This window comes from Callionymus lyra, chromosome 12 (assembly GCF_982586985.1).
Source record: "Callionymus lyra chromosome 12, fCalLyr1.hap1.1, whole genome shotgun sequence".
NCBI classification, from domain to species: Eukaryota; Metazoa; Chordata; class Actinopteri; order Syngnathiformes; family Callionymidae; genus Callionymus; species Callionymus lyra.
This window is the reverse complement of record NC_141829.1, coordinates 13192780-13332643: the sequence shown is the minus strand read 5'-3', so window position 1 is coordinate 13332643 and position 139864 is coordinate 13192780. Positions and strand designations below refer to the sequence as shown.

The 139864-nt window shown below is 37.1% G+C and overlaps 6 protein-coding genes across 8 annotated transcripts; 3 read left to right on the top strand and 3 right to left on the bottom strand.

Annotated features, from left to right (window-relative positions):
* Positions 1 to 5119: 5119 nt before the first annotated feature.
* On the bottom strand, positions 5120 to 32625 carry cobll1b (cordon-bleu WH2 repeat protein-like 1b). Of its 3 annotated transcripts, none has more exons than XM_087804193.1 (13): positions 32340 to 32625; positions 32054 to 32134; positions 12894 to 13082; positions 11572 to 11776; positions 11274 to 11499; positions 11135 to 11176; positions 10976 to 11070; positions 10592 to 10816; positions 10410 to 10527; positions 8695 to 8872; positions 8540 to 8604; positions 6226 to 7532; positions 5120 to 5749 (listed from the first exon to the last, which is right to left on the bottom strand). In XM_087804193.1, the coding sequence occupies exons 2-13, from the start codon at positions 32098 to 32100 to the stop codon at positions 5630 to 5632; spliced, it is 2817 nt and encodes a 938-aa protein (XP_087660319.1). In that variant the 5' UTR covers positions 32101 to 32134; positions 32340 to 32625; the 3' UTR covers positions 5120 to 5629. The 3 variants fall into 3 exon arrangements, with proteins under 3 accessions (XP_087660319.1, XP_087660320.1, XP_087660321.1); XM_087804194.1 differs by having other exon boundaries at positions 5120 to 5746; positions 32340 to 32624; XM_087804195.1 differs by lacking the exons at positions 32054 to 32134; positions 32340 to 32625 and adding an exon at positions 20470 to 20652.
* Positions 32626 to 35378: 2753 nt separating this feature from the next.
* On the bottom strand, positions 35379 to 47162 carry slc38a11 (solute carrier family 38 member 11). Its single transcript, XM_087804596.1, has 12 exons — positions 46852 to 47162; positions 41550 to 41794; positions 39873 to 39947; positions 39671 to 39805; positions 39544 to 39609; positions 39380 to 39486; positions 39238 to 39317; positions 39108 to 39178; positions 37642 to 37803; positions 35970 to 36082; positions 35709 to 35840; positions 35379 to 35645 (listed from the first exon to the last, which is right to left on the bottom strand). The coding sequence occupies exons 1-12, from the start codon at positions 47160 to 47162 to the stop codon at positions 35379 to 35381; spliced, it is 1764 nt and encodes a 587-aa protein (XP_087660722.1).
* Positions 47163 to 50895: 3733 nt separating this feature from the next.
* Positions 50896 to 72356, top strand: scn1laa (sodium channel, voltage-gated, type I-like, alpha). Its single transcript, XM_087803690.1, has 26 exons — positions 50896 to 51222; positions 53103 to 53221; positions 53308 to 53397; positions 53463 to 53591; positions 53656 to 53747; positions 54666 to 54899; positions 54981 to 55047; positions 55107 to 55248; positions 57579 to 57782; positions 57848 to 58027; positions 59349 to 59720; positions 60859 to 60985; positions 61047 to 61285; positions 61353 to 61526; positions 61595 to 61951; positions 63075 to 63554; positions 65696 to 65816; positions 65893 to 66047; positions 67546 to 67719; positions 67791 to 67913; positions 69989 to 70258; positions 70337 to 70393; positions 70489 to 70626; positions 70698 to 70802; positions 70870 to 71140; positions 71209 to 72356. Exons 1-26 carry the CDS (start codon positions 50947 to 50949, stop codon positions 72354 to 72356), a joined length of 5844 nt encoding a protein of 1947 aa, XP_087659816.1. The 5' UTR covers positions 50896 to 50946.
* A 5227-nt stretch (positions 72357 to 77583) lies between these two features.
* ttc21b (tetratricopeptide repeat domain 21B) lies at positions 77584 to 94949 on the top strand. The gene is made up of 29 exons (XM_087803691.1): positions 77584 to 77719; positions 77962 to 78091; positions 78174 to 78284; positions 78357 to 78523; positions 78592 to 78714; positions 78838 to 78995; positions 79849 to 79933; positions 80009 to 80107; positions 80175 to 80367; positions 80451 to 80548; positions 81500 to 81700; positions 81762 to 81891; positions 81959 to 82116; positions 83518 to 83742; positions 83834 to 84072; positions 85081 to 85153; positions 86009 to 86119; positions 86204 to 86342; positions 88304 to 88410; positions 89174 to 89362; positions 90403 to 90513; positions 90589 to 90670; positions 90733 to 90883; positions 91227 to 91391; positions 92391 to 92586; positions 92665 to 92889; positions 92965 to 93085; positions 94508 to 94575; positions 94663 to 94949. Exons 1-29 carry the CDS (start codon positions 77696 to 77698, stop codon positions 94738 to 94740), a joined length of 3957 nt encoding a protein of 1318 aa, XP_087659817.1. The 5' UTR covers positions 77584 to 77695; the 3' UTR covers positions 94741 to 94949.
* Positions 94950 to 96464: 1515 nt separating this feature from the next.
* galnt3 (UDP-N-acetyl-alpha-D-galactosamine:polypeptide N-acetylgalactosaminyltransferase 3 (GalNAc-T3)) lies at positions 96465 to 111568 on the top strand. The gene is made up of 12 exons (XM_087803692.1): positions 96465 to 96823; positions 96962 to 97167; positions 98409 to 98946; positions 100143 to 100315; positions 103295 to 103444; positions 104729 to 104963; positions 105960 to 106077; positions 106139 to 106339; positions 107902 to 108033; positions 108232 to 108333; positions 109299 to 109451; positions 109535 to 111568. The coding sequence occupies exons 3-12, from the start codon at positions 98450 to 98452 to the stop codon at positions 109646 to 109648; spliced, it is 1875 nt and encodes a 624-aa protein (XP_087659818.1). The 5' UTR covers positions 96465 to 96823; positions 96962 to 97167; positions 98409 to 98449; the 3' UTR covers positions 109649 to 111568.
* Positions 111569 to 114640: 3072 nt separating this feature from the next.
* On the bottom strand, positions 114641 to 139303 carry csrnp3 (cysteine-serine-rich nuclear protein 3). Its single transcript, XM_087803696.1, has 6 exons — positions 139177 to 139303; positions 138611 to 138653; positions 122038 to 122206; positions 118522 to 118781; positions 118170 to 118466; positions 114641 to 116918 (listed from the first exon to the last, which is right to left on the bottom strand). Exons 3-6 carry the CDS (start codon positions 122198 to 122200, stop codon positions 115992 to 115994), a joined length of 1647 nt encoding a protein of 548 aa, XP_087659822.1. The 5' UTR covers positions 122201 to 122206; positions 138611 to 138653; positions 139177 to 139303; the 3' UTR covers positions 114641 to 115991.
* Positions 139304 to 139864: the final 561 nt, after the last annotated feature.

Sequence of the window (139864 nt, the reverse complement as noted above, 5' to 3'; positions counted from 1 at the left end):
GGTACCATTTAAAAAAAAAAAAAAAAGTCTAAACAGAGTGAAATGGAGGCAAAAAATACATTCAAAAAGTAAGATATTACTTTAAAAAAGTTTATATTGCAACATTTTAATAGATGTGAAACAGAAAGTGCAGATGGCGACGGCGGATGGAAAAAGAAAAGGGACATTTAATAAGGTTTGTTGTATTCATTAACCACTTGACATGGGCTTTTATGGTCAACATCAGCTCTGTGAATAGTTCATTAAGTGAACTTTATTAAGAAAAGGAGCACAGTGGGGGGGCGGGGGGTTGTTGAGCAGTGTGATAGGATTTGGACCCCCAGGCCGCCCGAGCGTTCCAGAAATAAACTTTAGCCTGCAACAACATTCCACTGGTATCAGTCAAAGCAATAGCAAATTAAAGTGCTACGGAGGGAGCCAAAACAAAATGTTTCAAGTAATATTACTTTCTTTCTGCAAATGGACTTCAGGATTTCAGCGCAAAAGTCTCCCATGTTGTAAAACTTTCTCGTCTAGCAAGACCACGTTATTGTTACGGTTTGAGCCTCTTGAATCAGGAGGTGCAAGACTAAAAATGACTTTAATTCTCAAAGAAAGACACAAGGGAGAGGATTGTTTTCAGAGTGAATTTAAAGAGAGAGAAGCCACCGAGTTCAACTTTCTAAAAACCAACAAATTAGATTAGATAAACTGATGTTGGACATTATGAAACGTTTCAGCATAAGAGAAGGGAGTCATTTGGAGAGATAACAATTATGAAAAACAGAGAAAGTTCTTGATCGAAAGAATCTTTGCCTTCAGTTGAATATCACTTCCAGTCTACACTGGAATCTCTCACGATATTTACCTGGAGTGTTTCCTGTCTGTGTAGCATGTTAGCCTTCAAAATTCTGCAACAAACAAACTTAAAATACAGACTTATTAAAGTTATCTTAGGAACCATTTCTAATGTCGAGGCTTCAATACAAGAGGGGTGTTACGGACGAGCAGTATGGAGGTATTTGGACGTTTTAAGTGTCTTTTTGGACGAAGACAACTGAGCTCAAGAAGCTACATTAGCATTGACATACATTTTTGCCTATAACTATAAAAGAGGAGCAGATTACAATAAACATGATCCTAACACTTCGTGGACATGAGTGTGAGTATAAAATGATTGGACTATTGTAAGTTTATATTCAAGTCTAAACAACAAGGAGCTGTCTTGCCTGAATTTAGTACAAAACTTTGAGAATTTTGACCTGCTCCAGTAGGAGAACTCACATTTCCCCTATCCTTGAAACTCTGAGTCGGCTGCCAGTTTCTTTCAGGATCAACTTTAAAAATTCTGGTTCTTACTTTCAGATCTATTCATGGTCAGACCTTACAGCAGTGATCTGATCCAGACCCCAGCTCAGGCTCTGAGGTCTGTGGATCAGAATCTACTGATGGTTCCTCGCACACGGTTCTGGACCAGAGGAGAGAAATCCTTCCAGACTGTTGCTCCTAAGCTTTGGAACGATCTTCCTCTCCCTCTGTGTTTGATGATCTACTGACTCCTTCAAGAAACATCAATACTTTTTTAATATAATTAAATATATATATATACAGTACATGTTCAGGCTGTATCCTAATTTTCTTGGACTCCCGTGTTTGTCTTATGTCTTGGCCTTTTAGAGTTTTGAAAGTGCATTTCCTTTCAAGCGCTCTGTGACTCTGGTTTAGAAAAAGGCTTTACAAATAACTTGCAAATAAATATTACTTACTTACTATTTGGGTAAACTATTACTTTAACCTTGCCAGTGTCTGGAAAGGGCAAAACAAAACAAGGAAAAGATTCCTGTGGCCTTTTTACCACGTTATGATTGGTAAACATTAGGTGCATACGCATCATGCATTATAAACTGACATTTATATGTAAAGTGATAGTTCAACCAAATTTCACTCATTTTCTACTCAACCCGATGTCGACTAACGGAAATGTACATCCATATGATGAATGGCGCCCACTTTTCTTCGTCCTTTTCGCCCAAAAAGACGTCTAAAAACATCCAAATACCGGTCGCGAGTAATGTCCTCCTTGCATTGAAGCGTTGACATGAGATAGAGTTCAAAAAGTTCATTTTAAGTGTATTTGTAGCAGAAGCTAAAAGGCTAACATGCTACACAGACAGGAAACACTCCACATGGAAGTGAGTTCCATCCGTGACCCTCGTATGAACTCAAACTTCGGCCTATAACGCTAAAAAGAAACAGATTACTTTGAAGATAAATCCCTTTAAGAATTCTTCATGAAAGAACAATCTTTACAACAAATGTCTCCTTAATTTCAAACCGTCTTGTGACTGGAGGTCAGTGGCTAAAGTACTATAGTCTCAGCCAGAAGACAAACCATGTCAAGCAACAGTGGCTCACTTGTATCGGAAAACTTAAAGAATTCTCAGCACCAAAAGTTTGACTGATTTGACCGGGGTCGAACTTGAATTCACCGCAAATAGAATAAAGGGATGAATTCTCTTCGTTCGGATATTACCCGGAGACGTGGGTGGGATTCTGTTTTTTAAAGGAAGACCATTGCGGTGTCAAGTTTCCTGGTTTTGATGAACAAATCCAGTTATCAGTTCATCGTAAAATGGATTCATTGTGCAAATCCTGCCAGAAATAAACTTTCAACCCAAACCACTTGCATAACAGTAAATTTCAAGAATAAAAAAAGAGAAATTTAATTCCGACCTCAGATGGCTGATCGATGGACACTGAAACCGAGAGCAAACCAGGACATTCGTCTCGACAGTGTTACTTAACAAGTTGATTAGAACCGAAAATACACACAATTTTCCAAGAAAAATCAAACGTGGGATTTCATTAGTGAAATACAGGCTCCTATTACGGATTGTATAACGTTTACTAAACTTCTCCACAATAACACATTTTTTTTATGATCTTCATTTATTCTCTATTTACTCGTTTGTTTTTTTTTAACAATAAACAGAATAATGCAGGCTGAAATTAGATTTAGTTTGTTTTATCCATCATATGTATAAAAAAAAACATACAAATAAATACACACATAAAAGATGTGTTTTTTTATAATATTGATACGACAGTACTATAACTTTTTTTTGTTTTGTTTGGCTTTAAAAATCATATTTAATTGTTATTCTTCTAAACATTGTTATTTTATGGCTTACAATTCAATAAAGTGTATTAAATATACAATAATTGTATTTCTTTATTTACAAACAAACTTTTGTGTAAAGATTAAACTTCCGGCCACAAGATGGCAGCAGTCATTAGGTCCACCGCAGCTAAAGGAACAATGAAATCCTGCAAGATCCTGGGGGTGACTGAGGACGAGAGGATACAGTCGACTCCCGCAGGTTTTGAAAGCTGATGTTTGGACATATTTTGGTTTCAAATGAATGAGCAATCAAGATGAGAATGAGAAAAGCGACTTTGTCAAGAGTCATGTGGTCTGTAAATTCTGCAACACCAGAGTCAAGTACTCGACAATACTACAAATGTGTACTTGTTTCTACTGTTTCACAATATATTGAATCATTCTCGTATCACCAGATTCTCACCTAATACACACAGATTTTATTTTTTTTATACAAAACATTTAAAAAGGAGTTTTAAACTTAGTTAAACGAAAGCCTCATTCCCATTTTCCCTGATTTATTTAATAGGGGAAATGTTACGTTGTTAAAATAAAAAGTAAAAAATAAATAAATGAGTAAACACAGGAACAATGTATCTATAGGAGCTATTGTAACAATATATATAAAATATTTTTACTTAAAAAAATGTATCTATATATATATATATAGGTAAATTATTAATAAATTGCAATTGATGAAGTTTGTGTGTCAATTAAATGATAAGGATGATTTAATACAGAGCATTTAAGACAAAAATCATAAAATTGATAAAGAAAAATAATTTTGTGAAAAGAAATGAGTTTGTGAAAATGTGTGAATGTTAAATAAGCAGCAAAGTTTGGACTCAAGTATAAAAGTTACATCATTTACCCGAGTTAGCATTAGCATTAGCATGCTAAGCTAAGCTAAAATATACTCTAGACTTGACGTAATCCAACCGGTTCACTCGAGTCACGTGACTACAAGACGTCAGGTGTCGGTTCTGGAGCCAGGAGGACCCGGTCCAACGTGCACACGTGCGCGCGACAGACGTCAACAAGACGAAAGAGAAAAAGCTCTTCTCACCTCATGAAGCTTCAGTGTTAGAACCTCTCGCACCTTCGCTGTTCCCTCGCGCGATCAGTCAGGAGTCCGACATGCCACTCACCTGATGACGTCACCGCACGTCATCACGTTCACTCGCAACACCTGGATGCAATCAGCAGCAGCGGGTAACACCTGGTGACGTCAGAGGACGCGCGGATTTAGCGAGTCATACAAAAAAAAGAATAATTATAAAATACAATATAAACACTTTGAAAAGTAGTGTTTTTATTGTATTTTGTAATTATTCGTCGAAAAAACTCAATTGAGTCCGTTTTTATACGTTGCCAATATAAAAAGTAAACAATAAGTAAACACACGAACAATTTATTTATAGGAACTATTATAACACTAATAATTATTAAATATTTTAACTTCAAACATTCATCGATATATCTATAAATAAATTAGTAAATTATTAATCAATTATGAATTGCATTTTTATTTAAACTAGAATTACATTCATTATTGCCAGCTGATTTCGTTTAGTATTTCTTTAAAGGCCATAATACATTCCTTTTTTGTCCCATATTGGGGAAATATTAAAAAAAGTCAATATTAAAAATAAATAAAAGACAACAAAACATTATTATAGTAATAAAAACATACATTGTATTAAAAATTAACTGTTTTATTCAATTATTTATCAAAAAGACAAAACATATATTGCAATAACATAAAATGTGATTTTAATATATCTTAAAAGCGACTATTAAATAAAATAAATGTTATATTCCAATATTAAATGAAATAATAAAAGCTGATAAAGAACAAACCAACACATAAAAAAAAAAAGAAGAAGTAATTAAAAATCAAACATTTTTTGAAATCTTCGGTTAAAGATAAGAAGCTCCATCATCCGCTTGACACTTAATAAGAAACAGTCGGGAGAGACGTTCAAATGATAAAACTTTATTCATAAGAACAGTTGCAGTCAGGCATTTCTTTAAACTTTAGTATATTTTACTGAAAACTTAAATCCACTGTGGATTGAGGTGAGTTCTGTCACAGCCCCAGATCTGGTCTGCCATTCAATCACACGCACACACAGTATAATAAAGATACAACTTTATCCAAATAATATTACAACTCTGCATATAACCAGGAATAATTTACAAAAGTGTTTAATTTAAATTCTCTAAGAGGTCAAATAAAAGTGAGCCGTTAAGTCGAGCTAATATTTCTTAAGGTGAGGAGCCACTTAAGCGCAATTAAGAAAAGAGGTTTCATGTACAAAGGCAACCAAAATGTGAACTTAAGGCAATTCTGCTTTTAAGAAACTTGAAAAAAGGCAGATAGAGCGCCACCCAGAGGGGAAGAACGGACATGACAATGGAAGCGAACGGGTCAGTGAAGTCCACCATGATGAAGTCTCTTACAGTAGAACATTGAGATCAACTATGAAGTTACAGACGACTTTCTCTCTCAGGTTCAGCGACGTCCTGAAACGACGGTTCGACTTCTGCGTCGGACGGAGGAGGAGGCGGGCTGTCGTAGAAGACGTCGTCGGAATGTTCGCTGTCCTGCTGGAATTAAAAAAAAAAAACTTTTAACAACTCACAAAAAAATATAAAAACTACAGCAAACGAAAAGAAAGATTTTGACATACATTTTCAAATGTTAAAATAAATAATTAATTATAAAAATATTACATTTAATTTAAATTTAAGCATTACGCTGAATCAGCAGTTTTTGCCACAAGTTGGTTTGATTTAGTTTACGTTTTACTCTTTTTCACTAGTTTACAGATTTATTTTTCAAGTAAACTTGACCTAAACTAGTGGCTTTATGTCTCAAGAATCTCATGTTAAAGTTACTTCAGAGGAAACTGGGCTTTTTTTCAAAATAAAACACATTTCAGACAGAAATAATCAACAGAAGAGAAATTATATTAATTATTTTGTCTTCCTGTGCCAGTAATAAATGTAACAAAATAATCAATATTACCTAAATCAAAATTACAGTTTCAATACTTCTGACCTGCTTAAAACGAAACACTTGCCTTTAACTTAATTGGCTCTTTCGGGGTCATAGGTGGTGGACTTTTCCCTGGGGAGGCGGCCGGTGATCCGGGGGAGGCGGCCGGTGACCCGGGGGAGGCGGCCGGTGACCCGGGGGTCTGCGGCGACTTTGGTCCCTGAGGGAGCGAGTGGCTCTTCTTGACAGCAGACAGCACCGCCTGGGCGAAGCGTGAGGGCGTGGAGGGCGAATACGGCCTCGGCGCGGCAAAGGTTCTCAATTTCTCCAAACTCAACTTGTACCTCTGCTGGTTGCTCAGACCGCTCGGCTGGAACGGCGGCGGGAATTCACTTTTAGGGGGGGTCTCCACGTTGGCTTCGACGACGGGAGGTGACAGAGGAGGAGACTTGACTCTCTCTTGACCGCCGTCCTTGTGGCCGCTGGTGGGACTGCCGCTCTTCTTCTCCGCCGCTGACGTGACGTAATACCCTGGAGTTTTTTTGTGCTTTGCCATGCGGAACGATCCCGGCTTGGGTTTGGTCGCCGGTGGAATCTTCACCTCCTTGACGTCGCCCGGTGACGTCGGCTTCTCCTCGGGTTTGGGTGAAGACGGAGCAGTGTTTTCTGAGCCAGTGCTTCGGTTGGACGTGGAAGTAGTCGTGCCGGGAGCGAGGATCCGGTCGGCGGCCGAGCCCGAGAGACGCTCGGAGACCTCGCCGGGTTCCCTGGGTGCTGCGCTCTCCTCCAACCGCAGAGAGGTCATGTCCAGGCCCTCTTCTGAGCCGGCGAGAGGAGCCTCCAGTGTCAGTGCAACCTCAAAATATCGGAGTTTATCCGCCGTCTTCTGAGGCACGATGGTGTACGTCGTCATCCCCACCTTCGGGATGTAGTCGCGGGTCAGCTCGTTGGACGGTTTGGGCTTGGGCTCAGAGTCAGGGGCGTAAACAGAAGGAGGCGTTGTCGGGTCTTGGCGTGGAGGCGTCTCGGGGATCAACTCCTCCGTCAGCGTGCCCATATCCCTCTTTGTTGCAGCTCCAGGAGCAGCAGCTAGGGGGTGCTCTTCAGGCTTGGGGACTGGAGTCATATCCGTCTGCACCTCGGCGTCTTCCCCAGTCGGGCGCGAAGCGTCGACAGCGACTTCGGGCGTTAGCTCGCAGGGTGTCGGAGGCTTCTCCTCACACGGTACCACGTCTTCAGGTGTCTCAGGTGTCTCAGGCGTCTCAGGCGGAGGGGGGGGCGGGGGCGGGAGGTCACTGGGAAAGGCGACGCTTTCACTCTGAACACTCTCAGTTCCTGAGTCTTGACTGTTGGGAAGTTGGCTCTCTCCTACTGCAGGACTTTCAACTACATCTGTAAAGTAAAGAGGTCGTCAAGACAACCACACGTTTCAACCGTTGTTTAAAAAGTGTGTGCAAAATAAAACTATTTATTTATTTTAATCAACATGCAAATATTCATGATGTTTGTTCATTTTTCAGTTGTAAATAAACTTTCAGCAGTCATCAAGTCCTCTGCAGCTTTTAAACATTTTTTTTTTAATTCCATGAGATTCTGGTGATGACTGAGGACGAGAGGATACAGTCGACTGCAGCACCTTTAAAAGCTGATGTTTGGACATATTTTAGTTTAAAAACAAATGAAAGCAGTTACAAATTCGTCAAATGAGTCAAGACCCAGAATGCATCACAAAAAATAATGGCTTATTTGAATAAAAGTAGTCATACTTTTGTAGCCATTTTTGTGAAACAATATTCAATTCAATTTAATTCCAATATAATATAACGCTCGAGTGATGTCTAAAGCAAATTGTATTTTATTTTAATTATCGTAACCCATTTAGTCCAATATTTTGACGACAATGTAAACTAGAGAGTTCACTTTAACCAAAACCTCTGGGTGTAACAGCCACTGCAGATGTAATGGTCATTACAGATGTAACGTTTATGTGACTAATAGTGAATGTGGAATTATTGTAGTCATTGTCATGTGTTTATATATTGTTTGATATAAATATTTATTAAGTACCGATCCTTCCTCCTTTTATTGCATTTTCTTCTAAATTCAATAAATTGTGTATTTTTTTCTTTTCTTTGGTGAGAAACAGACAGCATAGATGTACTTTTCATGCACAACTGCAGTGCATTGTGGGTGATTCACAGCTCTTGAGAGAACATCGATGTTCAATCCTTCCCCCCGCCCTCAAGGCTGGATTTCTCGAAGTTCACTTAAGCTGTTCTGAGAAATGGAACGACCCTTAAGTGCTCAGGGCACATGAATGGACTACTGAGACGCAGCCTCTTTAAGTCTGATGAAAAGAGACAACAGTATAAAAAAAAGGAATGATCTCAACCACGTACCTGCTGGTCCAGGTGTCGCAGCAGACGTCATACTCGCAGAATCCTCCTCCATCCTCCGTACTTGACTGTCAACCGGCGAACAAAAAGACAATTTCATGATCCTCAAAATACTGACTTAAAGTAATAAAAGAGGTTGAAGAAATCTAACTTCGTACTTGCCATCTGAGGACAGATCACATGACGGACTGTCCCCAAAGACCTCGTTGGGCAGCTCGAGGTCCGGCGACGGGGACGGCAGCGTCGTGCTGAGACTGTCTCTGTCGCTGGTGGACCTGATGGACGCCGTGGTGCTCTCTTCCATGATCTCGTCCAAGGTGTCAGCAGCAGGAACGCCTGCACAGATATAAAACTGATTATTGCACTTTAAATACGTTTTAGAACACTTGCACGCAAAAACGGACAGTTTACTTGTCGGCCTGTAGGTGTCACTGTAACGCTGCCGCTAGAAAATGCTGACTAATCTAAAAGTGGACCGTGGACAAAAGCCCAGGTCGAGAAGAAAGCTGACTGAGCAGAGCTCAGTTGAATACACAGACAAACAAAGCTTGTCCACGAGATAAAAAAACATTTTTTTAAAAGGAAAACTTGGATATAATTTTAATAATTGTTCTTCTATCAAATACTATTAGCTATTTAAAATACAAACAAGTGACTTAAAAAGTGATTACAGCAGGTTTGTTGAATTGATTTATACTTGAAAGTCTGGTAAAACTAAAGGAACAGTTTGGAAAAAGATAATGATAAGAAGAAGAAGAGTTAAATTTAAGAGCCAACATACTTTTGTAATGATAAGATCATTTTAAAATCTTCCCACATAGGGTGAAGATTAAGTTTTTACAGCATTTCACTAAAAAAGATGAAACATACAAAGACTTTATATTAAGAGTAAGTAAGTAAGTAAGTAAGTAATATTTATTTATATAGCGCTTTTCGAGACCAGGGTCACAAAGCGCTTAAACAATCAAAACAATACTCAAAAAAGTACATACTTTAAAGATCAAGATAATACTGAGAACAACACAGGAGTTCGAGAAATTCAAGGAAAAGCCTGAACAAATAGACACGTCTTAAGACATAGAATACACATATTAAAAATAATTAAAACAGTTATAAATAAAAAATAAAAACGGTAATAAAAAAAGAAACCTTTCATAATAGAATAATAATAAATAACATAAAACAATAATTAATATAATAGAAAAGTTGACTTATCAATAACTATGAAATTGTACTGTCAATAAATACCAATGGGGAAACAAGAAAGGAAAATTAAATCAAACACAATAATATATATAAAAAAATATTATCATTAATTTATAATGTCTGATGAAAAAATATAATCATTGATTCCACTTAAGTCGTCATTTTATGCGTTTTCTGATTTTGGAAATGGTATAAATACATATAATAAAAATGAAAAATAAATATTGACCTATTGAACATTTCTAAACAAAACTACTTGAGCTCCATTTCTCAAGATGCCGGTGGTTTTGGATTCGATCCAGGCTTGATGTGAACGTCAACTTGTTATTTGCGCTAAAGTGTAATGTTATCAATAAACATTTGTGTGCGAGTGCGACAGAGCTGCAGTGTCGGTGTTGACGAATGGGGAAGTGTGATAAAGTATCTCTGTAGGAACCATCTGATGTTGTTGCGTAAACATACTTTTCCGATGCGTCATGCTGTCCTTGAGCAGAAACTCTAAGCCTGTAATTGCTCGTTATATTTAATCTCCTTGTCCTGAACTGCATTTACAACTTATTATTATTGCACCGCTTTGTACGTACCACTAGGAGGCACTACAGCTACACATACATAAAGTTGCTTTCGTGACAGCATTAAAAAAATGAATAAAGAAGTTGAACAAGACCTGGTGAATTGTCTCCGGGCTGCACCACAGCGGAGGGGGATGATGGCGGCGGAGGAGCTTTTCGTTTGGTTCGTTTCAGCGAGGACTCAGCGGAGGATCCTCGACTCAAGCGTAACATCTACACAGGATCCAGCATCAGAAGAAGTCGCTGACGGCGTAGAGAGAGCGTCCGTAGAACTCACCTGATCGTGGTCCAGTCTGGTGATGGGCTCGGAGTTGAGTCTTTGGCGAGGGCTGACGTCCGGGGTGGCGGCGCCCGGAGGCTGCGGTGCGCGGCGCTTCTTGGACCCGTGGCCGGGGCTCAGGGGCGAGTGGAGCGAGGACGAGTTGGTGCTCGGCAGGGCCATGCTGAGGGGCCGAGGCTTGCTCACGAGCACCGGAGAGGCTGGTGCGCTCGCTGTCGTTGCCTTTGAAAGAACAAACATCCACTCAGACGGTGGTGATAAGACGCCTGTTCCCAAACACCGGAGAGTACGTCATCCAATGGGAAGGCAAAGTACACAAACCTCCCTCGGAAAGTTTGACTTTCACAGGGCAATATCAATATCAAAGAGCTCTAGACAAACCTGCTCCGATGATTTCTTGCTCTTCCTGAACTTGCTGAAAAGGCCTTTGTTTTCCTTTTCTTTCTGAGTTTTGTCTTTCCCTGGTGTGACTTTTTCTACGAGACAAGAGCAGATTTACTTTCTTGCTGCTGTGCAGGTATTTTAGCCGATTTTCCAGACCTGGAAGTGTTGGCGAGACCGGACTCGTGGGTGTTGTGGGACCTGCAAGCGGATATACAGGGTGCAAAGAATTAAAAATACATTTGGATTCACTGGTTCAATCGATCGGTCAATGATTAAAAAGGGCTTCAATATTTACCTTTTGTGTCTCTTGCATAAAGCTCCCGGATTGCATAATCGTTGAGGCAACAGGACAAGTCCAAAGGGGCCAGTGATTGCACATCTCTCAGTAGGATCGTCGTCTCCGTGTCGAACTCGCATTTCTCACAAATGGCTGGTAAGAGCTGAGCCAGAGGGACTCGGGGGTTCACCCGCAGTATCGTCTTCTGCGTCAGTTTGTAGTTGATCACCATGCGAACCGTCGCCTGCGACCCAAAAAACGATGCTCAGCAGGATCTGAAACTCTGAATCCCAACTTTTTTATTTCTTTTACGTACCTCAGGCATTTGCGGACCCATCTTCTTGTTCTTATCCTCTCCTTTGGGTTTCAGAATGATCTTCTCCGCGTCCAACGTTCCGATGAGAGCGTTGGGTTTGAGCTTGATGTTGTTTCTGTTGCTGGTGACCAGTTCCAAGGTGTAGCTGGACGGGTTCAGGTGGTACTTGGCACAGAGAGTCACTAACAGATCCATGAGGGGTTTGCTTCAAGCACAGAAGATAAAATAGGTGAAAATCTATTGTGGTCTTCAATATACTAATGAACATATAAAATGAAAATCATTCAAACTTGATTGCACTAGTTTGGTTCATAACTGTTAGCTTTGATGCTAATGCTAAACATAGGAATTTTACATATAATAGAAGTGGATCAATTAATATAGTATATATAAACTTTTAAAATCCTGGTAAAGGCCAGAAGAAGAAGAAAAAATAAAGCAGTTGTAATGTGCAGATTTCCATGAACAAGGTTTGATTACAAAGGATTAATTCAGAAGGTTATTTTCATTTTTTTTCTCTTTCATCCATCGCTTTTTTTCTTTTTGCTTTGGTAGTAGATAGTACACATGTTTAAAATTTCAAAAGTTACAATTGATTCATTGGATTATAATGTTCCCCGTTTGGACATGATTTAAGCTTATGCTCAAACACTTATTTTCATTCAAAAATGTACAACATGTTCAAGCTTGATACAAGAAATTACGTAAATCCAATAATTATCGGGAGAAATTGACGGTTTATTAAAACTAATTGGATTTTTATTTACTTTCTTTTTTTTTGCCAATTGATTTGTACTCTGATTATCACATAAGACTGTTTGGTTTATCATGTCTGGCTTGTGAAAAAAATAAAAAAAATAAACATATTATATATCGATGATACAAGAATTTCACGAATAATTAAGTAAAAATAATGAGAATTGGATTTAAATGATTAAGATAAACTCCAAAATATGAGATTATCATTATTTAAACTAAAAAGAAAATTGAAAATACAAAAGCACCAAAAGATTTATGTTTTTCATTTTTTAAATAGAAGAGAGAAAAGTCAAATGTTTGTAACAGGGAAATGCTGTGAAGTTATTTCATAATCCAAGTCGATCTCAATCAATGGTTGCTCCAGATAACAGGAAGAATGTTTGTAAATATTGTGTCATCAGGGTTTACAAAGCCGTCTTTATCTCACACAGCGAGTCTGAGCCGACACTCAAAGCTGCCTCACGTATTTAAACAGCGCTCGCTCCTCCTCACCTCTCACCTCATATAATTCATTTGTTTCAGCGTAAAGAAACTTGTTGTGTAGAGTTGTGCGTCTCATGTACCTGCCATGTATTGCCGTCATCTTCTCCGCTCCGTCCGGCAACACGACGACCAGCGAGAGCTCTTTATCGATCAGGTTCTCCTTCTGGTCCATGGTCAAGTGAGGGTTTCCCGGGTACCACTGCGAGAGACCGGGGGAATCCAGCTTCTTCAGTTCAGGCGGACACGGGGCTTTGCTTTTGGTCGACACCCTGTTGTGACGAAGACAAAGTAGCGCTTCAGCGGTTTGGCTACTGAATCTTCTCAAATGCTGCAGGATATCAAAAACAATCGCAAGCGTCTCCCAACATTCTTCGCGTGAGCATTTCTAGAAAACATCTGAAATATGTTGTCTCGGACAATAATCAAACGTCAACAGGATGGAGGGCGAATAAAGACGGGTGAGTGGGCAGAAATACTCTATAAGCCTGCCATGAGCAGTCGATCTAAGATACGTTTAAGATAAGAAACTATTGAAATGATGTTGAATCATAACAACCTTTCCTTCCTTCACCGCAGCGCTTTGTGCGTTTGTTCGACCGGTTCCACACGACTTGTGCAACACTTGAACGCGGAAAATGTTTATTTAATTAAGGAAAGATTACAAAGGCCAATCTACGTAATCTCATTGTTATGAAGATTTCATCAGGATCTAGACTGTGACCGATGACTTCCTGCACATGTCAACTAACTATTTTTAAACATTTGCTTAAATCAGGCCATTTTTTCTAATATTTTTTTCTACATTTTGGAAGATAATGAAGAGAAAAAAAGCACATTTCTAAAGTATTTTATTAAATTATTAAATTTAGTATAATTTAATTTAATTTGTATATTGCCGCTTGAATGTACGATTCCCTTTTTTGGGTAATATATCTATTTTTTATATTATTTTATTTCATTTATTCTATTTTATACCGTTTTATAAACACCCCTAAAATAGTCCTCTGTTGTTTTTACAATACTGTTGATAAAGGTTTTTTTCTGAATCTAACGTATTAACTTTGAAAAGTAACAAGAGAAAAAGTAGTTTTTGTTACTATATAGTTATGAAGGTTTACCGATGAAGCGTCTTGTCTTTTCTCTACTGTAAGGTTCATACGTTTTTTCATTTATTTATACAAATATATAATTATGCTTATATTTAATTATGCTTAAAAAGTATCCCAGGTATGTGCCAATCATAGAAAGATGGATGTCGTTGGTGGAAAAATAGACAAACCTTGAAATCTAAAGACAACATTTCCAACTCAATCATTTCTGTGTGGTGGGAGGAAACAAACACTACGACTAATAGTGAACCAACGATGTAATTTCCGAGCACACACACACAAACATAGAGGAGGGGAAAAGGTTTTCGGAGTCACGCCGCCTTGAATTATAGCCTGTAAAGTCTCGTGTGGGGGCATGAAGGAATCCGAGCAATGTAAGGTCACAGGCTCGTCTAGCGAGGGATTATTAGTCTTGCTATGGGGCGGCTGTCCTTAAACTCTGGGACTATGACACATATGAAAACACACATGCCAAGCATCCACAGCCTACAGGTATAGAACGTTAGTTCAAGTTATTGCTGCATTAAAAGTGACATTAATTGTTTTTTACGAAGGTTCTGAAGACCCACATCCTGGCTACGCATCTATAAACAAACATTTTAACCATAAAAATGTGTGTCTTTAGTATCATTCCTCCATGTTACATACATAAAAGTTACATCCCCAGCAGATGCAGAGCTCCTTTCAAAGCTCTACACATTTGTTTTGGATCCTTTGAAGACTGAGATTGTGGTCAGAGTTTGACAATAACTCGACATAATACACAAAAGCCTAAAGTATTTATTGTTTAACGGCCAAACATTTATTAGTCATTCTTAAAATGTTTCTTTCAAGCCACAATGCCATTCTCGAATGTAGCCATTAGTAGGACAATGGCAAGACATGTTGTTGGCAGTTATATTAACCAGGCTGTGCAACAAATACTGTCACAAACAAAACTTCAAAGACAATATACATGAATGGATTATTTTTAAATACCATCACGATTGCGTTGATTTACTAGAGCTTGTCAAATTTTGTTTAACTTGTTTTAATTTTAAAAAATAAGACAGAGGGCCGCATGAAATCTGAAGGAGATCTCCAGAGGGATTAATAAAGTCAATCTAATAAAATAAAAAATCTAAAAAAAAAGGCCACAAATAGTCCTCAAATATAGCTCAAGAATTATTTTGTTTTTACGTTGGAAAAAACATTTATACTCAACAAGTCACCCGAAGTTTTTGAAAACGGGTGAAGATGGAAAGAAAAATATTGAGTTGAAACAAACAAATTCTTTCAGGTTCTTATTTGGTCACAAAGTTCTAGAAACAAAAGACAAAAACGTCTTATCTAAGCTTCATATTATCTACAAATAAGCATAAGAGATACTTGAACTTTATTAACATTTATTCTTGTTTCTAACTGGGAATAAATAAATGTTTTTATTGAATGTGCTGCAGACAAAAACTTAGCATTTCACAGTAAAAAAAAAAAAGTTATTTATAGTGAGAATCTACAAACCAAGATCCATTCATGTGGTCTATTTTCGGCACCGACCAAACATGTTTGAACTCGACGTACCCGCGTGTTTTGAGAAACGACAGGATGAGCAGAGAAAAAAAACTGAGAAAGCGAGCGAATACCAAGAACATAGCTGAGATAACCAGGACATGAGAAAAGAGGCTTTTTATCTCTGCATCTAGAAGCCAAGCAGCGCCGGCGTGAGCCAGGATGAGACACCGGTGAGGCGGAACAAGATCCATGTAATCAGGAAACTGACATCATTGTTTGGATTTGGGTTATTTATTTCGGAGCAGAGAGAATTATGAGAGAATAACAACAATTTCATGTTTAATCCTTCGTTTTTTTTTTTAAGAATTTTTTCTTTTTCAAATTAAATTCCTAAATGAATGAGTCACATTATCATCCCTGCAGTTTCACAACAGTCGAGGAAAGGAGGACAAGTTGTAAAATAGATGGAACATGCAGAGGAAAAAGGGTTCAACAAGGTCTTGGTCAAGAGTCCAGGAGTCGGCGGAACCACTTCATCCAACTTATCATTTCTAACTAAAGAAAGACAAATCATGAAATTAACTTCCTCCGAGTTCAACGTAACAACAACTTACATCATTTAACCTTCAATGTTGTCTCATTTCTACATGTTGTTTAATTAGAATCTCTTCCCTTCGTTCAATTAATGCCTCCACATTCAATTCATCACTTCTTTTAACTGATCAATATAGCAGATGTGGCTCAGTGATCTAAAAATGGCAATATTCTTACTGTCACGATACAATATTCAACAGCACTGTATACAATTTTCTTTTTTATTGTTAAATTTCGTTAACATCTTTTGCCTTAAACTCATATTTTATTCTAATCATGGCTCTTTTATGGTTTATATTTAAATAAAGTCTCTATAAAATTTGACTTCTTTTGCCATTTTTTACAATTAACATTAATACATTGAAGGTGTTTGTTCAGCTAAATAAAAAATGAAATATCGCAAGAGGCGAGCGATGACTGAGGACAAGAGGATACAGTCTACTCTTTGTTCATTTTTGTATTGCAATTAGTCTTCTGGCTTCTAGATGGCAGCAGTCATTTTGTCTTCTGCTGCTAAATCCGCAAGGTCCTGTCGAGGACTGAGGACGAGAGGATACTGCAGCAACTTTTGAAGCTGATGTTTGGACATATTTTGGTTTCAAAACAAATGAAAGCAGTTACGACTTTGTCAAGAGTCATGTGGTCTGTAAATTCTGCAACACCAGAGTCAAGTACTCGACAATACTACAAATATATCCTTGTTCCTACAGTACTACAATATATTGTATTGTTGCACTTATATCGTTACACACATCGAAAGGCCAGATTCTTGCCAATACAAACCCCTACTATAAAACGCAGACAACAAAAAGGGTCTTTTCTCCATCTTGTCTGAAGGTCATGGACTTGTTGTTGTAACGAGGTGAGAGGTGAAAACATTCTGGACTGTTCTCACTACATCTGACAAACCTCGGGGCTGAATGTTGAGACTGTTAGCAGTGTATTTGGCTTCCTCTCCACTCTTGAGTGGAAAACAAATTGAAGTAGTAAAGAATGTGTCACCAGGTCTGAGGGAAAAAAAAAATCTTGTTTCAAGTCAAAACTGTCTGATTAAATTGAAGTTCAGTCACATTCACCAGTCCAGGAAAACAGAGTAAATTTAAGCACCAAAATGACACCCGAATTTATTACAAAGAATTAAAAAAAAAACTACAGTTGGGTGGGACATACTTGTGACTCGTTTAGTGTCTTTAATTTAACAATATTCTTGCTTTTAGTAAATTTTCAAGAAAGTTCAGGCTTTGTATTTGTCTTAAAATCTTAAAATAAGACTTGTCAGGTGATTCTTGCTCATCATTTACTCAACTAGAACATTTTCTTTTACAACAAATAAGATGTCAAAACGTGCTTTGGTTTCAGTTTTTGCAGTGAAGGGATTGAACTATGACCACTGTTGATAATTAACTATAAAAAGTATAAGCTCTGCTACCAATGAAACTTCTATCTTTTAAACTATATTTTTTCTTTTTACTTTCATTTCTACCCCACATACATTTGCCAAAGAAAAACATTTCAATGCATGGGTCCTAAATATTAGCAGTAGCCAACCAGCAGCCGTCAACATACCAGTGTGGGAGTATTTATTTTGAAAGAGGCTGCAATAAAAGAATCATTAATTCATTAATTCCTGAAGGTTGGGGTGATTTATTCTGGAAAAACTGCATCTATAAATGATGCATCTTATTTAATTTCGCCCTATTCTTCTGTATTGTATAGACGTGATGGTTTCTAGAGACTTATAAAAAACAGATGATGGTAAAAAAAACGGTTATTTTTCATTTCAAATTGAATTACCGTCGGTTATTAATTCTCGTTTGTCAACAACCTTCACTTGCTAAACAAATAAAAAAAATTGCAGATGCTTCCCAGCGGATTGTTTAATTATAAACGGATGATGATCTGTGTTTGTTTGGCAAACACTAATAAATAATATTCAAAAAGAGTCTCCCTAGTTTAAACAACCCGAGACATCCGGGATTTGAACTCGGCGCAAGTGACGGAGACACGAAGCGTGTCGTGTGCAGGTTCCACGCCCGTTTTTTTTTTTTTGGTGATGCCTCATGAGACATGTTGCAGCCTGACTGCTCTTGTGTGCAGGGTTTTTTTTTTTTTTTTCATTTCTGGGAGGTCTGCAAACAAGTCGCTTCAACAGTCGAGATCATACTTGACAGACGCGAGTAGAATACCAGGAAGTAACACGCCTGCTGTCACCTCGTCTGTTTAATCATGCGCGGACAGGAGTCGAGCAGGAGGCGAACGCAAACATGTAACAATATGACATATAGATACAGTGAAGAAAAATACACAAAGACGTCTGTATATTAAGTTAAAATACAATTATTTTACCAAACACACACATTTTTAAATACATATACTAGAAATACTTTAACTTAGAATCAAACAGTAGTTAATATAGTTTGATAAACGAGTTAGAATCTGAATAAATCAACAATTAAGTGACAGATGTCGAGCTTTTGTAAATATTTTAATCTGACAACTACTGTCCTTTATGTTTGGATTGTGTAAGAAAAAAAAAGGGCAAGAACAAGCAAAAATCGAAATGAAATGCTGATGATGCAGATGATTCACATCTATACTGGCTTCTACTTCTACACCCAATAAATCCTGTCATTCTATAATGACAATTCTACCAAAAATATTGTAATTACAATGTTTTTCAAGACGTAGAACCTTAAAAATAATGCATTTAAATCAATAGAATGTTATTTCTGAGGCAATAAATTGATTGATTTAAAGTGTTAAGTCATAACATAGTTATCTCAAGAGACTTTACAGTTTCAATAATACAATATTAAATAAAAAAAGGTCCAGTGAATTGAGATAAGGGACAGTGGTGAGAAAAAAAAACAATTTAACAGGCAGAAAACCTTGATCAGAACCGGACTCAGTGTAAATAACCCTCAGCGGATCTCATTGCCTTCACTGTTGTCTTAAGTCAAGAGAGTCAAGAATCACGTTTAACTTGAATAAAGCTTGATTGATGTTTTGTTGTGCCTTTGGCTACATGTATGGCAACATCTTTTCCTTTTATCTCGGAAAATCAAAAGATTAGAAAAATTAGGTCATGAAGTAGAATCAAAGTTTGTTTCTGGGCCTCTGCTAGGTTCCTTAGATCCTCATGAAAACCCAATTATCAATAACTTAAAAAAAAAAAAGATCATCAAAGTAAGAGTAAGAACCGAGTATAAGTCCGAAAACAAAACGCAATGGTTCCAAAAGTAGTCAACCACTTCAAAGTCAAACGTTTATTCTCTTTTGTTGTCACAAGGGGGTGTATTGGCAAGAATCTGGCCATACAATACCCGTCATGATACGATAACTTTGAATACTGTAGTAACAAGGATATATTTGTAGTATTGTCGAGTACTTGACTCTGGTGTTGCAGAATTTACAGACCACAAACCCCAATCACAGAGTTGTAACTACTTGTTTGTCATTTGTTTTGAAATTTTAGAAAGTCCAAAGTAACATCAGCTTTAAAACCTGCTACAGTGGACTTTATCCTCTCGTCCTCAGTCATCGCCAGGATCTCTTTAAATAAAACAATGAATGTTTGAATGTTCATTTAGTTTTATCCAAACTTTATTTATATACAAACCATAGAAGAACAATTAGAAAATAAAATTCATATTTTATTACACCCCTAATGTGTTTATGCATGGGTCTGTGTGTACATGTGTGCGTTATTGTGTATGTGTGTGTTATTTTTTATGTGCGTGTTTATGCATGGGTGTGTGTAGATGTGTGCGTTATGTGTACGATTCGGTCACCTTAACCTGGCAACCGATTAAGAAATAGGTATTAAAAAAGTTGTGTTCATTCACAAACAAAAAGCCCTAAAATACTTCAAATAGTCTCTCTGTGTAAAGAAGCGGTAACAAAAAATGAGAACTTGCATATTTTGCTAATCAGGGACGGAAAACAGCTGGATTAAAGATATATATCAGAACACCCATCAGATATATCCACGCTCCCATCATTCCATTCACCCAGTCCAGCTGGCATGTTCAGACAGTTTTCGACTCAGCTATACGGCGCAGCCAGTTCCAATCCCTTCAGGTTCATCTTAAATCAAACTGCATTCGCATGAATAGACGGAGTAAAAAAAAAAAAAAAAAGCTTCTGGATATGTGTAGTGAGGAGTCGCAGGAGTGCTATGCTAGCAGCTGCTGTGATTCAGGGGTCTCTGGAGGGGTTCGCTTTGACAAACAAAAGCTCGCTCAGACTGTACAGTTCAACGATACACTGCAGGTTCAAACATGCCACAGTGCAGAGCGAATATTTCAACCTCACAGCTGGAGGATTTCTAAAAAAAAACGCATCAGTCCACAACTATGATCAATGGAAAGCCTGCGACATGGATAATATCCAGACGAGGGGGGAAATGTGGAGAGCAGGTGTGCCGGGACCCTGCGTTGAGTTTAGTCAATACGTAACTCACCTCTTTCTCTGACGTCCACCGCGTTCAAATCATTTCCACAGTCGTGTTTATCTCCCATGAGTGGACGGGGCTGATTAAACTACAAGATAGTGCTGAGCTATGTCACTAGGAATCCTAGTCGGCCCCCCCCCCAAACACTTAAATCCCGTCTGCCGCGTCCCAGGACGCCGCTGTGTTCTTCCCCCCGTGGCCACGATCATTGAAGGTAAGCAGCTTTGCCTCCCTGTGCAGACACGGACCTGTGGGTGGAGCCACTGAGACGGCACTTCGCCGGCTCGCATACCACAAGGGGTTTGGCCCGTGCTGGGCTCTTAGACCCACCGTGTTCTCGTTTATTATGACAATGCAGAGATAGTCGAGGGGTTTACAGTCTTTTTTAGATCCCAGAAAAATATTTTTTATGAGTAATGATCATCCGTCAAAAGCAGTAAGACTAGAGGAGAAGCCACAGCGAGAACCTTTATCAGGAACTGGTTAAACAATGGGTTTTTAAACCTACTTCAAATATATAAATGTATATTTCATTTACAGGCATATTCTGAAATCATTGCTTCACTTAAAAAACAAGAAAAATGTAGTTTTAATAGAATTGAACACGTCGCAATTTAGCGTCTTAACCTTATACTGAAAAGGTTTTTGGTTCTAGTCCAAAGTTTTTGGAAACTGATTCAGCAAATCTGAGTGTTTTGTTTGTTCTTACTGTGCGTTTGTGGACATCTAAGGAAACTCCGGTTTCTTCCCAGCGCCAATAACGTGATAAAGGTAAATAATGAAGGACAAAGTAAGATGAAGAAAATGGTCATCATTGCTACACCATCTGTTTTATAAAGACAAAACAAAGAAATGAAATGGCGGAGCATAATAATATTAATGCTAAATTACAGTGAATTTTTTCAATACAATTTTTATTTGACAGATTATATGCCAATCACAGTCTTATGGTTTTCAAGTAGAGGTGGGACACTGTTTTAAGGCATTACACAGACAAAAATCCCCTGAGTTCAGCAGCATTATTTAGTATAAACTGACAATAAAACACAGATCAAATTAGTTGGTAATATACATATTAGATACATTTGGAAATTAATTAATTAAACTATTATTAATAAAAAATAACACATCAAATACATTATAAAAAATAAATTAAACTAAAAGAAAAACCTTGTTTTGTGCACAAGAGATGAATTGAAAGTTGGCATTTTAATCCAACAAGAGTCAATAATTTAATAATTGAATTCAATTATTGAAATCAAATTTATATTGAGTGTCAAAATAAACATTATTAGACAATTGAGAAAGCGCTGATACACAATATAATAAATACAGTATTATTAAATTAGCATTAAAACATTACAAATTAAATGGATTATTATTACATTTGAGCAAACTACAATAAAATATATGTAGAGCCACTTCTACCACTCATCAAATTAAAAATAACAGAAGAACAAGAGATTTATTTCAGGAATAGTTAAAGCAATTTATTATGATAACCTGGTAATCACCCCCAATAAACCGTTTAATATTATCTTTTTTACACCGTCTATTCGTACTTGTTTTGCAGTGGTCAGAGAATATCCTTGAATCCTTAAAGCAGCAATAAGTAAGATTGAAATGTTGCGTTTATTTATTGTAAATATTGGGTCAGTTTCCTTATTTTCCTTTATTTAATGCCTCTGACCCACAAGCAAAGTTACCTTTGTGAGATTAAAGACCGTCATCCGCCACTTTTGTTTTAAAACAAATCTACCAACGCCACCTAGTATTCGCCTCGACTTCATCGCCAAACTGCATCTCTCGCTCCCTAATTTAATTTCTGCTGCAGTGCGTTCGATTTTCCGTAATAAAAAGTCAACCTGGCGGCGCCACACCTCACTCGCTGACTCACTCGAGAACAATGTGCAAAGACTCGTCAGTTGAAATGACAGGGGTACGAGCAAAACTCTGGACGCGCTGCACACACTTCCACAGCTGGTTACAACCGGTTTTGTGACACATTTGCATCTCCACCCTCGAACACAGACAGAAGTTCCACACACCTTGTTAATGGCTCGTATCAGCCAAGATCTTTAAGAAGAAAAAAAAAGGTAAGCTGTGCTGCTGGAGGTTCTCTTTGTCTCAAAAAGTCAAATCCAGCTTGACTGGGTTTTGACAAGCAGGGACGAGGTGAAAAGTGCAGTGATGCAAGGTGCGAGATATTCAGAGTATTTCAACAACAATAGCGTCATTTATCGTTATTAATCACCAAAACAAACTTTGATTAATACATATTAAGTTACACTATTTCAAAATGTCTTGGCGTTCCATATAAATCACCTCATTGAAATATTCTCAGGGAGGAATGTGTTGGAATAATGAAGCAAGATAAAGATTCTGATGAATCTGAATTTGTCGTCACAAGAGCAGATCATTGAGTTTTGATTTTGATCAAATACTTAAGTGGACGACAAAGGCTTAAGGTTAAAGTTCTCTAAGGATATACAGTATATTTTTTATTGACTGTAAATAGACTTCCTATAATGTGAAAGTGTAGAAACATTAAGTAATACTATGAAGCATGGCGGTGCGGGAGAGCCTAACGTAGTAATACTACAAAGCCTGGCAGTGCAGCGGAGCAATACTACACAGCCTAACATAGGAATACTGCAAAGCCTGGCAGTGCAGCGGAGCAATACTACAGAGCCTAACATAGGAATACTGCAAAGCCTGGCAGTGCAGCGGAGCAATACTACAGAGCCTAACATAGGAATACTGCAAAGCCTGGCAGTGCAGCGGAGCAATACTATAGAGCCTAACATAGTAATAAAAGAAAGCCTGGCGGTGCAGCGGAGCAATATTACAGAGCCTTACATAGTAATACTACAAAGCTTGGCGGTGCAGCGGAGCAATACTAGAGTCTTGTGGAGTAATACTACAAAGCCTGGCGGTGCAATACTACAGAGCCTTGTGGAGTAGTAATACAAAGCCTGGTGGTGCAATACTACAGAGCCTTGTGGAGTAGTACTAAAAAGCCTGGCGGTGCAGCGTAGAAATACTGAAGAGCCTTGTGGAGTAATACTACAAAGCCTGGCGGAGAAATACTACAGAGCCTTGTGGAATAGTACTACAAAGCCTGGCGGTGCAGCGGAGCAATACTAGAGTCTTGTGGAGTAATACTACAAAGCTTGGCGGTGCAATACTACAGAGCCTTGTGGAGTAATACTACAAAGCCTGGCGGAGAAATACTACAGAGCCTTGTGGAATAGTACTACAAAGCCTGGTGGTGCAGCGGAGCAATACTAGATCGGTTTAAGGTAATGAAATACAACCAGTATTTATACTGAAATAATAACCGTACTACCACTTAATAGTCACACAAGTTGTGACAGTTTGCATAAACGTCTGTAACAAACCACATATAGATGCGTTCTCAGTGATCCAATTCACTCTCGTGATTAAAATCCCACATGGATAATAAATATTAAATAATGTCGGCGTGAGCCTCTGAGCGAAGAATGCCTGAGAGAGGTTCTCGAGGAAACATTCCATCATCCTAAATGTAAATTCAATGTCAAGGGTTTAAAAAAAAAAAAACTCCAAGTTTCTGTTGGAGGAGTCTCGTCTGCTGTCGAATAACTTACAAGTGTGCTCACTTCTTAACTTGCATAGAAATCAATCCATCTTCACCAGAAAGGTAGAAACTTCGGAGTCCGATTTGAGTCGTTTGTGGAAATATTGCTCATATCCTGCCTCGGCCTACACGAGCTGACAGATACATTCAGCAGGTGTCTTCGGCTAAACTCATAAGTCCATTAACATCGGGGGCTAAAGTGCTCACCTGTCTTTCATCAGGACACTCACACTTTCTGCTCAATTGCGTGAGCGCAGTATAAACACGACGACGAGGCGAGGGGAAGATGTGTCGGAGCGAGTCGCTCCACGGAGAGGGTCTGGGGGGGCAGGGAAGGGTGATCCCATGAGGAAAGACAAAACACAGCACCAGAGCCACAGCTGGTAATTTGGTGAGAGGTCACTCACAGTAAACACAAGCTTTTTTTCTTCTCCCTCTTTCTTTCCAAAGAGAGGTCTGGAAAGGCCATTACTTCATAAACTGTGTGGGATGGAAAGAGATTAGAAAGAATAAGGGCACAGGGACCCTCTGAGAACGTCCTGCTTCCTGTGTGAAACGTTTAACATGGAGCAGGACTTACAAAGTCCCCACAGTAGCGCCACTGATGCAGTAAAACCCAAGATCCGAGTCCAAGTCTTTCAGCCTTGAAAGTGATATTAAATACATCTACTGTCAAAATATTTAAGAGTTAGTTAATGTCAAGTACTTAGTAGTATCTACAACCAACTTTTTCATCTTGTCTTTATGTATAATTATGTTTTTTTTGAACCGACATTCTTCCTAATGTTTCTTTTTTGTTGTGGTTTTGATTATTAGAAAAATGTATACACTTACTTTCATACTGAATAAAATTGATTTCTTGATCATTTTAAATATTTATTTGAATTTCTTTGTAAGTATAATTACTGCAGCAGGTTTAATAATAGATAATAGTTTACTATATCATTTTTTTTACTAGATTTTAATATATTACATTGATATATATATATATATATATATATATATAAACGTAATTTCATATTTTTATTAGAATTATTAATAATTATCTCACGATTCGATTAAATTGAATTATATACCTTAGTACTTGAAAAAATATTTCAAATGTCTCTTCTTTGCAGATAACTTTACAGATAGTTTCTATTTTATTTTATTTACATCTTTTTATTTAACATAAAATCTTGAATTTACAGGTTACCTTTTTAAATATCTATTAACTTGTCGAATTTTCTTATAACTAATTAAATAGAATAAGAAAAACATGTACATGTACTGGTATTATTTCAATTTGTGTTTTTTCTTTCAGAAATATTCTTAGAATTATATCATATTATTGAGGATTTTTTATCATTACATTTACTAGAAAAATCTGATTTTTTTTAGTTTTTCATAGTTTAATATTTATTCACACAAAAAAACTTTTTTTTTAAATTTCACACACACACACATTCATGCGTAACTATATAAATATTTATATTTGTTTTAATTTAGCTAATTTCTGTAAACAATTTCCATCTCCTTGCATGTCAACATGACTCACAGGATTATATTTTCAATTGTTTGCCTGAATTTTAAAACCCCCCGCACCGGGTCCACGTGAGGTCACACGGGAACATGGTTTCCCCTTCTTTAAACATCATCTGTTTCTTTTTTGGTTCTCTACTAGTAACTCTGAATAATGACTTCACTATAAACACCGTCATTATAATCTAACCTCTAAGGTGAATTTAAAACTAAACTATATCAGATCAACATTTGGTAACAATGACCTAAAAGCAGCTTTCGCTCAGTCACTTTGGTCGATATGACACATTCTGTCCGTCCGTTTGAAACAATGCGACATTGTTCGCCTCATCGTTCAGAGCTTTTGTCCGGCCGCTCACATCCACTGCTGGTGGGTGGAGGGCTCGCACGCAGACTAAAACCGGCTCACGGAGTGTCTTAATTATAAGGTTTACATGCCGCGTGTTTGCGCCAGTACTAATTTGAGGAGCCATTATCTTGGGAACGGTCACTTAAAGTGACAGTGTGAAGACGTCAGTAGGTTTCTACAGGATTCCTTTAATCGTTTAGTGTGTGTTTGTTTGTGTGTGTTGGGTACCCACGTTTTCTGATGGCATGTGAAACTCCTTTGGCCGACGGAGAAGTGCTAACAGGCTCTTTAACTTGAGTGAATAACTCAAATTCTTCCATCGGGGGTTCATTACTTCAACATGTAATTTGCCGCTAACAAGAGATTCAACATTGGGCAACTCAAGCAGCCAAATGGATGTTATCCTCAAGTAACTCGGGCGACACCCTTTTTCTCGCATTCTGCTTGTTTGCAGAATCCAGCCTTGAACAACAACCGCTTTGATCAGTTCAAGCTACACATACTAAGTGGTTTATTTTTCTATCGTTAGCTTGTTTTCTTTGCGAGATCCGAGTAAAAACCCGGAATATTAAAGTCAACAGCTCTATCAGGGACAGGCATGAACCACAGGGGCGCAGTTAAAAAACATGAAAAGAAAGGATGTTTGATTCAAATTTCCCCCGTTTCCTGCACTTTGAGTTGAAATCGTTTGCTGCTTCCATTTTTGTAAAGCTATTGTTCATTTACCGCATCACAAGTTATATACCGTCCCTGTTTTTTTCCTGGAAAGAGTCTCTCAGTCGTGAGGGGTTGGGGTTCAGGGGTTCCCTGACCACATGTAATATAAGTTTGTACACTTATAAGCTGTATGACACCCCAGCAGATTGCAGCGATTCACACCAAAAAAGGGGTTTCCTGTCCCGGAGAATAATGAGGCTGAACACATCATCAGTTCACTTAATCAAGTTATTCTTGTAAAATCTGGCATTTTTGTACGAGTCGCTTTGAAGCAGGCATTCGTTCTTACCGTTATTAAACTGTATTTTTCAGTTTATTAGGCTTATTTAAAATCCTTATGTCTCATACTGTGTTGTGCCTTATGTATTCATTTAGTCGTACTTACTGACCTCAAACTGATTTTATGTCGTAGACGGCGCTGAAAAAGAAATCAGCAGAAATGTTGTTAAGTTCTGTATTAACTACCCTGAGAGCCTCTGTGGTATTACTCTGTTAGGCTTCTACTACAACAATGCGGTAAAGGCACTTTAAAATCCAGTGCGCCTCCTGTATAAAATTAGAGCCGCTAATTGATAGTTCGCCATAAAATACTGCGCATCTTACAGTCAAGTAAGCAAATTTACAACTTTATTGACACAACACGGTTCCACAAGCGATGTTTGTGGAAGTCCAGGTTCCTCATGTACTAAGGGGTCATACTCGCAGACATTCTTTTCCACGTCAATTTCGTATGTATCAATAAGGAAGAGAGTGTTATAAAGGTCGGACTTCCCGACACGTTTGTAGGTCACATACGTATGGATCAGCTGCTCAGATGCCTGAAGAAAATCATCAGCGTCTGATCACTTCAAGACTTTTTTACGAGAGTCACAGACGTCAGATTGATCAAAGTGAAGCTGCAGAATGAAAGTAGCGATCTCCCTGAAAAAAACACTTATTTAATACTCCCTCAAATGATTCGTTAATTCGTCATTTGTAAACAAAACACTTTTATTTTATAAATGTGATAAGAATTTGCGCCACATATTCATATTAAGATTAGACGATCATAACATCTTCACAACATCATCACTACTCAGCACTTTAAGTTACTGATTAACAGTTTTATTCTTATTAAACTCCATTTTAATGTTTCAAATAAGCCCCCGATCGTCTCTGTAAATAAAGTTTTCGCGTTAGTAAGCCTGTATGTAAAATATAAACATTTATACTGGAGTTCGTCTGCACGTTATCCATGTCAGAAATGATTAAATTAAGGAATATAAACTGTTAATCCAGTTTTTTTTCTGATCGCAGCGAGAAAAACACAGACTCTGGTTCATTTAAATAGGATTTAAATATGTAAATTAGGGTGTTGAAAGGGACAAACAAGTCTGTGATTTATTCTACGTTGTTTGGGATGGAGAAAGGAAAAGTGCTTGTATTTGTGTGGACGCACAGATTCATACATCTGAATATTTTTGACTGTGCCTCATTTTCTGGTTTTTAGTGTAATACTTTATTTAGTGGAAGTTCAACGAACTTCTTTGTACATGAGGCCACAGGTGACCAGACCTCTACTATTCTGAAAAATTACCCAAAGGTCTGCTTTCTTTGTCATCAAGTCCCTCAATTTAGTCACAACGCTAAAAGATCTTTGGATCAGCCAGCAATAAATAACAAAAGCTAGAATTGGTGTTTCAAAGATCAATGGATTCAACTAAAGAAATGTTCAGATTGCATCGACCCAAACGTGACAAACCACCGCTCACTGCCAGGTACCCTTTCATTCCTCGTACAGTGAAGTTACAACAACAGGGTTCTCCCCTACGCTGTGATTTTGATCCCCTACAGTGTGAATTGGGCCCCATGAAGAGGTGTCTCAAGCAGCATGGGGGGATTTTCTTTTGGTTTCCCTTTTATGAATCTTGTCTTATTCATACCGCCGTGATACTACCCTTCATTTCACAAAAATTGGCTCTCAAAATTCAGGAAATAGTGTTTCAGAGTGTAACAAATTTCAAAATTTTACTGATTCTCCTTTTATTTAGTGCCTCCATCTCTAACCTTTTTTTCAAGCGTTTAACTAGTGTCTAGTTCACTGGTTGAACGGAACCGCAAAAGCTCTACAGTTAGCTGACGATAACCCTGAAGGGACAAGTAGCAACAGAAAAAACAGGGGAAATGAATAGCAGATCAAAAAAAATCCCTGTGTACATCTCAGTACATTTCAGATTTTACGAACTAGATGGATCGCGAGGACTTGACAAGACACATCTTGTGTAAAAGATATGTTGCTACTGAATCAAATACAATGGAAATACCATCATTTTCATCCAATCTCTTTTATTAAGAGATCCAAAGATCATTAACAACTACTTGACAGTTTCATGTTTTAGTATTTTGTTATAAATACCACTTTTTTTTGAATAAAGGAGAGATCCTTTAATGAATAATAAAGAGAGTTATTCAAATTGATCTTATGCTACTTAAAAAATGTAGGATGTAAATTTCATAGGACCATGATGGTGTAATTTTAATACATGCGCAAGATCTGAGAAGATGCAGAGCAAACGTATCCATGTACTGATTAAAATAATTGTCTCCACAGACATTTTCTTTTAGATTCTAGACAACAGATTAACGTGAAATCGGAAGGAGCCGAACCACTTAAGTCCAGAGAAACAGCTGGAATTCTTCAACAACACTGATTGCGGGTCAGACAAACTCGGATCAAGAGTGTTAGAGATTGGAAAAGCTGCAAGAGATAAGTGGAACTTCCTATTAGTGTCACACAAAGGTCCTATTGATGGTCCGGTATTCTGAGTATTATACAGCCAGAGAGAGTAGGAGGCCTCCGACGGTCCCACAGAATTCCAGTTAACTTCGTTAATAATGAAATTTGTGCAAAACTAGTCCCAAAACAATCCATCAAGTTAATATTTAATAGGAAAATGGAATTTAATTAATTGATATCTTTAGATTATGGTTTATTTTGACAATGATTCTGTGATATTCACTGATGTTTACGCTCAACGCGTTGGCAACAAAGACGACCTTTTATTCCCCCTTCGTCTGGATCTGATCCACGGAGCCACGTGAGCCAGAAAGCATCCCAGAGATGAAACATGACAGCATCTAAAAGAGCCTCCCGAACAAGACCGGAGCCATTAGTTACGTCACGTACGTTGATCCAGAGCCCATTCTGCATTCGTGGAAACAATCAGCGAGAGAGACAACTGTGTATTTTAAGTTGTCTCGTCTCTCTCTCCCGTCTCATCAGAAAAACTTCTTTCCACCGACTCCACCGAGTCCGCACTCGTGAGCATCTGTGCCCTTGGACCGCCGTCGTGTCGGGAAACAGCTGTGGAAATTTACCATTCCTTAACCGATTCCACATTCTGCCCTGAGGTACGCCAGCCATGTGAGCTCATGCTTTTAGGTGTGTCCAATTAACGGCGCCGCGTCCAAGTGGTTGCACTTTTCCAGAGCGAAAAAATAATCTCAAGTCTTTAATAAGTCAAACTGTTTTCGCAGCGTTTGCTCGGGTCGGGGGGTCCAAGTCGCACAAAATGTTGATACAACAATCGTCCTCGAGTCCTCTGGTGCAACAGTGCATCCGTCACTATAGGAGTCGGAGAACAACCGGCCCAGTCATCCAGGGGATCACATGCGGCTCTAACATATGACTGCTCTTGAAAAAGCCAGCGTTTTTTTTTTTCAGAAGCGGCGGCTTATTGGCCCCAAAAATACAAGAAGCCACAAATAAGAGGAAGAACATGTGCTTCCCCTCACACTCCCGACTGTTTATGGAAGACGGAGAGGGTTTTTTCTTTCCAAATAAAAGTCAAAGTAGAGATTTAACTCCACTGTTGGCTGGATTCGGAGCGTGTGTCCTGGCTTACATAATTCCAATGACTTTCAAGTCACATAAAGCGCGACTTAATTCAAAGTACAAAACACTCACGATATTGTGGATATTTAGGATTTTGGAAATATGACCACTTTTATATCAGAATGAACCTTTTTTTTTTTTTTTTTAATAATAATCTCATCTTTCTCATGTTCTAACCTTCTTATTTACCTGTTGATATCAACTCCTTCTTGTATTTTTTAATGTTTAATTTGAATTTCAGAAATTGAAGGTTACTTTACAAGTATAACGTCAACTTTTACAAGTAATGAGGACGTTTATTTTAATAACGTAAAAATTAGCTTAAGTATAAAAATGAACATTCATCCAATAAATGTGTCAAATATTGATTTTTTATTTTTTAATGGTTAATTTGAGTTTCAAAAAATAAAGGCTACTTTACAATTCAAGCCGTCCATTTCATGTTTAACCTCAACAGTTCGTATTCATATTTACTTTTAAAAAACATTTTGCCATTTCATGTAAATGAGGTTTACTTTAATAATGTCAACTTGTTTTTTGATGGGAAAAATGATCACAAATATGGACTGTTTTACCGAAATCTAAGTGTCACATCAAATTCTGAATTGTGACTTAAATATTTCCTTAAAAAAAATGAAATTCATCAATACTTTTTTCTCCACTCTCATTCCACCAAAAAAGTTATTGTTGCCTATTCCTGCTTGGACCAAAAAACAAGGTGCAAATCGACAAAGTACCAAAAGAAAACCAACATTTTTTTTGTCCACACATAGTTCTATCAACCAGGATAATTTAACTTGCAACCTACGTGGCTACACTGCATCTAAATTCCCATTTTCAAACAGGTTAAAAAAGAGGAATCTCAAAATTCCATTGAGAAGTGATGTAATGGGATGGAAAACATGTACAGTGCTGGATATTGTTATGAATATTTTCATTGAGTAACACTTAATAATTTGTATGAGCTCTGCACAGCTTCTTAGAAATGTCAAATGTGGGAGTTGGAACTTTCAAAAAAAAAAAAAAAAAAGTGGAAACTCTATTTTAATGATTCCGACCGCTGGAATACGAGCTGCTGACATCATCATGGGAAATTCCATTGTGTCACACAGTCTAGCTAGAGATTTCAACGTTGATTTTCTCTGACTCTGCACCATGACAAATCAGAAGACTATCTATTCCCTGCAAGAACGAATGCTCCTCACACACACACTCACACACACTCACACGCAGGAGGCGGAATGTTTTGCCTGAAGTAAAAAAAAAAAACTTCCCATGACCTCAACATATGGTCAAGGCGATTCCTTAAGAAAACTGGAGGGGCAGGAAATGGAGGAGGAGGAAGGGGGTCAAAGGTGGTGATGTGTTCAACAACTGTGCAGAGACATAGTCACGAAGATGTGACTTTGAAAGTGCCATGTTTTTTTTTTTTTTGTTCTCCTCCAGAGGGGTTTCCTGAGTGTATCAATGCAGAAACTGTTCTGAAGGTCCCTCAAGTGTTGTCAACACCTACCTCACACCAGAGCTGCGAGGATGAGGCGCTGATCCAGGATCATCCATGGCTGAACTCCTCGGGTTAGCGAAATCCCCCAGACTAGTCAAACACAAACAAGAAATGCATTTCATCTTCACAGGAACTTCAACCTGCTGCTGCTGCTTCTTCTTCTGCTTCTTCTTCTTCTCTCAAATGCTGCAGCAAAGTTATGAATATGGGCGAAACCCACGCATGAGGTCACTCGCTCTGGATTTCCCTTGGTTTTAGCCAAGATGAGGGAGAAGGAGAAAGACGATGGACTCACCATGAGATTCGGGTTCTGGTCTCGGCGCTTTACTTCCATTTGTCTTCAGAGATGAGTGACGCGTTCACTTCGCCTTCTCGCTTCAACGCTGGAGTTGGCGATAAGCCGCATTTTTTTTTGTTGTTTTTCTTTTTCTGGGCGCGAAACTGGTTCTGTGTGTTTGGAATTTATTTGTCTAAGCGGTCTGACATTTTCTGTTCCATTTAGCTCCGGGCACCGAGTGACAAGTTCTGGGCGCACATCCGCGTCGCAGCGTAGCAACAAACGTCGAGCTGGGAAAAAGTGGGGCGTCTCTCTTTTTTCTCGCCTTCCTTTTTTTTCTCGTCATGCTTTTCTCCGACGTCAGTCATACGAGACGCACAATGTAGTTTAAATACATCTTACAATACAGTCTTCAAAGAGGAAGGTTTAACTTTTACAAAGACGCTGAAAACTTTGCTGCTTTTTTTTCCTCTTCTTTTTGAGCTAGAAGAGCTGTTGTCGTTTGGTTTGTTTGCAGTGACACCAAGTGGTCATTTTAAGTATCACAGCCCGTGTCGGTTAATTTTTTGTATTCATTTTGAAATATTATTTTTATTATCTTTTAAGATAATGCATTGTTTAAATAGACACGACGTCCACCGGAATTATGGAGTAAATAACTCAAAAATAATAAATTAAATTAAATCGTATTTAATATAAATAAAACAACCGGAACAGGAACAGATTAATTTCCGTCACCGTTTCCATTGTAAATAAAAATAATCGTAAATGTTTCTACTTTCATTCCCTGTTGCACGGACTGTTTTGCACAACTTTTTATAATGTATTTTTCTTATATTAATCTATTTTTATTTCTATTCTATCTCCCGTGTGCACAAAAATTAGCGACACCAAAAAGCGACACTAAATGCCGGAGAAAAATATACAACGAAATGTATGTTTTGTTTTTTAATTTACTTCGTTAATAAACGAAAACAATTATTTATTCAAGGTAAACACATTAAAGGTCTCAAGTAAAAATACATTTGAAAAACAAACACACACTGACGATAACTTACTATTGCTATCACAACACAAACTATTGCTATTAGTAATAAAAAATGTCATGATCTAACAAAATCTATGTGAATAACCTCAAAAATAGCTGTATTTATTTATCGCGTACCTGAATGTTTCCATTAAAACAACTTTAAAAAAAAGATTCACAGTTTTTTTTGATTGCATAAACACCAAAATCAAAAGTCGTACACACAATTATAAAACCTCAAACCCAGATCAGCACAACTATAAGCACAATGTCAGCTACACACTTTTTGCGAATGACTACACACAGTAAATTGCTAAACACTTCACTTAAACACAGATGCATATCATGATGTCACTTCCTTGTAAATTCCAAAGCACTGACTTTCAAATGAACACACTCATGATCTAATTGGTTAAACACACATCAGTCACACGACACATGATTGCTTCAAGAAGACACAACAATCACACAACACATGATTGCTTCAAGAAGACACAACAATCAGGTTCATGCTCTACAAATAGTCAGCAGGTGAGTTCACCTGTCTTCTGTGTCCATATAGTGATAGTGTCCATATATGTTTATGTCCATGTGTGTGTGTGTGTGTCAATATACGTGTGTGTCCATGTGTTTGTTTATCCATATATGTGTGTCCAAAAATGTTTGTATCCATAAGTGTGTGTCCATGTTTGTGTGTGAGTGTGTGTCCATATACGTGTGGGTCGCTGTGTTTGTGTATCTATATATGTGTGTGTGTCCAAAGATGTTTGTATCCATATATGTGTGTGTCCATGTGTATGTGTATCCATATATGTGTGTGTCCAAAGATGTTTGTATCCATATATGTGTGTGTCCATATACATGTGTGTCCATGTGTGTGTGTATCCAAATATGTGTGTGTATCCATATATGTGTGTGTATCCATGTGTTTGTATCCATGTACATGTATGTCAATGTGTGTGTGTGTGTATCCATATATGTGTGTGTCCATATACATGTATGTCCATGTGTGTGTTTATCCATAAATGTCTGTGTCCATATACATGTGTGTGTGTATCCATATACGTGTGTGTATCCATATATGTGTGTGTATCCATGTGTGTTTATCCATAAATGTGTGTGTCCATATATGTGTGTGTGTATCCATATATGTGTGTGTATCCATGTGTGTTTATCCATAAATGTGTGTGTCCATATACATGTGTGTCCATGTGTGTGTGTCCATATACATGTGTGTCCATGTGTGTGTGTATCCATATACGTGTGTGTCCATGTGTTTGTGTATGCATATGTGTCCAAAGATGTTTCTATCCGTGTGCGTGCGTCTACATACATGTGTGTCCAAAGATGTTTGTGTCCAAAGATGCTTGTGTCCATATACATGTGTGTCCATGTGTGTGTATCCATATATGTATGTCCAAAGATGTTTGTATTCATCTATGTGTGTGTCCATGTGTTTGTGTATCTATACATGTGTGTGTGTCCAAAGATGTTTGTATCCATATACGTGTGTGTCCATGTGTTTGTGTATATATATATATGTGTGTCTCCAAAGATGTTTGTGTCCATATATGTGTGTCCATGTGTGTATGTATCCATATATGTTTTTGTCCATGTGTGTAGAGTTTTTAATTTTAGCTTCACTTTTGAGGTTTACTTCTAATTGTGTGTATAGTTCTGCTAATTGTATGTCGTGTTTCAAAAATCGTGCTCAAGCAATTGAAAAAAAACCCTGCAATCCCAGCACCGATGTCCTAGAGTTGAGTTCAAGTATTTGTGGTAAATGATTGAGTAAATGTGAAGACAGTGACCAGGTTAAAAAAAAAGAAAAAAGGAAGGAGCAGACGCACTGGAAGATTGTATTGTTAGAATAAAGAAGAAATAAAGGATATACTAAGGTGTGAATAAAAGTTACTGAAGATAAAAGGTTATGAGACATTCTTGCTACAATAAAAGGACATTTAGAGACGAACAATGAGGTTTGCAGCAGTAGTCGAGGAGGAAATGAAGAGAAACATCCAAGAATATGGTTAAGAAGAAGAAGAAGTGGAGGAGGAGGGAAGCGGTGCTAACGTGGATGAGGTGTTGGCGTCGGCACAGTAAAACATCTCGACGCCGTGAGAACAGCTCTGTGGGTACAGGCCCGTCAGAACCAAACCTGTGCTCATGACAAAAATCCCGAGCACTATCAACACGACGGGCATCGCGTTCGCCCTCTGGAACCAGCGCCCGTTGCTGAGCTTGATGAAGCAGGCGGCCGGCAGGATGAAGATGAGGGGCGTCGCACTCAAGGCGCCCTGGAAGAACAACAATCGAAACAATGTCATTATTTAAGAAGTAAATGTGAAGAACTGACTCACATTTAACTCTAAAACGATTCCCAGGCAGTCGAACACCAAAGACATGGCTGTGCAGGCCATGATGATGGCGGTCGTCACGGCAACGTGTTGGACGTTGGTGAGATCCTGATGCCGCATCACGTTTGTAACAACCTGCGTGGAGACGGATGACATTCGTTTCCTCTGTAAATCTTCGTCAAGTAGTTTGTCGTCGAACGATAAAATGAGTAGCAGTAGATTATAATATAATAAAATAGAATAACGGGAAGTCCATGAAACTACCTCTCTGGTTACGAAGCACTCCAGAGGAAACGTGGTGATGATACTGAGGCCGAAACACAGGCGTCCGAACGTAGCCAGGTTGTCGTCGCGACAGTAGTTCTCGAAAATGTCTCCTGTGAATAGAAAATCCGGCTTAGACTGTCCTCGGGCCCCTGCACCTGCTCTCTGAAGACCCTACTCTGCACAGGTACCTCACCTTTAAGGCCCCTCTCTGTCTTGCCAGTACAGAAATGACGTAGTTTTCCGAGTTCTTATACAAGTAATAAGGACATTGTTTCGCAAAAGATGGTAAAACTGGAAAATGACAATAAACCCTTATGTTCCTTCTGGGTCAAGGTGACGGCATGATAACAAATGTGTTTGTGGTATCCCTTGTGTTGCCTCTGGGTCAAGGTGACCAGAAGGCATGATAAAAAATGTGTTTGTGGTATCCCTTATGTTGCATCTGGGTCAAGGTGCTCCGTAGGCCCAAAAACAAATGTGTTTGTGGTATCCCTTGTGTTGCATCTGGGTAAAGATGATCCGAAGACCCGATAACAAATGTGTTTGTGGTATCCCTTGCGTTGCCTCTGGGTCAAGGTGACCAGAAGGCCCGATAACAAATGTGTTTGTGGTATCCCTTATGTTGCCTCTGGGTCAAAGTGACCAGAAGGCATGATAACAAATGTGTTTGTGGTATTCCTTGTGTTGTCTCTTGGTCAAGTTGACCAAAAGGCATGATAACAAATGTGTTTGTGGTATCCCTTGTGTTGCCTCTGGGTCAATGTGACCCGGTGTCCCGAAAACAAATGTATTTGTAGTATCCCTTGCGTTGCCTCTGGGTCAAGGTGACCTGAAGGCCCGAAAACAAACGTGTCTGTAGTATCCTTTGTGTTGCCCCTGGGTCAAGGTGACTCGGAGGCCTGATAACAAATACGTTTGTGGTATCCCTTGTGTCGTCTCTGGGTCAAGGTGACCCGGTGGCCTGAAAAACAAATGTATTTGTGGTATCCCTTGTGTTGCCTCTGGGTCAAGGTGACCAGAAGGCCCGAAAACAAACCTGTCTGTAGTATCCTTTGTGTTGCCCCTGGGTCAAGGTGACTCGGAGGCCTGATAACAAATACGTTTGTGGTATCCCTTGTGTCGTCTCTGGGTCAAGGTGACCCGGTGGCCTGAAAAACAAATGTATTTGTGGTATCCCTTGTGTTGCCTCTGGGTCAAGGTGACCAGAAGGCATGATAACAAATGTGTTTGTGGTATCTCTTGTGTTGCATATGGGTCAAGGTGACCAGAAGGCCTGATAACAAATGTATTTGTGGTATCCCTGGTGTGCCTCTGGGTCAAGGTGACCAGAAGGCCTGATAACAAATGTGTTTGTGGTATCCCTTGTGTTGTCTCTGGGGAAAGAAGAACTACCTCCCTGGCTTCAAGAAATAGATAAGCACTGGAGGAGGTTGTTCACCTTGACCCAGACACAACGCAGGGTATATAATAAAGACTAAGGTTACCCTGACCCTTAGATAAAACAACGGTTAACAAACATAGGGGGGTCTGTCTATCCAGGGGGTTCTCTTTGCACCCTCTGGACAGACAGTCAGATAGTAAAACCATGTCAGAGAGGCAGGGGGCTAGAGAAAGCAGGTGGAGGGGCCCGAGAAGACAGGTCTGCAGCCAACACTTGTGTCGTGGATACCTTGTGTGTACCCAGTGAAGGTTGTGTAGCCTGCCACGCCGAAGGTGGCACTGATGACAAGCGCAGACCCCACAGAGATGTGAGTGACTCGCGTCCAGTGAGTCAGGGTAGGTTCCTTCAGCGAGCCGTAGATGAGGAAGCTGTTGTGGTGGCATATGAAGGCTGGAACAGAAGATGGAAGAATCCCTGAGAGGAGTTTGTGTAAAGAATCTTCTGGAGATCAAGTGAGGCGAAGAAGAGAGTGCGGACAGTGTGGACTCTTTTATAATGTGTTTTTTTGGGTAAATATTTTTTGCCCCTCAAAGTAATTTAAGTATTTAGAATTAAACATATATATTTGAAATTAATGGTTTATACATTTTCTATTGACACATTTGTATTTTTTTTTTTTATCTTTTTCCCTCCTTTTTTTTTACATTACTTCTCTTTATTGTCTTCATACATTTGACTCTGGCTCCCCTCAGTGTTTGACAATAAGATGAATGTCTATAGCAATACAAATGAATGCTTGTTTAGTATTGATCTCCTGTTGGCAATGTGTCGTGTGGACGCTCACAATGATCTGGATTGTTTGGAGGAGGAAACAAGTGGTCGATGAGTGCAAACAAAACTCATGATTGTTTCTGAAGTGGAGAAGAACCATAAAAATAATGGATAAACAGTCATGTATTAGGCTTCCGGCCATTCAGGATATCAGTCAAAACAACAACAACCCAGTTTGTGTTGGAAAGTGGATTCTTGTTATTCATAGTTTTACTCCAGTCTGTGCAACATTATCTTTTCTTTAAGCTTGAAAGAAATAAAATAAAAATGTTCTTATCTTTGTTCCTTTTCAACTTTCAAAAATCTTCTACGATCAGCTGAGAATTGTTTGATAAAAGCTTAAAATGGTTTGATGACATTTTCAAATTGTTTGATTAGAGTTTAAAATAGTTTAAATACGGTTAAAAATTGTGCAATTACAGTTGAAAATAGTTTGATAACATTTTCTAATCGTTTGATAAGATTGAAAAAAAGATTTGTTCGTTGAGTTGGAAATGGTTTAATTATGTTAAAAAATGTTTTATTACATTATAAAACTGTTTGATTACAGTTGAAAATTGTTTGATTAAAGTTGAAAATTGTTTGAATATAGTTGAAAATAGCTGGATTACAGTTGAAAATTGTTTTATAACATTTTTAAATGTTTTAATTACAGTTGGAAATAGTTTGAATACAGTTGAAAATAGTTTGATAACATTTGAAATTGTGTGATTACAGTTAAAATAGTTTGAATATAGTTGGAAATTGTTTGATTACATTTAAAAAACGTTTGATAAAATTTGAATTTTTTTTTATTGCAGTTGAAAATTGTTTGATAACATTTGAAAATTGTGTGATTACAGTTGAAAAAAAATGTTTGAATACACTTGTGTCTTTAATATAAACTCTAAACCGATATCAATTCAAATTAAAACCATGCTTACCGAAGGACATCACACCGACCGCTTGCACTGCGTTCCAGTTGGCGAAATTCCATGCGTTCTCTGTAGGGGCGCTGTAGAGCAACGTTTAGATCCAACAGTCACGATGAGAAAATGAGAATCGGGAACAAACATTTGAGGTCCGAGAGTAGCTGCGCGTACGACGACGATGCCGACGATGAAGACGGTGAGCACCATCGATACGAACGACACCTGGTCAGAAGATAAGATCATCAACAAAGAACACACTCCTGCGGTTACAGCACAGTAATGACCTTCCCCAGCCTCTGAATGTTCCGATAGAGCGACAGCGGGAAGGTGAAGATCACAGTTGACAGCAGGATGACGAAGTGGCGATCGGCGAGGATGTGGTCCGGACCTACTGTGAGAATACCATCAGAACTTCAGTGCGACTGATGCGATAGCGGAGACAGAATACCTCCCGATATTCTCTGAAACACTTTGGTCAACGTGTCACCCATCGTGATGTTGTAGCTGATCATCGCTGGGAAGGTAAGAGAAAAAAAAGTTTACAATCCCATCAAAGGAAGACTCGAGCAACGCACCGATGAAAGGATACAGGAACTGGAGCGCCGACACGACCAGGAAGCCTGGATACCCGAAGGCGGCGTGCACCAGCGACTGGTAGGTGTGGGTCCCCGAGAGGTTCCCCCCTTTGATCAACAAGATGATGGAGTAGTCTGCCCCACACACAGGGGAGAGAGTTTATCCTCAAGACTTTACCACCTCAAATGTATCATGTTTCACCTGTAATGAAGGCCACGAGGATGAGCAGAAGAAGACCGAGGGGGAGACCAGCCTGGTTCAGAGCATATGGTAACCCTATGGAAGGGTTGTTGAGGCCGTTGAGAATATGTACTTCTTCCTATGTTTCTATTGAACTTTCCTTTCGTCATCCAGAATCCAAAGTTAACTTACTTCCTACTCATGTGGACTAAGGGTTGGGATTAACGTGTTCACACTTATTTTCTTCATGCTCGTTGTTCAGACAGACAAACTTAAAAACACCTCCATATTTGCTTGTCTCTAACGTCCATCTTGATCTTGTATTAAAGCCTCGATAAGAAGAATTCTGTCATAGTTCTATGTCTATTTTCCTGTGGGATTTTCTTCTTTGCTTTTTGCTTCAGAGGAGAAATCAACGGCTGCGCGCAATTGGGCAAACAATGAGCGATGCTGAAAGATCCGACGGTCCGTGAACCCATCGCCAGAAGATTGCTTCTCGACACCTGGTAAAGATATTTGGATATTTATCGGATTACTTGGATTCTCCTGACGTCGCCAGCGCTTTTTACAGCCTTCTTGGGCTCTGATTTTTTTTGTTGTTGTATTTTTGGATCACCTGCAGTCTGGACTCCTTACTATGTTCTCCTTCGTGTTTTGGTTTCCCTGTTGGACGTTTTCGCTCTGCAGTTTCCCCGCATCTACCTTTTTTGAAATATTTGTGTTTGAAAGACTGATTTAATAACTTTAAATTTTAAAGACGATCTTTATTTTCCGCACTTAGATCCCAGGATCCACGTCTGCAACAAATGGTTCGGAAAAAGAGTGTATTTTACGTTTGTTTGTAGCAGAAGCTAAAAGGCTAAAGGCTAACAGACAGGAAACAATCCGGGTAAATATCATGCAAGCTAGTGCATGTTAGCCTTTCAGCTTCTGCTACAAACATTTTTAAATTAAAGACTTGTACAAGATTTTTCAGAAAAACTTCTCATGTCTAGGCTTCAATAAAAGATGTTACAGACGAGCAGTTTGGAGGTTTTGGAGGTTTTTTGTGAAGAAATGTAAACTCTGGTCACGACCAACATGAATATTGTTTTGATTTTTTAAGCGCTTTGTGGAAAAGCCCTATACAAATAAAAATTACTTACTTACTTACATATGAACCACATTTCTGCCTATTACTCCAAAAAGACACGGATTACTCTGAAAAGAATCCCTACCCTTACACTTAGTCGTGAACTAGCTCTTTAAGGTCTGATTTCATTGTTCAAAAACAGTGTCAATAAAGTTGTGAATAATAACCATAGTTCAATTGACCCTAAACTGACGATAATAATTGCCAAAAATTAAGTAAGAAAATAATCAACTTTACTGTTTAAAAATGCTACTTTAACATTCTTTTTTATAGACTGCTGATGTATTTTATAGTCCACACGAATGAATGAATGCAGGCTTGTTTTCAACAGAATGTGAGAGCATGACTCAGGACTTTTTTTTTTTTAAAGGATCAAGGAGTTGACGTGCTGGCAGGAGGTCAAGCTTTATGGGTCATATGATGCAAAAAGGTTTAACCTCCCGTTACTTGAACTGCAAAAGTTTTCTGCTCGAAAAACCATCAACAAAGTTGACCAGCGTGAGAAAGACAACAGTACTTAAAAGTACTAAAAATATATATATTACTTGACGTGTATCCACACATACCTATTATTCCTGATCCAATGATGGAGTTGATGAAGTTGAAACACGCAGATATGACTGAACGTTGGGAATCTCCTTCAGTCTTTTTGAGTAGGATGCTCCTCTGATCATTTAGAAACTGGAGGATGAAGAAAACAAACAAAAAAAAGTGATATTTAAAAAACAAAAGTTCAGACTTACCGCCTGAGACATTCTGAGACCCGTTAACTCCGAGATAGGTTCCTCTCGACTGACGTCTCTGTCTTAGTCTGAAACCAAAAAAGAAGCAGCCTTTTTTAAAAGTAAACTTCGGGTTGCAAAAACTTTACAACAGTACCCTCTATCGGGAAGAAGATGAAACTACGTGCCAGAAACATGCCACAGGTGGGATTAACAAGATTTTTCAGTGAAGATAAATCCAAATCCAAAGCCACCAAAAAAATGCGTCGTCATCGGGTTTCCTGAAATGAATCCGAAGGGATTTTCAAAGTCTGTGGTTTCACGCAACACGATAATCGGATTAAAACTCAACTATTTGCCAAATTAAATAGTTTGCTCACGGTATAATGACAGGAGGAAATAATATGAATTACGGCAAGATAATGTCAATTTATAAAGTATTTTATTTCTCTTGTATCACACCAGCCTTTACGCATTCGAGTGTGGCCCCACTCCCACGGGACCCCAAGTCACGCATATCTCCCTTCTTAAATCCGTAAAGTTTAAAACTAACAAACAACACTCTTAACACCGGAGGACTGATTGAAAAACTTCTATTTACTCAGTCGATCCTGACCACATTTATTAGAATTGGTCAAGCAGTACAAATATCGGACACTAGAGGACGCCAAATAACCAACTTTACGCTGTGTCGAATTGAAACTTGTAAAATAAACGTGTGTTTTAAAAATAAGTAATTTAAATTCGAATACATTCCAATTATAAAGACGGGTCTCAACTTTTTATTATCTGATTAACTAGAGATATTCCACAACATTAGACCAGCCGCCTCTCTGGCATCCCTGCCCTTCTCCGGGTACCAGGAACATCCGGAAGCTCCACATTAGTCCGTTGGTCTCACGCAGGGCGGATGAAACTCTCTCACCACTACACCACTCTCTCTCTCTCTCGCTCTCTCTCTCTCTCTCTCTCTCACACACACACACATACACAGTCTTTTTCTTTTCTCTAACTGCTGGAAAGTACTTTCTCTGACACTGAAAACCTTCTGACGGACCTTTGACACTTTTGATATTCACTTTTTCTTCATATATATTTCATTTGAGAGAAACTTGGTCAACAAGCAAGGATGGATAACTAGAGGTGAGCAAAAGATAACTAGTTTTGTTTGATCTGTAAAGTTTTGATCCATATTTCTATCAATCTATCTGTCTGTCTATCAGTCTATCTATGTATCTCTGTATCTCTGTATTTATCTCTGTATCTCTGTATTTATCTATATATCTTTGTATCTATCTATCTATCTATCTATCTATCTATCTATCTATCTATCTATCTATCTATCTATCTATCTATCTATCTATCTATCTATCTATCTATCTATCTATCTATCTATCTATCTATCCATCTATCCATCTATCTATCTATCTATCTATCCATCTATCCATCTATCCATCTATCCATCTATCCATCTATCTATTTATCTATCTATCTATCTATCTATCTATCTATCTATCTATCTATCTATCTATCTATCTATCTATCTATCTATCTATCTATCTATCTATCTATCTATCTATCTATCTATCTATCTTTCCATCTATCTATCTTTCCATCTTTTTTAGTGTAGTCGTCCTTTTAGAAGTCTTTAAAGCTAAACAGAATGACGTTTTAATTCATCAATTAGATTCATGTATCTATCTATCTATCTATAATCACTGTAATATGGGTTATGAAGTTGTTTCATAGACTTTGTCATAGTTGAAATGATCTCTACATGGAAAATTGATTTGTCGTTCAGGAGCAGCAGCTCCAGTACGAAGCCTGAATTACGGTATATCGCTGCGGTTAATGGGCTATAGAAGCGATTATGAGCCCACAGCTCATCTCGTTGCACTTCCTGTTTGCATGACCGTCAACATCGTTATTAGATTGCTGTCAATTAGAGCCTGGGATGTTTGCCCTTGTAACCAGGCTGTGCACACATCCAGCGATGACGGGAAGCTGAGAGCTAAGAAACATCATTCGTCTCTTGACGACTTTCACCATCTTGTGTATGTATCGGCGAGTCCTGGACGTCTGTGCACCAGCTTTAAGTGTTGTGTCTAAAGGCCTTGAAGCAACAGAACGGTGGTCAAAACGAATCTGTAATTCTTTCAATGTTGTGTTATTTTAAGCCTTTTGACAGTAACACCAAATGATTTTGTTCTAAAGTACGTTTTATTTCCCATTAATACAATGGGAAAGCTGTAAAAAAAATCTCTTATTATATACTCTTTTTATTCAGGAAGAGTTTGTCTTAAAATTAGAACGTTTGTTTAAATAAATGTAGATTTTTATTCCTTTAAAAGTATCTGCAGTTGACATTTCACAAAACAAAAGTATTATTGGATATATGTGAAGCATTAGGGATCTTAAGTGAGATACGATATGGAGGTTTTCATTGTGACTGATATTCAGAGGATGTGGCGAGGAACAAGGAGAGGAAAGTTGTGATTGGGATAAAGAATGGTTTAATGGAAGATGGTTCACTTCCTGTGGCGAGCTCTGGTGGGAAATGCATGTTGGTCTTGAGTGTGTTCTACTATATTTGAGTATGTATTTTTGAGCCAGCAACGATTTTATTTAATTATTTAATAAAAACGTTTTCTTTCAATAATTTCAAAAATAAATATATGTAAAAATAAATACATTATTTCAAAAATATAAACACTTTAGAAAAAGGAAAAAAAAAAATAGAAATCTCGTGTAAAAAGTGTCATAATTAAAAAAGATATTTGAGCAATAAAATAAAAATAAAAATAAATGTTATATTATTATTATAAAATATTATATGGGAAATATACATATTCTTTTTAGAATTAAATAAAGGTCAATCATTAAGGTGCTAGAAATAGTACAACTATCAATAGTTTTGGAGAACCTTAGAAAACAAAAACAAATATCTAAGTAAGTAAGTAAGTAAATAGTTAAACAATTAATAAAAAAGTGTATAAGGAATAAAGCGTAGACTCAAACACAAAGATAATACAATTGAAAAAATATAATGGATAAAAATAACATAAAAGATCTTACAGTACATTTATCGTTTGACTCGCGAGTGCCAGAAAAATATAAAATAAAAAATATATATATTTTAAATACGATTGCATGAACAAAAAATATATATTTTCAAAATAGTTGCCTCTGAATAACATTGTCAACCTTGAACGATAACTTAAAGACAACTTTAAAAAGATAGAATCTGCTTTTTATTTCTGGTCTTTCCTTCAATTGTGGCTAGAGTTGGGGGGGAGACCCTGGACAGGTCCAGCACAGGAACGACCCTAGAGACCATCAAGAATCCTCAATGAACCTCAGTGTGTTACAAGAACGGTCGCGTCCAGAAAAAACATCCATTAAGGAGGTTCCAATGATGATGTAAATACACAGAACAATATTGTCGCTACACCTATTGCATCATATCATCCATCAATGAAATATTGAAGAGTGTAGTTGAAGCGATGTTTCCTACAGATACCGCATGTTTGATGTACTCTGTCAGAGAGACTGGCCCAGAGCCAAAGATCACTGCGAGTTCACGATCGATAGTTTGTCCATCGATCCGCTGGCAGCGATTGAACATACTATTCATCAGAAGTGAGTGAACAACACACACTTTAAAGTGACGTATCGTCGTGATTTACAGCGTCGGTTTTCCCGGCCGAAGTGTGTTCCCAAACCAGAGTGGAGTGCTCTAATTCTAGCTCCGCCTCCTTTACTGTGGGCTGCTTGGGAAAAAACAGGAAGTGACTTCTTACATGCTGGTTTTGTAAAAAAAACTACAACTCACACAACATAGGAAGCCACTATCAATGGAATCAATGTTATTTAGGTTAGGTAGAACTTTATTGATTATTCAAATATTTATTAACATTTTAATTTCTTGACAGGCTTTATTACTTAGGTAGTTTTACTAAATAAATGTTCATAAGGTTCCTTTTTAGGCAATTGGTTAAACATTTTCTTTCTTGAGTTTTGAGATTTCAAAAATTACATGGTCCACCACAACTTGAATTTCTCCCATTTTAACTGATGTACTTCCTTTGGCAATTTGCGAAACGTTTTTGATGGTAAGGATGTCGCTTTTTAAAAGATTTTTTAGACTTTAGAATAATGCAATTTTTTATATTTCCATTATTTATTTTTGTGTCATAGTCCTCCGTGACATAAACCTTTTTTTTAATTTGGCATTTCTTCCCAATTTGTAAATACTTGATTTTTGGGCATTTGATTCACCTCTTTTGATAATTAAATCTTTGAAATTTTGGTAATATTTTGTTGTTTTCACATGGTCCGCCTGGACTTAAACTTTGGTTTTGCGGCATTATTTCCAATTTTTCAAAATGTTTTCTTTGTACGAACATGTCCTGTCTGGAACTCAATTTTGCTTTGGAAACTTTTGATTTTTTTGCCATTTACAGACATTAATCTTTGGATTTCTCTGGAATTCTCTGGATTTTCCAACTTAACTAAATCACATTTTTCAAAATGTGTTCATTGAGTCTGCGCAGAGCTTTTGGTTTTGTGGCATTATTTCCTATTTTTAGAGGATTTTGAAACATTTTTAAAATTTTCGAAGACAGTTTTTAATGTATTTTTGAGAATTCAGACAATCCCATATATGTCAATATATTCAAAACTTCAGTTCAAACTGAAATTATTGTAAATATATCAATATAAATCAAGCTGATTGAATTCATAGAATGTAGCCATGAGCGCAAGCGTACTTGCCAAGCTAATTGCTGAGCTCTGGATAAAACAAAAAGTTGTCTATGTTGAAGGCACGATTCAACATCAAAATATGTCTCAGTCATCGGACATCAATTTAAATACTAGTATCATTATGATACGTAAATAATCAAGATAGCAAGAGACAAAAATTGGATGTTTTTTCATATTAAAATGTACAAATTACACTTGAAAATGTACAGCATTAATGCGTCTGACGTCCCAGCGCTCACAGGGGACAGATAAGTATCGGTCCAACAGGTCAAACGTGGCCCCCGGGTGTTGCACGGTGTCCAGATGTGACCCAGTACATGCTGGTGTGAGTCGGAGCTAAAAACCAATACGAACGAGCCAAACATTCCGAGCAGATTCTTGCTGTTCAGTCAGTGACGCTCGTCGGAAGCGTAGACTCCGGTGAACAGCAGCGACGCCGAGACGTGCTCGGAAGAGAATTCGGTCGGGTCGCGCTGTCGACAGGTGGCAGATTAAGTGAAGTGCTCCTATTTGAAGCCTCCGAGTGGCGGCTCGTATCTCAAGCTGAGCGTAATGACTTGTGAGCGGATGAATGATGCCGAGCTCTCCGGGCGAGTGGGTCGGCTGACCTCGCCAGGGAGCGCCTCGGTTCAGAGTGTGGACGGATCCGGTTCCTCCAGCATCAGAGGGAAGACGATTCCACTTTATAAACATCGTAGTAGAGATAATGTAGTTACTGTCTTCACCTACAGGACCCTACGATGAAGACTGGTTTCTGGGACCTTGGATTCGCTTGAGCTTCTCTTTTAAAAATGCCTCAAGTTGGTCCCATTAAAAACCTCTTACTTCCTAAAAACGAATCCTTTCAGAGACATAATCATATTCTAGAGCAGACTAATGGCCCTGAAGAAGACGTGGTAAAGCTCTCAATCAAAATCTATTTTCTCACAAAAAGAAAGAAAATTATCCTCCTCCACAAAAAAAAGGGGTTTTATATATCGTATTATTAAAATATGTGTTTTAGGGTTTAAAGGTCAACTAGTGATTTTTAACATCCACTCTGCTATGAGTGGTCAAGCATCGAGGTTAGTCACAGCGTGTCATCAATCCTGGAAGCCTCCACCTCCAAGGGACTCGTTGTATAAACAAAGCGGGCGTGATTACAGCTGACTGTAGGAGGAGAGAAGCCCATTATTATTTCATAATGTACTTCGGTCTCGTAACTTCTCGTTCGCTCAGAATTCTGACGGAGGAGAACTTTATAAAGTAATAAGTTCAAAACATGGTCATGATGAGAGACTTGCTGCATCTTGGAGAGAAAGACTTGAACATTTGAAACATGTGAGCGAGTCAGGAGAGTTGAGTTTTCACTTTATTTGATCTTTAAATAAAATGTAAAATGAATACACTATGAAAAATAAATCCTCTTTTTTCTACATTATTTTGGCTTGATGGCCCCTAATCACAGTATAACAATGTGGCCCTTTGGCAAATATAATCGCCCACCTTTGTCCAATAGGAATTTTTAGATACTCATGCTTTCTTTTACGTAGTAAATATTTTACTTGTTTAAATGTAGATTAACTTAACTTTCACCAGGGAAGACCAATACAATTTGCTGAAAAGATGCCACTGAACCATCTTTTAATCTTTAACTACGTCCTTCCAGTGGGAACAAAACATTAAACCACTAAACTATCTCTACATCCTTTTTTTTCACACATATCTTGAACTAATTTTAGACAGGACTTAACATGAAAAAATGTCAACGTACTTCTTCGTTTACTGTTTTGATGGGTAGTAAAAAAAAAACAACCTTCATACAGTGAGAAAACTTAAAGATTATAAAGCACAAAATTAAAATAAATTAATTACATTTTGTGAATTGTTTGATTTTATGTTTTAATTGTATATTTAATTTATTCAAAATACATTTTACCTAAACATTCTGAATATAAATTACCCTAGAATCTATGTGGAAAAAAACCATGTTAATATGTGATTTAAGTGAATTTTTATTTAAATTTACTTCAACCTAAAAATAATGGTCAAGCATCGAGGTTAGTCACCGCGTGTCATCAATCCCAGAAGTCTCCACCACCAAAGGACTCATTATATAAACAAAGCGGGGTGTGATAACAGCAGGCTTTAGGAGGAGTGAAGCCCATTATTATTTCATAACGGACTTCGCTCTCGTAACCTCTCGTTCGCCGAGATTTCAGATGAATCTCTGGAAAAAAAAAACATTTAATGTAATTTAAGTGAATTTTACTTTGACCCACAAGAAAAATTCAAATGAAATATCGAAGAACGACATTGGATTCAATCAGTTTAGGTATGTTCAACTAATGATGAAAAAGGATCAAATAAAAAAAACATTTTACACAAACATTTAAATATTTTTACTCATAGTGGTTCACAGAGCTGCCATTATGTGACACATGCAACAGCCGAGTGCCGCGGGCGCTTTGATCGAGCGCTGTGTTGTCCATTGATTTCCTACTTTGCAGCTCATCGTGTGGACGTATTCTATTACACTTCTGTTGAGAAGAGGCGAAAGCTCTCAGAGAAGCTCTGCAGTCTGTCAGCCATTTATATTTAATGCCCGCATTAGTCTCCCCAACACTTGACACAGTCTCTTCCTGCCGCTGGCCGGGCTCACCTGGAATTGATCACTGTCACGCGGGATCTTAATTTTATCCACGGAGCCAAAATAATTGGATCTAAGTTTAACTCGGAGTGACGCAGGAACCTTTTTTTGGGGCCATTTGTATTCTCTAAAAGATCAAACTTGTATTCAAGATTTATACAAGATAGCTTCTTCTGCTTTTTATTCAAAAATAATTTCCGTACGTCTGACTATACAACAGATTTAATACTTTTAAACTTCAATATATGTGGAAAAAAATGTTAAAGGCCCGCAGGCCAAATCTAAGGTAAGGTAAGGTAATGTAAGGTAAGGTAGAACTTCCTCAGGAAGTCTCCTTCGGGAAATTGTTTTTTCCAATAGCCACAGCAAATACAGCAATTTTTTCACAAAAGATAAATCAAAATAAAATAAGAACAAGAACAAAGAGAAATAAAGAGAAAGAACAAGATGATACAATCTAAGTCTAAAGATAAAGATAGAGAACATAGATCAAAGAAAAATAACAAAGACAAAGGATACAAAGACTAACATAGAACAGAACATCATGATACTTTTGCTCCACTCCTGCCCCCGAACTCAGAATTGTACAATTTAATAGCCCGAGGAATGAATGAGTCCCTGAGTCTATTTGTTTTGCACCTGGGAATCTGACCCGTCAAGTCATTTTATGTGGTCAAGTCAATGTATATGTAGACCTATAAAGATGCAAGTATTTAAATTACGATAACAAAAAAGGATTATTAATGTCAACAAATCCACAGAAACTTCCAATAAATGTAAAACTGAGGTTGAATGTAAGGAATTTAAGTGAGTGTTTGGTGAAACGGATGGGATTTTCAAAATAAGACTCATACTTCCTGTTAAGAACAGTTTGTTCAACCCTCGACCAGATCCGATAAAATAACTTTGAGACAGAAAAATCTAATTTTGTACAACATTTCAATTCGTTCACATGGACCACCAGGGTCTTAACTTTAGTTTTTCTGTAGTTTTTCCACCAATTTCTTGAATGGTGAATCGAAAAAGTATTGTTTTTTTCCAGATGTTTTTGACTTCACAAAAGCACATTTAGGAAACTTTTTTGTTCACAGACTATGTGTGCATTTTTCAAACTTTTCTGATTGAAAAAAAAAAAGTTTGAAAGTAATTAGACACCCCTGTATCATAAAATATTATCATATAATACTATATATTTGTTTTAGGAACCAGTAGACACATGATCATTTAACACATACTCACCAACATTCTTTATTTATCTACTTTATTTCCTACATTCCTACATCCTACAACTACATTGAACTTTCCTAGTTTAAGTTTAATATATAATGCATCTCTTAAATTTAAATTAGATTTGTGATGCAGTTAGTTATCGGTGGAAGGTTCTAAATATACCCTTTTGTGTGGTCCAGACGGAATAAAACTGATCTTATCGTAAAAATATACAAGGAAAAATTGATCGGTAGTGACAGTAAAAGCATTTTTCCGATCGGGGAACTTCCGATCCGTTCTTTTTTTATTCCTTCCTCAAGATGTCACCGCAGTTCTAAAAATAAAAAGATGAAACATACATACACGTTATAGTAAGAGATTCTGTACATATATTTATAATTATAATAGAAAATATATGTATATTGAATAAAACATATTGATAGCATTGCTAAAAACAGTAAATAATATATCATTATTTCTGACGTTCGAGTGCTCCCTATGTGGCTGTATATGTGCTCCAGCCTCTCTCAACTTCTTGAAGGACCAGACCTTCTCTCCTCGTCCTGACCTCCATGTTCCCCCTGCAGGCCTTTCTCATGCCGGACGACCGCTGCTCACGTTGACGTTGCAGGATGAAAGATGGCAGAGCCACTTGTGCCACCACGACCAGAAAGCTTTCGACTCTTCAGCCGCGAGTCCCTCTCCGCCATCGAGAGGAGGATCGCTGAGGTCAAGGCCGCCAAGGAGGAAGAGAAGGAGAAGGAGGAGAAGGATAAAAAGCGGGATGAGGTCAAACCCAAGCCCAGCCGTGACCTGGAGGCCGGCAAATCCCTCCCTCTTATGTACGGCGACATTCCTCCGGGGATGGTGTCAACACCCCTGGAGGACCTGGATCCCTACTACAGTAATCAGAAAGTAGGTGTGCCTGATCTCCACGTTCTCTCCACGGTTGTAGACGATCTTCAAAGACACTTAGATGACCTTATAGGGCCACGAGAACATGACACTATTTTCATAGTTATCTTTACACTTTACAGTTTAAAAACACTATTTAACACAGCCACAGCACAAATCATACATTGTGTTTGTTATTAAACTGGCGAAACGTGATATATTCTTCAATATAGATTATTTATTGTTGACGTGGTCCACTCATAGTGTTGACACACTTCCTTCCATCTGCATAGAGACTGAATTAATCTAGTTGATAAGTTTGAATGTATATTTTGCCACCAATGTATTTTGACACAACTAGATAACAATGACAACATGTGTAGACACATTACAAAAAACAACAGCTTCTCTGGAACTGACGCCATTTCTGGATTTTTACTGGCACCGTTGGGAGGCGTCTCAGATGTATTGTTATTTTGTAACTAAGGAAAAAAACACAATATATATATGACTATCAGGGGCCTTGTGTTATGAGGCGCAGTATCAAAGAACAGCTTTATTTTCATACTTTGTAGTATTACTCTGTAGTATAAGCCTCACATAGTAATACTATGGAGCCTCTTGGAGTAATTCTACAGAATCTTGCAGGGTAACACTACAGTACCTCTCAGAGTAATACTACAGAAACTTGCAAAGTAATACTACAGAGCCCCGCAGAGTAATATTTTGGCGCCTCACTGAGTAATACTATAGAGCCTCACAGAGTAATGCTACAGCCCCTCGCGGAGTAATACTATAGAACCTCACTGAGTTATAATACATAGCCTCGCAGAGTAATATTACAGAGACTCGCAGAGTAATACTACAGAGCCTCACTGAGTAATACTACATAGCCTGGCAGAGTAATACTAAAGAGCCTCGCAGAGTAATACTACGGAGCCTCGCGGAGTAATACTACGGAGCCTTGCAGAGTAATACTACAGAGCCTTACGGAGTAATACTACATAGCATTGCGGAGTAATACTAGAGCGCCTCACGGAGTAATACTACATAGCCTCGTGGAGTAATACTAAATAGCCTCACAGAGTTATACTACGGAGCCTTGCAGAGTAATACTACAGAGCATCACGGAGTAATACTACATAGCCTTGCGTAGTTATACTAAAAAGACTCGCGGAGTAATACTAAAGAGCCTTGCAGAGTAATACTACAGAGCCTCTTGGAGTATTACTACATAGCCTTGTGGAGTAATACTATGGAGCCTCACAGATTAATACTTCAAAGTCTCACAGATTAACACAACAGAGCTTTGCGGAGCAATACTAAGGAGCCTCACAGACTAATACTATGGAGCCTCAAGATGTAATACTGCATATCCTTGCGGCGTAATATTAAGGAGCCTTGTGGTGTATCGTCCCTAAGTCATAGTAAAACATTTCGACATTTGAGTACCACATAAAAATCAGAAGTTCAACTAGAATGACTACAGAAGTCACACTGGATTATGAGTTGCTCTGACGATATTTGAGAACATTTTAGGATTTTAAGTGCAACTTATTGTATAAAAAATATGATGTCCTTGATTAAAATATATATATAGTAAGAAAAATTTGATGCAGGTCCTTGTTTCAGTTTCTGTGGTATGGTCTGCAGTCAAAGTTTCTTTCAATCATTTACAGTTCGCGAAAGTATATATTCAAAATACTGCTTGTGTGAAAAAAAGTAATATGGGAGTAGACGTCTTCGTGCCGGAAAAATACTAACCTCGACCTTGAACAATAACAACTCACTTAAGTAACAGTGTTACATTCTTAACCTGACATGAACATAGGCCATGTTCTGACTTTTACCTGTTTCTTGGACTGAACTCTTCACCTCTACAAATATTCTCTCTTTTCCAGACTTTCATAGTCTTGAACAAAGGAAAGTACATCTTCCGATTCAACGCAAGTCCTGCATGTTACCTCCTCAGCCCCTTCAACCCTCTTAGAAGAATATCAATAAAGATTTTAGTTCATTCATATCCTTTTTTTTTAAACGTGTGCATGTCCCTTGAAGTCAATGACTCCCAAAACGAAAAATCTACTTTCCTTGACTCCTTCGTAAATTGTTCAGCATGTTGATCATGTGTACGATCATCACCAACTGCGTGTTCATGACGCGAGACAATCTCCCGGAGTGGGCGAAGGCTGTCGAGTAAGTCCTACGTTTCCTTTATCACTCAACCGATGCCCAGTGAAACGTTTTCTCTCTCGACGTAGGCACACGTTTACTGCCATCTACACTGTGGAGTCCGTGGTGAAGATCTTGGCACGAGGCTTCTGCATCGGGAAGTTCACTTTTCTTAGAGATCCGTGGAACTGGCTGGATTTCTCAGTCATTGTCATGGCGTAAGTTTTTTGTCTGTGTTCAATAAAGTCTGGAGTTGATCGTGTGACGATGGTTTCTCTGCAGGTATGTGACGACGTTTGTACCTTTAGGCAATTTATCAGCTCTTCGAACGTTCCGAGTGCTCCGAGCCTTGAAAGCTATCTCCGTTATCCCAGGTGAGCTTTGGTGTTTTTTTAAAAAAAAATCTGTGTTTAAAGACGATTTCATTTAGGAGCCATAATTTAAAAGTAAGTATAGTAATTATAATTTGTTAAGCGCCAGACCAGGGTCACAAAGCTCTAAAATACACAGTTAAAATATATGCTTTAAAAGGGAAAGACAAACACATCAGCCCCAAGAAAGTTAGGAAAAAGATCCGAAGATCTGATCCACAGACCTCAGAGCCCGAGCTGGGGTGTAAGGCTGGATCAGATCACTGATGTAAGGTCTGACCATGAATAGCTCTGAAAGTAAGAACCAGAATTTTAAAATTCATCCTGAAAGAAACTGGCAGCCAATGCAGAGTTTTAAGGATCGGGAAAATGTGAGTTCTTCTACTAGAACGGCTCAGAATTCTCGCTACAGAGTTTGTATTAACTGCAGGCGAGAAAGAAGAATTAAAACATAATATGAAGGGAATTAAATGTATTACTGATTATATGATGATGATTTATAACTATATAATAAAATGAATGTGTTACTTATGTTGTGCAGGGAAGCCATCTTTTTTTAGGTCAAAAAATGTATATGAATTATTGGTGTCATGGTTTAAGTAAGAGACGAGCAGACGACAAAATTAGCAGCAAAAGTAAACAATTTAATATAAATAATATAATATAACGCACGGTGACCCTGGGATAGGCGCCAGTCTCCCCGCAACCCCGACCCCAGGATAAAGCAGTTGTCAATGAATGAATGATGGATGACGCATGAACATTGATTTACCCACAGATACAAGCTGCCCAATTTAGTTTCCGCGGAAGGGTGTACTCTTTAATTTCTGTCGCCACATTACTCGACTGTCATCAGATGGTGTTTGAGGTGATGTCGTACAAATGTTTTCCTGGATCACTTTATCTTCCATCCCTCATCAGGACTGAAGACCATCGTGGCCGCGTTGTTCCAGTCGGTGAAAAAACTGTCGGACGTGATGATCCTCACCGTCTTCTGCTTGAGCGTCTTCGCCCTCATAGGGTTGCAACTGTTTATGGGTCACCTGCAGCAAAAGTGTTTGCTGTGGCCTATAACTAATGATACACGCCTGAGCGTGAATTCATCTGCATCGATCGACCCTTATCGCAACTTTAGTGAGTATTCACTGGACAAGGGTGAGTGTGTTTCCTCTTGTTATAGACGTTATAGAAGAATCTAAGATCAAGAGACTGACCATCTTTTTTTTTCTCTTGCAGCAAATTATTATTATCACAAAGGCAAAGGCAAGGATCCACTGCTTTGTGGAAATAGCAGTGATGCCGGGTAAGACCACATCTATGAAGTCAAAAATGTTGTCAGTCAACAAGTGGTGTTTGTTGCAGGCAGTGTCCAGAAGGCTTCACCTGCATGAGGGTGGGAGGGAACCCCGACTACGGCTATACAAGCTTTGACTCCTTTGGTTGGGCGTTTCTGGCACTTTTTCGACTGATGACACAAGATTATTGGGAAAATCTATACCAGCAGGTGACGTAACGTTAAACAATACTACTATTTAACTAAACAATTGTTGTACCTCTACTATTATCCAATGTTTGAACCCTTATCTAGGGGTCAAGGTGACCCGTAGACCAATAAACAAATGTGTTTGTTCACCTTGACCCAGAGACATCACAAGGGATACCTCAAACATATTTGTTTTCGGATAACAAGGGTGAACATTTATTATGTTTTAGTTTGGTCTAATTATCTGTTTATTGATCAGATGAATTATTAGGTAATATCAGCATTTCCTAGCAAACATTTTACATTTTTGTCTAAATCTAAAGATACTTATTATGAGAAAAATGTTATTGTTTCTCAATAAATTAGAATATAAGCCATTTTATAACCAAAACATCTGATGATATTCTATTTGCTTTTATATCATCGAGCTTCATTTCTTGTCATATTTAATGAATACAGCATTTATCTTTTACACCTTGTAATCATTTTTAAATCATGTTAATGTTTGTTTTCCTGCATTATTTTGAATCTTCAATATTATATTAAGTTACAAAATATGTCCTAAATTATGCATTTAATGAACCATTTATGAGTATTTTTATTGACTTTTCTCGTGAATATTTGTCTTTAATTCTTTACTTTAGAAAATGTCTCATACAATTTGTTTGTGGCCTTTAATCAATGGATGAACTGATTTGGATTAAATGTGACCGTTTGTTCTATTGAGTAAATTGGGTTTAACCAGCCAATAGAGCTGATAACAAAACATGCTTAGAGCAACACGTATGATCTAGTGTTCTCCACTTCCAAGTGGTTTTCTTTGTTCAAGTTAATTATACCGTTGTTTGTTCAGAGCTTGTTGGTGAAATGTTTGACCTCATCATTTTGCAAACACACCATATTTGTTCCTTCTGGTTCTGTAAATAGACAAAACAGCTGGAGCTTGAGATGCGAGAATCAGGCTGAAGCTGTGCAGCTTCATGTTACCTCAGTTGTATTCACGGAGTAGTTTTGACCGTTTTGTTCAAACAAACGCGAGACTAGAGGTGCAGGTGCACTGAGATGAACAGGCTTGTCAGGGGTTGTAGCTCGGTGACCTGTAGTCTCCAGTTCCTAAACAAACATGTATCTAGGTAACAGCCAGTTCACGCTGGTCCCAATATGATATTACAAATTGACACAAGCCTGTAAAACTCACAGCTCGTTGGTCAAGCAAAGTCGCGACTGTCAGGTTAAGCTTTATCACCAAAACCTTGATGTGAGTGGATGGATGGATGGATGAAATGATGAAAGGATAGTTGGATGAAGAGTTGGATGGTTACATAAATAGACAAAGGGATGGATGTATTTATAGATGGATGGGTGAATGAAGAAATTGAGGGATTTGGATTGGTGGGTGGGTGGATGGATAGAGGAAGGGTTGGTAGTAAAGACGGATCGATGAAGAGATGGATAGGTGGATGGATAGTTGAAGGGTGGATGATGGATGGATAGATGGTTTGATAGATGCATGGATGGATTGTTGGATGGATGGATGGATGGATGGATGGATGGATGGATGGATGGATGGATGGATGGATGGATGGATGGATGGATGGATGGATGGATGGATGGATGGATGGATGGATGGATGGATGGATGGATGGATGGATGGATGGATGGATGGATGGATGGATGGATGGATGGATGGATGGATGGATGGATGGATGGCGAGAAGGATGGATGAATGAATGGTTTAATAGATGCATGGATGGATGGTTGGGTGGATGGATGGATGGATGGATGAATGGATGGATGGATGGATGGATGGATGGATGGATGGATGGATGGATGGATGGATGGATGGATGGATGGATGGATGGATGGATGGATGGATGGATGATGGATGGATGATGGATGGATGGATGGATGGATGGATGGATGGATGGATGGATGGATGGATGGATGGATGGATGGATGGATGGATGGATGGATGGATGGATGGATGGATGGATGGATGGATGGATGGATGGATGGATGGATGGATAGATGATAGATGGATGGATAGATGGAGGGTTTGATAGATACATGGACGATGAGATGGAAAGATGGGTGGGTGGATGCATGGATGACGAGAAGGATGGATGGATGAATGGTTTGAAATTATGGATGGATGGACGGATGGTTGGATGGAGGCACGGACGGATTGATGAAGGAAACAAAAACCAAAAGCGAATAACTCATCACTAATTGTGCGGGAACTTGCCTGCTTAAGACCTTGGCTCTTGAAAGGATGCGAGTGATTTCATTAACCACACACGGCGATACACGGATACAGTTTTAATGAGTCGTGGTCCTGGTGTTCATTTCAGACCCTGCGATGCGCTGGAAAGCCCTACATGATATTTTTCGTGCTGGTCATCTTCCTGGGCTCCTTCTACCTGATCAACCTGATCCTGGCCGTGGTGTCCATGGCCTACGAGGAGCAGTGCCAGGCCGCCATCAAGGAGGCGAAGGAGAAGGAGGAAGAGTTCCGGGCCATGCTTGAAGAGAAGGTTCTGCAGGAGATGATGCAGGTGGGTCACATGGCTGAGGAGACCCCCCTTATATCAAAGGTGACGGTCGTCTCTCGGTCACACAGGCGGCAGGAGAGGGAGGCGAGACGAGCGACAAAGGTGGCGAGACGGTCTCGGGGAAATCCAAGCCCAGCTCCAAATCGGCGAAAGAGAGACACAACAGGAGGTGGAAGAGGAAAGAAGACGGAGGGAAAGTGGATGCAAACAATCTCAACTATGACGGGAAATTCTCACCAGCTCATCAGGTTTGAGAAATTTCAGACATATTTTCGTTAATCTGCTCAGAATATTGTAGCGTTGAATTTAACATTTCAGATGTTTAATTATTTTACTGATTTTTATTTTTAATCATTTAATTTTTTTGAATAACTGAAGTCAATACTTTCTTTAAAAAACATTATGTAATTAAATAATTTCATTCATTTAGAAAATATATTTGTTTTAATTGTTATGGAATTCAAGTGTTCTAAAATAATTTAAATGCTTTAAAAGATTAAAAGTGTAACCGTTGTGTAATCTGAGGGCCGAAAACATATCTGTATTGTTTTCGGGACTTTGGGTCACATTGACCCTCAGATAACACAAGGATTAAATATTGGAAATGTTAAAAACCGTTGAATATTCTGATGGCAATAATATACTTCCGTACACCACTGCCAAGTTGTGTTAGTCTTAGCAAGATTCTGGCGATTACGATACGTATCACGATACAGGGGCAAACGATACGACATACGGTGCGATACTGTAGTAACAAGGATATATTTGTAGTATTGACCCGAGTACAGACCACATGACCTTTTCCTTCTTTTGTTAGGAAACCAAAATATGTCCAAACATCAGCTTTAAAAGTCGCTGGAGTCGCTGTATCCTCTCGTCCTCAGTAATAGTTGGACTCTAACATGATTTCATTGCTGCGGAAGACAAAATGACTGCTGCCATCTATAGGCCGGGTGTTTAATCGCAACACCAAAATGGACAAATGCTGTGAATATTTACCAAAATCTTTGACTATTTATAAATTTTATACTCATTTTATTGAAACCATAAAATAACTATGATAAAAAGGTTATATGAAAGTGTAAAATAAATCAAATTGATACAGTATTGTTAAAAGAAAATATTTCTCACAGACCTAGTGCCTAGTCTACTTTAATTCAATGTAAATTTTTTTAGAACAAAGAATTTTGTCGCCCGCCAAGTTCACCTCAACGACACTTCACATCCGTAACGTTCATAGGTTTGCAATGTTATGCTCGCGGCGGCCATGTTGGAAACGTTATGAATCCCATTTGTTGAAGAAAGAAAAATGAAGATCTGATGTATTCCTGTCCGCTGTCATCATCAACCTCCATCAGCTTCAACATCTTCCTCTCTTTTTTATGAAGCTTTCTTTCTATATTTGCGTCTTTTTTTTCTTCTCGCTACAACCAGCATTTTCATCATCCCACGTTACTTGTGCGATCATCACCATCTCCATCATCATCCTCATGCTTTTTCATTCGCCTCCATCCAACGGCTTCTTCTCGTGTGTCTACTCTCACGCTGAAGAATGTCTTTCTTTCTTAGTCCTTTCTGAGTTTTCGGGGACCCCTGTTCTCCTCCAGACGGAACAGCCGGACCAGTGTTTTCAGTTTCCGAAGCCATAAGCCAGACGGAGGCTCGGAAAACGAGTTTGCGGACGATGAGAACAGCATCTTTGGGGACAACCTGAGCCGGAGAGGCTCTTTGCTCTTGACCCCGAGGTCCAATCATCGCAGCGCCAGTTTAAGTCAGTGCAGCTTCTTCGCCCATCCTCTTTTTCTACCCAATGGAATCAAGCCCAGTTCTGTAGACCGCAATCCAGCGATGTCGCCTCTAGGGGTGACTTCACTGCCCTCCTCGCCTGTCGGTCTCCTTCTGCCTAAAGTGACAGTAGACGCGGCCTCTACTGGAGACAACGTAAGAATCAGCTGTCCAGTCCATTATCATCGCTTCAAGATTAATTTCACGCTTCTTTTTTTTTTGCCATTTAAAAAAGTTATTATTGGACAATACAGGTTTGTATTGCTGTGTATGTTTTGTCTGTTGAGTGTCAGCTTATACCCTGCCTCTCACTTTTGGTTGTTGGGATTGACTGCAAATTCCAATCCTTGGGAGCCCATAACAGGACAACATGTAATGCCATAGTGTAATTTTACTAAATAAAGTTAAGTCCAAACTAAAGACCTGGTTAGAATCGACTTCATTTAAAAAAAAAAAAAAGTCTTCTATTAGTATATTGAAAGACAAAAATGATGCCTGAATTGAAATGAAAATCGACCAAAAAGGTGAAAAGGACTTGTTTTAATCCCCAATTTTAAACTATAAACATGTATTTCAAGCTTAATTTCTTTGTCTGTTAAATCTAGTTCATCATTAAACTAAATAAGACAAATTTTCCTTAAAAATTACTTGTTTAAATGTCAGTTTTTGCAGTGTTCAAGAAAACTGCAACCTTCTTTCTCTTCATTTTATTTTGCATTATGATTACAAATCAATTGTAAATATCCAGAGACCATTTAAAATACAACTCCATATAAAATGGTTATTTATTTTCTCTGTTGCGTTTTAAAAGCAACAATGATACAAAGTACAGGAAGCTTTAACCGATCTTGGATGAAAATAAGTGCCATTATATAACGTTATTTGGAAAAGCAACACTATGTATGGGTCGTTTTCCTTAAATTCCCTTATGTTGCTATTTTGTTTGATGTATTTTTATATCTGTATTTGTATACTTAAACACACATCTCACTTATGTCTATTCAAAATGTCTCCACAATTTCAAGTATAAAAAACAGAAAACAATATAAAATCAATATATAAAGAATTTGTCATTTCCCCAAGTAAATAAATGGAGTCTTTGATTATAATCCTTTTCTTTGAGCTAGATCTGGTTAATGACACACTACTTCCTTCTCTCGCTGTCTGTGTAACAAAAGCCTATTCAGTTATTATTAAAAAAGATACTAATAAGATGGACACAGAATTATACATTGTTGTTTTTTTAGCTTGAAACTGTGATCCGTACTTTGCTAACTAATTATTTTGTCTTCAGGCCGACACCACGGATACGGACGATCGGAAACAAAGAATGTACCTGGATCCCAACGACTTTCTCGACGGCCCCGGAGCTAGAGACAGAAGCTGCAGTATAGCCAGCGTTATAAGCATCACCAGGGAAGGTGAGTCTAGGTTTTGCCGTTTTGTAACTGAGATATTTGAAAATGTCATTCGTATCTTTAGAAATGGAGGAGGCTAATCAGAAATGTCCGCCATGCTGGTCAACCTTTACCCAAAAATTCCTGATTTGGGACTGCTGCCCTGGATGGCTGAGGTTCAAGGAGAAGGTGAAAGTGATCGTGATGGATCCGTTCGTGGACTTGACCATAACAATTTGCATCGTGCTCAACACGCTCTTCATGGCGCTGGAGCATCATCCAATGGACGATACATTCGGATATGTTCTGACCACGGGCAACATCGTAAGCACCTGACCCAGGCTTTTCAGAAATTGAATTTACCATTCCTGATATCGCTTCTTTTCTACAGGTTTTCACAGCGATCTTTACGGCGGAAATGGTTCTTAAGATGATCGCTTTGCACCCGTACTATTACTTCAAAGAAGGGTGGAATAAATTTGACGGCATTATTGTCACCCTAAGTTTGTTTGAGCTTTGTTTAGCAAAGGTGCTCGGGATGTCTTTTATGAGATCCTTCCGATTGGTGAGTTTCAAGATCCCCAAGGTTTTCGTTCTCGGACTCATGAAGGACTAAATCTTTCTGCTTTTCAGCTGAGGGTGTTCAAGCTGGCCAAATCGTGGCCCACCCTCAACACACTCATCAACATCATCAAGAACTCTTTCGGGGCCTTGGGGAACCTGACTCTGGTGCTCGCCATCATCGTATTCATCTTCGCTGTGGTGGGCATGCAGCTCTTCGGAAAGAAGTATAAGGAATGTGTTTGCAAGATCTCCGAAACCTGCACCTTGCCTCGCTGGCACATGAGCGACTTCTTCCACTCCTTCCTGATTGTGTTCCGGGTGCTTTGCGGCGAGTGGATCGAGACCATGTGGGACTGTATGGAGGTGGCAGGACCTACCATGTGCATCATAGTCTACATGATGGTCATGGTTATCGGAAATCTTGTGGTAAGTAATCTTCTCTTGTGGTCATTTTTGAAGGTAGATGCATTACCCAGAAGACCTTACAGCATAGAGTCATGACATTTTCTCCTAAATGTGTGATTAGAAGATCTTTCCATAACCACTTTTTGTGACATCTAATCGGTGAAATGTAAATGGATAATCCTACAAATGGATAAAGGAGTTGCCAGTGCAATTAAAGTGCAACCAACCAACAACTAGCCTTCAAGTAGAGATGTCCAAGGAAGCAACCTATTTTACAAAATACTGGGACCGCTTTCACCTTTTGAGGCACAAGTGAGTAGTGTAGTTAATGCAGAAGGTACAGGAAAGTTGCATCCATACATCTAAGATTCTGCAGGATCCCCGTACTGGCTGCAATCCATGAGTAAAGTTACCATGGGTAGCAGAAGGTGGGAAACCAACAGCGAAGGAACCCACACCAAAGAAGTTTGATTTTAAGCAGAAAAAATAAATGCTCCTCGGAGAAATATGAAGTTTCTTAAAAGTTTTCTTCCCATTTCTTAACAGATGTCACATTAAGAGCTATGATTCTTTAGAAATATATTTACTACAATGTATTCATCTTTTTTGGGGGGCATATTCTAAGAACACATCATGATTCGAAGAATTCGTCTTAGAATTTGCCCACTAGGAATACGGCCCTTCGTCTGTGTTAGGGTTAGGTCTAGGGTTAGGGTTAGGGTTAGGGTTAGGGTTAGGGTTAGGGTTAGGGTTAGGGTTAGGGTTAGGGTTAGGGTTAGGGTTAGGATTAGGATTAGGGTTAGAGTTAGGGTTAGGTTTAGGTCTAAGGCTAGGGCTAGAGTTAGGGTTAGGTCTAAGGCCAGGGCTAGGGTTAGGGTTGGGATAAGGGTTAAGGTTAGAGTTAGGTCTAGTTTTAGGGAGTCTATAATTGGGGGATGTGCCGATTCGGCATAAACCATATTTACATAGTCCAGTTTTAAGTCGTCTTTTCTCACAAATAAAATGAAAAAAGTGATTTAATAGTTCAAGGAAATATTGACATTAAAGGACCTTTGGGGGTGAGTGTTAGCATGGTTGCTGATAAGCATTAGCTTACACTTTTCGCCTCCATTTAAAATGAATCCTTTATTTTTTTTTTCGACAGCTGCTGAACCTCTTCCTGGCTTTGCTGCTGAGCTCGTTCAGTGCAGACAACCTGTGCTCAAATGAAGAGGAAAATGAAGTGAACAACATGCAGTTGGCCCTGGAGAGAATCTACCGAGGCCTTGCTTTCATCAAGTCCAAGTTACGGGGTGTTTGCAGCAGCGCTTGTCTGGACGCGACTAAAGACAAGGCCAGTGAAGAAAAGGCCCTGGAGGAGCTCCATAAACCGTTGGGGCCAAACGGCGTCCCCAATCACGCCATTAAGGACTTCCCTAGGAATGGAAACGGGGATGTAAAAGGAGTCGACAAGGCCGGCGACAAGTATATAGTCAACAGCAAGAGTGACGATTCCATCATGTCCTTCATCAACAATCCCAGTCTGACCGTCACCGTGCCGATCGCTGTCGGGGAGTCGGACTTTGAGAATCTCAACACCGAAGACTTCAGCAGTCTCTCGTCGGACGCATATGGATGTCGAGTGGTAAGAAAACTCAAATGTTTGAGAAAAAAGGTAGAAAGAACTTCATATTTCTCCAATGAAGTAGAAATATCTTGAATTGAAACAAAATATAAATTAGGTATTTTGAAATCAAAATTAAGTGTTTCGTGAAATAGGAAAATAACCTAAAATAGCGAAAATATCTATCTCTTTCATTATTTAATTGATATTTCTAGTTAGGCCAAAGTAAAATGTTTTTAGTTCAATGGTCTTGTGAATCTAAAAGATGGAGCAGAAGTTGTTGACCACAACAGGAAATTGAAGTTAATACGATATTAATGATGAGTACCAGTACCACTACAGAGTGCAAAGAGAGCACGTGAAGTTTCCGACAAGTACTCCGTAACCACGACCCCCTAATGAAGGCCGTATAGAAAGGAAAATATAGTTTATTAGATCACGGGTCATTTCAGACACTGTGCTGAGAAACTTAATTTGCCTTTTAAGACAGAAACCAACATAACTGACAACGTAACAAAACAGAGCTAATGTAAAGCAACAAATCACAATTCATAATAATTAAAATGTAATAATAATTTAGCAGCTTCCATGACTCTGGTTATTGCAGTCTATTTAGAACAAGTCTTGAACTCAAAGTCCCAGTTTAAAGCCTCCATGGGCACTTAGACTTAGTTGTAACAAGTGACGCCCTTATATTGCTTTTTATATGTCATATTTTTACAAATATTATTAAAGCAAACAGACCCCTTACATGATACACATCTAAAGATGTTTATTTACACAAGCATCTGAACATTAACATTTAAAACACATTTTCTTTCAATTAAAATTTGCCCTATTAATGGAATTAATAAGAGAAGTTGTGTGGTTTTGAGATCAACCGACGATACAAACACATTAGTCGCTAAAGAGCGTGTTCTGCTGTAACATGCTCACATCATTCCGTGCGCTGCATTAGCCAGTCCCAGGACAGAAAAGTGCTCGTGCATTCACCAGGAAGCATCAGACTCTCCACATCCAGCAGCTATTAGCAGACACACCCTGTAGAAAAACCATAGGAAAGCACGTGGCTCCCACCCACATGCACACTTCTGCAGCAAAACATCATCATTGGCTGACGGAACGTGCCTCGAGTGATGTGGCTATGAGGCCACGAAGAGCAGTTGTTATGCATCATATGTGTTTCCTTAATTGACTTTAACATCTATACTTAATCGATCAAACAACGACTTTTTTTAACTACTGTTGAAGTCGTTTCTATTGAGATAGTTATTCATTTTTGTCGGTTAAAAATTACATTTTTGAATTAAAAAAAACAAACGAGATCACGCAATACGTAATAATAAAAGCTATATAGTTTTTTTGTTTATATTTCCAATTGTTGCTTCACACACTGTTATAGTTTAGCAAACATGACATGTGGTAAATAGAATGAAAGTGTATTTTTGGTTGCAAAAATCTTAAATTGAATTGAAAAATGTGAATATTAAGATGATAATAAATGGGAAAATCTCTTCTAGAAGAGAAAATGCATTACTTTATCACGTGAAATTCAAATGTAGAATTGAGAATTCACTTAATCTTCATTTTATCCTTAATAATCTATCCCAGTTTCTTCGGGCGAGAGGCGAGGGATACCCTGGACAGGACACACAAAAAAACACAACCATTAACACACACACTCATACCTACGTACAACAATAACAAGTTTCAAATCACAGTATTGAGAATTCAACCCATTAAAGCAGGGGTGTCAAAATAAATCACAAAAATGGCCAAACTCTTTAAAATAATCTACAAATGTTCTTTAAAAAAAAGTACATATACCCATTTACCCATGAATTCCTATTTTTAATTGTGGGTTTTTCTCGTACTGGAAGTCCTGGTACGATTGTTGACAGATAGATCATATCTAATCTAATCTTATCTTATCTCTACTTTGATTTTAACGAACAATACAGCGGGCCACATAAAATGACTCGGTAGGACAGATTTGGACAGTTTATCACATGTGCAATCAAGTATATAAACAAACCCCAACTTCCACTTTTTAATATATGATATATAAAATATGATTGATCAAGATGATTGACGGGAGCTGGTGAGCGACCTGATGATCCAAATGTGCTTTCTTATTTTTGGTGGGGTTTGTTTGTCTGCAGAATGTGGAGGACGAGGTCAGCTCCTCCGAGGGAAGCACCGTGGATTTCGGTGAAGGCGGTGAAGACTCGCTGGACATGGAGCAGGAAGACATGATGGATCCTGAAGCCTGTTTCACTGATTGTAAATATTTAAATAAAATCTTTGTGCTTTGATGTTTACTAAAAAAAAACACAAAACCATTTTTCTTTTTTCCAAGCTTGTGTCAACAGGTTCAAGTGCTGCCAGGTGAGCGTGGAAGTAGGCTGGTGGAAAATCTGGTGGACCATCCGAAAAACCTGTTTCCGCATCGTGGAGCACAACTGGTTTGAAAGCTTCATCGTTTTCATGATCCTGCTCAGCAGCGGAGCTCTCGTGAGTCAAGTTTTCTGGCTCAGGAAGTTGTATTTCATTAGCAATAAACCAAGAAAGATACTCCCTCTTGGGTCCTCCTGCAAAAAAAAAAAAACAGTTTATTTCTATTAAATAAATAGTAGATTTGGTTCAACACCATCACATCACTTCTTCACACTCTTTTATTTCCCCTCCCCGAGTTGAGCTGAGGCTTCCCAGCATGCATCTGACCTTCTGTGGTTTTCAATCCATTTTTAGTGAGCATCCTTTCATCTTGTGGTCGTCTCAGACCAGTCCTGGTGGCCCTCCTGTATTCTGCAGGAAGTACACGTTAATGCTAGTCTCCGCGGAGACTGCCACGCCCGTCCCCGATTCTCGAAAGATAAACCTCGTTTGAAATACGTGGGTCACTCCATGCCTTTTTCACGTAAAGATGTCCTCAGTGTGGTTTTACTGGTAATGTAACTATAGCTGCAGCTTTCACTGGTATTGACTAGCTAAGCTAGCGAGTACACAATTCATTTTAAAACTACTTTCACTTCACAGGTAAAAATAATTCAATAGTATTATGGGTTTTTGTTTGGTTACAGTGGGAATTTGTGTAATTATTTTTAAATTGTATGTGTTTTTTTTAATCAAAGCTAAATGACTTGTTTTTAACCATCCAAAGGTTGAACAAGAGTCGAGTCCCTTGCTCTTTAAGGTTAGTTGATCCTTCCTAGCTAGCAAAAGAAGCAAATCAAACCTATCAATTTGTGTAGGAATTGTGCTTGAGACCCTGGCTCCTGCAAGAGTGATCTAGTCAGGTCTGTGTTCTGTCACCTTAAAAAAAGAGCGTTTTGGTAATAGCTAGATCATTTTACTATTACAGGGTGGTATTCAAAACTCAACATATATATGTATATATATATATATATATACTGTATATATATATATACTGTATATATAAAAAATAGGATGCTTTTAAAAAGGACACAAAACTAACTTTTTTAGAGAAGCATAACATAAAAATATATAATTTTAACATTGGAATCTTTAGTTTTTTTTATTTATTTTAATTTAATTTTTTCCAACTGTCTTGTTTTTTAATGTCTTTAGCTTGTTTTAATGTTGCTATCCTGCTTTAAAATTGTAGCATTGAGATGTTTTGACCAAATGTAAAGTGAAATACGAATAAAATCAATTTAAAGTTACACAAGTACAAGTACAAGTACAGTAACAAGTACAGTTTAAAGTTTGAAGATTTGGCTAATTATGTGAGTTGACACTCTTTCTAACTGGGGTTTCCAGACATGAGGAAATTGTATATGTTGTTGGTAAAAAAGACATGAAGGTGTCGATGTATATTTGCAGTGATGACATTCAACAACTTTAATTAGCAGTTTTTATCATTAAAAAAACAGGTTGACACACTTTTTAAAAAATCAATTTATATCAATTGACTCTTCCATCTCACTGTCAATCATCTTTTGTCAACCATGTGGGTCCTCGTGAAGCTTTAATCATCCCTTCTTTCCAGGCGTTTGAAGACGTCTACATCGAGCAGAGGAAGACGATCAAAACTATGCTGGAGTTTGCCGACAAAATCTTCACGTACATCTTCATCCTTGAGATGGTTCTCAAGTGGGTGGCTTATGGATTCGCCAAGTATTTCACCAACGCCTGGTGCTGGCTGGACTTCCTGATCGTGGACGTGAGTCGCAGCCTTTTGTGCAACTGAGAAGAGATGTGCGAGGGTGAGGCAGGACTTTGTGTATTTTCCAGGTTTCGCTGGTGAGTATGGTGGCCAACGCCTGTGGATACTCGGATATCGGTGCCATAAAATCATTGAGGACCTTACGAGCTCTGAGGCCGCTGAGAGCTCTGTCCAGATTCGAGGGGATGAGGGTGAGAGTTTCCATAGATGATAATATTTTTTATTTACAACTGCACTTTATATGTATTTGATTTGTTTGCCTGGCTTGTGACTCAATGATCTTGTGGATATAACTTAATTTGTTTAGCACTTTTGTCAAAAAAAAGAGTGATTTCTAGTTATTAAGTTAAACCATTTATGACTGGGTTTGAAAATGGACTATCCCAGCATGCATTGCTGTAATCAAAAGCTACTGTTTTCCTTTATTTTTTTCTACTTTCTACTGTTGCTGGAATTATTAAAAATTCCTTAATACAATTTGCAGCGTTTTGGTGAAATACATTATCTAATGCATGAAATGAATTATTTAGTTAATGGGACTTTGTGGCTAAGATATATTTGGTGACAACAGCACACATTTTAATCCTAAAGTCTTAGGGATTTACTCCCTCAACCCTAAGTATTCACTTTACCTTTATCATTTTCCTTGTTTTTTTGTTTCTAGAAATTTCGGATTTATAACACACAATCATTTATTCGTTTTTTTTACTTATTATAATCCCTCTATATATACATAAAACAGTTTTACTTTAACTTTAATAAAAATGTGATAAACTCACAAAGCAACAGAAAAACCAGTAGAAAAGTATTCATTTTTATTTAATCTTATTCAACAAAACCTTTTACAGTCACTTCCAGACTCACAAACCAACTGAGTTGCTCGACAATCCTCATTCATCTCCCCCGTTCTTAGACATTTCAAACCGTATGTAACGTCTCTAACACAATCTTAGATCAATCCAATGTTATTTCTTCCTATCGAAGAGTATATGAGGAAAAAGAGACAGTCTGGCTCTAAATCCAATCAAGTCTGGGTTCAAGTCTCCGAAGCTCATTAGTTGTTGCGACTAAATTTTCAAAATGTCAAGTTTGTTCATCCTAAACAAAATCACAGAGGTAATCGGGACATGATCGCGGTTGACCTTATTTGACTCAGACCATGATGTTGTCTTCGAGTCAGCAGTTCGTCGAGTCAGTACAACAGCCTGAGAAGACCTAAGGGTTTAAGATGGATAAATACAGAGTGTGCCACAAAAAAACAACAACTCATCGTATTATATAAACTAATGTTATTAACTAGAACCTTCTTTATGATCTTGTTAGTTATGATCTGACGATGTTAACGTGATGGTCAACAGATTCAATATTTCTTTATTAAATACTGACATAAAGGTTCAGAGTCAGCAGGTCTGTTCTTGGTCTCAGGAGGTTGACACTTCAGGCAGAGACAGGTGTTGATAAAATCCTTAGAAACATCTCTGGCCAATTATTTTTATTTATTAACCGCTATATTATTTACCTTTTAGCCGATAAACTTACAACCTAAATATGGAAGGAGGTGCAACATGTTCCGAGGTGGGAAGTTGCAATCAATCAATGGATCATATAAAAAAAAGAAACGGTGCCAGAATAATTTATCTTACAGAAAAATGTTGTTCTGACTACCTGTGGTCAGTTCTATTCTCAAATTTAAAAGGAATTGCAATAAATGTTTGAGATTTCTATTTTTGTTTAAATCCACTGCAACCCTGTTATTCATCTGATTACAAGTGTTATTGTTTGAATTCTAAAAAAGATTACTTTATAAAGTTCTCCCCCGTCGGAAATCTCGGCGAATGAAAGGTTACGAGAGCAGGTTCCATTATGACATAGTAATGGCTTCACTCCTCCTCTAGCCAGCTATAATCATGCCCTACTTTGTTTATACAACAAGTCCCTTGGAGGTGGAGACTTCCGGGATTGATGACAAACCTTGCTGTTTGACCAATCGCAGCAGAGTGGGTGTGGTCATGGTAAACAAGATTTCATCTCCAGAAATGTTCAGTGAGCGGGGCTTAAGATCATTTTCTAATGAAAATATTTACAAGAGAGTTTTGTACAAACAGACACTGATGATACAAATGAGTCCAACATATAGTTAAGACAAACTTAAATCAACACATTCAAGAGATAATTTTGCTCGCCTACCTTTTTATACTTGAATTCATTTTCTTGACAGATTGTTGTTTTACCTCATTTGTGTTATTCTCCTTTATCTTATGTGCAGGTAGTGGTCAATGCTCTCCTGGGGGCCATTCCCTCCATCTTCAATGTGCTGTTGGTGTGTCTTATATTCTGGCTCATCTTCAGCATCATGGGTGTCAACCTATTTGCGGGAAAATACTACCAGTGTTACAACTTAGAAACCAATGAGCCATACCTTCCAGATAAGGTCAAATTCATGAACGAATGCATCACAAAAAATGGGTCTCGCTGGAAGAACCGCAAAATCAACTTTGACAATGTTGGACTGGGTTACGTCGCATTGCTGCAAGTGGTAAGGAAACGCAACAAAAATGTAATTTTCTGAAAAATGTGAGATTTTGGTGAAATTGTGACGTTATTGATTGTTTAGGCCACATTCAAAGGTTGGATGGAAATCATGTATTCCGCCGTGGACTCGCAAAAAGAGGTGACCACACCTTCTTATGCTTGCGATCACTGTCAACATTTTCACCTCATTAAACTTGTTTTAATTGTTTGGTGTTTTTCACTTCATTACAACAGCTAGAGGTTCAGCCAGAGTATGAGATCAACCTGAAAATGTACATGTACTTTGTTATTTTCATCATATTTGGAGCCTTTTTCACACTCAATCTCTTCATCGGTGTCATCATTGACAACTTCAATCAGCAAAAGAGAAAGATATGTATTCTTTACTTTTTTTGTGAACTCAGTATTTTCTGTGATTTAACATTCATATTTTGGTACTTTACTTAGGTGGTCAAGATATATTTATGACCGAGGAACAGAAGAAATACTACAATGCCATGAAAAAGTTGGGTTCAAAAAAGCCACAGAAGCCAATTCCACGACCAACGGTATGTTGTACAAAGTTGGATGAAAGGGGGATGAATTCCTTATTTTCGTTTTTATTCCCAATGTCAGAACAAGATTCAAGGGTTCATCTTCGACATCACGATGAAGCAAGCCTTCGACATCCTGATCATGGTGCTCATATGGCTCAACATGGTGACCATGATGGTGGAGACGGCAAACCAGTCGCCTCAAAAAGATAACGTTCTCTGGTGGGTCAACATGGTCTTCATCGTGCTGTTCACCGGAGAGTGTTTGCTGAAGATGATCGCGCTCCGTCAATACTTTTTCACCAGCGGCTGGAACGTGTTCGATTTCATCGTCGTCATCCTCTCAGTCATCGGTATGAATCTCATAGTGATCGACGGCTCTCCAGAAACTGTTCAAACATTAACCATGTTCTCTTCTCAGGTATGTGCCTTTCTGACATAATCAAGAAGTACTTTGTATCACCGACTCTGTTCCGGGTCATCCGACTGGCTCGGATAGGACGCGTCCTCCGCCTTATCAAAAGTGCAAAAGGAATCCGCACACTCCTCTTTGCCTTGATGATGTCACTTCCTGCCTTGTTCAATATTGGACTCCTGCTCTTCCTGGTCATGTTCATCTATGCCATATTTGGCATGTCCTACTTTGCCTATGTAAAAAAGGAAGCAGGGATCGACGACCTTTTTAACTTCGAGACTTTCGGCAACAGTATGATCTGTTTGTTCCAGATCACCACCTCTGGGGGGTGGGACACCTTGCTGGCACCGATTCTTAACAAAAACGAAGGCGATTGCGACAAAGATAAAGAGCACCCAGGAAGTAGTGTCAAGGGAGATTGCGGAAACCCAACCATTGGAATTGCCTTCTTCGTGAGCTACATCATCATCTGCTTTCTGATCGTGGTGAATATGTACATTGCCGTCATCCTGGAGAACTTTGGTGTAGCCACAGAGGAGAGTGCAGATCCGCTGAGCGAGGATGATTTTGAGATGTTTTACACGGTTTGGGAGCGGTTTGACCCTCGCGCCACTCAGTTCATGGAATACAACAAACTGTCGGAGTTTGCCGACGCTCTGGATGCACCGCTGCGCATCCCACAACCCAACAAATTTGAGTTGATGTCCATGGATATGCCAATGGTCAGCGGGGAGCGCATTCACTGCCTGGACATCCTGTTCGCATTCACCAAGAGGGTTCTCGGTGAAGATGGAGAAATGGATATTCTAAGAGGGCAAATGGAGGAGCGTTTCATGGCCTCGAATCCATCCAAGGTTTCCTACGAACCCATCACTACTACTCTCCGTCGCAAACAGGAAGAAACGTCGGCTATGATTATTCAAAGAGCATATCGAGAGTATACCAAGAACCAGGGGCTGACTTCAAATATACAAAAGGATGAAGAAATGATTACCATTGAACAAGAGGAAATACTCAATGAGATTTCTGATGCGGACAAAAAAGACCTTCCCTCGTCACCATCTCCCGCCAACAGCGTGACGCCCAACGGAAATGACAAATACGAAAAAGACAAAAGTGAAAAGGAAGTCATGGGGAAGGAGGGAAACTCTTAAGGAGCCACAAAGACTTTTTAATGAAGATGTTGACAAAAGGCTTTCTTCCAAACACTGGTGTGGCGTAACCCGCTCAGATGGAACTGTTCTCAGTCCGTTGAAGACGCAGGTTGTGTCATATATGGTGACATTTCCTCAAGTGTTCTAAAGCTTTAACTTTTATTACAGCTTGATCTGCTCTCTAGTGTCTTGACAACCTCTTATATCATTACTGTATTCATTTAACTCAAATGCTGAAGAGTCTAAGATAGATAACTGCACAACTCATAGCATGATTGATTGCCTTTTATAAGATCCTTTTTTTACATTAAGGAGTTGTAGCTTCCGGGGGGGAAGTCTTTCTAATCCCTCCAAAGTCCATCTCGGCGATGATAGCACTTAGAATACTTGAAAAATGTAAATGGATGATAATGATGCTGCAAAATTACAGGATGCGCATGAATGTCTCTAGAAGGCAATGCATGTTGAGATGTAGTGTTTTCGTCATCCTCTTTCCGTCGATATAAGCGAGGGGGTGATCATTCGGAGACGAGCCTATCGTCCTACTTTAGTGTGGCTTCTACATACTAGTGCCTCGGTCATGCCACTGCTCCCATGCCTCAAACATCGCTACGTTGGTTTTTCACTTTGACTTTTATTTCAAACCAGGCAGACTAGAAATAGAGATCAAAGGAGTTTCATCAAAGAATGTCAATCAACTCAAAGCGAATTACCTAACGGATGTCAACATCAATTACTGAGTCAGCCAAACAAATAAACTAATATATGGCCCTACCTTTGGCGCTTAATTATTAAAATCCTGAAAGGATCCTAAAAGCCAGGAAGAGGAGGTGGCTTTTGAGTTTGGTTTTTTTTAATACCCTTCCCAAGAGGAATCCTATAGCGTGGTTACCGTTTTACCCATGCTGCCCCACCTCCCCCAGGTTCCCAGTCCTCTACTCAGCTATACAGTCCAACCAGCTTATGTGCCTGGTAACTTTCTAAAGAAATACAACCTGCTAACTACCACATTCAAAGAAAGTGAAAAGTGAAATGTTTGTTGTTCTTCTGTTCCTATTGCGATTATTGATGGTGAGTTTACAGACTCATCAATGCAACGTTGGTTAAGGGTCGGAACATGACTTTCTGATGCATCATGGCAGCCACGACATACGTTTTGGCTCTCACTCTTTGCACATATGTAACACGTCTGTTATTGTGCCCCCATTTACACGGTTATTATGTAAATACTTGCACATGTTTTCTGAAAGATTTTTTTATTGACCTTCCCCAACATTATCATGGAGAATCACCTGCTTCTTTTTCTTTTAATTTTGCATCACAGCTGCTGATTATGAACCAGTCACGGTTCCATGTTGTGTATGATAACCTATATGGTTAGCAGTAGCTAATGGTTGTCGAGAACCTGCATACAACCATTCCACCAAACTGTGCTTCCAGTGCAAGATAAAAAATCGATGTTACATTTCGGGGTTTCTATGATTGTCCAGCTAGCTGCTGCTGCTGCTCACTTTTAGTAAATATCATTTTTTTTATGTGAAACTATTAAGAGTTAAATAGACGGAATAAGCAGGGATTCATTTTTCCCTTTTTTTTTCTTTTAAATTTGGTTGCGATATGTTTGTTCAAATGCTGCAGTTCTGCAACATACCAAAAACATTTTAATATCAAAATATTGTTTTGAGACCAGGTTGTTAAATCTTTTCTAAATGTGTGTGTGTTTTTTTTTTTTTTAATTCTCACAACATGTTAGTTTTTGTAAAATATCAAACTGGAAATGAAATGGCTCAAAACTCCTTCAAGTGATTATACCAAGGACATAACATCCCACCTTGAATGTGATCTCAACCGGTTCAACTCATTATAGGATGTTTGTTGTTTTTTTGTTTTTTTTTGTCACACATGCATCTCTTTGTCAATGTCGTTGTAAGTAGTTATATTTAAGAGTATATTTTGCATGTAAGTCAAATGTTCAATATTAACACAATGCGTATACGAATGTTTTGGTTACACAGACTTTGACATCTCCATAATTTATATGCATAATGTTTGGAATGTATAATTCAAGTGCATGCGAGACACAGCTTTAAGCCATTTCACTGACCAGCCAAAAGAATAAAGAGAACATGAACCTCACCCACGTCTAGCATAATTATTCTTACAGGTTACTCTGGCTTGTGTTTACTGTAACTTGGGGTTTTTATTTTTTTCAAATGTTGTTTGAAACACTTTAAATTTTAAACCGTTTGTGATACGACTGTGAGGCATTTATTTGAAAAGCGCCTTTCTAGATGTAGAGTTTTAAGGATCGGGGGAATGTGAGTTCTTCTACTAGAGCAGGTCATAATTCTCAGCACTAATACTTAAGGATACTCCATTATTTTTAATTATGAGGTCACTTCAGCAACTGAGCCCCCTCCTGTTTACCCTATATTGCCCTTCCAAACTAGTCAGTCATATCCTTTTCAGTCTGGCTCCTTCCACTTATGATGCTATCATTTCTAACTCTTCTAATATATCATAAGTCAATGAATAATCTTTCGTAACAGCGTCTGTGAAACCCTGATCTGGAAAAGCCCTCTACAAATATAAATTACTTACTTACTTTCATCACCACAGAAAATAAAGTGCTAAGCATCAATGTATCATTCCTCTCTACAAAGTCTCAATGTATGCTATGCTAGCAACAATTTCTTTCACTGGGACAATCATGGCAAAGTACATTTTAGTCAACATTATTTGACCATTTCCCCACGTAACAATAACACAATAGGCTAACACACAGATATAATAGCTTTTAGGTGGTTGGACTTATCTGACAACATAAAAAAAACAAGGTGCGTGAGTCAGCATTGATATGTTTTCAAAGAACAGGCTGACAACAATGTCGTCCATGCCTTTCGCATTATCTTTCCTTTTCTAATTGTGGAGAGAGGGAGAGACAACATTGAGCGCCACTATTGGGTGTGGTCCGAAATGATAATCACATTATCACTGTGAGATAGATCAGTCCAGTCAAGTATCACTTGGGCATCTTGTTTACTGCTTTCTGATTCAGCAGTCGGAGTAGATGTTGGACTGTAATGAATATTTGGACTGCTGTTAATAATTTATAAAACATTCCTCCCTCTTAAGATGCTAATAGTTTCCGGCAGAGGCTATAAAGGGCCATCAGTAACCAGGATTTAACCTCTGTTCGGATCATATTTTTTCAACTGCTCTGTTGACAGATCAGCTGGGATGTTTGCCTTCAACACCACAAGTAGTGAAAGATAGTGATTATAAATGGCTCCGTTGACCAGTAGTCGAAGACAGTCGGCAGGCCCTGCACTGACAGTCGCCCGGCAGCACGTCATCATGCTCGGCTGTTAAATTGCATTATGGTGAAAGGTTGGAAGTCGGTCTGCATCCGCAAGGTACCGCTGCGATATTTGGATGGATGTCGGCCCTGAGCTCTGCCACCGGGGTTGCATGTAGGAGAATGATGGAAAACAATTCGGAAAGAAACCTGAGAATGCTCCCCATAACAGCCCAGTAATTCTATTTGCTCTCTAGATGGGAAGATCATCCCATTAGATGAGGCAGTGGTGGAGGTAGTTCCTCCTGCCTCCCTAATTTACACTGGACACAGTAAACAAGTGGCGCTCGGACCGAAAAAAAAAAATACAAACCGAGATGTTTTATACTTTCAGGAAATAAGCCTTGTCATCAAAGAAATACTTCTCTTGTCGATCTGTGACGTAAAGTGCAGAGTGGTCAGTTTTTGGAGCTACTTTTATTGCAACATGTGGAAGCGGAGACAAAATAGTTTGGTTTAGTTTATCTTTTTTGCGAGCAAGCTACTTGTATTATTGAGCAGGGCACTTTGATCGATAACGCTCTGTACAAACCACTATGGAGATAGCCATTAGAACGCTATTGCAATACATCCCAGGGGCTACATATTCCACAGTCTTGCATCTAATAGGTTTTCAGATGCATTCTTCCTAAGTGCAACAACACATGCAGTATTTATTGCTCTGTGCAATCTATAACACCTTTATCATCCATAATATCCACATTATCTGTTATTGAATATATATTTTCATCATGCATCAATTGAATACTGTAATAACCGGGTACTAATTATATTGATGTAAAACACTTATTCTCTTTTTAAATACATGAGAGTTCAGAGCATGATAAGGATCGACGCAGACATATCCTCGTTGTTGAATATGCTCCCAGTTCAATATCAACCTGATTTACTATCCCATTGGCATGTGCTCCAGAGCATAATGATTATGTGCCACAGTCAGCGCTAAATAGTATCTGACAGGACATGGAAAGGCCTCCCTTAGAACAGTCGCTCCCATGCTCCACATGTTTTTCCCACCACTGTGAACATCAGTCCATACAGAGCAGTCAATGCTCGCTGTTACGTCATTGGGTGGAGCCTCTTTTTATTTTCCACATTATGTGTTAAACAATATTAATGTTTACATTAGAGACATTTATTATAATTACTATTCTTTTATTATTATTGTTATTATTATATCTTCTTTTTTGTCATGACCCAATACATAACACTTTTGGGAAATGCAAATGACCCATGACGTTTACATGGGGTTCAGGAGTGCGAGACCAGCAAACGATCATTTCCATGTATTCAAAGTAGGCTAAATTTGATATTCAATGTTTTTCATTGTTTTGGTTAAAATGGTCAAAATTCTAACACGTCACTTTGGTGGCGATTTATTTCATTTTGATCAAACACTTTCTATTATACATGTGTGGTTTTAAATCTGGAAGTTAATTGATTATTTTAAAAAATGGTTACGTTTAACTGTTACTAATGGCGCCATCTATCTGTTATTAAGAGCACAGCAATGACATTTTAGTGACGAACTTCTCTTAAAAAATATATTTTAAATTAGAATAATTCAAGCTTTTTTTTTTAGTGATGCTGTTAATAACAACTACTAAAATTAATCACAGTGCAAAGTGCACAGTCACAATAACAGAAAATAATTATCGGAAGGAAGCAACACTGCCACCGTGAGGATTTTGTGGTGAACAACAACAAGAAAAATAGAAATAGAAATAGAAAAAAAAATACATTTTCAAGGATGTGTCGTTGTATTATTTAAATTCAATACAAATGTTTTATTCCTCAATTCATTTCCGAATTAATAACTCTGAGGTGCCTCGGTTGTTGCTAGGCAACGCAGGAGAGTCCAATATGGCGGCGGTTTAGCAAACGCAGTCGAGTCGCTTTAACACTAAATAACTCAACAATTACGTTAAAAGCTACTCATTCGTTCAAGTCCGAATACGAGTGCAAACATTCGGTACCAAAAATGGAGAACGAAGACTTGACTTTGGTAAGTAAACGTGTTTGAAACGATGGTTTCTACGATCAATGCTAACCTGTTAGCATGCTAATGAAAACAACACAACCATCCCACGTACAAAGTTGACTTAAGCAGCGTGTTAAACTCTTTATAACCACGTTTATATTTAACCATTCATCCATCTGACCGTCACCAATGATATGCACTAACGTCGCTTGTGTCTACAAGGAGTATTTTCAACTTAAAAATCGGTTTTAATCCTTCTTTTATAGGCTTTAATAAGATATTATTGCTATGAAAAATACTACAATCACGCCGTGGACGCTGCTGAAGCTGCTCAGAGGAAGTTCGGACATGACCCCATCTATATTTTCTTCCACGCCTATGGTACTTTAATGCAAGGTCTGTATATCCGAGAAAAAGCCATTAAACTACACAATAATCTGGTTTTAGTCTTTGTACTAATGATTTATTTACACTTAAGATCAAATCCAAGAAGCGATTGCAGAGTTCGACACCATCAGAACCAGTCAAGATGTGTCCCTTTGCACCTTGATGGCCCTTGTATATGCAGAGAAGAAAAAGAACAACCCAGGTGAGATATCTTTTAAAATATATATATATATAATTTTTTTTAGTGATTTAAATCTGTCCTCTGTGTTTACAGACAGGGACGTGATCCAAGAGCTTGACGCCAAAGTCAAAGAGGATAGGAAAAGTGCATCTCCTAAAAGTCTGTACCATGCTGGGATGTTTCTGTGGCTATTAGGTCGTAACGATAAAGCGAGGGAATATACAGAGAGAATGATCAAAATCTCCAACGGCTCACGAGAGGTACGCCGGGGGGGAAATATTCAGGCACATCTGAGCTACTTTTGTATTTGCATGTTTTGTTTATTTAGGGGACGATTTTAAAGGCTTGGATCGACGTCACGTCTGGTAAAGATTCCTATGCCAGGAAAGCTGGGAAATACTTTGATGAGGCAATGAAGGAGGAGGCAGATGTGTTTGCCCTCATGGGGAAGGTATAGAATGTCTTTGACTAATTAAAACCTAAAAAGTTTGATATATGTTTCTTTCTTTTTTTTAATTGAATATGCTTCTTTGTTTGAATCTAGCATCTCTGACTTATGGTTCCTCTGCCACAGGCCCAGTATTATGAATATCATCAGAACTACTCTGGAGCTTTAGAAGTCATTAACCAGGTCATTGCTGGATTCCCTGGATTCCTACCAACACTCATTAAGAAGATGAAACTTCTGCTTCACCTTCAAGACTGGGAGCAAACTGTGGATGCAGCTCATAGGTACCAACAATATAATCACATGGCATAGCTAAAGTTGTGTGTATTTTAAAACCAAACCTGGGAAGGACTTGAACCACAATCAACAAACTCTTAGCTATAAAATGTAAAGTCTATACTGGTAAACTTTCTGCAAGCATCCTAAGAGATGCACACATATTGATAGTCTCACTTCTTTTTATAGCAAGCAGGGATATTAAATGACAAAAAATCATCTGAAAAGCTCAGAAAAACAAGATAGAATTCAACGTAAAAGTCTTCAGTTAACTGAATAGATGTTGGATTCATGGTTTAATGAGTCTGAAATCATCTAAAATCAGACTGATATCTCGTTCTTTAGGTCTCTTTTTAGAGGATGACGACACATATTCTCATTGTTGAGCTGCTGGGATCTGTCTTGAGATAAACTTGTTACGATAAGACACTTTAAATAAGTGATATACGTTGTATACCAGATTGCGGTAAACATTTTGACCCCTCATGCGACTGAGTTCATGACTGTTTGAATCAGAATTATTTTTTATTTGCTGCCTTGCTGTTAACAAAACAAGTTGAAACCTCAGTTGCATGCGTGATATTTCTTATTTGTGTGTCGTCTATAACTTCCAATCAAATCGTTCACAATCACAACTTTATCCTGGTGACACATGCATCTGTTGATCGAACTTGGCGGTGTGAAAGAGACGCGTTGATACGTGCAATATTTCTTCGGCGTCGTCTTCAAACCTTCTAATAAAGTTTGTCTGGGAGGCTGACACACTCCTTCTGCAGCTATTACGTTACCGTGAATCAAGACATCTTAAGTTTATTAAGTGTTGAAGATGGGCCTGCGAGTGTTGACTGTGTCGTATTTCAGGCTTTTACAGAAGGATAAAAATAACCTGGAGGCTCTACAGATGCTTGCTTTGAATTCTCTGTGTCGAGACGGAGATATTTCCGAGGTAAAAGTACATCAACTTTAAATAAGTGGTGCAGAATTGTGCTGACTAGAAAATGTATATTTTATGTTCCGACAGTCAACGAAGCAGCTTTCAAACCTCGTCAGCAGTTTGGAGATACTGGAGCCAAACAACCCAGAGCTCTTCTATCGGATGTCCCTCGCCTTCACCCGTGTTGTAGGTTCTTGCTTTACCTTTAATTTGTAACGAGTCAAAAGTTGAACAACATCATTGTTTCTTCCAGTGCGGACGTAACGAGAAAGTGATCGAGCAGACGGCTCGCATGGTGGAGAGAGCCTTCTCTCTGGCCTCCGGGGACTCGGATTTAGCCACAGAGTTGGGCTACCAGATGGTGCTGCGAGGACGGATCAAGGAAGCTACCAAGTGGTACAAGACCGCCATGACTTTGGACGAGACGAGCGTCGCAGCTTTGACGGGTAACGAGGACCGGGAGAACCTTCCGGTTGCAATTTTTCCCGACTTAGTGGCCCTGTTGTTTCGATACATTTCATTTAACCAGGTAAAATTCGGTGCCAGTTGACGGAGGGTCACCTTGAAGACGCTCAACACCAGTTGGAATTCCTGACGGAAATTCAACAGTCCATCGGAAAATCTGCGGTATGTATGGAAGTATATCATGGCCATCAGAATATTGACTGGTTGAGTTTAACATTTAAAACGTTAAGCATTGAATTTTATTTTGAAAAATGAAATTAATTATCATTATTATTATTTTTAAAGGGCAGGAGTTTTATTTTGAATAGTTGAGTTGTATATAAAGTAATAATGTTTCCAATAAAAATAATTTATTTCAATGTTTTTCATTCGTAGCCTTTTGAATTCAATGCAAAAATGTTGTCCACCAGACAATATAGACTTTAAAAGGCTTAGAATTACCATATATTTCGTTTATATTATTCTTTTTTTTTCTGTTTTTAGAATATCAACTTCTATATTTAAAAAAAAAAAACAATTTAGAATTTAGAGAATATTCTATATTTTTAATTCAATTGTAAAAAATAAAATAAAATCAACCTTTATAAATACAAATGATTGAAATAAAATGATTCCAAAATATAATTAAAAAAAAGTATATAAAATAAAATTATTTTTAATTCAACCATTCAATATTCTGATATACAGTATATGATGTTTATTTACATATTTATTATATCATAATTATATTATATGTATTATATAAAGTAAAACAATGGGTTTTTAACCATTTTTTTTGTTGACCCTCATTGACTAGTATCGAGCAACAATTAGTGAATTAGTCTCTCTTTATTTATGTGAATACACCAGAAATAAAAGACATTTGAAATCACAAGATTCAAGAGCAGCTTTATTCGCCAGAACATATTGGTATAAATACATGGAATTTTCTGTGGTTGTGGACGAGTCCGGTATTAATAATAATAAATACTAATAATACTAATAAACACAGGGAAAAAAACGTCGACAATAATATTGATTCATCATACAGTCTATTGTCAAAAGTATAGAGTGATGGTTCTCAAAATTGTCCGGTTCAAATCGATGAAATTGACTCTGGTTTCCTGCTTCTAGGAGCTCATCTACCTGCGCGCTGTCCTGGCGGTGAAGAGGCGACAGTCCCAGGAGGAAGTCAACAAGCTGCTGAACGAGGCGGTGGAGACTCACTTCTCCACGCTGCAGGGTCTTCCTCTCGGAGTGGAGTATTTCCAGAAACTCAACCCCGAGTTCCTTCTAGAGATCGTCAGAGAGTATCTGGCCCTGTGCCCTGCTAAGGTGGGACTCGCCCTCCGCTGTTTTGTGAAGTCAAATCAATTCACGTTTTCGTCTGCTTCAGCCGCCGGCTCAAGGTCAACCTCCGGCTCCTCAGCTGCAGCATTGCTCCACCTTGTTGGACACCGTGGTCAAGATCATACCGGGTCTCCTTCAAGGAGTCTTCCTTCTAGCCAAAGTCAAATATCTACTCGGTGAGTATGACTCTCTTCTTCTTGCCTTTTTTTCTTGTGATTTTAAATGAGATCTGTGTCGCTTCAGGGGACGTGGATGCTGCTCAGAGCAGCCTGCAGCACTGTCTGGACCGGAGTCCTTCTCACGCTGAATCTCATCTGCTCATGGCTCAGATCCATCTGCTGCAGGGAAACTTCACGCTGAGTTCGCAATCCCTGGAGTTCTGCCTCAGCCACAACTTTGAGGTAGAGTATAGTTTTCAAATACTTTTTTTTATATCATGATACGAACAGCAGATATTGATTTGAACGCGGTTTCAAACTTGCCTGTGTCTTGATATTCTGCGGCAGGAAGATGATTAGGTGATAAAATGTATAACGTTCAATTTTTTAATTTATAAAGCTTTGATTATATAGTTAAAAACAGATTTTTTATTTGAAATAACACATCAAATAAGACAAAAAATGACCTGAAATCACACAAAAAAAATCATCTATAAAACAGTAAACCACACAATATAAATCAAATTTGTCAAAAAAGCTAAAATAAAATGTTGAAATAAACCTATATTTCATTCCAGTCTCCTGAGAAATGACCTCTGTGACCCTGGCCAGTTGAGGTTGAGCTATAGGGTGTCCACCAAAGTTTGACACTAATTCATAGGCCAATAATTTAGGCAATTGTTGTGGAAATAAGTTGCTAATTTTCACAGATACAGATACAAATATTATATTTAGTTAAACTTTTGTTCTGTTTTCAGGTTGAGCCGTGGCCATTCAGTCTAAAACAGATATAATTGTCTTTGAATATATTCACACACACTCACCCAGAACTGTGTCTTAAATTAAACATTTAGAAAAACTTCACCAACTAACCAGAAAAATGTACTTCATGAGGCTTTAAAGAAAACCCAGTGACCTCGAATTCTGGTTTGTTGTATCCTGGCGATACGTCTGCAGCTTGTTTAGACTTTAAAAGCAGATGAAACTTCAAGAATTCTTCGATGACATGCTACAGAAACTTAAAGAAGACGAGTACAAATACACAGTTAAACTATATACTATAAAAGATCAAGACAAGATGTTTCTTGAAGGAGTCAGTAGATCCATCAAAACACAGAGGGAGAGGAAGATCGTTCCAAAGCTTAAAAGCAACAGTCTGAAAGGATTTCTCTCCTCTGGTCCTGAACTGTGTGCGAGGAACCATCAGTAGATTCTGATCCACAGACCTCAGAGCCCGAGCTGGGGTGTAAGTCTGGATCAGGTCACTGATGTAAGGAGGAGCCTGACCTTGAATAGATCTGAAAGTAAGAACCAGAATTTTAAAGTTGATCTTGAAAGAAACTGGCAGCCAGTGAAGAGTTATAAGGATCGGAGAAATGTGAGTTCTTCTACTAGAGCGGGTCAGAATTCTCGTTTTGTGTCAACTGCAGGCGAGACAGCTCCTTGTTGTTTAGACACGAAAATAAACTATTACAATAGTTCAAACATACAATTTTGATTTAATTCTTTAAATGCTATATACAGTTGGAGGTTATTTCAACAGGAACATGATTAGCCTGTGAAATGGTGCAATATATTTTTAGACACCCTGTTTATTAACAGTTAAAAGGAAAAAAATATTATATTTGTCTTTTTTTTTTTTAGATCCGTGAACATCCTCTGTATCACCTGATCAGAGCGCAGGCTAAGAAGAAAATGGGTGAGCTGCCTGAAGCCATTCAGACGCTGCAGATGGCCTTGAGTCTCCCTGGAGTCCGTCGAACAGGATCCTCGTCCAAGTCCAAGAGCAAGAAGATGGAGCTGAGTCCTGCAGATTGTGTGTCGGTATTCCTTGAGCTAGCAGAGGCTTTGTGGCTCAACGGAGAGCAAGTAAGAAATGATGTTATTTCTGCGTTGCGTCGATTCCTGGTATGTATTTTTATATTTATTTATTTTATTATTTTTATTTATTATCTCCAAGCACGAGGCAGCGAAAGTCATGCAAGACACCATAAACGAGTTCTCGGGCACCGGCGAGGAGCTGCGTGTCACCATCGCAAACGCAGACCTGGCTCTGCGGCGTGGAGACGCAGAGTTGGCACTGAGCATGCTCAGAAACATCACGCCGGAGCAGCCCTACTACGTCCAAGCCAAGGAGAAGATGGCCGACATCTATCTGCATCACAGACGAGAGAAACGTCTGTATGCAAGCTGTTACAGGTGAGGAGGGAAAGTTATTTTTGTCAGTGACTATGATATTGAGGTAGCCTAAAAATAAAATTGCTAAATTATAAAAATAACTATAAAAGTATTCGGCAAAACTCAAGCCCAACAGAAACAAACCTTTGATTTCCTAAAAATGCTAAAATGTAGAAAATCTAAAATAAATTTTGCAATTCGAATGAAACATATACTCACAAAAACTCAAAATAAGTATATATGTATATATTATTTTGACAATTTTTTACACTAAAGGTCTCTTCTTTTTTCAGTGAATAAATAATAAACTCAAGTACAAACCAAATGTAACGCATTTTAATGTGGATGCAGTTTAGTTTTAATATCACAAGAGGGCGCTGTTGTTTTTAACATGAGACAATCCCTTGAAGCAACATTTCCCGTTCGTAGATGTTATTGTACAGCTATAATAAAAGGATGTATTTTTAAATATTCAACACATAAAATATTATAAATGTGAGATAAATGTAAAGAAACGTTAGATACAACTGTGACACAAGTCTGTTCTCTCTACACTATTATCCCTTAAATATATTCATTATTCTGCTGTTATGCCCAGGAACAAACAAACAAAAAAGGGCAGGTTGTTGAAATTTTAAAATGTCCTCATGTTACATTTTTAAAAGCAATTGTTGAATGCAGAGATGAACCAACTACTCAAATTTGCACCGCATATAAATAATTGACGTATAAATCTACACTAGTAATAAAGTCAGGAGGAGCCATTCGTCATCAATGTGTCTACTTCAATAACTGGTATCTTGTCATTTTATTTATTTATTAAATTTATTTTTAGTTATTTATCGTTATTTGTTTTGTCATTTCTTAAATCATTTTCCAATTACTATTTTTCAATCTATTTTTGAGGTAATTGAAAACCAGAGTACAACTCTCTATTTTTATCTTTTAAACATTTAAACTATTTATAAAATGCTTAATTCTTAACTCAAAAAAGACTGAGACTTATGTTAAAGGATCTCTGCTCTGCAGGGACATGGTGGAAAAGCTGCCCAGCCCACACACTTACCTCTTACTGGGCGATGCGTACATGAAAATTCAGGAGGTGAGTAAGAGAAGAGATTTAATGTTTACAGATGTGAAATTGCGTATTTACCTAATGCTCTATATTGAGCTTTGCCAGTCAACACATTAGTTTGTAGTGTTGAATTTGTTTAGTTCAATCATTTCTATATTTTAAGGTTGAATTAATCTTTATTGAATTTTTAAAAAGTTAATATATTTAAAGTTAAATATTTTAGAAAAATAACTTTCCCACGTGGAGTCTAATGTTCTAAATCCAATCATTAAAAAATAAATGTTCTATATATGTTTTAGTTTATAGCCTTTAAATCCATTATAAAAATGTTGGTAATATATGTTGATAAATTGACGCCACAGTGCTTCTACGTCGTCACGTGACCGTCTGCGTGTCACATGATTGGCTGAAAGTATCTCGGTACTTTTGGTCTGGTGTCACTATTAAACAAATACTTTTTTATATTTAAAAGTAAAAGGTAACTTGTTAAAAATATTGTTGAAAATGTACTTTTGAATTATTGAATTTAGAATATAAAATTAGAATAATATTATTATTCAACTAAATTATAAAAAAGAATGACAAAGTGAACTGTCAATTTTACAAATTATTGAATAAAATATATTTTTTAAATATCTATGCTTGAAAAAAACTAAATCAACAAAAAATATTTGATATGATACTTTATTTTCCTGTGGTATGAAGTTGCTAATTTGACAATTTATTACTATTATAAGAAGTCAAATACAAAAGATGAATAAAACTGTCTAGTAAATTAAAGTAAACCATGTTCTGGTGTTTATTCGCAGCATGCTGTAAATAGTATCATGATTCAGAGGTTTTAGTAATATTTACAAACCGCCACATGGTGTTTACCCACAGCCCGAGAAAGCCATTGAAGTCTATGAGCAAGCGCTGAAGAAAAACCCCAAAGACGGGGCTTTGGCCAGCAAGATCGGGAAAGCTCTGGTCAAGACTCACAACTACGTCAAGGTTTGCGTTTGCAAAAAACATGGCAAACATTTGCCAAACACAGACGTGACTCCGGGTTGTTGACTCACGGCTGTCGTCATTCAGGCCATTAACTACTACGAAGCCGCGCTGAAGACCGAGCAGCAGAACTTCCTGCGTTACGACATGGCCGAGCTGCTGATGAAGATGAAGCAGTACGAGAGGTGTGAGAAACTCCTGCAGGAGGCTCTTGCCCATGAACCAGGTATAAATAATCCCACTCCCAAATATCCCTTATATACTTAGAAAGAGATTTTTAAACCAGTATCTCAAAAGATACCTATAAAAACATGCAGAATATCCAAGAATAACAGATGATATAACATATTTTCAAATGTTCTTTAAATAGCAATTGTTAATTATTAAACTTTATTTAACTTTTTCAACCATCATTGCAACCATTTAACTCGCATACGTCAAACTCATGGCCCGAGGAGTCACTTTAAGTCGGATTGTTTGCTTTAAATTAAAGTATGTCAATGTTCATATCCTGACCTATAAAGATGAGTTTAAAATACAGTTGGATAATGAGACATGTATTAAACAAAGACTTCTGATAAAGGTAAAGCAGAGGCAGAGATTAATGTTTGTGTTCTGTTCCTTTTTAGAGTTATAGACAAACATGTTAGTCCATTTATATGAAGCCAATGACACTCCGTTGTCTTCATCTTCATCTTCAATTAAATATCACGAGCGCTTCCAGTGTAGACTGAAGACTGTATGCGCTCTGGAAGCGCTCGTGATATTTACCCAGAGTACTTCCCGACTGTATCTCTTATCATTCTTTAAACTTCTACTACAAATGAGCTCAAAATAAAAACTCATTTCTTTTTTTTCTGGGACAATTCTTCTTCTTCAATACAAGATGAACCTTAGAGACGAGTAGTATGGAAGTATTTGGATGTTTTTAAGTGTCTTTTAAGATGAAGATGACTGAGCTGTAGTCGCTACATTAAAATGAACAAACATTTTTGCCTATAACTCTTAAAAGGAACAGATTACTCTGAAAATAATCCCAGCATTTAGTCGACATGAGGGCGAGTAGAAAATGTGTACATTTTGGTTGAACTAATCACTATCTCTATCACTCTAATGACAGTTTGTTAAATATAAAATCTTTTGGTCGTAACCAAGATTGCTATAAGTATAGTGGCCCCTCGTCTGATTGAGGTTAGCACAAGTATGGCTTCTGGGGAGAGTCTGAAGAATGGGGCCGGGACTTTTGAGTCTAAAATGCTGCTTAAAATCATTTTCCAAGATCATCTCCCTTGCTTTTACTTTATACTCCAAATACAACTATTAATTTATCAGTTTTAGTTACTATTAGATAGTATAGGAATACAATAATACAAAATTCCCCTCTGAGTAGGCTGTGCACTTTGCCCCGTGACAAAAAAACTATAAAAACTACAAAAGAGTCAAATCCACCGTTGATAATTTGGACTTTTATCTAAATTTTAAAGTTTGAATGGTGTTTCTACGTGAACGTATGCCAGAGCAGGAGATGTTTGAAATAAACGTAGCAGATTTATGACTTTTCTTACCTGGTCCCATTCATTCCTTGTGGGAAATCTATCGCAGTTTTTCACAACTAATGCAGCAAGAAATGTATAAACTGTTGAGAAAAATAATATCAGTGCGAGTCAAATTGAGCCGGATGTTTTGATGCAAACGGAAGGAGGATAATAATAATGTAAAGTTGATAGTGGGCAAGATTTCAGCAGCTTTATAATAGCTAAATCAACCTATGTTGATATAATTATAAATACATTTTAAGTGTGTTTTAATTCATGAATAATTCAAATCCAAGGGCCTCATATAATTTCTAACAAGTGTTTCTTCATTCAATTCTTCATCATTTGTGAATCCATGAGTGTACAAGTTGGTTGAAAACTATTTGTTCGGACGAGTCGATAAGACTTTGAGTCAAAGCGAAATGACTTCTGACACAAGTCGACACATGTTCACTGTTGTAGACACAATATCAGCTCAGCGCTAATCTTACATCCCTGCTTTTAAATCTAGCAACACCTCGTCGTGTCTCTGCCACCTTGTTTAATGCTCAATATGGTGTGGTGTGACCTAATACTACATGAGTCCAGACTCTCCTTCTTCTTCTTTTCACCTGTGCCTGACGACTGTGTGTTGATCTTCGTTTCCGTCAAGTGAACGAACTGCCGGCTCTGTCGGAGGATTGTCGCTACCTCGTCCTCTTGGCCAAGATCCAAAACAAAGTTGACAAAACAGAAGAAGCCTTGATGTCGTTACAGCGAGTAAGTCGCGATGGTTCCTCAGAATGTATCAGTGCCATCAGAATACATGTTTTACATTTGTATATTGATGGAGTGAATTCATTTTTTAAATACATTCCACAAACAAATGTATTTTTTTTCAAGTTATGCACATTTTAGTTTATATTTAACATTATTTTGAAGATGTTTTTGTTATCTCTCGGGCCTCCGGGTCACCTTGACCCTGAGATAACTCAAGGGTTAAAAGGTTGAAAAAACACTTGTTGACATCCATCATAGACTTGAAGAAGATACACAATAATAGTAAGTAAGCAAGTATTATTGAATTGAAAAGATCATATTTTAAATTGATAGTTTGGCAGTATTATACCATAAACATTTTTATATTGAATTTAAAAGGCTTTAAATGAAAAAATATTACATTTAGAAAATGGATTTTTGGATTTTTGTATTAAGAATATCAAACCATGTGTAAAAAGAAAACAATTAAATTACTTCGTAAATACTTGCAGCCTTTTATTTTCAATATAAAAATGGTATTTTAATACCCACATTTTTATATTACATTTAAACAATTATATTTAAATTATTTTAAAATACTTTTAATAAAGAAATTAATAAATGCACTTAAAAATAAATAATAAGATGCTTAAACAACATATTTATTTTAAAAAAAAAAGTACATTTTAAATGTTAAATTCAATCCATTCAATATTTTGATAGCACTGATATACTCTAATTTTACAAGAAGTTCATTAATATAAGGTCATTCTTGTTACCGCAGGCTCGTGATGTGCAGGCGAAGGCGCTGAAGCGGGTGCAACTGGAGGCGCCCGACGCCATCGCCGCGCAGAAGCAGCTCGCCGCCGAGATCTGTGCGGAGATCGCTAAACACTACGCGAGTCAGAGGGGCTACGAGCGAGCGGTCAAGTTCTACAAAGAGGCTCTTATGTATTGTGAGACGGATCGCAAGGTCAGTGTAGCCCGGATCAAAAAGACCTATGTGCTCCTCGCAGCTGTGCCCGCCCGAGGCCTGGCACCGGCTCCCGCCTCATCCCGACGCTCCATACATCTGCTGATCATTATCTTAAGAGTGTGATTTGTTGTTGCTGTCTATTTTCAAACCCTCTAGGTCACATGGGTCCAATCTCCTGGCTCACGGGCCAAATCTGTACCAGCTAGTCATTCTCTCTGGGTCGCTGGACAGTTTAAATCAAAGTGGACTAATGTTCATGTTATTAGATTAGATTGGATCAGATTCACTTTAGTAATCCCTCTGGAGATCTCCTTCTGGAAATTAGATTTCAAGTACACAGCAGACACAACAAGTTTAATGAAAAACAAGAACAAACTGCAAACAAAAAGAGCAAAGTGCAAAGGGAATAACCCTAATAGCATGAGAAATAAATGAGTCAACCATGAGTAAACAAGAAGACCCAGGAGCAGAAGACGATAATTGTGTTGAAACAATGACAATTGAATCAACTACACAACAATAGAACAGTTTGCCAAAACGTCCAGGAGATGACGACAATGTCCACAGAGTCTTTTCTCAAGCGACATGTCCAAAGAGTCTCTTTCTCACAAAGAAGTCCAAGCAAACTTAAACAGCTGGGTTTCAAAACCGAGGTAGAGATATATATGAAGTATAAAGAGAGAGCTAGTTAAGTTAAAACCAAAAACCCACCACTAAAACTGCAACACAAAGAAACTGTGAGGGAAAAAAGACGTGTTACAACAAACCGGAAGTACAGAGAGTTGCCAGGAATTTCCATGTCGGACTGAGTAACGAGCCGACACCAGTCTGAAGAAAGTCTGGCGTTTAAATAGTTTAAATAGGGCTCGGCTGATTTGACAGGAAAAGAAGAATACTCAAAAATAAAATAACTAAAGAAGATTGTGACATTTTGTCAACAATCATGCAAAGAATTCCCAGACAGTTTGGTAAAGATTTATTTTGTTTGCAACTTAGACGTCTTGAGGATTTTGTCACTTTGTGTAACCGTGCTTTAGGTCATGATGGAGTTGGCGCGACTGTATCTCACACTGGACGAGGTGGATCTTTGCCAGGAGCAGTGCAGCGTTATTTTGAAGAACGACCAGTTCAACGAAGACGCCACTCTGGTTTGTTCCCACCGTTACTCATCAAACATAATCCTGGAGAAATAAGAGTTAATGCTTTTTTTTTGTCTTTCTCAGATGATGGCCGACCTGATGTTCAGGAAGCAAGATTACGAACAAGCCGTGTTTCACTTTCAACAACTTCTGGCGCGCAAACCAGGTGCGAGGAAAAAAATACAGTTTTTGTTCTTGATTGTTGAGCTTCATTTTGATGTTTTTCAGACAACTACCCAACTTTGTCTCGACTCATCGACTTGTTGAGGAGAGCAGGGAAGTTAGAAGAAGTTCCAGGTTTTTTCGAAATGGCGGATAAACACTCGTCCAGGACCAAGCTGGATCCCGGGTTCAACTACTGCAAAGGATTATATCTATGGTTCGTCAATTTCCTTCTTTTCAGCAGGTTTCACTACTGTTTTTTCTGCCATCCCTCTTCACGAATGATCATCCCGACCTCTCCGCCCTGTCTGCACTTTCTTCTTCTCCTCCAGTACGCTGTATTATCAATCCTTTCATCACTGTTTCTCCTCCCTTTTCCCCACTCACACACCTGTATTTTCTACTGAAGTCGTCCACTTTCTTTCGGTTCAAAATCCCTATATCATCAGCAAACATCATGGTCCATGGAGCCTCCTCCTGAACCCTCAATGCTCACATCAAAGACATGAACGAGTGTAAAGATTGAAGAGTATAAATAGCGATTGGAAAATGTGTCACAGGTACACGGGCGAACCCAACAACGCTCTGAGACACTTCAACAAAGCTCGCAAAGACAACGACTGGGGACAAAATGCTGTTTACAACATGATCGAGATCTACCTGAACCCAGACAGCAACACCATGGGAGGAGAGGTGTTCGAGAGTTTGGAGGGAGGTGACATGGGGTAAGTCACTTCTACTAACGAAATACTTTTTTAAATAAGCATAATGGATCCGAGGAGATGTCGATTAAGGATTGTAGTTCTTTTAAATATCATGAATTTGACCTCATGTTAACAAATATAGTATTCTTTTACTATTTTTTTTTAATTATATTTGCCATCCATCCGCAGTCTGAGCAACGATGCCGAGAGCTTTTTTGTGTATTTGCTTTAGTTTTGTTTGAAAGTAACCTTCACTTTCATGTCATGTATTTTCTGAACATTGAGTTAAACCTGGCCAGCAGTTTGAGCGATACATGCTGCATGTCTCCACGCAAATAGAATGTTGTAATCTTCAGAACAACAAAATAAAAAATAAAAAACTGACACAGACCTAGACATTTTTTTTATTTTAATTTAAAAAAGTTTATATGACTCTTGTTTTTGATAATGATTTATTGACAAAATGTCAGATTTAAGCAAAGGGGAGAAAAAAGCATTTTAAATTCCACAAACGAATGTATTTTTTTCAAGTTGTGCACAGTTTAGTTTTTATTTAACATCATTTTTTCATTTTGAGTTGTTTCTTTTAACCTTTTTTTTTGTCTCTCGGGGCCTCTGGGTCACCTTGACCCTGAGATAACTCAAGGGTTAAAAGGTTGAAAAAGTGTAAAACTTGACATCCTTCATAGACTTAACATAAACATTTCCACCTTTTAATATTACTATAATATTTTTCTCGTTTTAACTTCGAGCTTTTATATTTTTCCAGTAATATTATCACATATAAGATCATGTTCATTTCAATCCAAAAATGTAAAATAACCCTGAAAAATGCAAAACACATTCACTTTTAAGGTCAAGCGAGTCACATAAAATCCCTTATTTGTTTGTCAATTTAAGTCACTTCTTATTGTGACGACCGGCTCGTTTTACAGGTGCGTCCCTCTTTAATTGTCAGACGACTGAAGCGAATAAATTCCCTCTTTTCTTTTTCTTTCCTCCTCCTCCTCCTCCGGTCAGGAACTCGACGGAGAAGCACGAGTCGGAACAACACGCCGTGAGAACGGCCGAGAAGTTGCTGAAGGAGTTGAAGCCTCAGACGCCGGGTGGACACTTGCAGCTCAGCATCCTGGAGAACTACTGCCTCTTGGCAACCAAGCAAAAGGCCAACATCGAGAAAGCTCTGGCCGTGTTCACGGAGATCGCGAACAACGAGGTCGGCGCACGTCTGCCGAGGCCACTGTGTGACCCCGGGTAACCAGGATGTTCTTCTTTTTTTTTTCCCGTAATCCAGAAGGACCATGTGCCGGCGCTGTTGGCCACGGCGACCGCCTACATGATGCTCAAACAGACTCCTCGAGCCAGGAACCAGCTCAAGCGAATAGCCAAGATGAACTGGAGCATCGTGGACGCCGACGAGTTCGAGAAGAGCTGGCTGCTGCTGGCAGACATCTACATCAATTCTGGGAAGTTCGACATGGCGGGCGACCTGTTGAAGAGATGCCTGAACCACAACAAGGTGGGTTTTTTTAAATCTTTAAAACCCTGTTTAAACACAGAATGTTCTGAAGAATCCTTTTTTTTCCTCCTGCAGTCCTGCTGTAAGGCGTACGAATATCTGGGCTACATCATGGAGAAGGAACAAGCGTTCCGTGACGCCGCGTTACACTATGAGCTGGCCTGGAAATACGGGAACTGGACTAATCCCACTATTGGTATGTTGTGTATCATATCCTCAACGAAGGGAATTCAAGAGTAACATTATAAACACATCCTGAAATCTCACATCATAGGAAGTAAAAAAAAAAACAAGGAAAACTTCAGATTTAAGTTGTGTATTTTCATGTATTTAAGACTCAATCACACAAGTTGCCAAAATCTTTAAGCAGGCTACGTCCAAAATAATCTACCGTATTTTCCGGAGTACAAGTCGCACCAGCCATAAAATGCATAATAAAGAAGGAAAAAACATATATAAGTCGCACTGGAGGATAAGTCGCATTTTTGGGGGAAATTTATTTGATAAAATCCAACACCAAGAACAGACATGTCATCTTGAAAGGCAATTTAAAATAAAAATAGAATAGAGGCAACAACAGGCTGAATAATTGTACGGTATGTTACGTTACGTGGTATGTTAACATAACATATTAAGAGTTATTCAGATAACTATAGCATAAATAACATGCTAAGAAGTTTACCAAACCATCCGTGTAACTCCAAATAACTTAAATCCAATGAAATCTTCATCCTCTGTGTCACTTTTAAACAACTAACTCCAGAGGTAGAAGATGTGACGCTTCCTCTTCTACGTCGAAATTATCAACACAGGCCTAGAGCGCCCTCTTGCGGTTTAGTGTGAAAATAACATGTGAAATGATATACCGGTAATAATGTGTTAATAACACCCCCGGCCAAACTATGAAAAATCTGCGATTTATAGTCCGGAAAATACTGTATATTTGGCAACAAAAAGAGATTGATTTTGATGTTGTCTTTTTCAAATTCATTTTGTCCAGCATCAGTTTTAACCTTATTGTAAGTCTCTGTATAATCATAGATCATATTTCTTATTTTTAACACTGGCATCCAGCCAATGGTCCGACGGGCCACAAAGAATGACTTGGCAGGCCAAATTTGGCCCCCGGGCCTGTGGTTTGAAATATCCGTCGTATGTAGGAGGAGTCAGTAGCGGCACAAAGACTCGTCTGCAGCTTCTAAACACGAGTCTGTTAGTGGGGAAAGTGTCAAAGGAGGATCACAGATGGGACCAACGACCAAAAATAAAACAAGAAACACATGAAAAAATACAACTCACAATTACGCTGAGTCAGCAGTTTTTTCTCTGGGCTGCTTTCTCAGCAACAAGATGATTCCATATAGAGTTAATTTTCGTTTATATTTTTCAGTAAACCTGACCAAAACGAGCGTCTTGACTTCTGAGATACGTCTTGCATTGAGAGAAAAGCCGGAAATTAAATGAAACTCAGACAATAATAATCATGAATTCTCTATAGATTGTAGCAGGAAGTAAAGAAGCACAACCTTCACAAGCTTCTGTTTTAGTTAATCCTCTAATTTCCGAGGCTAGATGTTCCATTTTATTACTAAAGATCTGTCATCAAACTCATTTTCAGGCTACAAACTCGCTTTTAACTACCTGAAGGCAAAGAGACACGTTGATGCCATCGATGTTTGTCACAAGGTGAGTCCATCTCTTCTTCTTCTTCTTCTTCACGGGATTTAAGATGAGATTAATCATCATCATCATCATCATCATCATCGTCCACAGGTGCTCGCGGCTCATCCCAACTATCCAAGAATGCGAAAAGACATTTTGGACAAAGCTCGGGCGTCTTTAAGATCTTAAAGCTCCAGTGGGGTTTTTATATATATAGGAAGGAGGTTTGTGTTCGATATCGTGATCCAAACTCTGATATGTGTGTGTAGGAAAAAAAAGAAGTGGATGAGTTTGTCACAAACAAAATATATGATAGTATGTAAGAGGAAAGATAGGAAAATATTTATTTAATTAAAACGTAACTGTAATAAAATGTGTTATTTTTAAATAATGAGAATCCACAGAACTGTGTGAAATGCTTTTGTATTCGTTTTTTCTTAATAAATTGATTTTTTTTAAATGCTGTCTCTCATTATTTCCTGTGTTGTGCTGGAATAATTACTTATTTAAACTGTTAAACATGATATTTACATACTTGTTTTTCACGGAGATAATCGATAGTTTACTTTCCATTTTTATACTTAATATACGTTTTAGAATTACGATATATTTAAAAAACTTTACTTGTCATCACTTGTTGTTGAAATTGAATACATTAAAATACATTTCAAAAGAAGTACAAAAGAAGATGATATTTATTAAATATTTAATTTAAAATTAGGTAAATACACCGATTTTTAAATACATTTTAAATTAACTTTACTTACGATCATATATTGTTGGAAATGAATAAATGGTTTACGTTTCAAAGGAAGTACAAACACATGATAATATTTATTAAGGGGTATTTCATTTAGAATTAGAGATAATATATAGATTATTATATATATTTTGAATTAACTTTACTTATTATCGTTTGTTTTTTAAGTGACTAAATTAAAGTACATTTCAAGAGAAGTACAAACACATGATATTATTTATTCAAATGGTATTTCATTTAGAATTAGACATAATATATAGATTATTATATATATTTTGAATTAACTTTACTTATTATCGTTTGTTTTTTAAGTGACTAAATTAAAGTACATTTCAAGAGAAGTACAAACACATGATATTATTTATTCAAATGGTATTTCATTTAGAATTAGCGAAAGAAATATAGATTATTATATATATATCTTAATTTACCTTTACTTATTATAATTTGTTTTTTAAATGACTAAATTAAAATACATTTCAAGAGAAGTAAAAAAATAAGATATTTATTAAAATGGTATTTATTTAAGAATTAGCTAAATATATACAGTATATATATAAAGCTAATTTTGCTAATTCTAAATAGATATATTAAGCTAATTTAGCTACGAATTAAATATACATAATTAACTTGTTGTAATTTCTTGTTTAAATGACTAAATCAAAATACATTTCAAGAGAAGTACAAAAATAAGACAATGGTATTTAATTATGAATTATATATATATATATATATAAAGCTAATTTTGCTGATTCTAAATATATATATTAAGCTAATTTAGCTTATAATGATATATGTATAATTAACTTTTCATTTTTTGGTTTAAATGACTAAATTAAAATACATTTCAAGAGAAGGTCAAACATATTTAATATTTAATTTGGAATGAGCTAAATATACAGGATTACTGTAAAAACAAACCAGCAAATTGATTTTTTAAGAAATTATTTATATGAAGGAATGAGATATTATTTGTTCCTCCTCTGTATGTAAAGTGTCCTTGAAGAAAGAATGAAACTTTAAGTTAAATCTCTTCAAATAAATACTTTTATTTAAAGTGGGGAAGTTTCTTTCTTTTTCTTTTGTGTCACCTTCTCCGTGATCGCTGCTGGAGACACGTGGACTTGCAGCGAATCTCAAACAAGTGCAGACTTGAGTCACTTTTAATGGACACAATAAAGTGGATTCCTGACGTGGACCAGGACCAGGACCAGGACGGGTCGTGGACTCAGGATCAGCTCTGAGGTGAGACGTTGTTTTTTTTTTTTCTTTTCTCCCCCCAAACGCGTTCTGGAAGCAGCGCCACGACTCCCTGATGGTTGCTTCTTTCTTTTTTCTTTTTTCTTCTCCCAGGACGTGATTGGATGCGCGGTGTGTCCGGGTCTGAGGCAGCGTTCTTCCGCCACCGGTTACCCGGCAACCGCCCCAGTGAATAACCCGCCGAACAAACCCCTTTGACGGCATTATTCCCCGCGAGGGACTCGACACAAGAGCCGGGTCACTTCAAAACAGGTACGCGTCGAAATCACCATAGAAATCATAAATATACGTTTTTTCTCCATTTATTCTAGTCTTTAATAACTTTCTATCCATCTTTTTTTTTCTTCTTTTTTACAAACTTTATTTGTTTTGGTTTACGCGCATGCGCAGTGGGGCGTCCCCGCCTTCTACCTGAGCGGAGCTCACCTGGATCCAACGAGACGGAAGTTTGATCAAATCTTTTTCTTTTTTTTTTTTAATCCTTCGAAACTCGTTTGGAGTTGACGAGTGACTTATGATGTGTCGAGCAGCAGAGGAAGTCGAGGGTTCGAATCCTGGACAGCCTTAAAGCAAACGACCTCCTTCCTTGACTCATGGTGCGTAAACTTCTGCTTTCACTCGAAATATGATGTTTTTATGAGTGAATTCATATTAATATTCTTGTTTAAAGTGTTTATAAGTGCTTTATAACTCGTTTACTCTTTAGGAAGAAGCCTTTTTAAGACGTTTTTGTCAACGATGTATCTGACGTTTATAACTGACTATTGACTCGTTTTTCATGACTTTAAATAAAATCAATAGAATGTTTAATTAAAATTATTAACTTATAAAATGTTTAAAAACATCTGCAGAAAATGTAATCTTTTTTCAAAATAAAAGAATATTCAGCCTATTATCGTGAATTTGAACGATTATTTAACGTATACTTTTAGATTTTCAAAACTTCAGACACTACGGTATATATATATATATATATATATATATATATATATATATATAAATTTAACGATATATATTAGGGGTGTTAGAAAATATCGACACAGTGATTAAATCGAGTTTTCTTTTCATATTTCATCATCAAATAAATTATTAAATAAGATTAAGATGTAATCTGCAAAATATTAATTTATTAATAAACATTATTCATATATTTAGATCCACAAGAAAAAGTATTTTAATTTTTTGTGTAAAGTGTAGTAATGTCACATCACCAACAAATAAAGTTGTAGTTTTTTTACTTTTTAAAATATTAATCTTTCATTTGTAATCGAAATATTTAATTTAAAATAACTTTAATTTACAATTATGATACTAAAATATGTTATAACATATCAGCACTATTGTAAACTTATTTGTATTTATACTTTATATAGATTAATTATTATATGCAATATTTATAATGTTATTTATTTATTCTGTTTATACTATATTGCATTATTTTAACTTACATTTATGCTTTTTACATACATCTCTCTGCTGTTTTTCTTTTAACGGTTGCCAAGCAACGGAATTGTGTTGCCAGTTACACTGCTGTGTTTTCTGTGCGATGACAATAAAAGAAAGTCTAAAGTCTAAAAACTTAAACTTAAAAAAACTCAAACACAGATATTTAATAAGTTAAATAAAACATATTTTATCCATCAGAAGCATTTGTACATGATATGTGATCACAAAGGCCACATAAATATTGGTTAATGGTATCAACTGTTGTCTTCTTTAAGACAGCAGTAAACGCTTGTTAAAATCTTGCAAAAAAGTTTTTCACGGTGGAAACATTCTGCATTTCTTTGTTAACTCGTAAACAACTTAATTTGTAATTGTAATTTTGTGGTTCCAGCTGAGAGCTGATCCACGCCTGAGCCTCTTCACCGGAGAAGAATGTCGACGTTCCACCGCGTGTTACGGAGGAGGCTTCACCCTCTCAAACTGGCCCTGGTGGCCCTGGTCTTCGTCACCTTCGTCTTCTTCATGCAATGGGAGGTGGGCAGCCAGAGTCCCCAGGAAGACCCCTGGCTGAAGGAGATCGCGGTGAAGCGGGACGCCATGCTGGACGTGGTGATGGGAGCCGTGAACAACTTGAGGGAGGTCATACCAAAGATGCAGATCAAAGCTCCCGTGCGGCAGCAGAACAACGGACGGGCGTCGTCCTGTCTTCCGGGTCACTACACCCCGGCCGAGCTCCGGCCGGCCCTGGAGAGACCGCCTCAGAACCCCCTGGCCCCCGGGGCCGACGGGAAGCCCTTCCACACGGACTCCCTGAGCCCTCTGGAGCAGAAGGAGAAGGAGAAAGGCGAGGAGAAACACTGCTTTAACCTGTTCGCCAGCGACCGCATCTCCCTGAGCAGAGGTCTGGGTCCAGACACAAGACCCCCCGAGTAGGTTCAACCATCTTTCCAACACACAATATGACTAATAATGAATAGATCTGAAAGTAAGAACCAGAATTTTAAAGTTGATCCTGAAAGAAACTGGCAGCCAGTGAAGAGTTTTAAGGATCGGGGAAATGTAAGTTCTTCTACTAGAGCGGCTCAGAATTCTTGCCTTTGTATTACCTTCAGGCTATTTATTTTTATTTTCTTAGGGCATGTTTTTCTTTATGTTGTCTTGACCTTTTAAAGTATTTACTTTACTTTGTTTAAATGCTTTGTGATCCTGGTCTGAGAAAAGCGTTTACAAATATAAATGAATTACTTACTTAGTTACATTTCAACAGTACAATCACTTTAATACACAATTGGCACCATCGAAACTTCAAAGTCTTTGGGTAAAAAAAGACAATATTTTCTTTTTAATTTTTCACTGAATTAAAAATGAATGATCAAAAACAACAATTTACATACTTTTTCTATATATTGCTTTTTTCTTCATAATGTTGCTTTTTATATTTACCCACAGTTTCTTAACTAGTTTTTTCTGTACTAAATATACAATATATTCAATTAATTTGTCATAATTTGTTGTTAAAAATAATAATAATATATAATATATAATAATAATAATCAAATACATTTTCAAATACTAAATAGGAAGATTTTTATTCAAATAGTATTTCATTAAGAATATAATATCTGTATAATATACTGGATTTGTGATGTAAGAAGTATTTTTTTTAACAATCACTTTAGTGCATACAAACAAACAAATGTACTCTATAGGAATTATTTGTATGGATAATTGTACGTTTTTTTGTTCCTCTTTTACCCAGTAAAGTGTTGCTAAAAGTTGCTATAAATTGAATTAATTATTATTTATTTTACTATATCAACATCCATATGATAAGTTGGACCCAAAAAAACCTGAAAGAAACTTCAAAATAAAAATGTTTAAGAAGATTTTAAGTCAAACTCTGAAAGAAAAATAATTGAATTATTAGTTGCATTTAAAAAAATAATAATAATTAAAAAAAACAAACCTCCTCCTCACTTGTCGCCCCTGACTGAGGTTCTCAGGTTCTGGACCAGAGAGGCTGAAACAGACACCTCGTGGGAAGGGGGGGGGGGTGTAGATGTAATAACTGGACCATTGTGCTGGTCAGCCGCCTCTCTGGACACTCGCATCTTTGTCTCCGCAGATGTATCGAACAGAAATTCCGTCGCTGCCCCCCCCTGCCCACCACCAGCGTCATCATCGTCTTCCACAACGAGGCCTGGAGCACCCTGCTGAGGACCGTCTACAGCGTCCTGCACACCTCGCCCGCCATCCTCCTCAAGGAGATCATCCTGGTGGACGACGCCAGCGTGGAAGGTAAGCCCCTCTCCCGCCGCCCCCCCCCCCACACTCTCTGACCTGGACCACCCTGCCCAGGCTTGTGGGTTTGATTCCATGCGTCTGGATGTGCGGCTCTGCTGGTTGAGCCACAGAACCAGCGGAGAGGAACGAGTGTTCCCACTGTGGCCTCTGAACAAAAAATGCCAGTAAATAGTTTCCTCGGGAGGACGGTGGCGACTCGTGAACAGGTTTAATGCTGCAGAGAAGTCGGAGGGAAGGAGTGGTTGTTAACATGAATCACTCCTGGAAGCATTCAATGAGTGAGGAGGTCGTTCTTTATCTCCTTCTCTTCTTTAATTAATTTTTTTCTAAATACCATATTTACCAGCGATGTATCGATATTTTCTTTTTTATAGCTTTTAAGTTATTTTATGGTTGACATTTCAATAAAGTGTATATAATACTGTATATACTTTTTTTAATTTATGATAATACTCCGCAAACAATGGAATCCTGCGAGATGACTGAGGACAAGAGGATGCAGTATTGACTCTGGTGTTGCAGAATTTACAGACCACATGACTCTTGACGGAGTCGTAACTACTTTCATTATTCTTAAAAACAAAATATGTCCAAACATCAGCTTGAAAAGCTGATTCAAGTCAACTGCATCCTCTCGTCCTCAGTTGTTGCTAGGGTCTTGCAGGACCTTAATGACTATCTAGTGTTCTGAAGTTTAAATGCAACACAAAAATGTACAAACATAATGTATTGAAATATAAACCATAAAGTATTAATACAAAATATAAATTAAAAGGAAAAAAATATATGCGATATACTGTAAGTGTATTGTTAAGTTTATTGATATTTTCCTACACCCTAGTTTTAATCTTAAAAAGTGAAATGTTTGAAATGAAAAAGTGAAAAATAATATAAATTATGAGTAACTAAGATAAAAAATGAATACATTGATACCGTGCTGCTTAATAAGGGGATAAGTGTTGATTTATTTGAGGATATCCCTGGCTGTGATGTCGCGATGGCGTTCTTGACTTCCTGTACAGCAGCAGGTTCCACGTTCTCTCTCTGCACCTGCAGATCTTGTTCCTTCAAAGTGGCGTCTCTTCAGTTCCTGTTAAGTGTTTGTACGTGTTGTGTACTTGTGTGTACAGGTGTGTCCAATATCCTTGTGAAGTGTGTTTGTCTTTACACGTGCACTGCTGCTGAATACTTAACCTCTTTTGACTTCGACCAAAATCACGTCATAAATTAATTCAATAAAACATGTAGAAATAGATTAAGGATATAATTTTATTATACTTTATACAAATTATTACATCTTTATGTTTACAGGCTTTTTTGCATTGTTCGTTTTATGGGTAATATTTTAAATTTTTTGAGAATAAATTGCTTTTATTTTAAATTTCGAAATAGTATTCATATTAATATAACTTATTTTATGGCATAAACGTTGCATTTTTGTTTATTATTTATAAAAACTAATTAAATATATAAAATATGCATTTGCCCTTTCATTCAAAATCTTGAAATCACATTTAAAAATTCAATAATGAATAATTAAACAGACCATTAAGGTTCCTTTTTGTCGATCAACATCGTAACTGCATCCTCTCGTCCTCAGTCCTCGCCAGGATATCGCGGGATTTTAACGGACGGCTTCCATCTCGTGGCCTGAAGTTTAAATCCAACACAAAAATGAACAAACGCTGTGATTATTTGCATGTTAATTGTAAATAAAATAAAACAATCACATTTTATTTAATGAACAATTTATTGAAATATTAGCCATAAAATAACTTTTAAATATAGATTTGAAAGCAAAAACACAAGTTGTTCATTTATCCTTGGAAGTCACATTTTGTTCTTAATCTATTCTGGACAAATTCCCTCGATTATGTTTTAGAACCTTTTTGCTGCTTCAGGAAAATCTTTATTTGTACCATTTGTTAAACAAACTTTCCCACAATAACCTTTCCTTGTTGTCCACGATATGGTGACCTACAAGCATGTCAGTTTTTAAGATAAGATAAGGGACAGATATGATAAACGTCAACCATAAGGGTAAAACAGCGATGGAAGGAAAGGAATTTGTTTGATAAACGTAATGAAAAAATGAGAAAATAAAGATAAATTGAGCGTCTAAGAATAAAGTAAATAGTTAAAAATTAGACTCGTACTTCCTGTTTAACAATTTGTTCAGGCAGAGACGTGGACTTCTTAAAGATTTAGGCTCCTTGTTGGATTCAGTTTGACTGATAAAGCACCACAAATATAACATTAAAAAAAAAAACACGTTAAAAAACAAGTTGATTCAATAAAAAATATATGTTTTCAATTAAAAACAAGTTGCTTTAATCCAAATAAATATTTTGATTTTGTATATGGAACATAATTGGTGAATTTTCTAACACTTTTGGTCACAGAATCCCAGAATATAATGACCAAAAACTCACAATATACACTGTTAAAAGGTAAAAAAAAAGGGTTAATTTGGATTTTATTCAATTAAAACACTCTTTGTGGATCAGATTAAATTAAACAGCAATTCTACTGATAAATGCTCACTTTTCTTTGCATACAAAGTTTTTCTTGCCAGTACTATGTGTGAATTAAATCATTTTGAAGCAAGAAAATGTCGTTTCAGAGTTCCACTTTGTGTTCTTTGTGTTCTTTTGAGGTTTTACACTGTGTAAATATTGTTAAAATAAATGGTTCAACTGCTGAGAACGAAGCCAAACTACTGTTCCATCATAAACGTCCGCTTTTATTGGTGTGAAAAGTTTCATAAAACACTGATGTTGAGTGACTCACAGCTGGTTATATTCTAGTGACAAGTTATTCTGGTTCAACTGTGTCACTTATATTTGGACGTGATCCGTCGCCATAAACCGGTCCGTCGGCTTTTTCCCGAGCGGAGCGTGATGCCGGAAGAAAAGATGGTTTCATTCTTCCTTCGGTGATTCAAGATCATCAATGTTTGTTTTTGTGCGGCAGCTCATCTGAAGGAGCAGCTGGACGAGTACATGAAGAGGCTGAACCTGGTCAGAGTGGTCCGGCAGCGAGAACGCAAGGGTCTCATCACCGCCCGGTTGTTGGGGGCATCGGTGGCCACCGGGGACACCCTCACCTTCCTGGACGCCCACTGTGAGTCACACACACACACACAAAAACACACACAAATCTGATCCAGCCTTACACCCCAGCTCGGGCTCTGAGGTCTGTGGATCAGAATCTACTTATGGTTCCACGCACACGGTTCAGGACCAGAGGAGAGAAATCTTTTCAGGCTGTTGCTCCTAAGCTTTGGAACGATCTTCCTCTCTCTTTGCGCTTGATGGATCTACTGACTCCTTTAAGAAACATCTTAAGACGTTTCTATTTGTTCAGGCTTTTCCTTGAATTTCTCGAACTCCTGTGTTGTTCTCGGTGTTGTCTTGATCTTTGAAGTATGTACTGTTTTGAGTATTGTTTTGATTGTTAAAGCGCTTTGTGACCCTGGTCTCGAAAAGCGCTATATAAATAAATATTACTTACTTACTTACTTACAAAAAGCGGCTTCCAAAGTTCAAACTAGAGGTGTAAGAAAATATCGATTCACTTAAATATTTAAATACCGTATCGATATACAACAGTACTGTATTGTTTTTTTTTTTAAGTTTATTTATTTTATTATATTTTTACCATCATTTGTTATGGTTTATATTTCAATAAATTATGTACAATTCCATTTTATTTATAAACTTTTAACATGTGAATCCTCGCAGTGTTTGTTCACTTTTGTTTTGCAATTTAACTTCCAGCCACTAGATGGCAGCAGTCATTTCGTCCTCAATTAATTAATGAAATTCTGTGAGATCCTGGTGATTATTTTTTTAATTCTATTTGATGGTTTATATTACAATAAACTATATATACAATACAATTCCATTTCATTATTTTTTATTTATATACCATTAACATGTGAATCCTCGCAGTGTTTGTTCAATTTTGTGTTGCAATTTAACTTCCAGCCACTAGATGGCAGCAGTCATTACGTCCTCAATGAATCAATGAAATTCTGAGAGATCCTGGTGATTATTTTGTATTGTACTATTTGATTGTTTATATTTCAATACATTATGTTTGTTCATGTTTGTGTTGCTTTTAATCTTCAGACCACTAGTCATTAAGATCCCGCAAGATCCTAGCAATAACTGAGGACAGGAGGATACAGTCGACTCCAGCAGCTCTTAAAGCTGATGTTCGGACATATTTTGGTTTCAAAACAAATGAAAACAGTTACGACTTCATCAAGAGTCATGTGGTCTGTAAATTCTGCAACACCAGAGTCAAGTACTCGACAATACTACACATATATCCTTTTATACTACAGTATCACAATATATCGTATCGTTGCCCCTGGTTCAAACCAAAGCCGTGTGTCCACAGGTGAGTGCTACAATGGCTGGCTGGAACCCTTGCTGGCCAGGATAGCGGAGAACTCCACGGTGGTGGTGAGTCCTGACATCTCCACCATCGACCTGAACACCTTCGAGTTCATGAAGCCGTCGCCGTACGGCCAGAACCACAACAGAGGGAACTTCGACTGGAGTCTGTCCTTCGGATGGGAGAACCTTCCAGACCACGAGAGACTGAGGAGAAAAGATGAGACGTATCCCATCAAGTGAGGAACACAAACCCAAACAGTCACACCTTTTTGAATTAAAATAACCTTGCGTTATCTCAGGGTCAAGGTGACCCGGAGGCCCGAAAACAAATGTGTTCGTGGTATCCCTTGTGTTGTCGCTGGGTCAAGGTGAACGATCTCCACCACTGCATATGTATTCATGGAAGCCAGGGAGGTTGTTGACCTTGACCCAGAGACAACACAAGGGATGCCTCAAACATATTTGTTTTCGGGTCACTTTGACCCTGAGGATAACACAAGGGTTAAGGGCTGAACGTGTATGAAAGTGATGAAGCCGCTGTATAGTGATGTTTAAAAAGATTCCAAATATAGGACATATTTTAAAAAGATATATTCAAATGGGAAAACTTGTTTATTACGTTGATATTACAGTATAATAGTAAGTTATTTAGTGCAGATGGTTGAAGGGAAAACGGGAAGATAACCAATGAGGAGGTGAAGAGCAGTTGGTTTGATTACGGATTCTTTAGTGTTTAATCAAAAATGAAAGTTGCAAAAAGAAAAAAAGGTTACTTCAATTAAATATATATATTTTCCATTAAAAATATAAATTGTAATTGAAAATATGTATTTTTAATTAAAAAAAAAAGTTTTAATTGAAAATATATTTTTTTCAATTGGAAATATTTATTTTTCTTCAATTAAAGTTGATTCAAACCAAAATAAAGTTTATTGAATGTAAATAAAAGTTTCTTTAATCAAAAAAATAATTGTTTTCAATTAAAAACAAGTTTCTTCAATTAAAAAATATATATTTTCAATTTAAAAATAAGTTGCTTTCATAAAAAAATGTAAATAAAAAACAATAAAAAAAAATTAAAAAAAATTACTTAAAAAAAATAGGAATTCATTGATGTGTTTCTTTTTTTTGAAGCAATATTTTATGTGTACAGTAGGTTTGTCTTAACTATTATATATAATATAAGTTTTCTTCTATATAATTGAAGAGTCACAGCTTGTCGTCGTCCACAGGACTCCCACCTTCGCAGGAGGACTCTTCTCCATCTCCAAAGAATATTTCTACCAGGTCGGAAGCTACGACGAAGAGATGGAGATCTGGGGCGGCGAGAACATCGAGATGTCCTTCAGGGTACGACGAGGCGGAGACGAACGAATGGAATCCATGATCATCATGGTCTGTGGTCCTGCAGGTGTGGCAGTGCGGGGGTCAGCTGGAGATCATCCCCTGCTCCATCGTGGGTCACGTGTTCCGCACCAAGAGCCCGCACACCTTCCCCAAGGGCACGCAGGTGATCGCTCGCAACCAGGTGCGTCTGGCCGAGGTGTGGATGGACGACTACAAGGAGATCTTCTACCGGCGCAACCAGCAGGCGGCTCAGATGGCCAGAGAGGTGTGTGTGCTCGGGTTCTTCCCTCTGCGGTTACGAGCGTATTTAGCGTCATTATCTCCTTGAACAAGTCCAAGCGTATCCGTGGAGGAGCTGAAGCTCCGTGGAGGACCTCCACGCCTGACAGGAATCCATGTGTGTGTGTTCAAGGTTATTAACGCTCACACCCATCAGGAGGTCCCTGTAAACCTCGCTGGAGCTCAGAGGCTTCAAAAGAAGAGGAAGTCAGGGAGGGACGTCCAGTGGTCTTTAAGGGTCAACAGCTCTCAGTTATTAGGGTCACGCGTGTTAAGACCAGATCCTCAAACACACACAAAAAAGAAAATACTACGAAGTCTCTTATAGTAAAACTACAGAGCCTCGAAGAGTAGTACTACAAAGACTCACAGTAATGCTACGAGGCCTCGCAGATTAATACTTCAAAGCCTCGCAGAGTAGTACTACAGAGTCTCTCATAGTAAAACTACAGAGCCTTGCAGAGTAATACTACAAAGACTCACAGTTATACAACGAGGCCTCGCAGAGTAGTACTACGAAGCCTTGCAGAGTAGTACTACGGAGTCTCTCATAGTAACACTACAGATCCTCGCAGAGTGATACTACGAAGCCTAGCAGAGTAATACTACGAGGACTCATAGAGTAGTACTATGGAGTCTCTCATAGTAAAACTTCAGAGCCTCGTAGAGGAATACTACAAAGCCTTGCAGAGTAATACTACGAAGCCGCGCAGAGTAATACTACGGAGTTTCTCATAGTAAAACTACGAAGCCGCGCAGAGTAATACTACGGAGTTTCTCATAGTAAAACTACGAAGCAGCGCAGAGTAATACTATGTAGTTTCTCATAGTAAAACTACGAAGTCTTGCAGTGTAATACTACAAAGCCTCGCAGAGTAATACTACGAGGTCTCTCATAGTAAAACTACGAAATCTCACAGAGTAATACTACAAAGCCTCGCAGAGAAATACTACGAGGTCTCTCATAGTAAAACTACAAAATCTCACAGAGTAATACTAAAAAGCCTCGCAGAGTAATACTACGAGGTCTCTCATAGTAAAACTACGAAGCCTCACAGAGTAATACTACAAAGCCTCGCAGAGTAATACTAAAAAGCCTCGCAGAGTAATACTACGGAGTCTCTCATAGTAAAACTACGAAGCCTCACAGAGTAATACTACAAAGCCTCGCAGAGTAATACTACGGAGTCTCTCATAGTAAAACTACAGAGCCTTGCAGAGAAGTACTACAGAGTCTTTCAGAGTAATACTACGGAGTCTCCCGGATTAAAACTACAGATCCTCACAGTGTAATACTACGTAGCCTCACAGTATGGCCTGGTATTGAGTCGTACTAAAACATTTTGACAGATTTTTAAGCGCTGTGTTGAAACATAAGGTGTTTTTTGAGAAAGTACGTCTCAGGTGACCTGGGGTTACAGAAGCAGCTGAAGTAAGAGCTGGACGATGTATCCGTGGCGAGGAACGTCTGGACCTCCCTGTTAAAGCTGCTGCCACGTGACATGATAAATGTATCAAACTCTTCATTCTCTCTCTCTGGTCGATCAGAAAACGTTCGGCAACGTCTCCAAGCGACTGGATCTGCGCTCGCGTCTGCAGTGCAAGAGTTTCTCCTGGTACCTGAAGAACATCTACCCGGAGGCCTTCCTTCCGGACCTCAACCCACTTCTCTTCGGATCAGTAAGTTCAAACTCCTTCTGAGTTTCCAGTCTCGCCCTCTCGATGTGGGTTTACGCCGGGGATCCCCCCCGGAGCTCCGAGCAAACTCGACACCGCTGGAATCCATCCAGACACTCACCATGTTTGAACAGCTTGGGTGTGATGTTGGCGTTCCACTCGGATCCTACTCAGTGCCTTTTTTCTTTTTTTTTTGTGTAGATTAAAAACGTGGGCAAAGACTCGTGTCTGGACGCCGGAGAGAACAATGAGGGGAACAAGCAGCTGATCATGTACCCGTGCCACGGACTCGGAGGGAACCAGGTACGTGAGGAAGTCTTCTGAACCAGCAACTGTCCTTGAGCAACACATGAATATAAAAATATCACCAGGAATACTAAATAATGTTATTGAAAATGTATATGTTTTACTATTGCAAAATGAATTAGAAATGTATTTAAATATTTTTCGAATTTAGTAACTGATTGTGTTCAATAATTAAGTTAAAAAAAACAAATAAATACACCATATCATTAGAGAAAAACATAAATTCTGATGACAAATTGATAAAAATGTACATTTATTGTCATTTGTATTTTTTTATTTGTAACATAAGTGTTATAGGTACATTATTAAGGCTTTTATTCTTAAACTTATTATTATTGATTCGTTTTTTTGTGTATCCCTGTGTCTGTGTGAGTAAAATCCTTAACTATTTTATTTTACTTAATCCTTTGTTAGTTTTCAATGCTAGTTAGCAAATACTGCAGACGACTGGTACTTCCAGTTGTGTTGTTTATTTTTTTTTAATGTATTTGTTTAGGAAAAAAAGGAGAAAATTCGACACAAAGTGTAATGTATTTTCTCTGTGACGATGCCAATAAAAAATACTTTATTAAATTATATTTTATATTTGGAAAATGTAAAAAATGCGTTTAAAAATTATAAAAATTTACATTGAAAAGTAAAAAAAAATTTTTTTTTAATAGTTTGTGTGATGCGACGATAATATTCGGTGACGGAAGTAAAAACACTTTTTTTTAAAGGTCTATTTACTTTCTATTATTTTGAGCGCCACCTAAAGGAGACGCGTTGTAATGACAAGGGACCAAAATAATGTCCCTCAAAATACTCAGTTTCCTCTCATTAAAAAGTCTATTTTCATCAAGAAAAATATTTGAGCTACTTTTAATAAAAACCTGTTAACAAAAATATAGTGGAAAACCTTATGAATTGAACAAGTGATTAAAGTTTTCTCCGCTCCTGACATAACGTTCCGGTCCCTGCAGTACTTCGAGCTCTCCACACGGCACGAGATCCGGCACAACATCCAGAAGGAGCTGTGTTTGCACGGGGGGTCGGCGGCGGTGAAGCTGGAGGAGTGCCAGTTCAGGGGGGGGAGGTCGTTGGTCGGAACCGAGCAGAAGTGGGAGCTCAAGCGTGTAAGTCCGTCTTGAACAAACACAGCCCAAAAAATTCCACATTAAGAAAAGTCAACAGATCTTGCGGTTCTTTCTCCTGGTAGAACCAGTTGTTCTTCATCCCGGGCTGGAGAATGTGTTTGACGGCTCGCCTGGAACATCCGTCACTGACCACCTGCGACCCCGCCGACAGATTCCAGCTCTGGTCCTTCGTCTGAGCGCCTTTATTTATTGATGTTCCTGGAGCTGCTGGAAGGTTTTTTTTTACGATGTGAAGGAATCATGAAGATGCTGTGAGCTGCTCCGCTGCACACGACCACAGCTCTCACTGAGGATGAACGACGAGACGTGTGAGTAGGTTCTTACTGAGTCCAGACCCGGTTCTAGAGTTGAGGGGTTCAGTGGAAACACGTCGCAGCATATGAGGAAAGATTTGTGTCTTTATTACTCCATCAATACTTCAGTTGCTTCCATTAAAAAATATATTTTTAAATTAAAAAATAGATATAGTTTCTATCAAAAAGGTTACTGTATTAAAAAATCTATCAAAATTATTTTAAATAAAAATGAATTCTTCTTGAATTAAAGAATAACTTTGAATACATGTTTGAGTGCAAAAAATAAAGTTGCGAGTCAAAAACTTTATTTGAATAGTTTTTTTTTAGGTTTTAGTTGGTTAAAGTCATCTTTGTTTGTATTTTGTTATGATTTAATTATGAAAATACAAAAAAGTTTTAACGTCGGGTTAATTTTTATTAAAGTGAAAAAGGGTTTCAAGTCGTGTATATTTTTATTAGATTGAAGTTTTAAAAAAGTATATATATGTTTTTAATTTAAGTAAAAAAGGTTTAAAATGTATTTCTTATAGAAGAGAAAAAGGTTTAGAAACCGGTTTTAAAATAAATTATTTTTATTTTAGCATTTCTTTGAAACATTTAATTTGAGTGAAGTGACTTTTTTTATTGAAATAACTTTAATTTAAAAAATAAAGACGCAAATCTTCCTTCACACCAGCAACTTTCACCTCAGCTAATTTCAGCGCCACCTATAGGAGAGGCGTTGTAATGACAAGGGAACAAAAATCTATCTCAAAAGAATTCCTCACATTTAAACATGAAGATAAAGCAGGATGATCCGAGATTTGTTCCCTATTAACAAGAGGTCTTTAAATGCAACAAATGGCTGGAATTTTTTTTTTAATGTTGCTTTAATTGAGTAAAGAAAACTATTATTTACTTTTATAAGGTTCAAATCTTCTGTTTTTTTTTGTTGTTATTTCCTGTTTGGGGGTTTACACAGGAAGACCTCGTTCTTAAAGTTTGTCTTGTTTTAAACTCAGTTTACCTTTAAATTGTTTTTGTTTTTTTATTCGAAAAATGTTGCTAAATCTTAGGAAATGTTAAATCAAACTGTGATACAAGACAGTAACAAAAATGACTGCGAATAAATGACAAAACCTTATATTTAAAAATGTGAGATTAGTAGCCAGTCATGTTAAAATGCTACAGGAAAATGTTTCCATCTAGCGGTTGGAGTTCGTCATGACATGCATTTGAAATCATATTGGGTATAATTTAAATCAAAGCCAACAATCTCTCATTAAATAAACACTTATACAATATTATTTCCTAGTGATTATGCAACTTTATATTCAAACACAAACTGATTACATTCCGTTCGTTCACTTGATGAACGGAATTAAATGGAAATAATAAATAAAGTCTCCATAAGTGAGTTAAGAATGTTTGATCTGTTGCAAAACAAATGACTCAATTCCAAAAGTACTGACCACTGCAGCTTCCACACCTCATGTTAAACAGGTGGTCATAATGTTATCGCGCACCAAAGACTGAAATGAAGAGCAATCGAAAACCAGCGGTGCCTCTGCTGTAAATTATTTGGGGTTTGGAGGTGGTGGGCGGGGCTTGACTGTTACGTGACTTTTTTATAAAAGTGTTATTAGTGAAAATGAGATTTTTTTTTTCTTTTCGAGTGAAAATAAAGGGGGATGATTGTTTTTCACATTTTTGTACTTTCCTCGGAAGTGTGGTTGTGTTCTCTGGTGCAGGCACTAGTGTTAGTTTCTCTGTCGTGAAAGTGTAACGTTGTGAGAACATTAAAGATGATTTATGGATTTATTGACCCGTACGTTATTCCTTGAAAAGCCGGCAGAGGGCGCTGTTCACCAAGATATTACAGTTCCAGGCGAAGTGTGAAATATTAAGACTTAGTTATATGTCGTTAAATTGTTGATAAAAATGTTTGTTAACTTATCAATAATACAAAGAAACAATCATTTTCATTAAAAATAATTAATAAATCGGGAGAAAATATTCAAAAGCTTTATTAACTAAAAATAAATGGTGCTATAAATCAACATAATATTTGAAATGAATGAATATTTAAATTGTATTCATTATTTTATAATTTAAAAAATGTATTTATCCACCAATTTTCAGGAATTACCAAAATTCCATAGACTTTTAAATGTTTTATTATTATTTTAGCTAAAAAAGAAAAAGGTAGTTTAATCTCTTGATATTCTTTTTTTTGTCATTCTTTTCTTTTTCTTTCCCATTTAAAATAAAAAATATTCTAAAGAATGTTTCTAGATGACAGAAAAGTCTCAGACACAATTTTTCTCCATCACATTTAATTCCAAAACATTTTAAAAACGGAACACGCTCCATTCACGTAAATAAATAAATAAATAAATAAAAAGTAAGTTTTACTAAATTGTGCGAAACTTATGCGACGCAGAATAAATAAAAAATAAATAAAATCAGGCACATAGAAGCTGCACAAACATCACCAGCATCAACACAAGTTCAGGTTTTTACTAAATATCCACTTGTAACGCACAATAAATACACAACTCTATTGATCTGAATAAATAAATGAATCAGCTCTGAATCGTCGGATCCTCTCACACTTTGGCACTGACGACAAAACCACTGATTGCCTTAAAAAATAAACACAAAAATTGAACAAAAATTCTTGTTGAAGAATTTTCGTTAAATATTTTTCCATGAACGTTCAATGAGTCCTCGTGACTGATTCAATTCAAACGTTTGATTGTCGACCTCCTTCTGTTCACCTACGAATCTGAATAGTTTTTCTTATTAATTCTGATATAAACCTCAATATTTCATTAAATACGACAACAATCAATCAATTAAACTTCAGATGACTTATGGATATTTTAAAATAGTTGATACGTTGAAATTATTTATCATAAATATGTTTAAAATGTATATAAAAACTGTCAAAATTAATTTTTATAGACTGCTGAAAAATTAATTATGGGGATTAAACCACATGTTTCATGTACTTTTTTAAAAGTACTTCATATTGAATATTTATTTAATTATTTTAGTTATTTAAATGCTCACTGTTTATTTTGCCACAACATTAATAGAAATTTTAAGCGATAATACTTCTGCAATGTCAGGTCATTAAGAGTATTGTTCTTTAGAAAAAGATTCTGTAAAAAAGTAAAAAGTAATATTAGGTCAGAAATGTATGTAAACGATCTATGGAAGTATTTCGGTCCCATTAGTATATTGAATGGTTGAATTTCAAATTTCAAAATGTTAAACAAAAAAACAATATTTATTGAAAAATGTAACGTTTTAACATTGAATTATTTTTAAATGATTGAATTTAAATTTTTGAAAGGTTACATTTTTTTTCAACTATTTCAATTAGTATTATTTCCACATTTTTATATTGAATTCAAAAAGCTACAAAATAAAAAATACTGAATTTAGAAAATTGATTTTCGAGTTATTGGAATTAGACAATCAAACTGAATGTATAAAAATAAAATAATTAATTTAGAAGAAAATCGATTTTTAAAATAATATAACCTCAATTTTTTTTTTTAAATGTACCTTTAAATATAGAAGTAATTGAATCATTTAAAAATATGAAATACTTGAAAAAAACTGCTATACTTTCATACTGATTAAGCGGTTCATAGGTCGACCTAGTTTGCAGTAAACAGGTCATCAGGTCGTCTCTGAATGATGATGTCACCGGAGATTTTTCAGATCCCGTCACCTGTCGTGTAAAGAAAATGAACCCATGAATCGATCTGAGAGCCGAAGTGCATTCTGGGTAAAGGAGGCCTGCGTGGCGCCACATTCTTCAAGTACAAAAAGCCACTTTTGACATCAGATATTTTTCAGAGCGTCGTCGCCTTCGTAAAGCATCGAAAAAGCGTGTGACAGCGACGGAAACCGTACAAAATATACGTCGTTATACATTCTCTACAAAACCATAGCGTCGTTTAAATACTCTCAGCATGCTCGTGGATATCAAAACTCTGGACGATATCTTTATATTAACACTTAGTTCTCTACGCAATAAATTCATCACATTTTCGGTAACACTTTAGAACGTGACGCGTCTCGACAGAAGAAGTTTCAAAAGTCATTTTGGGGATTTTTCATCGGCTTCATTCACTCAGTCGTTGATAAACGCTGTGATTTTCAGCCCAAATTTCTGATCCGATCATTTCAAGTAAAGAGAATAATTTTCGTGGTGAAAAGTTTCATCAACAACAAGAAAAATATGGTGAATCATAGTCACGTGACTCTGAATGTTGCATCAGAAAATTCAATAGTTTAACATTTCAAATATTGAAACTGATTTTCATTTTATTTAAATGTTGATTATATCGAATTTTATAATTTATTTATTTTTTAATTGAATTTCTTTAAATAATTTAATTAAAGAAATTTAATATTTTCGATTTTTTTTTACTGTATAATTATACAAGTTTAATATTCTAATTCAAAAAATACATTTTTTATTTTATATATATATATATATAGTTCGAAAATGATTGCTATTATAAAAATAAAAAATTCAAATTGTTTGTAAAAAATGGAAAAATTATTGAATTATTAATTAATTAATATTTTAATATAGAAATGATTGAACCATTAAAATGAATTAAAATATATATATATATAGAAATGATTGAATTATTAAATAAATAAATAACATTTCAATATAGGAATTATTTAATTGAATTATTAAATAAATAAATAATTAACATTTCAATATAGAAATTGTTTAATTTAATTTCAAATAAAAAAAATAATCAACATTTCAACATAGAAATGATTGAATAATGTATGCTTGATGAAAAAGAGATACCTTTCAAAAATTCAAAAAAGTTTTAACATTTGAAATGTTAAATGATGCAAAACTGGTAAAAATCTGTCAAATGTAGCCATTAGCACAGTGATGCTACCTAGCGTAAAAGAGTGTTATATTTCTTTCAAGGTCTCAATCAACATCGCTCTGGTTTGAACTGCATTAAATGTATTCATTGGCTCTCTGATGGAATAGCCACCTTTCCAGGGTGTCCCCTGCCTTGTAAAATAAATCACAATTTTTCGAAATAAACTTGTGTCTCAGACAAGCCTCCGTTTTAAAGTGTTACCTTTTTTGTTGCACGTTTGACACAAACATCGGACATTTAAAAAAAAAAAAGTTCCATCTACAACAATATTTGCTGAAAACTAGAACTTTCTCTGAATGTACAGATTTCAGGCTGAGACGGTCGATGGTTCCGATGACTCGTCGGGAAGAACCATGAGTCATCAATTTCAGGTTCAGGCGATGAGCAAAGGACATGAACGTGTACAATTCCACAGTTCTATGAAAGTACATCAGTGACATCAGAGTTTTGAACCATTGAAGTAAAATTTGAAATGTTGAACATTTAAAAAAAAAAGTGAAATGTAATTGTTTTCAAGCATTTCATTAATTATTTTGAATAATTTAGTTCAATAATCTGTATATTGAAAGGTTAAACAGTTTTGTTTCTTTCTACTATTATTTCCACATTTTCATATTGAATTTTAAAGGCTACAAAATAAAATAATATTGAATTTCGGAAAGAAATTTATTGAATAGTAAAATTTAATAATTTGTTTATTGAAAAGTATTTTCTTATATAATAAAAAAAATAAAAAATTGAACATGTTCAAAAATGAATGATCTTTAATTTGCAGTTTAAGCTGACTGTATCCTCTTGTCCTCAGTAATGACTGCTGCCATCTAGCGGCCAGGAGTTTAATTGCAACACAAAAATAAACAAACGCAGTGAATATCTGCATTTTAATTGTAAATAAAAAAACATTTTAAATACACTTTATTGAACTATAAACTATAAAATAACTATGTTTAAAACAAAAAAACAAAGTTTAATGCCCAAACTTTTTTCAATACTGAAGAAACTGAGTTTATTATTCTATTTTACATTAATTAAAAAACATTTTATTTGCGTTCCTACCTTTTTTAATTCAATCTAAAAATGTATGAAATATTTTTGAATTACGTGGAATTTGAATCTTAAACTCTGTGTGTAACAAAAATGTAGTTTATGTTGAAAATAATGAAATTAAACTTGTATTTAATTATTCAATAATTTTTGTTGTAACCTTTCAATAAACAAAGTATTTAAATCAATAACTAATCATTCGAGATGTTAAATTCAATCGTGGATTATTCCGACGTCACTGATCTACTTCCGAAAAGTTCAAGTTAAATGGCGGGTAACGGGAGGTTCTTGGTTCCGGCGGCTAGATGGGTCAACTCGGAGCGTCCGCCGATGCCGGACTCCGGCGGCGCCGGTTCTAGACACGACCCGCCGAAGGAGCTATTGTTGTTGATGTAGTTCTGAAACTGGTTCTGGTTCTCGGCGAAGGCGCCGGCGCCGAGCAGCTTCTTCTCGGGCGAGAAGTCGCCCAACGACGACGCCCCGTTGTTGAGATGGAAGTGTTGGCTGTACTGCTCCAGGTTCTGGTTGTAGTCCGAGTACGACTCCGAGCTAAAGGGTTCCTGCGCCACCTGGTCCGGGAAGGGTTCCGCGAAGGGTTCCGGGTGAGTCTGCGCGACGGTGCCCAGCTCGTAGTACTCGGCCGAGGGCGAGGCGTCGTAGGCGTTCATGTGGGCGTCGCGCGACCCGTCGTCGTAGCACAGCACGGCCGACAGCGGGACCACCTCGGTGTGACACACGGGCGGGAGGTCGTCGTGGTCCAGGCTCCCCGACTTCTCCTCGTCGTCCAGGTCGCTGTTGGACAGACTCTGAGTGCTGGAGTCTGAGATCCCGCTGAAGATGCTGCTGTCGTCGTCCTCCTCTTCCTCCTCCTCCTCCTCTTCCTCCTCCTCCTCCTCCTCCTCGTTGGGAGGCTCCTCCTCCACCTGGAGGTGAACGCCGGCCGACTGCGGGATCCCCTCCGACAAGGAGAAGTCCAACTGGTGCTGAGGCGGGGCCATGTCGTCGCCGTGGTAACCGTTGGCGGGCGACGCCTGCTGCTGCTGCTGCTGCTCGCGACTCTTCTCCAGCTCCAGCTTCATGATGGTGTGAAGGAAGTGCGTCCGAACACGGATGGGGTTGAACTCCACGCGTCCGGTGGAGTTGCTGCAGCCTTCTTTGGAGCAGCCGCACGGGAACGACATGCGGTCCACCTGCAGGAACAGAACCTTTAGTCCGGACGCTTTTCTCGGTGGTTTTGGGTCAAGATTGGAGAAATTAAGGCGGAAAGAAGTCAATTGTCTCAAAGTTATTGAATAGAAAAAACGAATTTAACGTTTTTTTCACTTCAATAACAAACAAAAAAAAGAACTTAAACCTTTTTCGCTTAAAATACCTTTTTATTGTTTAACTAATTTCACTCCAAAAAAAAAGCGAAAAAATTCACAAAATGGGAGAAAACTTCAAAACATCATTTTTTTCACCCAAATAGAAAAAACAGAACAATTTTCAAACCTTTTTTCACCTCATTAAAAAACCCAGAAAAACACCTCAATCCTTTTTTTTTTTTACTTAATAAGACATTGAACGAATTCAAAACCTGTTTCATTTAAATATTAAAAAAAAAAGTTATGAATTTTATTTTCACTCAATTTTGAAACCTTTTTTTTACTTAATTTAAAAAAAAGAAATTTATACTTTTTTTCACTTCATTAGTAAACATTTCCCATTTTTTTTGTCAATTTATTGAAAAACACATTTTTTCTCAATAGCAAAAAACGAATTCAAATTATTTTTCATTTTAATCAAGAAACAAAAAAATCTGCAAAACTTTTTTCACTTTCACAAAAAAATATATATTTTCAAAAAATTGTTTCACCTCATTAAAAAAACACCACAAGACTTTTATCACTTAAATAGACAATAAAACAAATTCAAAACGTTTATATTATTTTATACCAAAAATAAAACTTCAATCCCTTTTTAACTAAAAAAACATATTTTTCGATGATTGAAGCTACTTTTTGGGGATTAAATATTTAAGACGGCCATGAACCCCATGAGTGAATGAATGTCAATATAACACAAACACAAAAAAAGATTACTTTAATCAAAGAAAAAAGTTTAATTAAATAATATAAATAAAAAGTTCACAATCTTTGAGTGTTAAATATCTTTTTAAGCACTTCTTTATTAAATTTTTTTATTTTTTATTTAAGTAACTTTTTTGATTTGATTAAAAAACGAAACTATATTCAAATATATATATATATTTTTTAAGTATTTAATCTCTAATGGAGAGCAACTCTTGTGGTTACGGGGGGGGAAAAATATTTGTAAAAATGTTTTCCTAGTCCTTAGTAAACTTGTTGAACGTTCTTGATCTGGATCATTTAAAAAAAGAAGGTTTAAATACGATAAATCATTGACGTTTCTTTGATACTATAAGAAGGTTTAAGACTCGCCTGACACTTGATCCCGGCGTTGCTGCAGGCGCAGGTCTCGGGGTCACAGAAGACCCTGCAGTCGCAGCCGCAGTCCTCCCTGGACATCCTGATGGCCCTCAGCTCGTGCTTCTCCTCCACGTCGATCTTCTTCACGCCCGACGTGCGAAGCAGCGCCCGGCGCTTCTTGGTGGTGAGCGGCTGCAGGAAGAAGTACTCGTCCACCTCCGTGTTGTCCAGGTCGATGTCGTCGTCGGAGATGTCCTCGGCCGTCAACACGTTGGCCTCCTCCGACTCCACCGTCCCGTTCTTGGTCAGCTGCAGGAAGTGGAGGCGTTGAACCCACGACCCTTCTCCACCTTTAGGACGTTACCTTGAGCTTGATGGAGTTGAGCTTCTCCTCCTTCAGGTGATCCCTCAGCATGTCCCGGTGGATCCTCTCCTGCTCCGAGGCGAACTCCCCCAGCGAGTACTGCCGGACCCAGCTGTGCCTGCTGGACATCCCCAGCGAGCTTCCGCCCTGACTGGGAACGCTGGTGAAGCCCTGGCGTCGCCCGAAGTAGTAGACGGTGACGTTCTCGAAGCGAACCCTCCTGGTGCGAAGACGCTTCTCCCGCTTCAGGATGGAGTTCGCTGCACAGACACGACGTCAACAACTCTGTTAATAATACGATATATATTGAGATGATGTGGGAACAAGAATGTATTCTGTAGGTCCTTCATCCCAACTGGTGTCAGGATATTTAACTCTCTACTTTAAATATCCTGATGCTAATCCGTAGTGTGTTTTTCTTCTCGTGTGCTTTTTATTTTATTTTTTTCCGTTTTTTATTTCTATTTTATTTTATTTTTATTCTATTTTATTTTGTTAATAGTGTCAAATTTCTAATTTTGTAAATAATTTGTATATTCTTACGATTGTTTTATTTTGTATTATCTCTTTTATTATTTCTTTTTTTCCTTGCACTTTATTTTTTTCAACTGCGCTGTTGTGAAAGTGTGTTTCCCCTCTGGGGATGAATAAAGTTTTTCTATTCTATTCTATTCTATTCGTAGTATTGTCCGAGTACTTGACTCGACTGTCTGACACCAACTTTAAAAAAGCAGCTTTAGCAGATTTAAAACTGTTTTCACAAACAACTACTTTTTTCACTTCAATTAAAAAAAAGATTTTCAAAAATTTGTTTTACTTCAATTAAAAAAAACATCACAAGACTTTTTTCACTTATAAAATAATTTAAAACGTTTTTCCTTTTTTATACAAAAAAAAACTTTTTTACTCTAATGAAAATCAATATATATTTTTCAATGCTTGTAGCTACTTTTTGGGAGTTAAATAATAAAGACTTTATATAAATAATAATAAAAATAATAATAAAGAGATTTTTGTTTTTCTTTGAGTTGTAACTCACTTTTTAAACCCTTTTCTTTATTAAAATATTTTTATTTTTATTGAAGCTACTTCTTTGATTGAATAATTAAGAAACAAATCTGCATTATTGTTTTCTTTTTTTAAATCAATATATTTTTATAATTTTTACTGACGCTCAGCTATCGGGGAAGATAAATAAAAAAGAGTAGAATCGCACATAATAAAAGAAATTATTTTATTTTGATTATTTTCTATGAAAAATTGCTGTATTTGCTGTGGCTAATTGGAAAAAAAAACAATTTCAATAAATCAATAAAGTTCTACCTAACCTAAAGACTATTCTAAATACATGAGATTTTTGACTCTTGACATGTTTTTGTAATTGAAGTAATTTTATACTGTACGTTCTGGCTAATACAAAGGCTAACTTCAAACAAACCCCTGTTAGCTTAGCTAGGGGCTAACAATGGTAGCTGCAATATACCGAATAATTATTGCTTATTTATTCACAATTAATGACGATTCATCTGAACTGGACTGAACTCAAGAGTATTTAAAGCACATCTCTCAGAGACTTGTGCCAAAAACCCGACAAACGTCAGCCACAGCTGAGCGTCGGCGTGACAAGTAGCGCCTCGTCGCGATGCTAGTAGCCGTTAGCCTCCAGCAGCTGCAGCTGACACCAGGGTCGAGCCGACAGCGACGCGACACCTACTTATGTCGCCGTCTGTCTTTGTCTGAGGATGAAACCTGACGCTGTGAGTGACACATGTTTGGTTTTCAATGTGTACACCGTGATCAAAACTGTTCAATGAAGTGTTTGAGTGAAAAAATGCATATTTTAATGTATTTGTACATATTAACCTACACTATTATAAATGTTCCAGCAACAAAAAAGGGTGTATAATGATGCCTTTGATAGTAAACTACTGTTAAACCATTACCAGCAAGTTCTGGCTAAATAAATGACACTTTTCAAGGTTACTAGGAAAGTTTAATCACAATTTGATTTTAAATACCTTTTTTGATTGTGAGGTATGGTCTGGGATTTAGTAAATACTTTTTTTTAAATCTACTGAATGTAAAGTAGAGGAAATTTTCAAATTGAATATCCATGTTAGCTAGCTTAGCGAGTAGCTAACAGTGCTAGCTGCAGCTACCTCTTTAATATGAAATATGTATTATGTCTCTCATGTGTTTTAAATGTCTATTTGTTACAGGATTACATTGTATATATACAGACTATATTTATATTTAGATATTATCTTGATAGTTGCCTAATTGCATGAAAAAGAATGAATACGCAAGAGTAGGTAAGTTTTTGTTTTTTTGTAAAAGCTACAATTTGTTTCATTATTAGAAAGTATTATACGACACCAGGAAGTTTAAAAAATCCCAATTAAAAATCATACTAAATCTGCTAAATTAAAATGAAAACCCTGTTTTAGTTAATATGTTTTTATATCAACCTGAATGTAAAGTTATTGCTTTTAAAACAACATGCTATCGTTCTTAGCTAAGCTTGTGGCTAACAGCTCCAGCTGCATTCATTCTGAGTTGAAACTTAACTAATATTTTTGTACATCTTTAAAATAAGAATGGAAATTGTGTAAATATCCAATAAGTAACTAACTTTTCATTTATTATATCAAATGTAGGACATTTTAATGTCAGGAAAACATTTAGTTTTTTAAAATAAAGTTTTGCAATACGTCTCAAATACCTGTTAAATTTAATTTGTCTGTTAAAAGGATCCATCCATCATCTATCAAACTATTCGTCCATCCATCCATCCATCCATCCATCCATCCATCCATCCATCCATCCATCCATCCATCCATCCATCCATCCATCCATCCATCCATCCATCCATCCATCCATCCATCATCCATCATCTATCAAACTATTCGTCCATCCATCCATCCATCCATCCATCCATCCATCCATCCATCCATCCATCCATCCATCCATCCATCCAACCATCCAACCATCCATCCATCTATCCATCTATCTATCTATCCATCTAATAATTATATTTGCATGAATTCATGCCTGAATTTGGAAATTATTCATAAAATAATCTTAAAATAAAAAGTATAATATGACAAGAATTCCAAGAAAAAACAGGAAAGGCATTGAAGGTGTTACTGAAAATAAAGTTGTAGATTAATAAATATTGAATTAATGATTAACTAGTAATATGTCATTGAATATGTAATTTGTAATCTCTGAGTCAAGGTGAACACAATCACATTTGTTTTCGGGGCCTCCGGGTCACATTGACCCAGAGACAACACAAGGCTAAATAATGGGTAAAATAGTTCTCACGTTGATCTATATATATATATATATATATATATATATATATATATATATATATGTGGTTGTCAGTACAGCAACACACGTCAATATCCATCACACATTTTAAAGATCTCTAGTCTTTGGATTTCCCCAGGACTGTGCTGTGACATCACTCTTTGTTGTGGTAAAAAGACCCTCTCAGAAGGAGGCACTCACGGGTGAAAGGGCTCGAGGCCGAGGGGTTGACGCTGTCGCTGCTGTCGCCGCTCTCGCTGCAGGAGACGTCGTCGTCAGACTCCCTCAAGGAGGAGCACGGGGAGGAGGAGGCTTCCACCTCCTCGAATTTCCTCTTCAGTATTCCACTCATGGCCGGCCTCATCTGCACCTGGAACGGAGACGCCGGGGCCACACATTATTTAGTGCTTTTTTTTTAAGGGGGGCCTTGGCTCGGCCCCCCCACACCAACCCCCCAGAGCGTTCCCAAGACGATTGATCACCTTGGCATGAAAGATGGAGATGGATGATCATTACAGAGAGAAACTGCTTTAATAACTTCTAGACTGGAATATTTAGGTTATGTTTGAGTTCTCGTCATAAAGTAAAAACCACATAAAAGGACAATACAATAAAAAATAGTTTTTTCGGTCAGTAAAAGTAGATTATCAGGGACGAAAAAACCCCATTAAAAATAGAATTATATACAATTTATAATTGGGGTTGTAAAGAGAAAAACCCTCAAAGCTACAGCGATGTATCCACATTTTTTTTAATATAAAATCATATTTTATTTCTATTGTATTTATTTTTCTGTGCAATACAACAATTCGATGAAAAAAAAGAAAAAAAAAAATGTACAATTTATATACAAATATTCTCTGCATTTGCTATTTTTTGTGCATTTAGATTTCCGACCACTAGATGGCCTCAGTTATTACGTCCTCCGGAGCTACACGAACAATAGGATCCCGCGTGATCCCGGTGATGACTGAGGACGAGAGGATACAGTCGACTTAAAGCTGATGTTTGGACATATTTTGGTTTCAAAACAAATGAAAGCAGTTACGACTTCGTCAAGAGTCATGTGGTCTGTAAATTCTGCAACACCAGAGTCAAGTACTCAACAATACTACTGTTAATTTTTGATTTTAAAGATAAAAATATCACAAAATGTTTAAAGTAATCATACATATAAATGTTGTTTTTGTTATTATTAAAAAGTAATACAAACACAATTATATTAGATGTATTAAGGTTACATTTTATAAACATTTTTGAAAACAATTCTGAAAATAATAAAAAAGAATTTACCAAAAATATTATCTGACCAAATCAGAATAGGATCACGAATAGAAAACCAATAAATTAATGAAAAATCATGATAAATAGTAAAAAAGAAAAAAAAGAAATAGAAAAACACATTAAAAACGGTCAAAAGTCACTAAAGAAAAAAAGTTATTATATATATAATAAAACATGACAATAAAAAAGTTTATTTTTATACCAAAATAGATTTTTCATTTTTAATTCAGAATGAACATTAGTATAGTATCAACTGCTTTATTTTAACAATAAAAAGACAAGTAATGCAATAAAATGCAATATTTAATGAAAACACTTGAATTAACCGTTTTTGACTCATTTGACTTAGTCATTTTGAGATATTTAGGAGCCAATAAAACGTCATGAACGATAAGCTACACACTCAGTTTGAGACGTTGACAATAGTCATCACCGGACACACATCAACACACAAGTGTAACAACATGTCTCAGTGTCGCTCAAACTCAACTCCAGTAACTGCTGCTCAGCGAAGCGTTTAATTTCACATCAGAGACACACACACACACACACACACACACACGTCGACACACACACTCGTGTTCGTCCGAAGCATCATTTCAGTCCATTTTCATAGCGAGGCTCCTTATTAGTCCCCGATTGTTGCAAAAGCTATTTGTGTGTTTTGGCTGACGGTGCTCTCGTAAGGAAAGTGGTTTCCATGGCGATCCATCATATGTGGCCTCACATCCAGAGTCTCTGTCTGACAGTGAGGAGAGCGAGGGCAAAACAAAACAAGCTCCGATGGTATGAATGAGGATTAACAACAGAAGCAGATTGATTGACACTCTATGAAGTTTATCAGTGACAGAATATATTAAAATATTAAGTGGGTGGATTTTAACATTTCAAACGTCAAATTTTGATTTTTTAATTTTTTTTTTATTGAAATGATGTTGGGTTTTTTAGGCATTTAATTAAATAATGATATTAATTGAATTCAATAACATTCATTTTCTACAATTTAACATATTGTTATTGTCAAATATATATATTTTTTAAATGATTAATATTAATATTTTCAAAATCAATTTTATACATATATTTGTTTATTTATATTTTGTTTGTATCTTTATTATTATTATTTATTAATATATATTTTTTTACACATAGAGTTAGATATTTTGATTCTGAAAACATAAATTAAGAATAGTTATTTTAAAATAATTAAACTCGAAAACTTAATTCTAAAAGGTTGATTTAAAAAAATTATATTTAATATTTAATTTAATTATTTGTATATTTAAAGTTTAGATTTGTTTTTATTGAACAATTTAATTTAAAGAAAATGGGGATGTTTTCTAAATGAGTAAATTTTAAGTATATAAGTATTCTTATCCCAATACTTTAAAAATAAACTTTCTATATGCAATATTTAATCCAATTTGTTGTCTTTTAAAGTCAATTTGTTGTCTTTTAAAGGTATAATAGCATCACCAGACATTACCAATAGAGCGCCAAGCTACTCGATCGAAACTTTCAGCCAATCATGCGACACGCAGACGATCACGTGACGATCAATTCTAATATTCAACTTAAATGGCTACAAATAAATATATATTTTAATTATAACATTTGTTTTTGAATGATTGGAATTAAATTATCAAACTGTAAAAAAAAAAGTCCCATTCATTTTGAAAAATATTCACATTTTCTATTCAATAATTTAAAAAAACAAACATTTTTTCAACCAACATGTGACGTGTTTAATTAAATTTAAAAAAAAATAATTAAAAAGTGAATATTCTGACACTGATTTACTTCCATATGTTTCTTTTGTGTTTATTGTGTTCTTTGCACAAAGACTCATTAGCTTGAAAGAGAGACTGGAGTCGAAGGAGAGTTCACAAGAGAAGATAGAGAGAGAGAGCGAGAGAGGGAGAGAGAGAGAGAGAGAGAGAGAGAGAGAGAGAGAGAGAGAGAGAGAGAGAGAGAGAGTCAGGCGTGTCTCTCTCCTCCTGCTGTCTGCAGATATTTTTACCAACACCAGCAGGAAGAGGGGGAGGAAGGGAGGAAGGGAGGAAGGGAGGACGGGAGGAAGGGAGGAAGGGAGGAAGGGAGGAAGGGAGGAGGGGAGGAAAGGAGGAGGGAGCGATGCAGAGGTTTGGGGAGATCAGAGATAAAGAAGGGGTGGCATGAGAGGGATTAAGGAGGAACTTCACACAGATGCAGGTGGAGAGAGAACGATGGGGTTTCAAATATATTATTAGACATTGTTTATTATCCGTGTAATCGATGGTGATTTTCACTTTCAATTCTCAATTGTGATGTTTAGTCGTTTGTGTTTTCCTTTTATTGATCTTTCCATAAGATGTATTTTTTCTTTTAATCTTTTAAATCTTTTAAACAATGTTGAAATACATGCACGTTTTCTAAGGCCATTCAATTATTTTGTATTTTTATAGTTTGTTTTAATAATATATGGATTTTTTTAAATACATGCTCTGAACACTAATAGTACATGTAATAATACATGTTATAATACATGCTCTGAAAACGAATAGTACATGTAATAATACATGTTATACTACTAGTTATAATACATGCTCTGAACAGTAATAGCACATGTACTAATACATGTAATAATACATGTTGTAATACATGCTCTGAACACTAATAGTAAATGTAATAATACATGTTATAATACATGCTCTGAACAGTAATAGTACATGTAATAATATATGTAATAATACATGTTGTAATACATGCTCTGAACACTAATAGTACATGTAATAATACATGTTATAATACATGCTCTGAACAGTAATAGTACATGTAATAATATATGTAATAATACATGTTGTAATACATGCTCTGAACACTAATAGTACATGTAATAATACATGTTATAATACATGCTCTGAACAGTAATAGTACATGTAATAATATATGTAATAATACATGTTATAATACATGCTCTGAACAGTAATAGTACATGTAATAATATATGTAATAATACATGTTGTAATACATGCTCTGAACACTAATAGTACATGTAATAATACATGTTATAATACATGCTCTGAACAGTAATAGTACATGTAATAATATATGTAATAATACATGTTATAATACATGCTTTGAACAGCAATAGTACATGTAATAATACATGTTATAATACATGCTCTGAACACTAATAGTATATGTAATAGTACATGTTATAATACATGCCCTGAACACCAATAGTACATGTAATAATAAATGTTATTATACATGCTTTGAACAGCAATAGTACATGTAATAATACATGTTATAATACATGCTCTGAACACTAATAGTATATGTAATAGTACATGTAATAATACATGCTCTGAACACTAATAGTACAATTTATAATACATGTAATAATACATGTTATAATACACGTTCTGAACACTAATAGTAAATGTTATAATACATGTTGTTTTTTTAATACACGTTCTGAACATTATAGAACATGTTATAAAACATGTTATAATACATGTTTAAATACATTTTTCAAGTCAGTTTTTGTTACTTTCTTTCGTTTCAGCTTTTCTGCTCATGTCTGTCTTTGTTTGTTTTATTACTTTGCTCATTCTATATAAGTTCAAAAAAGATAAATATGTATTTAATGCATGAAAACAACGTAACCCATGTTGTAAGAATCAACTTTGTTCTCCAGAATAAATCTTGATCAAACCAGCAGCAGCACAGATCCAGGATCTTCTACTACAAACGCTGAGGAGACATTTGTTACACCATCGCAGTGACCTACATGTGTTGACATGCAGCAGGTTCTCTTGCATCAGCAGAATAAATCAAGCCGTTAAAAGAAGAAAGATTCAAGGTCACTCTCTTAAGATTCTCATATCGGGGTCAAATGCAAATAACTTGAACTCCTGTCGCAGCGTAGGAAACCAAAACTATTGAGTGTTTTCAGAATTGAATTCAAAAGTAGCGTCTTAAAAATTTGGTTAAGGTAAAAGTATTTATTTGAACAGTTTAATATGATGACAGAAAATGGAAATTGAAAAATAAGGAAGGATGAAAAAGTTGAAAGCTATTTATTGGATTAATAATTAATGTATATTTTTGAAAGTACAAAATAACGTTTACATTTTCAGGAGCATGTTCTCATGATCAGTATAATGTTTTTTTTTTTCGAATTCAATAGGGACACTTCCAAAAAGTCAAAGGCCAAGTAAGGTACCTTTGTCCTGCTGCACAGGTCTGTCTTAATAAAACAACAATCTTAAATATATTCTTAAAAATTAAACAAGGTGATTATGCATCCTCTCCATCTTAGCCAGGGGTCTCAAACTCAACCGGCCTGGGGGGCCAATAGAGGTCAGGGGCCCCAGACTGTGGAGTTTTTTTCAGCAGTTTTTCTAAATTTAGATTTTGTTGTTTAAATTTTAAGGATTTTTCTGTGATTTTGAAGTGAATTTAGGTCAATTTTATCTCTTCTATCTTAACTATTTAATCCAACTTGTTCACGTGATGCTATATGCGATGATCTTTATTCCTTAATCATCCAAACTTATCAAAAGTTCCTGAATGTGTCCACTTTAAAACACATTATATCGTGGGACTTTATTTTCCAAATCAAGACCTTTTTTTTCAATCGTAGCCATCAGCACAGTGATGGTCGAGTGATTCAAGTTCCACTTTTTAAAAAAGGTCCACGTCGGATGAAGGAAGTGCATGTATCTGTGATTATAGTTATTATTAGTTCATGTTCAGGATCAAGCGCTCGTCCATATTGCAGGACCGTCACTCAGCCGGCGTTTCCACATCCTGACAGCCCCGAACCAGACCTTTTTTTTTCTTCTTTTTATCGACGTGTCTTGTTTCAATGAAGGAACAGGACCGAAGGTAGAAGACTCATCCATCACCACCTCGAAAGCGGAGCGAGAGGAAGCCGATAAAGAGACGTGTAGAAGCGAGAGGTGGGTCTCAGCTGGACTCCTCGGGGGTGTGAGGGGGTGCGAGGGGGGGGTTGGCCTGGATGATTATAGAGCAACAGATGATGTCAGAGGAGGATCCCGGCCTCAGAGGAGTGTTTGTACAGAGGTGGAGACGGAAGGATAAATTATACATGGAATGGCAGCAGATGATTGTGTTTGTGGGGGTCCGGGGAGGGGGGGGTATTTATGGGATGCAATGTTATCAAGAAAAAAATGAATTGATGTTTCAAAGCATTTATCCTGAGCATCTCAGCTGAGTTTGTGGTCGACACACACTAAGAGAAGGAAATCATGTATGAACGTGTCACTCAAAGTCTCAATTGTACACTAAACACATCATTGTGTTCTTTAAATGTACATTATAAAAATGACACATTTTAGTTTTTTATAATAATGACATATTACATTGTTTAAAATAATATTACAATAGTTGTGTGTGAATTGTTGAAAATAAAAATATTTTTAAACCAAAATATGTCCAAACATAGTTTGACTGTATCCTCTAGTCCTCAGTCATCGCCAGGATCTCGCAGGATTCAACTGTTTATTTGCGTAATGACTGCTGCCCTAAATTCAATTGAAACACAAAATACTAACAAACGCTGTCAATATTTTCGTTTTAATCGTAATCTAAATTTAACATTATTGTATTATACACACACTTGAATTAAATATAAACCTTTAAAAACTATGATTGAATTAAAATATGATTTGTAGGTCAACAGTTACAGTTGTTAAATAATAATTACCATATTTAAATGTATCAATATTTTCTCACAGCCCTACTTTTTATTAGCTTAAAATGTCCGATTAAATATTAAAGTTTTACTGTGAAGGACAATATGAGATTTATATTGGATTTTAATTATTTTCCAACAATAGCATTGATCATTAAATGCTATTCTTTTCCTTAATTGCACTTGAAACGGAGACCAAACAATGTTAATCATATATTTTTAAGAACGTTTTTTAAATATTTTTAAATTTTACAATTTATGCAGTGCCGATACTGTCCACATTCATATGAAATTGAACCCTAAATAAACATGAAAAGATGAAAAGAAGTTTAAAGAATCGCAGATATACTGTATGTGCAAGTGTAATTGTGTAGATGCATATTGGTGTTGTGTTCATGGGAGGAGCTGTAGGGGGCAGTAGAGCGAGGCCTTTGTTTCTAGAAAAAAAAAAAAATCTGGGTCCAGTTCTGGACTTATATGGGCTTATTAATGATACATTTCTCTGACATGTAAGAATATATCTTTATCTTTTTTTCAAATACAAAAAACATGGACGTGGTTATAAGGATTTATAATTGCAATTTTACAGACAAAAGAGTCCACTTATGAAAATGTACTGACGTCTATGTAAATGAGTCTCTCCGGCTCGCTCTGTACATTTGTTAACTCGCACTCGCCCGAGGCTGCAGACAGATCTGCTGCACACACACATGAAAACAGGGAGATTGTGGGGGGGGTGGTAGAGGAGAGAGTGTGTGTGTGTGTGTGTGTGTTGGGGGGGTGAGGCCACTGCTCAGCACTCAGCACACGGAGGCGCCGCTGCCTCCTGCAGCTCTACAGTGCTGGGAATCATTGAGCTGTTCTTCCTTCTCGCACAACAATGGAGAGGAAGAACAACTTCTTATTAAACATGAGGCGAACGGAACTCGATCTCGATCTCACTCTCACTGATGCTCATTACATGTCGACATCTCTCTGATGGTCAAACTGCTCCTGAGAAGATCTTTAAATATCGTTATATATAATATAATAAACACCCCTAATATATAGTGTAAGAATCTTGTACGGTATATATCACGACACAAAGTCAACGATACAATATGTAGTGATACTGTAGTAACAAGGATATATACGTAGTATTGTCCGAGTACTCGACTCTGGTGTTGCAGAATTTACACATGACTCTTGACGAAGTCGTAACTGCTTTCATTCGTTTTGAAACCAAAATATGTCCAAACATCAGCTTTTAAAAGCTGCTGGAGTCGACTGTATCCTCTCGTCCTCAGTCATCGAGATCTGGCGGGATTTCATTTTTTATTTAACTGCTGCCATCTGGAAAGTTTGATTGCAACACAAAAAAGAAGAAATGCAAAGTAAAAAACCATAACAAAACTATGATGAAAATAAAATATGATTTGAAAGCCTAGAAATAAATGAATAGATAGTGTTGATTATCGATCCAGTATCATAAAAAAAAGATATATCTGTCTATCTATATATTTCTCACGCGCAATAATATGTGGACATTTTAATCTTAAATGAGTTGAAACTAAAAGTCAGATATAACCATGAATTTGAATTATTTCCACTGTGTCCGTGACCTTTTCCTCTGTGGCGCGGGTGTTAATTGCTTCTGTTAATGTTGCGTAACCTCTAAACGAGAGCCCGATCACTGACGGATCGACTGCTCAACTCCACGTCCCTAACAGATGTCTGAGCTCCTCGAACTTGAATTTAACCGTCGATAATTAAACGATTCCTAATTCCAAAGATCCAGACTGACGACTTGAGTGAAAGTAAAGTCAAGTCAAAGGAACTAGGGACATTATTATTCAGTAAAGCTTTTAGTTCTACCCTTTAAATCTACTCTTTTTAATGTTTTATTGAGATGTTTTATTGTTTTAATCAATATCAAGTTTTTAATTCTTATTGTGATATATCTTGTTTTTACCATATATTCACTTGAAATCAATTAAAATAAAAATGTATTATGATTATTAATTTAATTACTTGGTCTAGAAAGGCGCTATATAAATAGAGATTATTATTATTATTATTATTATTATTATTATTATTATTATTTATTATAATTACAAACAACTTTACAAAACTATGCAGCGAGAATCATGACCTGCTCTAGTAGAAGAACTCACATTTCTCCAATCCTTAAAACTCTACACTGGCTGCCAGTTTCTTTCAGGATCAATTTTAAAATTATGGTTCTTCCTTTTATTAAGAAATTGTTATTTTTGCAGGCTTTTCCCTGATTTTCTGGGACTCTAACTTTGTATTGTTTTTGATTGTTAAAGCTCTTTGTGACACTGGTCTAGAAAGGCGCTCTAGAAATAACCTTTACTTACAAACTTACTTACTTAAATACCAAAAAAGCGACAAACTATCATGTCCCTGTTTGTTTCTTCATGTCTCATACATTGTTTTTTCAGGGTTTCAACCATTTTTTTTATAATTCTGAGTCGCGGTCTAAACAAACCTATAATTTTGGGGTTTTTTTTAAATTATTTACCGAGCTAATTCATAATCTTTCTCTTATCTTATCTCACACACCATCTTTAAATTTCACTTTGCAGGCTGGCTTTTTTTCTAGAGCTTCGACCGTTGCAGTGCTTTATGAGACTTGTGCTGAATGGCTTCTTACAGGTTTGTTATTCACAATAAATAGATATGTAATGCCATCAGAGACTCGCATGCAATCACAGCTAAACAACCGCCCTGTGAAAATTGTGAATTACTTTCTTTTAAGTGCGGCCGTCGACGGTTCACTCAAACCTCAGCGGATTTACATAGAAAGATGCCGAACACCTCGGTGACCATGGCAACATATTTTAGTCCAGATGACTTTTTTTCAGTGGGAATGAATGGACCGACGTGTCGCTCAATGCACCTTCACGAGTTATATTTATCCGTTTGACGCCGCCGTTAAAAAATTCTTGTTACATTCATGATTCTTTGATTTGTTGAACCCACACTGTCTGCAGGTGACGCCCCCCCCACCCCCCACCTGTCAATCACAATCCCTCCCTAAATAATTCATAACTCTTTTTTTATTTTTTTAATTCACGACTGTATTTTCCCACCTCGGAGTTGGTTCCAAAGCTGGTTTGTTGGCAGAGCTGCCGAGTCTTTTCCCAGAGACGGGGCTGCTTTCATGTGGGGCTCAGGCTGCGAGGTTCAGACTGCGCAGACAAGACTTTTATATATAGCATCCACTTCCCCGCTTGATTCTTTTAGTCGAGATGCAAAACATGCAGCTGCGGATCGTTTGAATGCTGAGACAATTGTTGCAGCCGACCCGTAAACTTGTGGCCCATGATATAAAATTCTGGGATGTCGTTTAGGGCAGTGGTGCCTCAGAAAGTAAATTCAATTAATACAATTTCTGTTCTATAGATTATTCCGGTCTGAATTCTGAAATGTGTACTGTTTGGCAGAAATATTGTATTTTCTTTTGGAGTAATAATAAGATGTGAATGGAGAAATCAATCAAACACAAACTCTCACTATATGATTTGTGTTCACTGCTTGAGAGTCGGTCCACGAATGTAATGCTGGCAATAAACAAGTCTGTGGTTCAAAGGTAAAGATAGATAGTTAATGAAATAACAGAAGTTGTTGAATAAAGTATAAACAGTAGGAGATATTCATGCAGTAGTAGTGATCTTTATTATCAGTAGTATTTAGCTTTATAAGCAGTAGTATAAAGCTTAATTAACACTACTATATACTATAGCTTTCTTAGCAGTGCTATTTAGATTTAGTAGCAGTAGTATTTAGTTTCATTAGCAGCAGTATTAAGTTTCATTAGCAGCAGTATTCAGCTATGTGAGCATCGCAGATTAGCTTTATTAGCAGCAATATTTAGCTTCATTAGCAGAAATATTTAGCTTTATTAGCAGTAGTATTTAGCTTCATTAGCAGCAGTATTAAGTTTCATTAGAAGCAGTATTAAGTTTCATTAGCAGCAGTATTAAGTATTATTAGCAGCAGTGTTTATCTTTGTGAGCATCGCAAATAAGCTTCATTAGCAGAAGTATTTAGCTTTATTAGCAGCAGTATTTAGCTTTATTAGCAGCAGTATTTAGCTTCATTAGCAGGGATATTTAGCTTTATTAGCAGTAATATTTAGCTTTATTATCAGCAGTATTGAGCTTCATTAGCATCAATATTTATCTTTATTAGCAGCGATATTTAGCTTCATTAGCAGTAATATTTCGCTTTATTAGCATTAATATTTAGCTTTATTAGCAGAAGCATTTAGCTTTATTAGCAGCAGTATTTAGCTTCATTAGCATCAAAAATAAGCTTTATTAACAGTTATATTTAGCTTTATTAGCCGCAGTATTTAGCTTCATTAGCATCAATATTTAGCTTAATTAGCAGCAATAATTAGCTTTATTAACAGTAATATTTAGCTTTATTATCAGAAGTATTTAACTTTATTAGCTGCAGTATTTAGCTTCATTAGCATCAATAGTTAGCTTTATTAGCAGCGATATTTAGCTTTATTAGCAGTAGTATTAAGTTTAATTAGCAGCAGTATTAAGTTTCATTAGCAACAGTATTAAGATTCATTAGCAGCAGTATTTAGCTTTGTTAGCATCGCAGATAAGCTTCATTAGCAGCAATATTCAGCTTTATTAGCAGAAGTATTAAGCATTATTAGCAGAAGTATTTAGCATTATTAGCAGTAGTATTTAGCTTTATCAGCAGCAGTATTTAGCTTTATTAGCAGCAATATTTAGCTTTATTAGCAGCAATATATAGCTTTATTAGCAGTAGTATTCAGCTTTATGGGCAGCAATATTTAGCTTTATTGCCAACAGTATTTAGTTTTATGGGCAGCAATATATAGTTTTATTAGCAACAGTATTAAGCTTTATGGGCTGCAATATTTATCTTTATTAGCAGCAGTAGTTAGGTATATTTCCAATGATATTTACCTTAATTAGCAGCAGTTGTAGCAGTAGGCTTTATATATAAACAATTTGACAGGAGAGTTGCAGGTGTAATGAAGAATTTTGGCAGATTTGGGCTGGGATGTCAAATTTGCCGATAGGGTGTGAAACGGTGAATCACTTTTACAGCAAAACAGTTGTTTGTTCATAAAACCGCATATGTATAAGAAACAAAATTCTCCTGTAGGCAGAGAAATCTTTGAGAAATCGAAAAGAATATGAATTTTAATGTCTACAGTCCTCAAGCAAATTGACAATCCTTTTGAATCTGCCGTTTTCACGCTATTTCAACACAAACAAAGTATCAATAAAGAACAAAAGGAATCGACAAAAAAAAATACACTGAGAATTGCATTTATTAATATTCAATATCTGGCCGAGGGAAATCTGTGGGGCATATTCCTGCACCTCTCATTGTTCGTCGCTCAACTTTAATTAACCAGGGGCAGACAAAAGATCTGTAATAGGTGTCATGGCAACATCTCCAGAGAGCGCTGCTGAACCGAGAGCTCGGTCTGGAAGGAGCCGAGACACAAAAAAAAAGTCACATCAAAAGCTCCTGAATAAAAAGCTCTGACCCTGCTGAGAAACAGAGCTGTGCTGTTATTTAAAAAAAAAACATTTGTGATGAGCTTACATCACATCCCTTTCACAGATACACACATGTGTCTAGATTCACTCGACTACAACACAAACACATTAAAAAATTAAATATTTAAATACTGGTATAGATACTAAAAGTAAAAAACATATATATGCATTCTTTTACTCAAATGTATTGAATTGACGTGGTTAAGATACATTTAAATGACACATGTATATATAATGAGTATTAATATTTGGATTTACACCTGTGATGGGAAAATAGTTAGATTCATTTTTAGGTCATATCTGTGGAACCAAATGAGATTTTCTTTTTAATATCCTGGATATAATTTACATGTTGTAAATACAAAGTGGAATTAGCACTAGTGTCATTGAATGACCCAGTAGAATAAGTAATAATAGACGTGTAGTATTATAGTAATAACACATGCTGATGATTATTAAAGGTAGTAGTAATAGTATTACCAACCGTGATGTATAAGTGGCAATGTATTTAGCTAGATATTAGCAAGCTCTAAGCAAAAAGAAGGAAAACCCAAAATACTGTGTACAATAAAGCAATATATCATGTTACTATCTGTGTAGAATTTAGAAATATATCACAGTATTGTTGTATAGTGATACTAAATGTGTAGAATATATTATTATATGACACAGTATTCTTATATTGTAAAACTATCTGTGTAGAATATATTATTATATATCACAGTATTCTTTTATTGTAATACTATCTGTGTAGAATATATGATTATATATCATAGTATTGTTATATTGTGATACTATCTATGTAGAATATATTGTTATAAATCATTGTATTGTTATATTGTGATACTATCTATGTAGAATATATTATTATATACTAAAGTATTGTTATATTATGGTACTGTCTGTGTAGAATATAGCAATACAAACAGTATTGTTGTATCGTGATATATCGTGATATCACCAGTGAAGAATATAGCAGTATATCATAGTATTGTTATATAGTGTTACGATCTGTGTAGAATACATTATTATATATCACAGTATTGTTATATTGTGATACTAATCAATAAAGTTTTACCTTACCTTTTACCTTATCTGTATAGGACATATTATTAAATATCAAAGTATTGTTATATTGTAATACTAACATATCGGGAACAAAGTGTTTTTAATTGTATCGCATCATAAAGTTTTTGGTAATACTCACCCCTAGTGATACCATTAGTAGACAAAGTAATTGTAGCAATAATCTTATTGTAAAATGTAGGGATACAAATAGAAATACTACTAGCAGAACAGTAGTATTTTTGAGCAACATTTGTATTAGGAAAGAGGAGAGAGAAGTAAAATGATTGACAGAAGCAATAGAAGGAGAGAATGCACTTGCAATAAAGAATATTGTGGAGAATGTGTCTAAGAGCAGACCAGTACTAGTAGTGTGGTACTCGTAGAAGTATTCGAGGGATGGAGAATATTTAGGGAAGGATTTCTACTGGTAAGAAATGATGTGTGGAGATGAACAGACGGGGAAAAGACCCCGGTGGACTATTTCCAAGAAGGGAAGTGGACTAGATCTGTGTCTATCAAATTGACTATTTTAAAAAAACCGAATCATGGCCAAAACCCTCCGAGTCCCGTCGTCCTCCCTCAACCTGCTGCGTTAATGAGCCGTGATCCTGGAGCTGGCGCCGTGACCAGAAGACGAGAGTCAGAAATAGGACGTTAAACTTCAGCGGCACAGACGTACACGTAAAGAAGCCACGACACCTTCTTTTTTTTTTTAAAGCTGTGAATCTTTAATTAATGAACGCCGTCGTCTAGTTGGTCCATCTGTGCCACGGTATGTAATAGCAGCACGGCTCGACTTCTTAATGATGCTGCTCTTGGTGAGTAAATACATGGACTTAATGTGTTTTTTTTGTATATCCCCCCCCCCTCGCCACCCACCCCCCTCCAGCCACATGCACGATTGAATTCAGCTCCTCTGAGGACTCGGAGCTGATGGAAACAGATGGACCGAGGGAGAAAAAAATGCTGTCACTAGTGGTGGGGACTCTGATTCCTAAATGCAACCCCCCCATTTAAACCCCCTCACCTTTTAGATCTCATTCACACACAGTGATTGTGCACGCGTGGTCGCACGCTCCATTGAACACATGGAGGAGGAGGTTTAATGAAATAGACGACGAGGGCCACAGTCAACGAGAATGGAACCGGTTTGTTCAGATGACTTTTACCAACCAAAAAAAAACCGCACTCAAATATAGGTTAATGGCTACAATGCAAACTAAGGGACAAACGAACAAGCGAAGAAAAATATGGCTAATATATGAAGAGAAAATGGTAAAAAGGATCTTGTTTGCCTCTGATATCGAAAAGACGAGCTTGTGTCGCAGCGTTTTGCGAGGATTTATATCTCGCACAAATAAGCTCTCGAAAAACAACAAACAAGTTTTTTTATTCCGGCTCTCACAAGTGGCCAGTTTAACACAGCAAAAGGGTCTTAAATCATTAAAAAAACAAAACAATCAAGAACAAGCTAAACATGAAAACTAATTAAAAATAATATCATCTAATAAAGCACAACATTAGATCCCAGAACATAAGAAAAGAACAAGAGTTTATCTAGATTATTATATTATATTATCTTTTAAATTAATTAATTACATTTAATTAATTAAAATAAACAGCTATAATGAATCAGCAAACACAACCGTTAAGAAATACATTCGTTAATAAAACAACAAGTTAAACAGATAGCTGTCTATTGTAGGAAAGCAATTTGTGTTTAATGTATTGATAAGTTAATAAGTCAGTCATTAATTAGTTTTTAGTGTAAATAGTGTCACGTTCTTTAAAGTTGTCAATTTGTACTTCTATGTCTCATTGTTGTTTACGTCTCAGTCTGTCTGTGAGCTGTGCGTCGCATGTTGCTAGGCTCGGTTGCTATAGCGACGCTTCTTGCACATTTAACCTCATTTGTTAAAGCAACATATTGTACGTTATTTTCATCTCGTCTCAGTTGTTTACAAAGTATTTATAAGATCGCGGAACTTCCAACCAATTCTTCGCCGTATGCAATTGAGCTAAGTTGTTAGCATAAAGTCATTTATAAATTGTAATGTGTCCGTGTACAAGGAGGTGGATTCATTATTGATTTGGTGATATCGCGAAGCGCCGACGGCTCCTCTCTGATGTCGCTCAGTGTCGCGGGAAACCGATGCAAGTCCCGCTAAACTGAGCTCTATAAGTAATATTTTTTCAGATCATGTCGGCACCAAAGCGCGGAAATAAACGAAAGGGTAATGCCTTATCGTTTTCATTATCTAAACCCCCGAACCTCTACTACAGTACTCACGGCTGCACGTGCACACGGCCACATTTTTAGGTAAAAGAAAAACATATCGCATTAATATCGATATCGCAAGAAACGACACGAATATCGCCAATATTTCCAATATCGTGCAGCCTTAGTGTTAATCAATGAGTCATAAGTTAAGGATTAATAATATATAAGTATATTTATTTAAATAAATATTATTGAAGCAAGAGCAAGTTTCTACAGGCTTTTGTAATAGTACTACTCGCGGATCTGTAGTAGTTAGACTTTAGCCGATCAACCATCTTCACTATAACATTTGTCACTGGGAGAAAACGTTTGCGCAAAAATACAAAGTCCAAGTTTAAAAAATCCGTGGAGCTTCGTGTCGTCGTACAATTTTATATTATTAATTCAAGAACTCATCTTTTCTGGAGAAGCTGGAAATATTTATTTGCATTCAGACTCAAATCTGCGAAAATGACTAATCCTTTTTTCGATTGAACGAACGGCATCGTCGAACGCCAAGAAAGCTGCCTCTAAATAAAATGTATTATTATTAATATTATTATTATTATTATTGGCAAATGTGCCCCAGAAATACATAAATGACAATTTAATCTTTAAGCTGGAGGCCACGCCGGCATGAGACTGTGACTCATCATCAAAATGACGAGCAGTTAAAGATGAATCAGAGCTCCATCGATTTAAAAAAAAAAAGAAAACAGGTTTTGTCAGGAGCACAAAAAACTAATATTCCGTCTTTCATCGTTTCATATCCGATGAGATTCGGAGCAGCTGTCGGTGAAGAGACAATATTTTTCATTGATGTTATCAGAAGATATTCTTTGTAACAGCAATTAATCCCCAATTAAAAACAATCCTTGAAAAACAGACTCTTACCTTTCACAAACTATAAATCTCGTCGCAGCTGCCAGCCTTCATCCTGCAGAAGAAAAAAACAAAAAATATCTGCAATTATTTGTGTGCATAATAAAGGGGTTCCTCTGCAGCTGCGGGGTCAGCGAGGATGCTGCACTCATGGCACAGACTCAGGTTTATCTACATCTCTGTGTGAAGCATTATTTCTGTGACTGAGAGAGAGGGGGGGGTAAAAAAAAAAAAGGTGCTCTGGTGGTGGTGGTGATGGGGGTGGTGGTGGTGGTGGTCCCGAGGGAATCTAGAGGTACAGACTCTGCTTCCTCATGCTGGAGGAAACCAGACTCATAGGTGCAACTATTTATCAGCAGCAGCACATGCTTATTGTCATGTATTTTCAAAATAAATCATGAAATAGTTAGTGACATAACATTGTATGATATGTATAATGAGAGAGTAATATGTAGAGCATGCAAAAGCACGACTGACAAACGCTTTCTCAAAACTATAGTCATAAAAAAAAGAAGTATTTGAAGCAACAACGTCATATTCCCATTGAATAATTCACATGATAACTCAGCCTCACTTACCATTTATTGTAGCATCCAGACTCCATCTATTCTTCCAAACCCCTCTTGCTTTTTTATTGTGAGCTCATGGTCACGGATTTGAACGTGTGACTTCTTGCCGACACACAATTGTCAGTGAGCAGGAGTGTGTTTTCTCTCACACACACTCTCCTCCCGGCAGCTCTGGGAACAATGGTGCAGCAGACTGACAGGCTCGCTCGCCACGTGACCCGCGCCGGGCCAATCAGAGAGCAGGAAACCGGGGGGGGGGGGGATTCAGCCGCAGAGATGCTGCCCCAGCTCGAACGGAACCACCGGTACCAGCATGTGCACTGGGCTCGGATCCTGGAGATGTGGGTTTTTTGGATCGGTGTTGCCTGAGAAAATATCGTTTATTCATTTAATTTTTCTCCCATGGTGGGATGAATAAAATAATAGTTTATGTCATGTGTTGATAATGATAAGGCATAAAAGTATATTATTTTGTGTTTTTATTTTTAAGTTGTATTAATCCAAAAATTTGTCTGGCTTTTAAAAAAAAAGTAAAATTATTCTTATTCATCACAAAAGTAGATTGGTTAAAGGAAATGATATTGCCATCTTGTGGCTAAATAAAAAAAAAACAAGCCCAAACTGCTTCTTTTTTTTTAATTATTATTTTTTATCTTAAGATGGTTAAGAAATAAAACAAACTGACTATGTTGAATTG

Excerpts from the sequence above, each read along its gene's own strand:
- cobll1b (XM_087804193.1), bottom strand. The coding sequence starts at position 32,100 with ATGGATGATCCTGGATCAGCGCCTCATCCTCGCAGCTCTGGTGTGAG. Across the intron at positions 11,500-11,571 it reads TGGGTCCGCAAATGCCTGAG|GCGACGGTTCGCATGGTGAT; the intron begins GTACGTAAAAGA and ends TTTGGGTCGCAG. Across the intron at positions 10,528-10,591 it reads CCAGACTGGACCACGATCAG|ATGTTACGCTTGAGTCGAGG; the intron begins GTGAGTTCTACG and ends GATCCTGTGTAG.
- slc38a11 (XM_087804596.1), bottom strand. The coding sequence starts at position 47,162 with ATGTTTATAAAGTGGAATCGTCTTCCCTCTGATGCTGGAGGAACCGGA. Across the intron at positions 39,948-41,549 it reads CATTGGATCAGGAATAATAG|GGTTACCATATGCTCTGAAC; the intron begins GTATGTGTGGAT and ends ACCCTTCCATAG. Across the intron at positions 35,841-35,969 it reads AGTGCTTCGTAACCAGAGAG|GTTGTTACAAACGTGATGCG; the intron begins GTAGTTTCATGG and ends GTCTCCACGCAG.
- scn1laa (XM_087803690.1), top strand. The coding sequence starts at position 50,947 with ATGGCAGAGCCACTTGTGCCACCACGACCAGAAAGCTTTCGACTCTTC. Across the intron at positions 53,222-53,307 it reads ATAAAGATTTTAGTTCATTC|ATTGTTCAGCATGTTGATCA; the intron begins ATATCCTTTTTT and ends ACTCCTTCGTAA. Across the intron at positions 66,048-67,545 it reads TGCTCAGCAGCGGAGCTCTC|GCGTTTGAAGACGTCTACAT; the intron begins GTGAGTCAAGTT and ends CCTTCTTTCCAG.
- ttc21b (XM_087803691.1), top strand. The coding sequence starts at position 77,696 with ATGGAGAACGAAGACTTGACTTTG. Across the intron at positions 86,120-86,203 it reads AGACTCACAACTACGTCAAG|GCCATTAACTACTACGAAGC; the intron begins GTTTGCGTTTGC and ends GTCGTCATTCAG. Across the intron at positions 90,514-90,588 it reads TCAACGAAGACGCCACTCTG|ATGATGGCCGACCTGATGTT; the intron begins GTTTGTTCCCAC and ends TGTCTTTCTCAG.
- galnt3 (XM_087803692.1), top strand. The coding sequence starts at position 98,450 with ATGTCGACGTTCCACCGCGTGTTACGGAGGAGGCTTCACCCTCTCAAA. Across the intron at positions 98,947-100,142 it reads CCAGACACAAGACCCCCCGA|ATGTATCGAACAGAAATTCC; the intron begins GTAGGTTCAACC and ends TTGTCTCCGCAG. Across the intron at positions 104,964-105,959 it reads GATGAGACGTATCCCATCAA|GACTCCCACCTTCGCAGGAG; the intron begins GTGAGGAACACA and ends CGTCGTCCACAG.
- csrnp3 (XM_087803696.1), bottom strand. The coding sequence starts at position 122,200 with ATGAGGCCGGCCATGAGTGGAATACTGAAGAGGAAATTCGAGGAGGTG. Across the intron at positions 118,782-122,037 it reads GGCCTCGAGCCCTTTCACCC|CGAACTCCATCCTGAAGCGG; the intron begins GTGAGTGCCTCC and ends GTGTCTGTGCAG. Across the intron at positions 118,467-118,521 it reads TCAACTCCATCAAGCTCAAG|CTGACCAAGAACGGGACGGT; the intron begins GTAACGTCCTAA and ends CACTTCCTGCAG.